This window comes from Malania oleifera, chromosome 8 (genome assembly GCF_029873635.1).
Source record: "Malania oleifera isolate guangnan ecotype guangnan chromosome 8, ASM2987363v1, whole genome shotgun sequence".
In the NCBI taxonomy this organism is placed as follows: Eukaryota; Viridiplantae; Streptophyta; class Magnoliopsida; order Santalales; family Ximeniaceae; genus Malania; species Malania oleifera.
Genome location: NC_080424.1, coordinates 73,647,439 through 73,791,617, shown reverse-complemented (window position 1 = coordinate 73,791,617; position 144,179 = coordinate 73,647,439). Strand labels below are relative to the sequence as shown.

The following is a 144,179-nucleotide window of genomic DNA, read 5'->3' as shown; positions in this document are numbered from 1 at the left end:
TCGAAAGAGCACGGAAACCATTTGAGATTGGTACTTCAGGTCCTATGGGAGAAGAAGTTGTATGTTAAGCCGAAGAAATGCGTGTTCTGGTTGAATTAGGTCGCATTTCTAGGCCATGTCATGTCGAAGGGTGGTATCTCAGTTGATCATGGTAAGATAGAAGCAGTGGTTGACTGGGTGAAATTGAAGAACATGCAGAATGTTCGGAGTTTCCTAGTACTGGCTGGGTACTACCAGCAGTTCGTGGAGGGATTCTCAAGTTAACTGACCCTCTGACACGGTTGATGAGGAAGGATGTGAGTTTTGATTGGACCGACGAATGCGAGCAGAGTTTCCAAGAGTTGAAACATCAACTGGTCACTACTCTGATTTTAACCATCCCATTTAGGGATGGTGGATTTGTGATATACAATGACGCATTGCTGAAGGGTTTGAGATGTGTGTTGATGCAATGGGGGAAAGTAATTGCTTATGTTTCTCAGCAACTCAAGGAGTACGAGAAAAATTACCCCACGCACGATCTCGAGTTAGCAGCAGTGGTGTATGCGCTAAAGATTTGGAGACACTACTTGTATGGTGAACAGTGTGAGATCTTCACAAACCATAAGAGCCTCAAATACTTTTTAACACAGAAAGAGTTGAACATGAGGTAGAGAAAGTGGTTGTAACTGATCAAGGACTACGATTGCATTATTAGCTATCACCCAGGGAAGGCTAACGTGATAGTTGATGCGTTGAGTCAGAAGTCAGAGCACGCATCAATATCTGCAGTAGTAGGTCAGCCTCATATCAGATGGGATCTGGAGAGTCTTGCCGTGGAGTTGGTGGATGGTAAGTTTGAGCCATCCTCACTTAGGGGGAAACCCAACCCAACAAAAATAGTTTGGATGTTTTGCCTACAAAGAACTATATTTTCATCATAGCTTCTGCTACTACCAGCAAATGTGTTATAATTTAATTATCTAATTTAACTTCATTGATTCTACAGGAAACACCAATTGATATTAAGCCTTCATTCTAGAAGGGATAAATATTTCACTGATTATACAGAAACTCTCGAGGGATTGTCAAGGAATGTCAAGGGTGCTAGGTAGGGAAAGGTGATCCCTCAGTTGGAAATAGGCGATGGTGTGAGGAATGTCCAGGATCCCATCTTATAAAAATTTAGATAGGAAATAGGAAATATTTCATTGTTATGTCTTTATATGTTGCCTTTAGAAAGAAGACAAGAATGGGCGAGCTTTATAAATAAGTTAGTTTCTCAAGGAAGTTGAAATGCCTCAAATTTTCTGATTCAAAATGGAAATCCTGGAATCTTGAGATTGGTGACATATTCTTAAATTTTTAAATCTTGAGAATCAATTAATCACATAAGCGGGAAATAAACATAGATCATTGTTGTTGTGACAAAGACAAAAAAAAAAAAATTATAGTCCCCATTTGATTAACTAATCTTCTACTCAGGTCCAAGCTTTATTAACCCGCTTGGATGCTTGTGTCATGAAGATGTCCATTTGAGATACATATGTAGACTTGAAAAGATCATGTAATTTTTTAGTGATGATCTTACAGTTGAAGTTCTTGTGGGCTATGTTTAAGCAAAGGTCATTTTCCTTAAAGAATTGAGTTAAATTTTAAAAGAATAGTTGTCTTTTCTTAGCTAGCTAGCTCTACTATTATAGGTTACACTTCTCATTTTATCTTGCCTGAAAACCCGTCATATGTTATTCTAGTATTCTAATGCATTTACAACAATGGAAGGAGAGACTTTCAACAATATTGGCATTGAGCAAAGCACGAGAAGTAGTTCACAACGTGCTTGAAAATGCACTTCTCAAGTTTGGGATGAATTTAAAAGGTTGTCGGTTGCTATAGATGGAACTCAACAGGCTAGATGCATGTAGGCATTGTGAGCAAACATATATGTTGTCTAGTGGATATGGAACAAAGAGCTTGCTACATCATATAAATAGTTGTCGAAGAAAGGAAATGGGAGATTATAGGGGGAGTCATGAGGCCTATAGATCAGGAAATATATCCTGAGAAGTTAGCTTTAGCCATTATTAGGCATAAATACTCATATTCTTATGTTGAGCATAAGGGAAAAAGGACATCCATTTGTATCTAAATTTAGATGTTCAACTTATTTTAAGAAACACAGCTAAATCTGATATTGTGAAATTGTATAGAAGAGAGAGGAGCAAAATTTAAGCATGATATGGATGTGTGTTGTAGTAGGATGTGCTTAACATCCAACTTATGGTCATGTGATGCATTTGATGAGTATATGACTGTTATATATAGCTCATTATGTTGATAAATATTAGGTCTTACGAAAAAAAGAAAAAAGAAAAGAAAAACTATGCTTTTTTCATATGTTGTCCCCATATACAAGCTCGAATTTGAGAGAGAACTAGTTTAACTTATTGAAGGACTTGGGAATTAAGAGAAAAATTTTCATCATCACATTAGACAATGAATCTCATAGTTCAATATGACTTGAAAATCATTAAGACATCTGTGTATAAGATTCATGAAAGTGTGAAGTATGTTAGATAGACTCCAAAGACAAAATTTACCGAGTGTATTGCTCATACATTGGTTAGTGCTAAGAAAGTACATCAAGATGTGCCTATAAGGTGGAATTCTACTTACCTTATTCTTGAGAGTGCACTTCTCTTTCGTTGTTCTTCTGAGCACTTAAGGCTCATTGATTCAAATTACGAAGTATACCCTTCTTAAGAATAATGGAATATGGCTTAGCAGATTGCAAGGATCTTAAAGCCTTTTTATGAGATTACCACTTTTTTTTCAAGAGTTCGTCACCCCACTGCTAATCTTTATTTTTTTTGGTCTATGGAAGATTCGAATGAGAATTAAATAAGATTTGGGTAGATGCATTGATAGGTGCAATGGCACAAAGAATGAAGGAAAATGTTGCTAAGTATTGGGAGTCTTATTGAGTTCTATTGTTTTTTTGCCATAATTCTTTATCCTCGCTATAAATTGAAATTTGTAGAATTTTTTTTCTAATAAAATCTATGGAGATGATGCAGTAGATCAAGTAATAAATGTTTGCACAAAGTTGGGGTTGCTATATGATAAAGACATGACATGCACTCGATTTGACACTCATAATACTTGTCTAGTGAGGGGTGGAAGTCATGGTGATGGTTTTGATTATGACATGGGTAATGAGATGGAGGCGTTTGATAGGTTTCAGACTTAGCTATTTGGTGGAGTTTGGAGTAGATCATAACTAGATTGGATGAGCCTCTGCTTCCTTGGACACAACACTTAGATTTAGATATTTTAAACTTTTGGAAATCACATAATTCTCAATGTCCAAAGCTATCCACGATGGCACGTGATATCTTGAGCATACCAATCACCATAGTTGCATCTGAATCAACATTGAGCATGGGAGGAATAATTTTAAACAAATTTCGAAGTTGCTTGGTGTCGAAGAATGTCTAGTACATGCCCAAGATTGGTCGTATGGAGTACCATGTGAGCATTTTTACTTTTTCACTTCATTTTGATGTCATTTGTGTTTACCTTATGTATTTGATATATTTTCATTGTTTCCCATGTTGAGGAGGATGACTCTTTAGTTGAAGACTTCTCCAAAGTGAATGTAATTGCTTTTGGAACTCAATATCATTAGGTGAATAATCTATTGCCCTGTTTTTGAGCATTTTATCACTGCATACATACTATTTTGAGCATTTCAACGTTCTTTTGTGAACATGGTTGCATACATATTTTTTGCAAACTATGTTGTTTCAGCTTCCTTTTGAGATCATAGACTATCCAAATTGACATGCAGATGTCATGGACAAATTTTGTTGTATGTACTAATGATAGATTCCAAATTGTTCATTTCAAATTAGCAGTGAAATAATTTTGACAATAGGTTGTCGATTGTTATCAGTTTCTTGGTCTTGTGAAGTTGTAAGAATTGAATTTGAATATATTGTTGTCATTTTCCTAGTTCACTTGTTGGCTAGGTTAGCTGTTTTGATTATTTTGTTTTGACAATAGGTTGTGGATTATTAGTTGTTTTAAAAGTTGTGTTACAACTTAAGGGCATGCAAGCAGGTTGTGCATACTTGCAGATGTCATATTGCATATTACAGCCATAAAATTGGCTGGTTTTGGTAATTACCTTTTGTGGGTGTAGGTTGTGAGTACTTGTATTAATACAAAAGGAAAATGATAGGATTCATATGGTATTGGACTATTGTGGAACCAGGGGCTACCCGTGTTATTAAGTGTGTGTTTTCGTTATATATTCTAGTGAAGGATATTTCTGAGATAAATGATAAAGCTACGTTGGTAGGATTCTTCTTCCATTTGTTTCAAAGGTAGCCTTACCTACAAATGGAATGATCCAGTGATTCATATGGGCTAACTTAACTTGTGGTTAATGCTTATAGGAATACAAATTAATCTGACAGGTATGGGTTATGTAGTGCTTACGCAACTTGTGATATTATCAACTTGCTAGTGTGTGTGTGTGTGTGCTCTTTACGCAACTTGTGATATTATCAACTTCCTAGTGTGTGTGTGTGTGTGCATGCGCTTTAAAGGGTTTGTGCCACTTTTTGTGAGACATTTTACTAAAATTGAGCAAGATTTTTTACATCAAAACTAGGTACGTTTTGCATGAAAACAACTTCAAGGAATTCATACATTTCACTAAAGTTTATCTATCTGTAACTTTCTTAAGCAAAAACTCTTTGCATAACATGATTTGTCATGAGCTTGCATGTGAAGATAGCTTTTCACCATAATAAAACTTCTACAGGCAAATATTTTGACAATTTATTGTGATAATTTTTCTAGGTATGTTGAAATAGGACAACAAATAGATGTGAAGAGGCTTCCAACAATATATTAAAATGTGAAGCTTTTTGCTTTCCTTTTTTGTAGTAATGAATTTGATAACTTTTTTATATTTTTGTAATTTAAAGGTTTTCTTATCAACCAGTCAATGTTGAGAATTTTTTTGTTATTCAAGTTTAAAATATTTTAGAGAGAGAGAGAGAGAGAGGTCTTTTTTAAAAAATTATAAGGTAAATGGGTAAAAATATATCCATATGGAGGTTATATAAGCATATTACAAGATGTAAAGAAAAAAATTATTTCTATTTTTAAAAATTAAATGGGTAAATGGGTTTATCCATGTCTAAATGGGTATAAATCATAAATGGGTCAAATATATAATATAAATGGGTCATAAATGGGTAAACGGGCCGCACATGACCCAACCCATTTTTACCTTCCCCATCTTGACCCATGCCTATCATTTAACATTCCTCACCTCCCCCCCCCCCCCCCCAAGGTTTGAGACATGTACCTTCACTTAAATCACATTTGGAATGAATAATTTGCTACCCTATGTCAATTTCATTTACTAATTCCTTTGACTAGATAGCCTCCTTCACAACCTTTGTCACTACGATAAACCGCAAAGTGTGTATGCTGAATCTAACATGTTTTCATTGTGTGTACAAAAAATTACAAAATATATATACATGGAGAAATCATGTTAGACTTGACGCATACACCTACTGTACCTAAAATCTTCTCACCATAAACTCTATCTCATGTAAATAATTCAAAAACTAACTATAACATAATTTTCCAACATATAGGTCCTACTAAAGTGTAGAGCTATTGTGTGGGTCTTCTGCTATCCAAATCTTCCTAAGATCTATAAATTACGAATCAACCTTAGCCTATTATCATTACAGGTGCCAAGTGCTATGATCCCTAGGTTACACGTTTTGACCACTAACATTGCTTATTGAATTTAAAGACTTGATATTATGTTATGTTGAGTCTCCATTATTTGCAATCAACAGAAGCTAAGACCCATCCCCCTTTGCAAAACTAAGTTCTTTGTAAGTCCATTAATTAGAGGGTCCACAAGATTTTGACAATATCTTACAAAATTTGTTGTTATTACTCCATCATCAAGTAATTATTTAACATAACTATGTTTTAATCCAATCTAGCTATCAAGTTTTTTTCTTGGTTGACTTAATCACAAGCTTTTAACATATTAAATTCACTAGCTACCACAATATATTGATAATGATGTCACTGGTTTTGACTATACTAGAATTTCAATTATTAAATTTTTACGTCATTCAATTTCTTTAATACAAAAAGCCAAAGTGAATCCTATGATTGAATTACTATTATATCAGCTAATTCTATCAACAATAAATGTGATATCAAGAATTCAAGATCATGGAATACATATACTAGACATCATACAACCTTAATACACTACAATTGATTTACAACTCTATCAATATTTTTATATATTAAGTTCAATAATAGGATGAGTTTTACCGAATTAGGATTGAAATGATCAAATTTATTAAATATTTTCTCCAGATTGTAAGTTTGAGAAAGAATAAAGCCTTCATGGCATCTTATAATGATCGGAATACCCAAGATACATTATCAACACTTGCATCTTCTGTATCAAAACTAGATGACATGAATTTTTTAGTAACTTTTATGGATTCATATATGTTTAAACAGGATATCAAAATATTATTAACAACTTGCCAGTGTGTGTGTGTGCTTGAAAGGGTTTGTGCCACTTTTTATGAAATAGTTTTCTAAAACTAAGCAAAATGTTTTGCATCAAAACTAGGTACGTTTTGCATGAAAACACTTCTCACCATAATAAAACTTCTATAGGTAAATATTTTGACTATTAATTATGATAATTTTTCAAGGTATGTTGAAATAGGGACAACAAATAGCTATGAAGATGGTTCCAATAATATATTCAAATGTGAAGCTTTTTGTATTCCTTTTTTGTAGTAATGAATTTGATAACTTTTTTATATATTTTTGTACTTCCAAGATCAAACACATTATTTTAATTGTTTTCTTAGGAACCTATAGCACCCCAAACCCGGTGGGGCCCAGAGTGCTATCCTATCTACACGAATCTCTGATACCATACTGTAGTAACCCATAAACCCACAATGGGTACCGGGTACACCTATACATATCTCAAATAAAACATGTAGTGGAAACATAAACATAAACCCTGAATACAATACTAGAATTCTAGAACCATCATATCATATATATACGTTTGCCCCAAAAACCAAAGAATACTACAACCCATGGTAATACAACACGCAACCATATACATCTACATACTAGTATCTCACTGGCACTATCTTCAAACCCCACTAACTAGTCTTGCCCGAAGCTCTCTAAGCTCGGCTACCTAGATTTCCTAAAATGTTAAAAGATTATAGGAGTGAGACACCTCTCAGTAAGACCGAATAGATTATTGTCAGTGTGTGGCAACATGAGTTCTGGTGTAGCATAACGTATAACCTTTAAATAATTAACTTTAACTGTAAATTATGTAAATCTATTCTCATATATATATATTTGGAAACATACATCTTGTCCTACATAAACATACTTTATCATAATAGATTTCTCAGTGTACGTAAATCGTATGATATATCTATACATACATAAGTTTCCTTAGGACATTCATATATCTCGTCGAGTAATAACCCCACATGACTGTGTTATGCGACCCGTAGGCTGAACTTAGTAATGACTAGCCTACCACGCTAAGTCAAACATAAATTCTGTAAGTACGGTTGCCCACCCAACCTGGTCCAGACCCTTTCTGCTCTCCGCACCACTTCACACGCTGGCCCCAGGGGGTATCCTACTCTTCGCAACACTTCACGGGCCAATCAACTATCCAACACCAACACTCTATCTGAGAAGTGTGGTTGTACTGACTGATCTATACACCTAGCCTGGTCCAAACCCATCCTGCACTCCGCAACACTTCTCGGGCCGAACATAGGGGGTTACACTGTCATATCTTGCTAACTAGCTATGGTACCGTGCTCATAACATACTTAATCTATCAGGGTTCTGATATCATATAGTATAGTTTATATAATATAACTGTTAACGTGATCTCAATTCATAATCATCATTTCATAAATCTGTATAAATCATGTTTTCACTGTCAGATCATATCTGTCAAAATCATAATCGGTATAAAACCGTCATATCATAACTGTCTCGGGATATAATCGACATAACAAATCATAACTTGGCTTCAAGCCGTCATTTCATAACTTTGCATAATTCTGTCGTATCATGAATTCTGTATAAGTTTTTTCATATACCAGGTTTTTCCCCAAAACATACATATAATAATTGCAGAACCTATCATTGACCATATGCCTAAATACCCAGAAAATCATATATACTATCTTTGTAATCAGATACTATAATTTAATCGGTTAAATTTTTGAAATTAACTGACATAATCTACTCCTCTTACCTGATTCCTAGAGTGGTACCTAGGATCCCCAAAACACAAATCCACTTCAATTAAAATGACGAGGATCACTGCTAGGCCTTAGAAATGATATCTTATCGTGAATTCGGCTGAAGATTGGAGAGAAAATGAGGAGAGAGAGAGAGAGAGAGAAAGATATTTTAAATTTTCTTACAAATGAGCTCAAATCCTTTATATATAAGCTACTGCTCAAAAGAAACCATCAACGATTTGGCTTTTAACCAAACCTATTTTTACCGTTTTATCCTTACTGGGCCTTAGTAACCCAAAACCGTCGACAGTTTGGTCCTGCACCGAACCAATTTCCCCTTTTCATATTATTTTAATATTATTCTCATTTTTCCAGGTCTCTACATCCTCCCCTCCTTATATAAATTTCGTCCTCAAAATTTTCTACTAACACTTATACCTCTTTTGGAAAATTCGCTTAAGTTTTATTAATTACCCTCACTTGTGGTGGAGGAATACCGTTGTTACATAAACGAATATGGGAGATTACAATAACCAAATCAAAATTCTCCCAAAACCACTTAAAACATAAAATCATTACATATAGACTACAATTAAATATGCCCAACTGGTTAATCTACACAAGACATACTTACACACAACTAACACTTACCTGAGCAACCACACCTACCAGCTTAGTGTTGGGCCTCATCAAATAACTGCGGATACTTCTAGCTTATCTCCTCCCCTCTAACTCCCATGAAACTTCTTCGACTACATGATTATGCTAGAGCACTTTCACCAGAGGGATCTTCTTGGTGCGCAATTCCTGCTCTTTCTGATCCAAGATCTGAACCGACACTTCCTCATAAGATAAAGTATTTATGAGCTCCAAGGACTCGTAGCTTATCACATGTGAAGGATTCGAGATGTACTTTTTCAACATAGATACATGGAACACATCATGGATCCTAGATAGTGCCGGGGGTAACGCTAACCTGTAGGCAGTTGGACCGATTCTGTCCAGTATCTTAAACGGCCCAATATACCTAGGGCTTAGCTTACCCTTCTTTCCAAATCTTATCACTCCTTTCATTGGTGCAATTTTCAAAAGTACGTTATCTCCTACACCAAATTCCAATGCTCGTCAACGGGTATCTGCATTGATTTTCTGTCGACTCTAAGCTATTTTAATACTTTCTTGAATAAACCTGATTTTCTCAAAAGTCTGTTGTACGATTTCCAGCCCCAAAATTTTCCTTTCACCAACTTCATCCCAGTATAGTGGAGTTCGACACCTACGAACATATAATGCTTCATACGGTGCCATCCCTATACTGAACTGGTAGTTATTATTATAAGTGAACTCCACCAGTGGCAGATATTGGATCCAATTACCCCCAAAGTCCAGCACACAAGTCTGTCTCATATCTTCTAATATCTGGATGGTCCTCTCTGACTGTCTGATAGTTTGGGGGTGAAAAGTTGTACTAAATGTTAGCTAGGATCCCAAGGCTCTCAGTAAACTCTTTCAGAACTGGGACGTGAACCATGGGTCCCGATATGATATAATAGATACTGCCACTCCATGAAGTCTAACTATCTCCTAAATGTACAAAAATTTTAACCCGTTCATGGAGTAGTTAACCCTGATTAGAAGGAAGTGGGTAGTCTTTGTCAATCAGTCAACTACTACCCAAATGGCATTGTGCCCATGTAGTGCTGGTGGCAATCCTATGACGAAGTCCATGGAGACATGCTCCCACTTCCATTCGGGGATGTGAAGTGGTTGCAATGATCCTGCCGGTCTCTGATGCTCTGCCTTTACTTGCTGACATGCCAAGCGCTGCTTTACATACCTGAAAGTTTCTCTTTTCATATCACTCCACCAAAAGGATTCCCGCGGATCCTTATACATTTTAGTACTTCCTAGATGTACTATATAGAGGGAATGGTGTGCCTCTTCCAAAATAGTTCTTTTAATTTCAGCATGATTAGGTACACACAGTCTGGTATGAAACCTCAAAGCTCCATCATCTAAGATATTAAAATCTGTCTCTAGCCTACTTCGTACTTTATCCACAATCTTTACTAACTCTGTATCTTTCATCTAAGTAGTTTTAATCTTCTCCAATAAAGTGGGTTGAACTACTAAACTCGCAAGGAATGCTTGATGGTTTCCCCCCTACCAGTTTCACACCAAGTCTTTCTAAATCCATTCTGATCTGATGCTATGCCACCACTACTAATACTGAGGTATTTCTAACTTCCAGCTTAAGGCATCGGCTACCACATTAGCCTTTCCTGGGTGATAACTGATGATACAGTCATAATCTTTAATCAATTCCAACTACCTCCTCTATCTCATATTCAACTCCTTCTATGTGAAGAAATACTTTAAATTTTTATGATCTTTGAATATTTCACACTTTCCACCATACATATAATGCCTCCAAATTTTTAATGCATACACCACTGCATCCAACTCTAAATCATGCATAGGGTAGTTCTTCTCATATTCCTTAAGTTTCCGAGAAGCGTGTGCTACAACTTTTTCTTGTTGCATTAGAACACACCCCAACCTTTTCTGAGACGCATCACTATAGATCACAAAACTATCATTTTCAGATGGAATGGTCAAAACTAGAGCAATGACAAGTCATTGTTTTAGTTCTTGAAAATTCTGATCACAAATATTGGTCCACTCAAACTTCACTTATTTCCTCGTTAACCGTACTAGAGGACCCGATAGTCTAGAAAAACCTTCCACAAACTGTCGTTAGTACCCTGCCAGACTCAATAAACTTTTGATCTCCCGAATATTCCTCAGTCTCACCCAATTCATTATCGCCTCTATCTTGCTTGGATCTACAGAAACACCTCCCCGGATATCACATGTCCAAAGAATGAAACTTTCTCCAGCTAGAATTCGCATTTTCTAAATTTAGCATAAAGCTTCTTTTCTATTAACACCTATAACACCATACTCAAATGATTTTCGTGCTCCTCAAAACTCCTTGAATAAACCAAAATATCATCTATGAACACCACCACAAACTAATCCAAATATTCGTGGAATACTCTGTTCATCAAATCCATAAAGACCGCAGGAGCATTAGTCAATCTGAAAGGCATAATCAAGAACTCATAGTGGTTATACCTAGTTCGGAAAGCAGTCTTTGAAACATCCTTCGATCTAATTTTCACCTGATGATACCCTCATCGAAGACCAATCTTAGAATAGACCTATGTTCCCTAAAACTGGTCAAATAAATCATTAATATTGGGAAGCGGGTATTTATTCTTAATTGTCACTTTATTTATCTTACGGTAGTCAATACACATCCTCATCAACCTATCCTTCTTTTTAACAAACAATACTGGTGTTCCCCAAAGTGACACGTTGGGCTTGATAAATCCCTTGTCTAATAATTCCTGCAACTGATCTTTTAATTCTTTCAACTCTTCTAGAGTCATTCTGTAAGGAGCCTTAGAAATCGGTGTCGTCCCTGGGAGTAGATCAATAGAAAATTCAATCTCACAGTCGGGAGGCAACCCAAGTAAATCCTCAGGAAAAACATTAGAGAATTCTCTTACAACTAGAATATCCTCAAACTTTAACCCTCCCTCGGGTGCTTCCTTTACACAAGCTAAATACCCTTAGCATCCCTCCAGGATTAGCCTCCTTGCCTGTATAGCTGATAAAATCTACGGGGAAGAATGCACACTCGATCATGTTAGACGTCCCAACCCTGGGAGTATATAGTCCAGAGGTGGGTGAATAGACTCTTTTCGTGGAATGTGTATTTCTTTACAAAATAAAAACTCTTAGCAAGATACAAAAAATTATATTAAAATATAAGTAAATGTAAATCATGCACAAGACAAATAAAATAAAGAGAAGGGTAGAGAAAATCAACACCACTATTTTTACGTGGTTTGGCACCAAGCCTACGTCCACGCCTTGGGACCAATCCAAGGATTCCACAATCCACAAAGGAACTCCTTCACCGGTGGAGAAGCCTTATAACTCGGGAAAAAATCCCTACCATGCTCACAAAGAGCCTTCACTTGGGAACAAATCCCTCCCCACTCACAAAGAGCCTCTTCGGTTCACAAAGAACCTTCACCAAATGGTTCACAAAGAACCTTACAAGCAACCTTACAAGAAGATGGAAATACAACACAATGCTCCTCAAATGAGCAAATATAAATTACAACCCAAACCTCACACTATTCTCTCAAGAATTGAATCAAACATAATAAGTGAGCAAGAGAGAGCATATGTAATGAATAACTAATTTGCAATGTATTAGGTTTTGTATAAAATGATGTTTTTCACTAAGAATGATAAAAGACCATCAAACCATGTTAATACAAGTCTAATAGCTTGTATTTATAGCTTAAGAGCCAAAGGAACCATTAAATAGTCGTTGAGAGGAAGAAAGATATTTTATTTGGTAAACTAGCTGTTTTACACCCATTAGCGTCATTCTTCCCGTTGGACTCGTCGACGAGTCCCCTGCTCTTGTCAAGTAGTCACACACTGCCACTCATCGACGAATCTCCTATGTTAGTTGACGAGTGACCTGAACTAGAAAAAGTCATCAACATGAAAGTTGTGGCATTTTGTCTTAACTTTCTAGGGAGACCAAGATCATCCTTTTTGGACTTTTCTAGAAAAAGTTATGCCCTAAATACCAAAAAATGTTTAGGACTCAAGGCTGCACTACAGTAGTGATGATTACTTTGTTTTTCCTTGTAAAAAATCCGTTTAATGGCTTAAAACATTCTTGGACAAAATTATATGAAATATATTAAGTCTAATAGAGTTTAATACTTGTCCAAATAAGTTTCTTACTTAAATATAAGATATCCTGATTAATGAAAATGTATTTGAAGCTTGTTTGATATCTTATATGCTTAGTATGTCCTTTTATAAATATACTTGACTTTCTTTGAACCTTTGGGACGTAAAACTTATTTTAACACAATCGAGACTAAGTATAAAAATGTTCTTAAAACTAGGATGTTAAAATTTTTCACTTTGAAAACATATTTGAGTTTAGGATTCATTTGACAAACTCTTAAGTTTAACTTTGAAAACCATGAAAGTTGAGTTTGTGATTTTAATGCAATCCTATAAAGTAATGTGTCATAGTATGCATGTGCATTGCTCACTCTTGCTCAGAAATCATGCAAGAAACAAAACACAAGAGTTACAACAAGTTCTTTGTTGACCTTATAGGTCATATCTCGTTTTTATTATAACAAATACTCTGATATTTAATGGTTGATAAGTTTGTGTGTAGGATCAATCGGAAGTATTATATGGTGCACACACATAGGCTTAAAGAAGACAAAGACCCAAAATATTTATTCATTATAATTTAATTAAGTTATTTTTTGGGTCTGTAATAATTAAAGGCTCAATGGTCCCCAACCACCTGATCGACCGAACTTCCTAGTTCAAAATGATACAGGCAACCGAACCACACGGAATTGGAAATCGCCCTTAAACCATGCAAGTTCGGTTGACCAAACTCTCAGTTCATTTTTTGCATGGTCGACCGAACTTTGTCACTTGGTCAACCGAACCTCAAGTTCGGTCGACTGGTGCTCTCAGGTTGAACAACTTTTTAACTGAGGTTAAATTTTTTAAACGGGGTTAACTTCGCTAAAATGTTTTAAAATAATCCTAATAATACCCTACATGTCCTGAACGGTTATAATTTTGGGGAACCTTATATATACCCCCTCATTTGCAAAAATTAAGGGAGATTAGCAATTATAATTAGAAAATATCCTCTGATTTTCAAAAAGCCAAAATCTCATATTCAAGCCATATACTACTCTTACTCATTCATATTGCAAATACTTCTTTGTAAGATTTTTCTTGTGTTAATCTCACTAAGCTTAAACTCTCTCTTGTTCTTGATTGATTGAGATTATTTTATTAGAGAGCAAAACCTCAAGTTTCCTTAGGAGACTTTGTTACTAAGTCTTCCTTAGGAATACTTCATTGAGCCTTTGAGTTTAGCATTGTCATTGTAATACTCAAGGAGTTCGTATTGGATTTTGATTGCTAAAATATTTTACAAATCATTTTCAAATTATCTTTTGTGCTTATATTTGAGAAATATGTATTTTGAGATATTTGCTTGAGTGCTAAAAGATTTTGTTGCTATACTTTTTGATTGATATTATCATTTTAATACAAAGATCAAATAAATTTTTACAAACCATTTTTGAATATCTCTTGTGGTTTATTTTGAGAAAAATATTTGTTGAGATATTTGAAGTGTGCTTGTGATCTTTGTTGCTACATTGTGATTGAGACTATTATTTTGACACAAAGATCCTATCACTTACACTCTCACATACTGATTGTCATATTTACATTAATCTTTGAGAGTAGACATTAAGACTACTCTGAGCTTATCAAATCCTATCTTTTGGTAGTGCATTGATTATATTGGTACATATCAGCTTGTGTAAGAAGCATTTCCTTGTATGCAAAATTTCATATTTATTGTATTCTAGGCATGGACCTGAAGAGGGAGACTAGTCCTATCGAATAGTCCCTAATTGGCTTAGACCCGGTTAGGAAAGTTAGGTGCACCATCCTAGTAAGGTGTAGGTTGAGGTCAGCGCCATTAATTGACCTGATTGTAAATGGTGTCGCTCCACCCATTAATTGAGCCTATAGTGTAATCCTTGTGCTGGTGTGCCAAGGTGAGGACGTAGGCAGTATTGGCCGAACCCGATATCATATCTAGTGTTGATTTTATTTTTCGCAATTTATATTTTGCACCTGTATGTTTATGTTTATTATTTAAATATTTGTTTGAGATTTTGAATACGTAGAAAGACCCTAGGTTTGTGAAATACTGCCTGCTGGATTAGCTAAACCTAGGAAAAATTTTTAAATACCAATTCACCCCCCTCTTGGGATTGCACCAAAGCCAACAATTGGTATCAGAGCCTCATAACTTAGACTTAAACATCATTTAGTAAAAGATCGTGATGACTTGTGTTAGTGCATCCCCTTCATGTGAGGGAAGATTGGTCACACACCCACCAGTATTCTGTGGTGATAATTATGTTGTGTGGAAATTCAGAATGTCTGTGTATGTGAAATCTTTAAATTGAAAATTTTGGAATGTCATTGATTAGGGTGATAGTGTGTCTATTAAATCTATTGGTTGTACTAGAGTTCCTAAATTTGAATATGAATTGAATGATCATGATAGGAATTTAGTGCAGCTTAATTTTGATGCCATGAATACCTTACTACATGTTTTATATTCTAATATTTTATGTGAGGTTATGATGTGTAGCAATGCTAAGGAGATCTGGGATGAACTTGAGAGGAGATATGGAGCTCCCATGCAAAACAAGGTGATCTCTCCGTGTGACTCGAGCTCTACTGATCTTGAAGGAGGTAACCAGTGCTTCATTACTTTAACTGATAATGAGCTTATCTCTATTCCTTCTGTTTTAGAAGATAAATCTGAAAATGGTTCATGTGCTGATTAAAATGATGTGTCTGGTTATGAATCATATGATAGTACTGAAGATGAAAGCATGCCAACTTATGAAGAATTGCAAATTGAATATGTTAGGAGTCATAAGTTACTTGTTAAATGTAATAAGAAATATTCTATTTTGGAAAACAAGTACGAAGCATACATGAAAGAATGTGAATCTAAAGTTCTTGCTGAAAGAGAAAATGACCTGAAAATTAAAAGACTGGTAAGTAAAACGAATCATTAGAAAAGAAATTGACTATCTTGAAATCTAAAATTTCTAACGACAATAATAAAGACCATTTGATTGCAGAACTTGAATAAAAGGCAAACAATATGACTAAGGAATTCATTAAGCTTCAAGATGTTTGCAAGGGTCTTAAAAACTTAAAAATGCAAGAACTAGAGAAGAAAATAGAAGACCAATCTAAGATCATCTACACGTTCACTAAAGACAAGGAAAACTTTGATAAGTTGTTAGGTTTAAAAAAAAGACCTTAGATAAGGAAGGTATAGGTTTTAATGGAGTTGAAAATAGGAAAAGGAAGAACCTATACATGGGGTACTTTGTAAAAGAATCAAAACATTATGCTAGTACCTCCTCCAGTCCATACACTCATACCATATGTGTAACGACCCAAAAAATGCTAGTTTTTAAATAATAAAGAGAGAGGGAAATGGAATCAGTAACAGAAGGAGGCAGCCAACAACGACATTGCATTTTGGAGGTGATAATTCCAATAAATTTCCCTAGGCCTTGTTGACGAACACAAGGGTTTCGTTGACAAGGGTTCTTCAGGACCTTGTCGACGAGGTCCCATCTTTGTCAACGAGAAGATACCAAGAGGGGTTTTTGGGACAAACTAAAATTCATCGATGAAGGAGGAAGTTCATCGATGAAGGAGGAAGTTCGTCGACAAAAATTTTGAAGGACTCGTCGACGAGGTGACATGGCTCGTCGACGAATCCTGCAGTATAAATAGTGCTTAAACTCAGTTTTATGCATAATTTTAACGCCGCTCTCTTCTCTCTCTCTCTCTCTCTCTCCTACGGCCTCTCCTTCCTCTCTCTTCGATTTCGGCCCCGTCAGTTGCCGGATCGAAGATCTAAGGCCACCACGACGCTCCTAGCGGAGTTCTCTTCAAGTCTACAGGAGCGGATCGTCGTTGGAATGAAGTTGAAATTCATCCCAAATCCAGGGTAAGGTCTTTTATTCGGAATTTGAGTTTCCAAAAGTTGTAAGAAATGTAATAGACGTAGAAATAGTAATGTTTTGTTCTGGGATTTATGATTTTCAGGGTGTTGAGTGGAGAACCCTGCGGGTGTTGGACCCGTTATAGTAGGTGATTTTAACAGAAATCAGGTAAGGGAAATATGCTATGCTAGGCAATTTTACTATGTTTCAGTATAAACAATACGTTTTTATCAGATGATTATTCACGATAGAAATTTATACAGGTTATCATTTATGTATAATATGTTTAAAATTTCTGTGTGGCTTGAGAATATAGGTATAGTAAAGAAACATGTTTTATAGTATTTTCAGGATATGATTTACAGAATCTACAGCCAATGGTTATGTTCTATAGTAATTATAGAATACCATGATTATATAGTTTTCAGAACCATGATTATACAGTTTACAGTACCATGATTATACAGTTTTCAGTACCATGACTTACAAATTACAGTTCAGTTCAGAAATACAGATGATACAGTTACAGTTTAATACAGTGTCATGGTTAATACAGTTATTACAGAATCATGGTAAAACAGCTAGTTGTATATAGAAATATATTATATAGTATCAAACCTTGTTAGACCATACAGTAGAGCACAGTACCGTAGCTACATACAGTTTATAGAGTGCAACCACCTATTCAAATAATACGTGGTAGTAGGTCGATCGTATAGTGCCCTGACGTGGACAGACTCCCCATCAGATATGGGTTGAGGAGGGTAGATCAGATCGAGGGAGTATAGTGGTTTACCCTGGTCGGCTAGCCAAGATAGATCCCTCCTACGGGCCGCACAAACTTGTCATGAGGGGTTAAATCATGACACACAGTTATCCACAGGGAAGTTTTCAGTTAATATTATGTATATACAAATTTACAGAGATAGAAAGTATACTTATTTATATTAGAAGTATTTTGAGTAGAACCCTAAAATACAGATATGTTAAACAACATGAAAATGGGAATGGTTTCTATTACTTGTACTGTATTTACAGATTCAGTTATACATGATTTTTATAGTAACAGATTTTCATAGTATTGTAACTCATTTGCCACACACTAGCAATAGCATATTTCGTCTTACTGAGCGTTGGCTCATCCCAATTACTTTAACATTTTTCAGGTGATCCAGGTAGGTGAGCAGATCAGGCTCGCAGGTAGAGGGGCTTTAGTACTGCCATGTCAGTAGATAATGAGTATGTTTTTGGAGTCTTTTGGTATAACCCCAGCCCAGTTGAGGGTATTTTGGGGAACAGTCGTACATGTATATTTTTGGAAACAATTTAGCACTCTGGTATTGTATATAATTACATATGGTTATGTTTATTTGATTTCTACTTCTCGCTGCTTAGGTTGATGATTGGGTTTAATCCAGTATGGTATCAGAGCATGTTAAATGTCATAGTATAAAAAAAAAAATTCCAAGTTAAATGGAAGGTCGTTATAATATGCGTCTTGTGTAAAAAGAAGGGGCACATAAAATTTGATTGCCCATTTATAAGAAAAGGTGTGAATCCCAAACGAGTATGGAAAGTCAAAGAATCACCAACTCCGAACCCATCAAAAATAAAAGATAGAAAAATGGTATGGGTTGTTAAGAAAACAAACCCCTTGAAATTCAAGGAAGAATTTACTCAAGCAGGAATTACATGATCATATAATTCTTCTTTAGCATTTAGGATTAGCTATAGGGGTAGTGTCATCTAAAGGCTTAGGAAGTGGTTCGGGCTGAAATCGTAAAAACTTAGTATTTATCCACTATTCAAAATTTTACATACTAAGGATCTTGAAAAATTAAGCCAATACGGAAATTCAAACAAAATAACCAATCTGAAATTAATGCATATATTCATTGGTTGAAATATGAAATTATTGGTTGTTTGAATAAAAATCTACTTCGAAATGGACATGACATGTTTGCCTTGTATTTAAATTTCAAATTGCTTAACTCACACTTAAATTTGAATATCTAAAGTTAAGTATACCTTTTGTCCATTGCACTAGCTTGTGGTTTAGGGAATCCATCTCACACTATATATCATTTAATCCCAAACTCATCATTGAACTTAAAAGCCTAAATCAAAATCAAGTCATCACTCTAGGACATATTAATAAGCATGAATACTTTTTGAACAATGTCCTACTTCTGAATACTCTCTTGAACTTAAATAAAAAGTTTAATCTTTATGATTATTCATTCTTTACTTCTCACACAAAGCTCTCAAACTCTAAGTCAAAACCATTAGAGCTTTATATACTTAGAGATGAGTTGAATTTCTAATAAAATCGCCCAGGTCTCAGTCTAGATGAATGTATAAAATTCAAGTAGACCTATGCACATGCAGTTTAAATTGAAAGTCATTCCAACTTGGTGCCTCTCATACACATTAAAATTCATATCAATAGAGGCAATATTGGCTTAGCTTATTTAAAGAAATATCTATTGTGACCTTTTGGTCCTCTAAACTGAAAACATTTAAAGCCTAGATATAGATCATTGAAAATCTTAAGTCACTTGGCTAAAGAACCTGAAAAATAAGAAAAGACATAAAATGAATTAGCGCATAACTTAGGGGGAGCATATATTCTTTCATGGTTATATAAATTAAAATGCTCTCATATTTTTATTTCATGCCTAAATGTCCATATGAGTACTACACTGAATTCCTAACTATCCATGGTTATTTATTGTTCATGGTATCGAGTTGGATGGTTTACATTTTATATGGACAGTTGATTATACTACTGGAATGCATACTTAGTTTAGAATGCCTCCTGTATGGCGGATGCAGTATGTTGTGTATTGCATGCTGGTAGCAGATGTAGGTTCTCGTGTGCCTTGAACTAAATTATAAATTGCTTAATTGAACCTATTAGGTACAGGTTTTATGGGAAAACGTCCAATTTATAGATGACATGTTGCCGAAATTTCGATAGATTTTTTCCAAAGCAAAACCTTGTCCAAAGATAATTATAATAAAATGAAAGTTAAAATATTTTTGAAAGGATGAGTGAAAATCATTCGAATAATTAAAATTCATCCTGACATAATCATCGGAAATTTAGAGGAGCTCAGTTCCATCCCTATAGAAAAGAATCAAAGAACTTATATGCATCAATTCGCTTTTCGACTACTGAGGCTCTTCTGATATCCTTGAACATTCTGTACTTAAAGTTCTATAATTTGATATGAAATGTTCTTGGGTTATGAATTGCATAGATAGCCTTAATATCTATGTCTGATGTACTTGTTGTCTATAGGGATGACTATACTGATTAGAGATAAATGTTGTTAATAAATATCCAATATAGTTGTTGAAGAATGGTTTGTGTGCTCACTTATACTTTGGCATATTCAATGAAATCAATCCCTTGCAAAGTATGAGTAATTTATTTCATCTAAGTTATGGTTCAAATTGATAGGGGGAGCATCTAAGTTTAAATATCTACCCTGTTATGCTCACCACCTTTTAGCTTAGGTAAATTTTAAATATAGTGTGGCATGTGCTTAAATGTGTTATTCTTATAGATAATCATAAATTTGAAATATTTTGTTGTTGCCACAGTCACTTGATTTGTCATATGATCTTGTATGTGATTGTTAAATTTTTAGGATCATTATGGTTGTGGTTTTCTGGTTATATTATGAATATGCTTAAAATGCTAAACTAGAAAAATGTTGCTTGCTTACTTTAAATTAAAATCTTTTTGACAAGCAACCCCCAGTACTTTTTGCAAATATCAAAGGGGGATATATATATAATGCACAACTGGTTTGATAACTTCACATGTAAATGCATGCAAACTTGTTTGACTATGTCTATGCTCAAACCAACTATTTGCTATCATATGTTGTGTGCTTTAAACTCAAATTTTCCATGAGTCTTATGATATGTTTTAATTGAAATGGTTTGTGCATATTTATGGTCTAATTCTGTTTTTGTATCATTTAAATCATTTAAATGACCAGTTGTATTGTTTGTGTGCTAAATTGTTGATCTTTATCATTCATTTTGCCTTGTATGGCTATTTTATCTCTTGAATGACTGAAAGTTATACTTCTATTTTATGTTTTGAGAATACTGGCTGTTTGAGTACGTTGTTGTAGATATATTTTCAATATATTACTCAATCAGGTCACTTGTATACAGACATGTTTTTGGGAAATGTTCTGTTTTCAAACGACATGCTGCCAAATTTTCTAAAAAAAAATTTCTCAAACATATCTTGTATTCAGATGATTGTCTGCCTATGTACTTAAATGTTTATTTAGACCTTTTTTATTATTTCCAAAAGGGGGAGAAGTAGGCAAGTATTTGTCATCATAAAAAAAGAGGAGATTGTTGACCTTATAGGTTATATCCCGTTTTGATTATAACAAATACTCTAGTATTTAATGGTTGATGAGTTTGTGTGTAGGACCAATCGAAAGTATTATATGGTCCACGCACATGGTGTAACGACCTGCCTAATTTACCATATTAATTTTTTTTCCATATTAAGTATAACAATAATTCTGAAATCTTGTTCAACTGAATAGCATAATCCACCTGGACCCATGGGTACTAGGGATATACCCAAAATACAATTCTGAAACCTATGCAGCAGGAAACGTAATCAAATACATATAACCCGACCAACAACAACACCAGAGTTCTACTAAACCTATTATATATACAATAATTGACCAAAAAGGCCAAATGTACCCTAGGGTCATAACCCAAAAATAAACCTGACCCTAGCTCAACAACTCATCCTTCAGACAGGGTAGCTCCACCGATCTCTACTGTCGTGGAGCTCTGCCTGCTCCACTACCTAGTTTTCCTAAAATGTTTATATAGCTGGGGCAAGACACCTCTCAATAAGGGAAATAAACTAATATCAGTGTGTGGCAACATGAGTAATTTAGTGTTTTACATATAACAGTATAATAATCATTTTTGATAAAAATGTATGTAACATATCTAGGAAACACATAATTTATCATAACATGGTATAACATACTGAATTTCTATGCATATAAATCATCTAATATAACTGTACATGAAACATCCTAGATGGATAGCTGGTTGGTGTCATGTCTTACCCCCATATGACTAGGTTATGCGGCCCGAAAGCGGGACCTAGCAATGGCTGGCCAACCACGCTAGATCAACATAAGTTTGTAAGTACGATGGGTCTGCCCCTCCTGGTCCGGACACCAGAGGGATGCCTGCACTACCATAAAATCACATCGACTGCCGATCTCCCACTGCCCCTTACAGCAAGTGGTAGCACTAACATATGAATGATCATGATCATATAACTACGGTATCGAACTTCATGAAAGCCTAAACCAAGCCAACCAGGTTCTAATAACATATAATATATTTTCAAATAATGATACATGACTATTTCATAATAATATATGTTGAATTAGGTGTAATCCCAAGAGGGGGGGTGAATTAGGTATTTTAAAAATTCTTTGAATCTATCTACCACTTAATCCCTACTTGTATATTTAGCAAACCAATCTTAGGGATTTATAACAAACCAAATTCAATTTACCATTGAGTTCTTATTACCCAATTAATTGTGTGCAATGTTATTCAACCTATACATGCAATATGAACAGCTTAAATATAGTGTTGAAAGTAAAGAGTAAAGGGAAGAGAGAAGACAAACACGATTTTTACGAGGTTTGACCAACTTGGCCTACGTCCTCGCCTTGAGCAACCACTCGAGGATTTTACTAAAATCCCTGCTCCTTAAATTGGGACGGAACTTCCCGTACAATCCGCTGCTTACAAGAGGTACAACTCCCTCCTACTCCACTGCTTACAAGAGATACAGCTCTCTCCTCAAACACTGATTCACACACCGAACCGTGTATATAATAGAATCTGTAAAAACACTCAAAAATGCTTCCAAACAAAAGCTTGTGAGTATAATTCAAATTCATAATACATTAACATATGATATAACTTGAAGCTCAGAATGTAGAAAAAAAAAAAACGATACAATCGTTTATGTATGATATGCTTCAATACACAAATTCCTTTTTATCAAATCTCACCAAAAATATTTGTATAACTCAATGCTTTGGAGAACTTAGGTTAGATCTTTGAATATAACAATAACTTTGTAGATTGCAAAGATGTTAGACCCACTTTGTAAAAATTATTTCACGAAATATTTTAACCTCAATAATATTTCAATCTCAATGTGATCTAGGTAATATTTGACTTGATGTATATGTATATGTATCTCTAAGATGATGATACCAAAGATCAACACTCTTTATGATTTTTTGAAAATATCCTTCAATATATATATACAGTTACAAACATAAATGATCTTCAAAAAAGTAGGTTTGTTCTATTGAAAATATCAACTCTTTGAATGAATTCTCACTTGAATCAAAAGTGTTTAATCAATACCTAAAACTCTTCTCAAGTGGTAGTATTCTTAATGAAATGATTTGCTATATGCACACATAAGATCAACTTCTTAATAAGAATTCAAAAATAGATTTTACAATGATATACTCTATGAAAAATGGATATCAACAAGTAGATCAGCTTATATAAGAAAAACTCTATCCAACTAACTCTTAACAAAAAAATATGATTTATCAAACCTCCATACTAGAACGAAAGACCCAGATGAGGAACTGAGTTCTACTTAGATATTCTGAGTAGATTTGCCCAAAGTAGATAAATGTAGAGTTAAAAGCAGGCAATCGTATATCAATCAACTCAAGTTTCATAGTTCTCTTTTCAACAAGATGTGTTCTACGCTTTACATTGATCTTCTTCTTGTTTTCTTACGTATTAGGGTTTAGATATGAAGTATTAATAGTGTCTTAACCTTAGAATTGATCTCAACCGTTGGATCAATGAGATAGTTCGCGAGTTCTATTAATAAAAATTAAATTTTTAAGTTTTCTCGCAAGTTCAGATGACTGAGGTCAAGAGTCCAGACACTGAAGTCATTTTATCCTTCGAAAAAAATAGCCTGAACACAAGGTCATACGACTGAGGTCAAGGGTCAGATAACCAAAGTGTCGAGTTTATACGACCGAAGTGTCAAGTTCAGTCATCTGAGGTACTTCTGCCAATTTCTGTTTTTCACCCATAAATCTTCATATGACTAAGCTTATTCTTCAGACGTCTGAGGAAATTCTTCAGTCAACCGAACTTAAAGTTCAGTCAACCGAAGTCCCCAATTTTTGCATATTTACTTTCAAGTTCAAAAATCTGTTTTGCTTTCTTTCTTGGCTCTTTTATAAAAACATTTTCCAGGGTTTTGACATTAATTCTAAGTCCATGAATTGTCCCCTAATGATGTTCATGAAATGCATGAGTCCTAAATTCATTCTAAGGTATATGTTGAGCCTCAAATTAAATCATACGAAAATATAAATACATGAGGTCTAAGTACCCATTCCCAAGATATGCTTGAACTTTGCCCCTTGCATCTTGATTCTCATACTCTTTGAGTTCCATAGATCTTGCCAAGATATGTGTGATTTACTTTAAGGCTTCCATGACTCGTTATCCTTTTGTGCATGCTTAATATAAGTCCTGTTCACAAACTCAAAGCACAGATCAAATACCAAGTGATTTGTCATTATCAAAATCGGATTGGACTCGTAGAGTCAACAATATCTGTCATGTTAATATTTTCATAAAACCTTGCATAACATATCATATAAAATTTACGGCCCTTATACCGGCATAGCATATCTTAAAAACCCTCGGCCCTTACGCCGGTATATCATATAAAACCTCAGCCCTTACGCCGACATATCATATAAAATCTTCGGCCCTTACGCCATCATATCATATAAAACCTCAGCCTTTACGTCGACATATCATATAAAATCCTTTGTTTGAAAATCCCTGTATCATTTTAATATTTTCCTGAAAGCAGTAATAACATGTTTATGCTGAAAATATAATATTTCATCATCATAATTTTCATGATAAATGTTACTCATGCCACACAAAAGGGGGAATATTTAGAATATAAAATATGTTCTAAAATCATATTTCTGATATTATACGTGAAAACCATATTTTTGATCAACAACATTATTCCTACCATAATCCTACAATATACATATTTACTTGGAATTAAATGTTGTAAAATAGTAAATATATTTTCATAAAATAACTGACTTAGTTTATCCCCTTACCTAACTTATGAAAAAGCCTACGAATTACTCCAAAATCACACCCGTGTGGACCCCAGCTCAACACCCTGAAATTGATATCTACCCAACAAAATCTCAGTATTATCTTACCTAACATATTATTCTCAGTTCAAAAACACCAAAAACCTAATGAAACGGAAATTAACAAACTTACCCAAATTTTGGGATAGTTCCCAAGTAGCCCTAATCAATGATCCACTCCTGCAATAATGAAGAGAAACTTCTCAGGAGTAGCGTGGCAACTTCAGATCGTCGAACCGGTGAAAAATCAGCCCAAAAACTTAAAGAGAAGGGGTGGGGGATGAAGAGAGAGAGAGAGAGAGAGAGAGAGAGAGAGAGAGAGGATTTGCATGCAGGTTTTCTCGTTGAAAACCCGACTTTGAGCCATTTATACCACTGACTTTGTCGACGAGACACGTCATTTTGTTAACAAAGCCAAGAAGGGAGTTCGTCAACAAACTCATAACCTTTGTCGACGAATTTCAGACCCTTAATTAGCCCTCTCGGTAATTCTTCATCGACGAGACACATGGTGTGCAATGAATCTAGTGGTGAGTTCGTCGATGAAACCGAAGGGTTCGTCGATGAGCCCTACAATTTCTCCTTTTGAATTTCCTTTTCTCCTCTTCTTTTATTATTTAAATACTTATAATTCTTCGGGTCTCTACATTCTCCCCCCTTATGAAATTTCATCCTCGAAATTTACTATCTGTATCGCCACCATTCTTTGAAGAAAATGGGCGACTTATTTTATTACTTACCCTCACTTATGGCGAAGGAATACGTGCTTACATTCAAGGCTCTGGTAGATTACATATACACATAAAATAAAATTCTCCCACAACCAAAATACTATCTACTATGAGAAAATTATTACATCTAACTAACCTGCACAAAAGAAATTTTACATATTCACTAGTAACTTTCCCTGATTACTACTGATCCCCGCTAAAGAGATGTGGGTACTTCTATCATATTTGCTCCTCGAGTTCCTATGAAACTTCCTCTATCGCATGATTTCTCCATAAGGCTTTTACTAAATGAATCTTCTTATTACGCAATTTTTGTTCTTTCCTGTCCAGAATTTGCACTAGTACCTCCTCATAAACCGGAGTAACCCCGAGTTCTATCTCACCATAACTGATCACATGGGAGGGATCTGGGAAGCATTTTCTCAACATGGAGACATGGAATACGTCGTGTATTCTGGAAAAAATGGGTGGTAAGGCTAACATGTAGGCAACTGGCCTCACTCTCTTAAGGATCTCAAACGGGTCAATAAACCTAGGGTTAAGCTTACCTTTCCTTCCAAATCTCATAATTCCCTTTAATGGTGCAATTTTCAAAAACACGTGATCTCCAACATCGAACTCCAGTTTTCTACAGCGAGTATTAACGTAACTCCTCTGTAGGCTTTGAGCTACACTGATCATGTCTCTGATGAAAAAAACTTTATTATATACCTTCTGCACTAGCTCTAACCCCATAACTCGCCGCTCACCTAACTCATCCCAATATAGAGGAGAATGACATCTCCTACCATAGAATGCTTCGTAAGGTGTCATGCCGATGCTGGCCTGATAGCTGTTATTATATGCAAACTCTACCAGCGGCATATACTAAGTCCAACTACTCCCAAAATCCAGCATGCACACCCGCAGCGTATCTTCCAATATCTGAATCACCATTTTAGCCTAACCGCCTATATAAGGATGAAACGTCGTGTTGAAAGATAATTGAGACCCCAGAGCCTCCTACAAGCTCCTCCAAAATCATGACGTGAAACGTGGGTCTCGGTCGGACACTATAGACATTGGCACACCATGAGAATGGACTATCTCCTGAATATAAATCCCTTCCAATATGTCCATGGAGTAATTGACTTTAATAGGAATGAAGTGAGCGGTCTTCGTCGATCTATCAAAGACCACCCAAATAGCATTATGACCATGTGGTGCCGGTGGCAAACCCATCACAAAGCCCATAGATACATGATCCCATTTCCACTCTAGGATGTAAAGTGGCTGCAACTGACCCGCTGGCCTCTGGTGCTCAGCTTTTACCTGCTAGCATGTCAAACACTGTTGTACAAACTCGGCAATTTTCCTCTTCATGCCACTCCATTAGTAAGACTCTCGCAAATTCCTATACATTTTAGTACTACATGGATGAACTATGTACAAGGACCTGTGAGCCTCCTTTAAGATCGACCTTCTGATATCAGCATCTGCAAGAACGCACAACTTGGAACGGAACCTCAAGGCCTCGTCATTAGAAATATTGAATTCATCTCCCTATCCATCCCGTACCTTAGCTATCAGTTATGCTAATTCTGCGTCATCTCTCTGAGCTATCTTAATCCTTTCCTGTAGAGTAGGTTGCACTACTAGGCTGGCAATAAATGCCTGAGGATCACTCTCTACCAACTCTACACCGAGTCTTTCCAGATCCATCTGAATTAGATGCTAAACCTCCATAGCTGCCAGTGCTGGTTCCACTGATTTCATGCTCAGAGCATCAGCTACCACATTTGCTTTCCCTGGGTAGTAACTAATGGTGCAGTTATAATCTTTAATAAGTTCTAACCACCATCTCTATCTTATGTTCAGCTCCTTTTGAGTGAGGAAATACTTCAAACTTTTATGATCGGAGAATATCTCGCATCTCTCACCAAACAAGTAATGCCTCCAAATATTTAATGTGTGCACCACTCAGCCAATTCCAGATCGTAGGTAGGGTAGTTCTTTTCATACTCTTTCAATTGTCGAGAGGCATTAGCTACAACCCTACCATGCTGCATCAATACACAGTCGAGCCCTTTCAAAGACGCGTCACTATAAATTACGTAACCATCACCCCCTGACGGAATGATCAACACTAGTGCAGTGACAAGCCTCTGCTTCAGTTCCTAGAAGCTTTCTCGTAATTCTCATCCCATTCAAACCTAACATTCTTTATGGCAAGCTGCGTGAGAGGTCCTGATAAAACTGAAAACCCCTCAACAAATCGATGGTAATAACCCACCAATCCCAAGAAACTCCTAATATCCTGAACATTCTTCGATATTTCCCAATTCAACACTATCTTAATCTTGCTGGGATCCACTAAAATACCATCCCTTGAAATAACATGCCCCAAAAATGACTCTTCTCTAGCTAGAATTTACATTTACTAAACTTAGCATACAACTCCTTTTCTCTTAGCATTTGAAGTACTCGTTGTAGGTGTGTCTCATGCTTTTCAAAACTCCTCAAATAGACTAGTATATCATCAATGAAAACTACAATGAACTGGTCCAAATACTGGTGAAAAACCTTATTCATCTAGTCCATGAATACAGTAGGAGCGTTCGTCAGACCAAACGACATAACGAGGAATTCATAATGCCCATATCTGGTCCTGAAGGCTGTCTTCGATACGTCTTCTGCTTTTACTTTCACTTTGTGGTAGCCTGATATGATGTCAATCTTGGAATAGACCTGCATACCATGAAGCCGATCAAATAAATCATCTATATGGGGTAGAGGATACTTATTCTTGATTGTTACCTTATTAATTTCCCTATAATCTAGACACCTCCTCATAGTCTTGCAACTGGTCCTTTAGCTCTCCCAACTCTGCTGGAGCCATTCTATAAGAAGCTTTAGAAATCGGTGTCGTCTCGAGAAGTAGATCAATAGCAAAATCTATCTCGCGGTCGGGAGGTAACCCAAGTAAATCATCTGGGAAGACATTTGAAAACTCCTTCACCACTAATGCATTAGCAAGCTTCAATTCATTCTCGAACATTCCCTTTACCAAGGCCACAAACCCCTGACAACCGTCCAGAAGTAATCTCCTCACCTGTATGGCTGATACTAACTGAGGCGGGGATTGTACACACGACCCTATGAACCTGAATTCTAATCCTCCCAGAGGTCTGAATATCACTTCTTTCAAACAACAGTATATACTGGCATAATTGGCTGCCAACCAGTCCATACCAAAAATTACATCGTACCCGTGCATATCCAATACTATCAAATCAATTGGAAAGACTTTCCCCTGAATATCAACTGGACAACTTCGGACAACTCTACTACACCTTACTACTGACCCTGTCGATGTAGTCACTAACAGTTCGGTGTCTAACAAATATGTTTTTGCCCTAGATAATCTAATACATCCCATAGACACGAAAGAGTGTGTGGCTTCTTAATCAAATAATATAATAAATTTAAATGAAAACATGTCAATCATACCCATCACCACATTGTCGGCTGTCTCAGCATCTCCAGGCGTCAAAGCATAGACCCTCGCTAGAGTAACATTCCTCTACTGGCCTCCATGGGGCGCCTGATAGCCTCCCCGATATGGTCTGGGAGTAAGAGCGGTATCAGGTGGTGTAGGGTAATCTCGTACCAATTGTCCCTACCTACCATAGTGATAGCAGATGGCTCTCCCCACTCGACACTCTCCCAAGTCTCTTTCCACAAGTCTGACAAATAGGAAAATTTTGCATCGCCTGAACCTCACAACCTCCAATCTCCTGCCTCTGTCCTTTGCCATAGTTTCCTCTCCTCCACTGACCCTGCCTAGCTTCCTATTGGAACCCTAAAGGCATAGATCTCTTCTTGTGTCCCTGCTCTTCTGCGTCCATGCGCTCACTAGCCTCAACCAATGCTGTTTTATCAACTAACTCAGCAAAATCATGTATCTTCAGCACTACCACCTGCTTGTATATTCCACGCCTTAACCCTCTTTCAAATTGTCTTGCCTTCTTTACTTCATTAGGAACAATATACAGAGCGAAGTGAGAAAGCTCGATAAACCTCGCTGCATACTGTTGGACTGACTGTTATCCCTGTTTCAGATTCAGGAACTCTTTCACTTTAACTTCCCTGACAGTGGCTTGGAAATATCTATCAAAGAATAATTCTTTAAATCGATCCTATGTCATAACTATTGACATTGCCCTCTGTTGCTCCAGAAGTTTCATAGCAGTCCACCACCTCTCAGCCTCCCCTGTTAGTTTATAGGTGGCGAAGAGGACCCTCTGCTCCTTCGTACATTGTAATACTGCCAAAACTTTCTCGATCTCCTGCATCCAATTCTCGGCAGCTGCAGGATCAACTCCTCCTAAAAATGCTAGAGGATTCATCTTGGTAAACTTCTTTATCATGCACCCATGGCCTATAGATGGGCTTCCATGCTCTCTGGAGCTCCTAGCTATCTTAGCTATAACCGGTTGAGCTACACTGCGTAGTACTACACCAGAATCAGCCTCGCCTGCACTCGAGGGCCCTGCACCATCACAATCGCTCGCATGGGCACTACCTCATCCAGGGTCTATCTTGAAAAGACAATAAACATAACTTAGGGACCCTATTCTTATAATTTACACGTCTAAAAAAATCTCCTATCTTGACATCCTTATCTTATTTTAAGATTCAATCCTACACTATAGAAACACAACCCGAAAATAGTTTACTATGGCTTTCCTGAAATTGTCACCCCAAGAAAAACATAGAAACCACCACGGAAGTCCTGTCTCTAACCTATACAACAAAACCTCAAATCCTTTCCCTATACTCTGGTATTGTTTCCGCTGCACTCTAAAGTCTACAGAATCTAGCAACCTAGGCTTTGATACCAAACTGTAACGACCTGCCTAATTTACCATATTAATTTTTTTCCATATTTAGTATAACAATAATTCTGAAATCCTATTCAACTAAATAACATAATCCACCTGGACCCATAGGTACCAAGGATATATCCAAAATACCATTCTGAAACCTATGCAGCGGGAAACGTAATCACATACATATCACCAAGCCAACCATAATACCAGAGTTCTACTAAACCTGTTATATATACAATCATCTACCAAAAAGACCAAATGTACCCTAGGGTCATAACCCAAAAATAAACCTAACCATAGCTCAACAACTCACCCTTCAGATAGGGGAGCTCCACCAGTCTCTACTGTCGCGGAGCTCTGCCTACTCCTCTACCTGGGTTTCCTGAAATGTTTATATAGGTGGGGTGAGACACCTCTCAATAAGGGAAATAAATTAATATCAGTGTGCGGCAACATGAGTAATTTAGTGTTTTACATATAACAGTATAATAATCATTTTTGATAAAATTATCTGTAACATATGTGGGAAACACATAATTTATCATAACATGGTATAACACATTGAATTTCTATACATATAAATCATCTCATATAACTGTACATGAAAACACCTTGGATGGAAAGCAGGCCGGTGTCATGTCTTACCCTCACATGACTGGGTTATGTCACCCGAAGGCGGGACCTAGCAACGGCTGGCTGACCACGCTAGATCAACATAATTTTGTAAGTTTGATGGGTCTATCCCTCCTGGTCTGGACACCATAGGGACGCCTACACTATCATAAAACCACATCGACTGTCGATCTCCCACTGCCCCTTACGGCAAGTAGTAGCACTAACATATGAATGATTGTGATCATATAACTATGGTATCGTGCTTCATGAAAGCCTAAACCAAGTCAACTAGGCTCTAATAACATATAATATATTTCCAAATAATGATACATGACTATTTAAAAATAAAATTTGTCATGTTAATATTTTCATAAAACCTTGCAATATTACAGCCCTTACGCCGGCAGAGCATATCTTAAAAACCCTCGACCCTTATGCCGGTATATCATATAAAACCTCGACCCTTACATTGACATATCATATAAAACCCTTGGCCCTTACACCGGCATATCATATATAACCTCAGCCCTTACACCGACATATCATATAAAATCCTTAGTTTGAAAATTCCTGTATCATTTTAATATTTTCCTAAAAGCAGTAATAACATGCTTATGCTGAAAACATAATATTTCATCATCATAATTTTCATGATAAATGTTACTCATGCCACACAAAAGGGAAAATATTCAGAACATAAAATTTGTTCTAAAATCATATTTCTGATATTATACATAAAAATCATATTTCTGATTAACGACATTATTCCTAAGATAATCCTACAATATACATATTTACCTGAAATTAAATGCTATAAAATAGTAAATATATTTTCATAAAATAACTGACTTAATTTATCTCCTTACCTGACTTATGAAAAAGCCTACGAATTACTCCAAAATCACACCCGTATGGACCCAGCTCAATACCCTAAAATTGATATCTACCCAACAAAATCTCAATATTATCTTACCTAACATATTATTCTCAGTCCAGAAACACCAAAAACCTAATAAAATTGAAATTAACTAACTTACCCAAATTTTGGGATGGTTCCCAAGTAGGCCTAATCAACGATCCACTTTTACAGTAATGAAGAGAAACTTATCAGGAGTAGCATAGCAGCTTCAGATCGTCGAACCAACGAAAAATCGGCCCAAAAACTTAGAGAGAAAGGGTGGGGGATGAAGAGAGAGAGAGAGAGAGAGAGAGAGAGAGGAAGGTTTGCATGCAGGTTTTCTCACTGAAAACCCAAGTTTGAGCCATTTATACCACTAACTTCGTCGATGAGACACGTCATTTAGTCGACGAAGCCAAGAAGGGAGTTCGTTGATGAACTCATAACCTTTGTCGACGAATTTCAAACCTTCAATTAGCCCTCTAGGTAATTTCTCGTCGACGAGACACGTGGTTTACGATGAATCTAGTGGTGAGTTCGTCGATGAGCCCTGCAATTTCTCCTTTTGACTTTCCTTTTTCTCCTCTTCTTTTATTATTTAAATACTTATAATTCTTCGAGTCTCCACACATGGGCTTAAAGAAGACAAAGACCTAGAATGTTTATTCATTCTAATTTAATTAAGTTGTTATTCAGTTTTGTAATAATTAAAGCTCAATGGTCTATAATAATTAATGCATTACATGCATGATAGGGTAGATATTCTCAAATGATCATAGGAAAACCAAATAACCGTAAGGCACCCTTTGGTCAACCGACGCTAGATTTTTTTCGTTCGGCTCTCAAAGACCTTAGACTAGCTATAGGACACTCTTATGCATGAAAATGTTCCCTATTGCCTTAAAATTAATCAACATATGAATAAGGTTTATATACATAGGGATTATGACTGAAATGCACGTAAAATGCATGTTTGGTCGACCGAACCTAGCCAAGATAATATTGCTTGGTTGACCAAACCTCCCTGGGTCAAAAGTTGACCCTTCAGTCGACTGACCCAAAATGAGCTTCAACGCTCTGGTCGACCGAACATCCTTGAGAGAAGCCCGAAGTGCATGGTCAACCGAACTTCCTAGTTTCAAAACGATATGATTGACTGAACTGCGCGGAATTGGAAATCACCTTCAAACCATGCAAGTTTAGTCGACCGAACTCTCAGTTCATTTTTTGCACGGTCAACCGAACTTTGTCACTTAGTCAACCGAACCTTAAGTTCGGTTGACTGGTGCTCTCGGGTTGAACAATTTTTTTACCAAGGTTAAATTTTTTAAACGGGGTTAACTTCGCTAAAATGTTTTACAACAATCCTAATAATACCTTACATGTCCTGAACGGTTATAATTTTGGGAAACCTTATATATACCCCCTCATTTGCAAAAATTAAAGGAGATTAGCAATTATAATTAGCAAATATCCTCTGATTTTCAAAAAGCCAAAATCTCATATTCAAGCCATATACTACTCCTCTTATTCATTCATATTGCAAATATTTCTTTGTAAGAGTTTTCTTGTGTTAATCTCACTGAGCTTAAACTCTCTCTTGTTTTTAATTGATTGAGACTATTTTATTAGAGAGCAAAGCTTCAAGTTTCCTTAGGAGACTTTTTTAATAAGTCTTCTTTAGGAATACTTAATTGAGCCTTTGAGTTTCGTATTGTCATTGCAATACTCAAGGAGTTCAAATTGGATTTTGATTGCTAAAATATTTTACAAATCATTTTCAAAATATCTCTTGTGCTTATATTTGAGAAATATATATTTTGAGATATTTGCTTGAGTGCTAAAAGATCTTTGTTACTATACCTTTTGATTGAGATTATCATTTTAATACAAAGATCAAATAAATTTTTACAAACCATTTTTGAATATCTCTTGTGGTTTATTTTGAGAAAAATATTTGTTGAGATATTTGAAGTGTGCTTGTGATCTTTGTTGCTACATTGTGATTGAGACTATTATTTTGACACAAAGATCCTATCACTTACACTCTCACATACTGATTGTCATATTTGCATTAATCTTTGAGAGTAGACATTAAGACTACTCTGAGCTTATCAAATCTTATCTTTTGGTAGTGCAATAATTATATTGGTACATATCATCTTGTGTAAGAAGCATTTCCTTGTACGCAAAATTTTCATATTCGTTGTATTCCAGGCACGGGCTTAAAGAGGGAGACTAGCCCTATCGAATAGTACCGGATTGGCTTAGACCCAGTTAGAAAAGTTAGGTGTACCATCTTGGTAAGGTGTAAGTTGAGGTCAGCCCCATTAATTGACTTGATTGTAAATGGTGCCGCTTCACCCATTAAGTGAGCTTATAGTGTAATCCTTGTGCGGTTGTGCCAAGGCAGGGACGTAGGCAGTATTGGACGAACCCCGATATCATATCTGGTGTTGATTTTATTTTTTGTAATTTACATTCTGCACCTGTATGTTTATGTTTATTATTTGAATATTTGTTTGGGATTTTGAAGAAAGACCCTAGGTTTTTGAAATACTGCTTGCTGGATTAGCTAAACATAGGAAGAATTTTTAAATACCAATTCACCCCTCTCTTAGGATTGCACCAAAGCCAACATTCTTACCACACACACAACCCTTATAACAAATAATTCAACAATAATCTTCCTTTGGTTGTGCTTGGGTCCTTTTCAAGTACGTGTTCATTTGATCTTCCTACTCAATGTCAACTCAGTCCAATATTTGCCTCTAATCTTGGTACTTCATGTAATTGCCACTGAACCTGTACTAAACATGATCTGCAAAGATGGAAAATACTAGAAACCACATATAGGCTAATATCATCAAAACACATAAACCATGATAGTGTAACCACCAACGCTAACAGATCCAATAAACCTATACTCTCATTCCCTAAGAAGTCTGAATACCACCTCTTTTTTATAACAATCAATACTGGCATAGTTAGCGGCTAGCCAATCCATTTCCAAAATCACGTCGAACTCATTCATGTCAAATACCACTAGATTGGCTGGAAGCATTCTTGCTTAAATACCTGCTCAAAAATCTCTACGCACTTTTCTACATTTTACCACTATTCCTGTCTGTGTGACAACAGGTAACTCGACGTCTAACAATTGAGGTTCTACCCCCACACAGTTTTATATATCCCTGAGATATAAATGAGTGAGTTGCACTTGAATCAAACACACCACAGCTTTATTTAAAAACATAAAAATGGTACCTATCACCATATCGTCGCCCGCCTTTGGCTTTCCCGATGTCAATGCATAAACTCGTGCCTGGGCGGTGTTCCTCTGCTAGCTGCCTTGGGGTGCCTGATCGTTTCCCCTTAATTGTCTCAAAGAAGGTGCACTACTCAGCAACGCACGATAGTCTCATGCTATATGACTAGGCCTACCACACCAATAGCAGACATTCGTTCCAATTCGACATTCCCCCACATACCTTTTGTTACATTTGGGATAGGTAGGGTATGCTTGATTGCCCTAGTACATTTGTCTTCCCATCTCTTGTCGCTGGCCCCTACTATTTCTGTCTCTCCTCCATGGGCCCTGAGTAGTACTTGCTTGAAAACAAGGAGACGTGGGCCTCTTCCTCTAACTCTACACCCCAACACCTCTCTGTAGGCTGGTCTTGATCACCGTAGTTTTATTTACCAATTCTGAAAAGTTTTAGACCTGGAAAGCCATTACCTGTTCATATATTCCCTACCTTAGGCCTCCCTTAAATCTCCTTGTCTTCTTCTCCTCATCTGGCACCATATAAGAGACAAAATGGGACAGCTCCACAAATTTAGTGGCATATTGCTGAACTGTCAAGTGCCCCTGAGTCAAATTCAAAAATTCCTCTGCCTTTGCATTCCTAGTGGTAGCAGGGAAGTATCTATCAAAGAAGATTTCTTTGAAACCTTTCCATGTCAAAGTTGCAGGTTTTGGCCTCTGTTCTTCTAATAGTTTCACTGACCTCCACTAGCGCTTAGCCTCCTTAGTCATCTTGAAAGTAGCAAACAAAAATTTTTGCTCCTTAGTGCAAGGGAGGACTGCTAATATCTCCTCAATCTCCTGGACCCATTTTTCTGCAATAAATGGGTCAGCCCCTCCTAAGAAAGTAGAGGGATGTATATGGGTGAATTGCTCAATCATTCAGCCCTGGTGAGCTTGTGGGTAGCCCTGTTCCCCTGAAGTTCTCGCTATCTCTGCCATAACTTACTAGGCAACACTATGCAATACTATACCAGAATCAATGCTGCTCATACTGGAAAACCCCGCATCGTTACCACCACCAACGTGCGCATTTCTATTCCCAGGGTCCATTCCTAAAAATAAAACAAAATAGTATGAGATTCCTAACTGCATAACATAACTAATACATTTATCTAACTAAGAACCATAGGATATCCTCATATAACTAGTCAACTTAACGTCCTTATTTCCCAATTTAAGGTTTAGTCTTACTACTCAGAAACAAAAATCGACGATAGTTTACCATGGCTTTCCTGAAACCGTCATTTTAAGAAAATCACAGAAACCACCATAGAGTTCCTTCCTCTAGGCAGCGAGACAAAACCCTAAATTCCAATCTTATCTTCTGGTAATGACTTACTAAAATCTTGATATAACCATTTCCTACCTTCATTAAGATTCATTCCTACGCTCTGGTATTGTTTTTTCGCTATGCACTAAAGTCTACAAAACCTAGCAACCTAGGCTCTGATACCACACTGTAGCGCCCCAAACTCGGTAGGGCCCAGAGTGCTATCCTATCTACACATATTTCTAATACCATACTATAGTAACCCGTAAACCTGCAACGGGTACCGGGTACACCTATCCATATCTCAAATAAAACATGTAGTGGAAACATAAATATAAATCACGAATACAACACCTGAGTTCTAGAACCATCATATCATCTCCCCCAAAAACCAAATAATACTATAGCCCATTAGCAAGACCTGTCTTTTCAATATCAAAACTAGATGACATGAATTTCTTAGTAATTTTTATGGATTTTATATATGTTTGACCCAAAAACATCAGCCTATTGGGTTGTTATTGTTCGTTCAACTTGAAACCACGTAGCGGAAGCACACAATCAATCACGAAACAAACAAAAACCACCAATGCACACACTCAATGATGAAATATACTCAAGAAGCAATCAAGCAATAATAAGAAGAAATCAAAACACAACTAGAACGCACAAGATTTACGTGGTTCGGCAATAGCCTACGTCCACGGGAGCAGTACTTCAGTTTTCACTATGAACAATGTCAAAGCTTACACTTTTGAGTTACAATATTGTTTAAATATAAACCCTATGTCTACAGAAGTGTTCTAGTAAACCTAAACAACTTCTGTAGCAATCCCTCAGAGGAAATCCCTCCGATTAGCCCAATCTACAAGCCTCCAATTTGAAAATACGTAATTTTTGCTGATAGTAACCGTTGACGGTTTGGTGCTGAGAAAAATACCTTCTGCGTACTTCCTAAAACCGTTGATGATTAGGGCCCAATCCGTTGATGGTTTGCCCTCAGACCTACAAACTCCTCTCATGCAATTGTCCCTCGCTTCACGCAACCTTCTCCGGTACATGTGATCTGCTCAGAATATGAGTCACATCTCCAATAATCTCCACCTTGACGAATATTCACCACCTTGGAAATCTGAAAGCAAAACCTCTGCTCCACTAGATTTTGTAAATTGGGTTCATATCCCCTCTAGTACTTGGATACTTTGATCAAGTCCAAGCAATGCTTGAACTTGTTCGTCATGACCGACTTGGTGAGCATATCCGTCGCATTGTCAAATGTATAAATCTTCTCAAGGAGAAGTTTCCTTGAAGCAATTAGTTCCCTGACCCTATGATACGGCATATCAATGTGCTTCATCCTTGCATGTTATACTTGATTCTTTGCCAAGTAGATGGCACTCTGACTATCACATTACAGCCAAACTCCACCTTGCTGGACACCCAAATCTCTGACTAACCCTGCAAGACACAACGTTTCCTTGGCAACCTTAGCCACTACCATGTACTCCAACTCGGTAGTAGACAATGTCATGAGCAACTACACTATAGACCTCCAACAAATAGGTCCTCCCACAAGGGTAAATATGTACCTCATGGTAAACCTCCTGTCATCTAGGTCTCCTGCGTAATCAGCATCCACGTACCCCACCACCGATGGATCACTCTGTTATGCACTGAATATGATGTCATATCCATTTGTATCCCTCAAGTACTTGAGAATCCACTTCACAGCATCCCAGTGTTGTTGACCTGGATTCAAGACGAACTTGCTCACCACACTGACAGCATGTGCCAAGTCTGGCCTCGTACACACCATGGCATACATCAGACACCCCACTGCACTAGCATAGGGGGCCCTCGACATATCTCAGACTTCATCATCTGTCCTTGGGCATTGGGCGGTAGATAACCTGAAATGACTCTCCAAAGGTGTGCTCGCCGGCTTAGAATTAGCCATGCTAAACCTCTCCAACACCTTCTCCATGTAGCAGCCCTGAGATAACCATAGTCTTCCTAAAGCTCCGTCACTTCAAATCTCCATGCCAAGTATTCTCTTGGCTGCACCCGTGTCTTTCATGTTGAACTCCTTTCCTAACGGAGTTTTCAACCGATTTATCTCAATATTTTCTTTACCAACAATTAGCATATCATCTACATATAACAGCAGAAAGATAAGAGAGCCTTCCACAAGTTCCCTCACATAGACGCAGTAATCATACTCATGCCTCCTGTAACCAATCTGGGTCATATAGGCATTGAACCTCTTATACCACTGCCCTAGAGACTATTTTAGCCCGTCCAATGACTTGTTCAATTTGCAAACTAAATTCTTCTTTCCACGTTGTATGAACCCTTCCGGTTGTGTAATGTAAATCAGCTCCTCCAAGTCACCATAGAGGAATGTTGTCTTTACGTCCATATGCTCCACATGCAGATCCTGTTACGCCACCAGCCCAAACACTATCTTGATGGAAGTGTGTCTGACCATAAGGGAGAAGATTTCATCGTAATCTACTCCCTTCCTCTGCGAGTAACCCATCGCTATTAAGCGAGCCTTGTACTTCTATCTTTCCATTTCTGAAACTGCTTCCATTTTCCTATATACCCACTTGCATCTAATTGCCCAATTTCCAGCAAGAAGCTCCACTAAGTCCCATGTCTTATGCAATGACTCTATCTCCTCCATCATAGCTTCTATCCAGCTACACATCTCCTAGCTATGCATCACCTCCTCATAGGTAGTAGGATCTCCGCTGCTGGTGATAAGTGTATAAAACACCAGATCATCAAAACCATATCTTAGGGGTGGCCTAACAATCCATCTGGGTCTATCTACAGCTATGCTCCGACACAGCTGCTAGTCATCCGAGCTAGAACTCTCTGTGTCATCTCGACCCTAAGTTTCTGACTCCACTTGCACCGCTGGCTAATTTCTTAGGCTAGGACTCCCTATATTTCTGCCCTGACTCTCTAACTCTTCTTGAATCGCATACTCATTGTTGCTACGATTTTCTGGCATCTATTTCTCTATTTCATCTTAAGTATGCCACAACATGGCTTTCTTATGGAAAACCACATCCCTACTGATCACCAACTTGTTTACCACTAGATCCCATAGCTTAAACCCTTTCATGCCTTTCTGAAATCTCAGAAAGATGCATCGTCTAGACTTCACCTCAAGCTTAAATCTCTCATTACCTAGGATGTGCGCATAAGCCGGACACCTGAATTCTCTAAAACCAAAGTAGTCTACCTTGTCTCCTGTCCACATCTCCTCGGCAACTTTCCTATTCTATGGTGCTCTAGGTGATCTCTTTACCAAAAAACACACCATACTCACTGCCTTAGCCCAGAAATTCCTGGCGAGCCCAGTATGCAACCTAGGCATCGAGCCTTTTTAGCTAGGGTTAGGTTCATCCTCCCCGCCACACCGTTTTTCTGCGGTGTTTGGCGTACGGTAAATTGCCTCCTTATGCCATTCTGCTTGCATAACTCTCTGAATCTTGAGTTTGTGTACTCAGTCCATTGTATGTCCTAAGGAATTTTATCTTTCTTTCGGTCTGGTTTTCCACTTCAGCTTTCCACACTTCGAATCTAGAAAATTGTTCTGACTTGTGACACATGAAGTAAACTCTGACCTTTCGTGAGTATTCATCGATAAAACTCACGAAATACATATGTCCCCTTCGTGATGCCACTCTCACCGGTCCCCAAACATTCGAATGAATGTAGTCTAATACTCCCTCCGTCTTGTGCGTGACCGTCATGAATTGAACTCGGTTTTGCTTCCTAAGCACACAATACTTGCAGAACTCCAACTTACATGATTTTAGCCCCTTCAAAAGATCTCTGTTGTGAAGTTCCTGCATCCCACACTCTCCTATATGCCCTAGACGCATATGCCACAAAAGAGTACTGTCAGACTCAAACTCTATGGCTGCAACTCCACTTACAACTGTGGTACCCAACATTGTGTAAATATTACCCGAGACTCTCTTCCCCTTCATCATGGTCAGAATTCCCTTGCTCACCTTCACTACCCCACCTTCAGACTTGTAACTGAAATGGTTACAATCCAAGGTGCTTAACGAAACTATATTTTTCCTCAACTTTGGTATGTGCCTCACATCACACAACATCGGCACTACACCATCATACATCTTGATTCTAATATTCTCCATCTCGATCACTTTGCACACTGCATCGTTCCCAATCAAAACCGAACCAGAACTAACCAATATATTCGTCGTGAACCAGTCCTTGTTGGGTGTCATGTGATACGAATATACAAAGTCCAAAATCCAAGAATCTGAGAACTCATCCGACCACGATGAAACTGAGAGCATATCATCATCACTGCTCCCAAAGTCTCCTACTTCAACTACATTCGTTGTTGTTGATGAACTTTCTTTGTTTTCAACACCTCCCTTCTTCCTCTCCTGGCACTTGGGGTTTATGTGCCCTCTTTTGCCGCACTTAAAACACCACACGTCCTTTTTCTTCCTAGACTTGGACCGAGCCCTATGGCCGTTCGATCCACTCCGAGAACCGCTCCTCCCATGATCCTAATTAAACTTAGCCACGAGCCCTTCAGCATGTGAACCCTCATCGCTGGCCTTCTTCCTTTGGTGGAACCACAACAACGCACTCATGATGTCCTCCAACTCCAAGGTTTCTTTTCCCCAAGTTTGTGTTGTAACCAGGTTTTCGTATGCTGAATACGTCGGTAGGGAATCTAGCAACATCAATGTTTTATCCTCTTCCTCAAACTTCACATCAATGCGCTTCAAATTCCTAATGATTTGATTGAAAGTGTTGATGTGTTGAGTCAGGTCTAAACCCTCCGCCATCCTAAGCCAATAAAGCTTTTGCTTAAGATACATCTTTTTCATAAGCAACTTGGACATGTACCGGTTTTCAAGCTTTGACCATATAGTCGCCGATGAGCTCCAATTACTCTCCTCTGAATGGAAATCATGTCCTTCGTGGAAGCATGCCCAATTCTCCAATAGTTGTTCAAGTGGACCTTATTCCCACTCTTTATATGCCTCAAAATGCATTCACCGCACCTCCGAACAAATCATATCTCCCACTTCTTGACCCTATTCAGATCTATCTACCAAGCCTAAATGATCCTTATTGTCCTCGGTCACACACTTGGTCTTTCAATTATTAGTACATCAGGAGAATTAACTTCATACCTCGATTTTACGATGTCATTCGCCTAGAGTTACGAATTGTTAGCTTAATACCAGTTTTTTGGGGAAAATGGTAGAATAACATAATATGCACAAAATACTTGCACAACCTTTTCCATCTTGCACAAATAAAATAGCACAATAAGTTAGAGATATAGTCATTAAATTCCTATTTCTTTTTTGTCTCTTCATTAAATGAACTCTCTTTGACTATATTCATGTTAATATTTGGAGTTGAATTATTTAACGTCACAACTAGAGTATCCCAATTATCTAGCAAGGTACCTAATAGCAAGCAAGTTTGCAACTCATCTTCCAAATTAATTTTCATATTAGTCAACTGATTCACAATGTCTTAAAAAACAGTTAGATGATCTGACATGTTCTCATTTTATATTTCAAGTTAACCAACTATTTAACTAGGAAAACTTTGTTTTAAGAAGGTTTCCTTTCATACAAATTCTTTAATCTCTTCCACAATGCATGAGCATTTTTTTCATTAGCCACGTGGTGAAACTCATTATTTTCAATTCATGGCCAAATAAGACAAACAATTTTTCTATTTGCTCGCTCCCACTCATTATCTATTTTATCTATTGGTTTGACCTCATCACTTTCAATCGGATCATACCAATCTTTACATAATAAAATGTATAACATTATTGGTTTTCATATTAAGAAGTTCGATGTCATTAATTTAAACTTCGCATTGATTCCTATAGGCCTTACCGCCTTAGAATGGTCACTATAATGTAGAAAAATATGTTTAATTACTCTTGTTTCTAACTTTCTAATCCTAAATTCTACTAGTAAAAATATAGCTCATCGTAAAATTTTAAGATAACTAATGGACTATTTGGTTTTACTACCAAAAATTAGAGAAATATAAATCAAAAATAAAAATAAAAAATCAGAAATAGAAATTAAAAACCAGAAATCAATAAGATATTTGATTAATATTTATAAAATTAACTTAAATTAAAAATTCTCATTTTTGTCTTTAAATCAAATATTATTATAAAAAATAGATTATAATAATAAAATTACAAAATAATACACATTAAAAGAATACTATAATAAAAATAAAATAATTATAATTATTTTACTTATTTGTTATACTTTCAAATTTTACTTTATAGCAAAAATTTTATTGGGCATGACAATCAAAAAATAAAAAAAAAAATATTTTGTAAGTTGCTTTATTATTTTTTAAAATATATGAATTTTTTTATTTCAATTATATTTAAATTCATAAGATCATTTTATTTTTATTCTAAAGCTTATAAAAATGAATGACTTAATCCAAAACCATAAAATCTGGTTTTCAATTTTTTCGCAAAAAGTAGAAAATCAATAAAAAAAAATAGAAAATCAGTAACATAAACAAACATGTTTTCATTATTATTTCTTGTGCAGATATATAAACAAAAAAACAATAAAGATACTAAATAGGTCCTAAAGTTTTCATTTATGACAAGACCCTATAATTTTAAATATGGGACAAATATATATATATATATATATATATATATATATATATATGTATGTATGTAGGCATGTATTTTAAAAGTGTGGTGTGTCATGTGTTTTTGAAAGACCAAATGAGAACAACCAATAATTTTTTTAAAATTTTCATATGCATTCATTTGAGTCTCAATTTTTAAGTTCATGCAATACTTTTTGCTTATATTAATTTCATGATTCTTAGCTCAATGATAATTAGACTCATTAATGAACAAACTACTAAATATTTTTGAAAATAAATTAAATAATTTAATTAATGATATTAATATAATTTTAGACGAGAATATTAGAGATGTGATGACACTAATCTAAATACTTTGCTTGAAGACTCGCAAATATTTCTCCTTTGTAAAATTGAAATTCATGAAAAAATAGATTATTCATGAAAAAATATATTAAAAATCAAGTAAACAAGTGCATGTTTTTAGGATTGTGGATGCTCTTTCTCCTTCATTCACATTGTTTTTGTTAGGAATGGGCAAGAAAAATCAAAAAACAGAACTAACCCACAAAATCAAACTGACAAATCAATTAACCATTTTTCCAATTTGGTTTCAATTCAAAACTTTTTATTTTTTTTAATTATTGGTTCGGTTTCAATTCGACCCATTCAATAACCACCATTAACATAACCAAACATAACAGATATATTACAAATATATATTTACAAAATATTATACACAATTTTAATAATTTTAATTAAAAAAGTTATATTATGTTAAGATTGACGCTCAAATTTTAATGATTACTATTTTAAATTTTCATGTTGATTGTTGTGAAAGAAATACATACATGCATATATATATATATATATATATATATAATTAATGATATGTACTATTTAGAGCTTTTTTACCTAAATATTGATAATTATTCTTTCATTGGACTTATAAATAGTTTGATTTTTTAATTTAATATAGGGTTGGTAGGGGGCTAGAAATATTATTCATAGGCAATCTTACCATGAACAATTTTATATGTCTGCAAAATAAGTATAATTCTTTTTATAATTTTATGTGTTGAGCATGACAAGAATGATGTAATAAATGTTCAATAGTTTTGATTGTTGACCCCTCTTTATAGGGAATTTCACAATTATTTAGTTTTCATATTACAACTAATTTTTCGTTGAAAACAAAATATAAGTAGGTGAACGAAATTTTATCACAAGTGCAAATTCAAGGTGGACGCGCTCGCAATTTATTTTTTTTATTATTATTATTTAAATTACAGTTTTTGTAAGAGTACTTTAATTATGGGGCACGTGGAAAAGCATATAAAGTTATTTTTTTGAAGCATGAATTTTTTACCTTGAATATGAATTTGTCAGAATTTAAAAAAAGTTCAAATTAGTATTGTATTATATTTGATTTAAATTCACATAAATAGAAATCTAAATCTAAAATTTTGAACTCTCAAACAAGAAAAAGCTTTTGATTTTGATTTTTTTTTTTTTTTTTTTTTTTTATGCTTTGGGTGAACAAGTTTGAGTAGGTTATATTATATTCCTAGTTAGCATAGAATTAGAAAATATTTTGCTTAAATACTTTGCACTAAATGCAAAATATCATTTCTTTTTTCATAAAGAATACAGGAAGGTTAAATTGGGGTTTTCAATGGATTTTTCTAAAGTTCATGAACCTTCCAAATACTACAAGTTTCAAGAGTTAAAATTTTGTTTGCTTATCTTTAAAATATAAGGTAACAATTTTAATAAATTAGAAGTATTTCTGTCACATTGGTGTTGTGATTTGAGGTTTAGACTGGCAGTCTAACACTAAGATTCCTAGTGTTTGATTTTCATTACCTAAAAATAACAATCATTTTCCCAAGTTATGAAATTCCTATCATTTATATTAAATAAGTTAGAGGGAACTTTAAAATTACTTGCCATAAGTAATTTTATAATTTTTTTTGTATGAAAAAATGAAGTAAAATAAAATAAAATTAATCTTTATGATTTTATATATTGACCAATAAATATTCATTCATTTCACTTCTAACTTGTTCTATTTCACTGCACCAAACATGAGATTAATATACTTGACAAAGAAATTGACAAAGAAACCTATTTTTAGAAGTCCCAATTTTGAAAAGAACAGAGTAAGTGCCTTAAAAATAGTCATTTTACAATTGAATTCCTCCTTAAAAGATTACTAGCTAGCTTAGCACATCCTTTCAAGCAAAACTCATGAGTTTGTCGACCTTAACCCGGTCAAAGGGCGCTCTCAGCAAATAACTTTCACAATTAAATACCTTTTTTTTTCCTGCTACCCTATTCCATTTTATTCGTGGGGAAAAAAAAAAAAAACTGCAAGCTATCAGTGCTGCCAAATTTTCCCCACAAATTTCAGAAAGTTTTAGTACTTAAATCACTTGAAAAAAGAACTTCTAATATTTCCATTTTGGGGTTAATACAATGACAACTGAGTTTTTTCAACGTTTGCATAGAAAGGTAGGGAAAATACAATGACAACTGAGTCTTTTCAACGTTTGCATAGAAAGCTAGGGAGACAGTTTAAAGTGTAACTTCATTCAGCAAAAAATATTCAACAAATGCACAATGAGCATAGAACATTTCAACCCGAAACACCCTACTCTCAGACCATCTCAGGGAAGCAGCTGGCTTAAACCCTTCCGTAAGATGGTGAGTGAATGGGTATTATACATGCTGCAGAAAATTTGACCTACTTTCTCTCCTGCTGCACAACTCTCTCTCTGAAGAAGCATTCCTCATGATTTACAATGAGATTATGCCTCGTTTCCTCAGGAATCGACGACCATGCCATTGTTAGGAGGAGCTGAACTCACCGTAATGCTATCCATCTCCATTGTCACGAGTTCCTCATCTCCCTTCTCTTCTGTTTTATCAATCTTCAATTTCTGCCAGATGTTTAAAGTATCATGTTCATGAAGTACAGTTTAATCCACAATATGAAATGAATGATGCGCAGAATCAGAAATTGTTTCCAGAAGATGCAATCATCAGATTTAGAGCCATGGTGGGAGTAGCTGGGATTTATTACTCAATTTACAACCTCCTGGTACCAAAGACAGCCAATTTGTGTCCTACCATTCCATACATTTTTCATAGGAAAAAAACAAAAACAAAAAAAAAAAGATTTTATATGGAGGAGGAGAAAACATTATGAAGAAGAGGACAAGGAGTCCTCATGCTGAGATAGAAGAAAATAAGTAAAAATCAATCAGCTCAATAATGCTACCCAATTGCATTGACATCCTCAAAGCAACAGCACTCGAAACAACCCACATTAAAATCCCAAGGAGACGCCAAATACCAGATCACATCCCAAAATAAATCTAGATACGATCTCCTACCAGTAAAGAATTAAGTATTCCATTCCAACCAAATTTCACATAAAATAGCAAAGAAAGCACCCATCCACAACCTCCCAACATTCTTGCCTTTCCCAAAACCAAACAAAAAAATACCAAAAGCTCCTCCACCGACTTCAGACACACCCAAACATCATGAACAACCACAAATAATACACTCCACAAATCCCAAGAAAATGGACAGTGTAGGAACGAATGGGGAATGCTCTCCACATTGCTCCCACACAAAAAGCACACAAGACACATCTGGAGACAAAGCCTTAGAAGGACTCCTACTAAATAGCATATTGTTAGGGTTAACTTTATTAAGGGCCACTAGCCAAATAAGAGCTTAGAAGGGACATTGGCCTCCCATATGCACCAATGAAGAGGAAAACAAACAAAACTTTAGAAGGTTACAGAAAAAAGACTTACGAGAATGATCCCCTGAAGATTCCAAAACCTACATCCTATCGTCACTTGTGCTAGGGATATGACAACCCTCCAACACAAGAAGCAAAGAAAAAAGCTCCTCCAGTATGATTCAAATCCCTTCCAAACTGAAAAGCTCAAGAAAAGGAGTCACCTTCTCAAGTTAGAAAGAAGGAAACAGAAGAGAAGAAAGACAATACAAGCAAGCAAAGAAATATGATAACACAATATCCCCAACCCAATAATCCTCCTTAAACTGAATATGGTTACCTCTTCCCAGTTTAAACTCAGCAAAAGCAACCAAAAAAAGGGTAACCCCGTGAAGTGAACCTCCTAGGAACAAAATGAACATCCATGACTGAAATTAGATCCCACCCATTCACCTACAACCTTAACTTCTTAATTTCTATAACTCTTTCCCAAAGGGAGATTACCTCCAAGGAAAACCGCCACACCCATTTACTTAAAATAGCAGGGTTTTTAGACACCAAATATCAAGATCAAAATCCCCCTCCTCAGAGCTTAGTACAACCTCCCACCTAACCAAATGATTCTCTCTCTCCTCTATGTCTGACCAAAGGAAATTCCTGATTAATCATGTCTAGCATTGGAACTACTACTAGAAACCAATCCAAACTAGCATTGGAAAGGGTGGTATAGCCACCTGAAGAAAATAAAACATCTTTCCACCTATCCAACTATTTAGCTAAGAAAAAGAAATACAAAGAATGGTGAATAAACTAGCATGGGTCATACAACCACCCAAAGAAAATAAAAAAGACTTTCCGCACATCCAACTACATAGCTACCTCAGTCCACATGATCCCAGAATGCTAAAGAATGTGACTTCCCTCCCAAAAGGACTTAAATAAGTCAAAAGCCATTCTAAGGCACCACACACAACTAAGTCAACTCCAAAACCCTATCAAGCTAAGACTAACAGGCCCAACTACACTCATTCCCAAATTAATTCTAACACCATAGACCCTCTCAAAAATCTATATATATATATGTATGTATGTATGTATGTATGTACGTATGTATGTATATGATATAGAGAAGAGAACATACAACAAGAAGAAGTCCACCAACTGAAAAAACAAAAAACACACCAAAGAAAAAAAGGAAAAAAGAAAAAAGAAAGAAAACAAAAACAAAAGACCACAACATAAAACTAGACATTATTAACCAAGGATAACCCTTTCCAAACCCTTTCCGTTGTAATTTACCGAGCTCTTCAAATTCTCTAATTCCCTTTGACCCTTCATCTTTTGATTTTTACCACCATTCATATGCACTTCATTTCCTCCAAAATACTCATCTTTATATTCATTTTATCCAAAAGATCTTGAACTTCTAACTCCTTAGGAATCTCCTCCACTCATGTAGGCAGAATTCCATCCTTACATTGTAAATTATTAACCAACCCATCAATACCAAATATAGAAACTCTCTCCAACCCTTCCAACGAGGGTGGATGAACATAAGATAATTACCCAAGTTCATCACGAGAATCAGAAACATACCCAAATTGTTCTCGAATCTCCTCCAACAGCAACCCTGCATCACAGTTAAACTCACTGTATCATCACTATCCATATCTGAAAGGTCCCCCCATTTATTTACCTCCTTTCCTTTACTAGCCCCGTCACTAGATACAACCTTCTTCTTAGCATGTAGGTCTTCCACAATACTTAACTCTCCTTTTGAATCAGTCCTCAATAACTTTGGCATTAACTCACCAGAATTTTCTCTCTTATCTTCCAATAACTTCCTCATCTCATTACCCATATAAGCCGTCTTCAGACGAGCATAATTGCTCCTTCGTACTAGTGGCTTAGCTTCCTTAGTTTCCCTTCAATACCGTATTCCTTTCCTTATTAGCAGCAAACCTTATTACCCTTAAATCTATTATAAATATAACCCTTTTTTTTTATGATAACAGAAGATATATTGGGAATAAAAATGTACAATCATAGTAAGGATACTAAATCCTCAAAAAGAAAAAGGGAAAAAAGAAAATAAAAGGAGAAAAAGAAAAAAGTATAAATAAAATAAATAAATAAAAGCTGCTACAATCAGCCAAGAAAACCCCTTTTTAATCCCTTCCCATCATAGTACACTAAAGATTTCAAATTAGCTAATTCCCGCGGACCCTTCTTCGCCTTAGACTTGATACCGTCAAGCTTAATTTCATTTCCTACTTGCTCAGGCAACATAACGGCCAAGTCATCCAACAAACTCTGAGTTTCAATGTCCTTCTCAGAAATTTCTTGAACTGGAGTAGGCAGAATTCCATCCTTTACCTTTTGTTCTTCTTAAAAATATAATTCCATCTAAGCCTTCTGAAGGAGGTGGTGACACTTAAAATAAATCTTCATGGTGATCAGTAGAATAATGGGAAGAATAACCATGCTGATGCCGAATATGATCCAAAAGTATGCCCCTATCACAACTAAAATCACTACTCTCTGCACTATCATCATCCAAAGCATCCCTTCATCTCTTACTATCCTTGCCGCCCCCCCCCCCCCCCCCCCCCCCTTTCTCACCAATTGGCTCCTCCACTATACTTAACCCACCTTTTGAATCTCTTCAAAGATTTTTTTTTTTGGTTATTTCACTAGATGAATCTCGGATTTCTTCAAGATGTTTCCTCATTTCAAAACCCCTTTGCACTTCCTTACGTGGAACGTAAATCTTTTGATCTATCTGATTATATGCATTAGCTCTCTTGCCATCTGACATTCCTTCCAGTCCCACAATAAAATCTTGAATTTTATTCTCATAATAATTAATATTCTTAGATGAATCTCCCCCAATTTCATTCTCAGAACCCTGCCTGCTAGTATACTTCTTCTGAACAGGGGAAAAAATTACCCTCAATAATATGAACTGTATATTTTGAAACCAACCTTTCTATTCCCACCTCCTCTTTTCTGTTATCGGAACAACTGCTCTTCTCGTCTTGACCACCATGGGTCTGATTCGCTGTCAATCAAATCGTTGATGCAGTTGCAGAAGCAAGCTGAAGTCCTGTAGCCACACAGAATTAAGTCGCACCTAGTGGGACTTGAGGCTTGGTTTTGTTGTTGTTGTTGTTATTATGGGCTTCATTCAAATTAGGAGCCTGACTTTCAACTGGACTATTAACGCCAGTAGCAATAAGCTTTTGGGCCTGCCCATTCAGTTGCCCTAACTGAGGCTTAATTAGATTACTTTCTTTCTCATTAAACAAGCACAAAGTAGGATCATAATTCTGATTTTGGGTTTCCTTAACAGAAAGGCCCATCACCTGTTTTAAAAGGCCTATGTTGCTGTTAGACAGCCGACCTAACGTTATCGTCAAAGACCCAGGCCCCCCATCCAATCTTCATCACTCTTTTGTCCACGCAGGAAGCCCTAGTTGCCTCTAGGTTCAGTCCCTCAGTTGGCATCATTCCTGGAATACTCAGCCCCTCAGTCGCCCCTGAACTCGGCCATTCATGCACCTTGCCCCCACAATGAACACACACCACCTGCTGCTTACCCTTTAGAAGTTGCATGGGTACTCGCACCAACTCAATCACCTGAAACTACCTGCATCCATGAATGATTCTCAAAGATCTTATTGCTCCCTACACTATTAGTGACAGGATGAAGAGAGCTTACCACAGCACTAAATACTCTTCAGGAACAAGTATAGAGCATCTCTTGCCTCTCCAACCATGCCCTAATTCCAAGAACTTCGGTCTTCATCGCATCATCCAGTATTCAGCAAAACCTACCTAAGATCTTCAAACACCTTTGCTTGACCTTCCATCAAGAGACAAAAATCCCTGCAAGAACCATGTTGCAGCAGTCGATGAAAGTCTTACCCATCAACTGCATCACCAATTCTTCTCAAGAAAGAACAGAGCTACCACCTTACCCACTTTATCCAATCTCAGATCAAAGGATTTTCCTTCAATCTTTGGCACTAAGGTGATAAAGGTAGAATTTCTCTTCCCCAACTTTCCTAGCCCGGTGAAACTTGTGAAAAGCCCTCATTTGTATCCTCCCTCACTACATCCCAACACTCCTCAAAGAAAACTGCATTATACCCATCTATACCGGGAGCCTTTTCCCTCTCTAAGCTATACACCATGGCCCTAAACTCCTCCATATCAACCCATATAAGACCGAAGAAGTGTACCAACAAAAGTGATTTTCAAGATTCTCATAGTACTTGCTTTCAATTAAACAATACCCTAACTATCTGTTCTAAAGGAGTGCGTTTAGCTTTTTCATATCACTTCTAGGCCTTTTTAGTCTACCATTAGGCAATAGTAGTAAAGAGAATACCAGAATGCTTTATATATATATATTTATAGCACCAGAATACCTAATAAATAATAACATTACTGGTGCATCAGCCAAGTAGCATCAGCTGGTTAGGTTATGTCCCTTGAAGGGTTATTTGAGGTACTCATGGTACGAGTATATTAGGGTTGACTGCACCCACAACCTACAAAATACAGAAAGGAAAAAAATGGTAGAATTATGATGTCAATCACAATGACTACACTGATGGTGGTGGTAACAGCAGTATGGAGAGAATGATGCTCAATGGTGATAGGAAAAAAATGTGATGCTAGCAATGATGATGGGAAAAGGTTGAAATTTTGCCCCAAAAAGAGGCTCTTAAAATCAAGTATTCCCAATTTTTTATACAAGCAAGGCCCCCTCCACCCCCCAAAAAAAAAAAAACAAACCCAATTCGTTTCTGAAAGTATTGTCAATATACTTTAGTAAATGCCTTTTATCCTTGCCTGCTTTACTTCCACAATAAAAAGGAAAAAAACAAAACACAAAAAGAAAAAAAAATGCAAAACAGAAAAAAGGAAAAAAACAAAGAAGTATTTTCAATATGCACACTTGTTCTCAAATTTGTGAATCATTAGAATTGTTAATGGTTATTTAGTCATTTAGCATTATTTTTATGTGTTAGTTTTGTTAGTAATAAGGGTGAGTTAGTAAGGGTATTATGGTCATTGGCATTGTACTTGACATATATTATAGATAGAGGGAGAGACCTATCATTGAAGTTAGGTCTTCCATTTTACCCAATTATTCAACATGGTATTAGAAGATGATTCTGAAACCTAAACCCTAATTGTTACCACCACCTTAAAAACCGAAGCCTAAAAGCCGAAATCCGCTGCATGTCTACCATCATAGAAGAATTTCCAACAACGCTATAGCCTTAGAAAACAGCCAGCAGCTGCCGGAAGTCAGACCAGTCGCTGTAAATTTCCTGGCCAACACTACCAGTTTAGGAACACAAAATCTACTATAGATTTTGCAAAAACAACACCATAGTCACCCACAGACACTGCAAATCTACCCCCCACTGAAATCCCATCTCCAAGAAGTGTCCCAAGTGCCCTCACATGCTGGTCAAGGGCTGCCAGGGCCGACCCCATGCGCCAGCACATGAAGCTACTTTCAGGCATGTTTTTTACCTGAAATCATCCAGCAGTGATCAAATCCCTTCATTAACATGTTGATGGAGTTCTTTGTGATGTTTCCTGTACAAAGATCTCACCTTCTTTAATTGCTCATGTGCAGCAACCGAGGAATGGTTGTTTGATGCTTCGTGAAGCTGTTTATCAATGGTTATTGAGTTTATTGGGTCTGAAACAGTGGGATTTTCTGTGTTTCTAATTCCTTCCATATACCAAAATATCAAGCTTTTGAGCATGTGTTTTGCTCAAAGATCCCATCTTTGTTTTGACCATGCAATCGTGGTAATTCATTAGTTGTTGTTCAGTGTTAGTAGAAGTCATTGGTGACTCTTGGAGCAGCGGTAGCATTCATAAGCTGTTTTTTGTGAGACTGTGGCAGTGTTATATAAGTTAGTTGATGATTTGTCCATGTTAGTTTCGGTGTTTCACCTCTCCAATTGTTCCAGTGCTGCGTGTTGGTTTCTTGGGGCTACATCTGAGTTTCTTGGTGCTGTGGCAGCCTTGTCCTGATTTATTTGGGACTTGTTCATGGTGGGTCACCTTGTTTGTGGTTATTCCAATTTTTCTAGCAATTAATCTTATTATCATTGGTCTGAGTTTGTGTGTGTTGGGATGGAGGTTAAAAATCCCAAAAAGTATGGTTCCCTTTAACAGTCACTTGTTTGAGTGAACCGCATACTATGACTATATCAGAGGAGTATTCAAGGTTTCTACAGTATCAAACATCTCAACAAGCATCTTATCACATTCCATCTTTTGCCCAGAAAGGTAGGATGATGGGTCCACTATTGTTGTTAAGAGAATAGGAATAGTAAATCCACTCCTTCCATCTCTCTTCTTCTGCTTTATACATTCCTAAACCACCTTTCAAGCTAATGTCAGTTTGTAAGCTTACAAAGTCACTAAATTGTTCAGTCACTTTCTTTCCTGATTTTGTGGTTATTTAGGATCTGAAGACAAGGAAGACAACTAGCACTGGACGTGAGGCTTAAGGACTTCACTGCTTTGAGTTGCCTTCTCCTCCCATTGCCTACAGAGTCATAGCTACACCACTTCAAATCCATTGTCTCCTTGGTCATCCGTCCTTGGACAAGTTGAAATAGCTAGTTCCTACATTGAGTTATGTGTCTTATCTTGAGTGTGAGTTTTGTCAATTGGGAAAACATCACCGTGTTCCCTTGCTTCCCGGATCGACAAATGGGTGGTTAGTCCTTTCATGCTAATCCATTTGAAATTTGGGGCCTTAGTCGTGTCACGTCAAAGTTGGGGTTTCGGTACTTTGTTACATTTGTTGATAACTACTCTAGGATGACTTGGTCATATTTAATGAAAGTCATTCCGAGTTGTTTAATATCTTTTGTGAGTTTTGTTCCCAAATAAAGATTCAATTGATATGCCAATCAAGATAATTCATAGTGCTAATGCTAAGGAGTACTTCAGTACCCAATTCAGTACCTATATGACTAATTCTGGCATAATACATCAGTCCTCTTATGTCCACTCTCCAGAACAAAATGGAGTTGCAAAGCGAATAAATAGATTAATTCACATACCCTATTGTGTCAAATGAATGATCCCAAAGTTTTTTAGAGTGATGTTGCACTCACAACTACTCCCTTATCAATAAAATGTCATCCTCTATCCTTGGTGGTAAAATCCCATATCTAGTTATCTTCCCTAAGGCTCCTTTGTTCTCCCTTCCTCCTCATATATTCTATTGTGCGTCCTTTGTCCATCAGTTAACTCCAAGAATGGATACATTGGATCCTCATGATATCAAATGTATTTTTCTGAGCTATAGCTATACTCAAAAGAGATATCGATTTTATAGTCCTACTTTATATCAATTCTTTGTCTCTACTGATGTCACCTTTTTTTGAGTCTACACCATACTACTCTAATTCCTTAAATTCTATTGACCTTAATGAGTCTCTTCCTCTACCTTGCCTTCCAAATCCAAATCTATTATCTGTGCCCAATCCTTCTACATCTTCATCTAATTTGAGTCCTTCTCGTCACTTGGATCATCCCAATTTGCATGTATACACACGACAACTCAAGGGAAGAGAGCCTCCTCCAATTTCTACTACTACGCCTCTAGTTCCCTCGTCAGATGATCTTATTTCCCATAATGTTGATCTTTCTACAGCTGGTCGAAAAGGCAAATGCACTTGTACCCTACATCCGATCTCTAATTTGTTTGTTATGATTTCTTGTCACCCTTGTATTATTGTTTTGTTAGTACTCTGTCTTCTATTGCTCTTCCAAAATCTATTTCTAAAGCCCTATCCCATTATGGGTGGAGGACTGCAATGGTTGAACAAATACATGCACTACATGATAATGATACTTGGGATTTGATACCTCTTCTCTTGATAAATCTATGATTGGTTGTCACTGGATGTACAATGTGAAATTCAATCCTGATGATTTTGTGGCTCGTTTGAAGGTCCGCCTTGTTGCTAAGGGATATACTCAAGTGTACTATTTGGATTATTTAGACACATTCTCTCCGGTCGCTAACTTGCCTCAATACATTTGTTCTACTCTTTAGCCACCACTTTTCATTGGCCTCTACATCAATTAGATATGAAGAATGTTTCCCTACATGGAGATCTTCATGAGGGTTTGTTGCTCAAGGGGAGCCCAGCTCAGTATGTCGACTTAAGAAATCATTACATGGGTTAAAACAATCTCCAAGAGCATGGTTTGGCTGTCTTAGTGTTGCAATACTTAAGTTTGGCCTCCGAGGTGTGCAATTGATCACTCTATATTTCATTGTCATACTCCATCTAGCAAGATTTTGCTTATTTGTATTTGGATGACATTATGATCTCTGGTGATGATGATTGAGGCATCAAGGACCTAAAGCTTTTCCCATAGAGTAAGTTTCAGACTAAGGAATTGGGACCATTGATGTACTTCTTGGGTATAGAAGTATCAAGATCTTGTACAAGAACTAACTTATCACAAAGGAAGTATATTCTTGATCTTTTAGGTGAGATGGGGCTATTGGGATCCAAACCTGTTGATACACCCATCGATCCCAATGGTGAGTTAGTGTCATGTATGGGTGATTTGTTGCCTAACCCAGATCGAAACTAGAGACTTGTTGAAAAGTTGAATTATCTCACAGTCACTTAACCAGATATATCCTTCGCAACAAGTGTTGCAAGTCAGTTTCTCAATTCCCCAAGAATAAGTCGCTAGGATGTAGTAATTCGCATTTTTAGATATCTAAAAGGTGCACTAAGGAGAGGTCTCTTATATTAAGATTGAGGTCACACTCACATTCAAGGATACATAGATGTAGATTGGGCCATGTCCTCTTCCAACCAAAGATCCACAATAGGGTATTGTAACTTTATCGATGGTAATTTGGCGTCTTGGAAAAGTAAGAAACAAACTACGGTGGCCAAGTCAAGTGCTGAGTCAAAGTATAGGGCTATGGCGCACACTACATGTGAACTTATTTGGTTGAAGAACATGTTGAAAGAACTAGGTTTTCCACATTTTCAACCTATGGAGTTGATGTGTGATAATCGATCTGCTATTCATATTGCCTCCAACCTGATCTTGCATAGAAGCTCATTACAACCACTCAAGTGAAGTCTAAGTTTCAGCTTGTTAATTTTTTCACTAAAGCCTTGGGAAGTACTCATGTGAAATTCATTTGTAATAAGCTAGAAGCATATGATATATATGCTCCAGCTTGAGGGGGCGTATTAATGGTTATTTAGTCATTTAGGGTTATTATTATGTGTTAGAGTTTTGTTAGTAATAAATATGAGTTAGTAAAGGTATTATGGTCATTGGCGTTGTACTTTACATATATTATAAATAGAGAGAGAGACCTATAATTGAAGTTAGGTCTTCCATTTTACCCAATTATTCAACAAGAATAGTTAGAACCACTTACCTTTGTGGCAACAGAAGAGTCCTTAGTCACACATGCAAACATGTTTGAGTAGAGCTTTGCATCTCTCCTGTTGCTCTCTACTTGAAGTTGTTTCAAACTCTTCTGCATTAACTTTATCTCCCTAAAAAAGGAACACATAAAGCTTCACAAAATACCTATCAAGATAGTATAAGCACGTCCTAAACGTCGATCAACTAAATAAATTCTACTACCTGTTCTGAGGGTCTTCCTCAAGGGCTTTCTTGATGTCCAATTCAGCCAGGAAAAGATCTGAAGTTTCCATGTAAGCCTGCGCCCGCCTATACAAAGCTTTCACATTATGGAACTCAATATCTAGCACCTGTCGAAGATGAAAAGTGACAATATACTAAAACATATTGCCTTACATTATCCAATCATTGCAAAGATAAATTAAGTGATTATAGGTGCTTAAATATGTGGAAAAAAAAAAATTAGAAACTTCCTCCTTCCAAAATAGTACATGGACAGATGCGCACAAAAATGGAGAGCCCATGATACATGGGATCAGGTGCAGGTCTACTGCAGTCATTTCAACAATTGAGAAGTTACCAACTTGTTTATCAATCAAAATGATCCACCCCACATACAAAGCAGTGCTGTCATCATTTCAGTGAAAATATATGGACAATGTAAACTTTCTAGCTATGAAACATGGATAGGGATATGGCATACAAGATACAAGTATTGAGATGCATAGTTATGGAAATTCTTAAAAATTTTAGATGCAACCCAGCAGTGATATATTCACAATTGAATATAGCAGCTTGCATATATACATCGATGTTTTACCATTTTCTATCGAAAATATATAACAAGAATTGTAATATTTCTCCATGTTCTATCTAAAACATGCATCAGGAGTATAAAAGGCTTAAATAGAACATGAAACAAGTAAAAATACAAGAATTGAAGGGAACATATTTTATTTAGTATATTATTCATCAATATGCAAATAAAAATAAATATTTTCCACGTAAAAAGGATGCCATGCAAATATTTGTGATTTTCTAGCTACATGCTATAAAGACATTTGTGATGCATTTGGGAGCATGAAACTCAAACAATGGATTTGGAATTGTGTGAGTTGTACTAATTGCAATACAAAGTTGTGTGTGTGTGTGTGTGTGTGTGTGTGTGTGTGTGAGTGTAGGATGTATTGTAGACATGTAAAGATATATTTTGAAGTATCCAACACAATAAGAATCCAGCCACCCTGTAGAAATACCTGTGCTTCATTGCTTTCAAAATAATTCATCTGTGTCACCCTTAAAGTGGATTTAGCACCACTAACAAAATCAAAAAACTGTGATAGTTTACTGATGGAACGACCATACAGAACCAAAACAATGGTCCCCTAGAGCATGAAAAATAGTAATTTTGACCACCTCTTGACCACAACTTTTTGGAATTTTGTAATAAAAGAAAACTATTGCAAACCACATTTACAGACTTTCAACATTAGAGATCTCATCCCTTGGCTGACCCATGCATTTCCACTGTGTGCAGAGCACAGGTGAGGTAACTCATGGTATGTATTCCGTTACCTCATAAACAATGCCCAGTAATTCCTTCTGCACATCTTTAAACTTCTATTTTTCCCATCTCCACAATTTTTAACACTCTCTAACAGGAATTTCTCTTTTGCCCATTTCATTAATTTATAAATGCATGCTAGTTGCATTTTCTCTCACTCTTTACCTTTGAACATAAGTCAATCGCCCCTCGGAAGTTATTTAGTTTAAGGCCACATGCAGCACCATTCAACCAGCAAGACACTCTTAATGCTTTGAGTTTCTTTTGGTCATCATCCCCAAAGGAAGCATCTTCACCAACATAATCTGCAGCCTGAAAAAAGATAAATGGCAATCCAAGAACTGGTGTTTATGAATATGGAGCTTTAAGAACCCTCAAAGAAATAGATAATTAAAGACCCTAGAGAAGTTCAGTCTATGAGTATCAATGCATTCAAGTACCTTGTCATATTTCCTTCCCGCTCGTTGGTACTTCCCACTTTTAAACAGCAGATTGCCTTCTTCTTTCTTCCTCATGGCTGCCTCAATTCTTTCATGATTACTCATCTCCCGTGGTGCTTTCTCCTTTTTATCAGAAATAGGGGAAAAAATATTGGATCTAAAGCATTAGCACATAGTTCAAACTTCAAAATACAAATGCTTTAGATACAAGTGCGGAAGCATCACATTTGTTCGGATCAGTAAACACAGAATCAAAATGAAAATTATTTGTCCAAACAAAACATAAAGTAGGATCATCAAACAAAGAACTGATATTATTTTAATTGTTTAAGGAAAATACAATAGTATGATCCAGTCAAATAGAAAATTCAAAGTAGAAACAAAAAGCTTATGTTGGCTGCTGCCATGATCCCAATTTCCACAATAGACGTAGAGATCTCCGGCTTATAAGGATGGTTCAGGCTCCAACCATGTGAAGCACCTCTTACAAGACAAAATCATGAGACCAGTGGACCAAAACTGACAATACCTCACCAAAATTGGGCCAAGACCGTTGCATTTATTATCAAAGCTACCCTGGGGGTACTGTCATGTGGGTGGATCCCCTACGAAAGGGTGTAGGCCACTCTGACAAGGGCGTCAATGATGCAATGCCACAACGAATGTGTAATAGGGAGATCTTGGGATTATAAGAATAGTTCAAGGTCCAACTACGTGAGGTGTCAATGTCAATGGGTGAAAGCAAACAATACCTCACCAAAGTTGGGCCAAGACCGTCACAGTTGTTACAAAGGATAATATTGTAAAGATCTCACAAAAGAGTTAGGGCTATTCTAGTTGAAGGAAAGCATTTTTCATTTTATTGTTTTCTATTCCTATAAAAAATTTTGAAAACTAGAAAACATGGTGGTAGTTTTGTAATTATTTTGGAAAACCAAAAATGGAAAATGATAATTATTTTCCACAGCAATTCTCTAACTTCTACACTTGGAAAGCAAAGATAAGTAATATTAGTTAAAAATAATTTAATTTGTCTCAAAAAAGAAGTCAAAGAATGAATATCTATATTGTAAAAATTAATTTATTTATCTAGAAAAAGAAGTCAAAGCCTGAAAATCACTGTCTCCAAAGTTTCACTAAAAACTTTACAGGCATTGACAAATGCAATACAAATAATGAAGGTACTCAACTCAATGATTTAAATTACTCTCTATTAGATACTTTAAATTACTCTCTATTACATGCTCATAAACCAATGCAGCAAAACCATTCAAACAATCAAAATGATCATTACCTTAATAAAATCTAACATTTCAACTTCATAAACTATGGTTGAATTAGGCGGAACAATAGCAAGACCCCGCTTTACTTCAACGCTTCCAAATCCATATTCAGGATCTACTGTCAATATTGCCAGCTCCCCCTTCTTCATTGTTGCTGCTGCTCGGTCTAATCCAGCTGTCACTTGTTCTACAAATATCAAATTTTAAACACATCTACAGCGGCTTACATTCATGATAATCCTACACACACATTTCAAATAAAATAATGAAGAGGTAAAAAAATATATATTTTATATGGAGCTACGTACTAACCTTCGTCTGTGATAAATTCCAATGACCCCTCTCCATCAAAACCTTTTTTCTCAAATACAGTGCCATCTTCTAGCCTAGCTGTATACCTAACTGCAAAATTTTAAAAGCAATTTAAATAGTTTAAAATAATTTAATATTTAAGTAGTTTGAAATAATTAAATATACAAACAATTTGCTTTTGTAGGCACCAAAGTATGTCACATACAGGCCAACCTCAATGAAGTTGACAATTCCAATAAACATAACTTATATGCAAAACTATTAGAAATTAACTGCATCATCTGCAGCAATTTTTACTCAAAACCCATCTTCCAAGCTAATGTGACCATATTCAAATTCAAGTAGGCGCTTCTCACCTCTCACCCATCATATGAAGACAAGTCATCCTCAATGACCCCAAATTTCTCTAGAGAAAAATGTGAGGAACATAAAAATAAATCTCTCTCTCTCTCTCTCTCTAACACAACACACACACACACTTTCTATTGGCCTAACAAGGCTTAATCTTGTTTTGATGATAACAAATAAAGGTTACTTAACATGTCGATTTAAGTTTGAGTTTCAGGACTTAAGTGATCTTAAGACTTCAAGTGGATGTGCTTGAAGAGTTTGAATGAAAAATCACACTTAAGGTTATGAGACATGATAATCATGAAGAATTCAAGTTATATGAGACATGAAGCTCGTTGAAGCAGTGCATAAAGCTCAAAAGACATATTAGAAGCTTCACAACATGAAGACTTAGGAACGAAGATAGGAAAATCATATGAAAGTCTCATGTAAGTACTTCAAAACTCAATATTGATTGATTGAAGCTCCTAGGATATGTCATTGGACTTAGATACCTGATTTTATAAATGGAAAATATTTTCTCAAAGTCCAAATTAAATTTTCCAATATATGAATTAAGTTTGAAATCAAAAATAATAAAAAACAAGGTTTGCTGAAAGGACAGGCGTCTGATGATAAATCATCAGGCGACTATGGTGCTACTATTTTGAAAATATACAAACAGAATAGGCACAGCCGATTGACCTATCGGGCACAATCGACTGACCCCATTCTGACTTTCAAAATACGCTGATTTTAAAAGAGAACAGACGACTGACACTACGAGGACAGGCGACTGATGCGTAAGTTTAAACGAGTTACAGCGCTGATCTTGTTTCCATATCTTGCATAATTGGTTTCCAAATTAAGAGAAAACCTTAAGGAAACTTTTTAAAACCCTAGTGCACTATTTAAACGTCTTATTCTCGCACATTAGGGTAACGAAAAATTCAAAAATAAAGAGAACGGCACATTCATACTTTAAAAACTCTCTGGTTATACTACTGCTGTGTTCTCTGTGAATACTCTCAGAAACTGATCTGATCTTTCAAATCTCACACGTTTGAATCAGTTCTGCTAATATACTTTCGAGCTTCAACTTTCATATTGTTTATTTGAAGTATTGTTTTAAATCTAACGTGTACTAATCTGCTCATTCGAGGAGCGTTTATCTTGTACAAGCAATCTTTTGCTGTTTGTTGTATTGTTTGACAGTTCAGGTATTGAATCGTTGCCTAGCGAGCGGGGATTCTCGTTAGAGAGGCAAACTCCACCTTTGAGGGAGAGAGGTTATAACTTTACCTGGTAATGAAGTTGGGAAAGGAAATCCTCACAGCGTGTTGCGTGAGGCAAGGACGTAGGCTGCAGCTGAACCTTGTAAAAAAAAGGGTGCTCAGCTTCTTCTTCCCTACTCTTTTTACTTTCTGCAAGATATAATCTGCGTGCTTGAATATATTTTCATTATCATCTTGCTGATTATTGAATAGTGCTGAATATCGAATCTTGGTAAATATTTGAGATTGTGTTGAATATTTAAAGAACTTGTTGAAAAGAAGAACCTTGCTGAATATTTTGAACTAGCTGGACATATTTTGTTTGAGATCAAATATATATCAGTTGTGTGATTAAAGCGTTGTTGATTTGAACATCCAGAAAAGCTTAGACCTTTGAATTTGAAAGTAAATAATCTGAGGTAAACTATTTATAAAGTGATTTTCAGATTGAAGCTTAAGTGCTGAAGTTAATCAAGAGTTTTATAAAAATTGTTTTTGAAGGGGAATATTATTTTTGCTGAAATCAGTTCTTAATATCGATTATATCATTGAGGCATAAAACAAATCACTGAATTTATTCTTGAATATATTGTGGTAAACCGTATTCATTCCAGTCGAAGATCATATTCTGAATAAGGGCTAAATTGAATGTATTATCTCTTTATTTCATATTGTAAATTCAAATTGTGCATTGAGTTTTACATTTATATCTAGGACTCCTTGTTTGTATAGCTTAATAACTAAACAGAAAATTGTCCTTTTGAAATTGTTTTAAATGTGAAATAATTAAGGGTTAAAGTAAATAATTCCGCAAATAATTTTTAAATAACCCAATTCACCCCCCTCTTGGGAATACATCCTAATTTCAATTGGTATCAGAGCGTAGGTTGTAGTGTATTCTAACAAGTAGCTACATAAAGATCCCTATGGCACAGTTAGGAGTATCCCCTTTTGGCGAAGGCCAATCATCATCTAGACCTCCCATTTTCTGCGGTGTAAACTACACCTTCTAGAAACAAAGAATGAGGATATTTTTGCAAACTATGGATTATAAGGTATGGAAGGTGGTCACACGTGGCGACTTGATTCCCACCATAAATATAGATAACAAAGAAGTCCCTAAAGAAGAAAAGGAAATGACTGACACGGACTGGAAACAACTCCAAATTAACTCTAGTGCAATGAATGTAGTATATTGTGCATTAGATGCAAACGAATTCAATAGAGTCATGGGTTTTGAATCAGCTTAAGGAAATATGGGATAAGTTAGAGGTTACCTATGAGGGAACAGTGGATGTTAGGGACAGTAGGATTGATATGCTCACCAGCGGGTATGAGGCCTTTAAGATGAACCCAGAAGAATCTATCACTAGTATGTACATTAGGTTCACTTATATAATAAATTCCCTTAATGCACTAGGTAAGAACTATTCTACCTATGAGATGATTAGGAAAGTTCTTAGAGGACTTCCTCCTGTTTGGGAACCTAAGGCCACTGCCATAACTGAGGGCAGAAATTTGAAAAATACTTACTTAGATGAAATAATAGGCAAGCTTCTCATATACGAGATGGCGATTAATGAAAGAATCGCAGAGGACAATAAACAAAAGAAGCCAATAGCCCTAAAAGCTTCAAAAGAGAGTTCTAGTGAGGAAGAAGACAATGAGACAAATGACGATGATCTAGCCCTATTCACTAGACGGTTAGGCAATTCTTTAATAAGAATAAAAGATTTGCTAGAAAATTCAGAGGGTCAAAAATAGATAAGGGTGAGACAAGTAAGAGAGAAGCAACGAATGAACCCACTACATGTTATAACTATAAGAAAGTATTGATTGTCCACAGCTCAAGAAAGATGTCAAGAAGAAGAAAAAGAGAGCAATGAAAGCAACTTGGGATGACTCAAGCTCAGGTGACTCGGAGAGTGAATCAAGCAATCATGAGATTGCTAACCTGTGCTTTATGGTGAGAGACAACGAGGTAAGTTCCCATTCATCCTCATCTTATGAAACTGGTGATGAATCTTGTAATGAATCATGTGAAAGTATGCCTTCATATAGGGAAATCTAATCTGAATTATTTTCATTACATAATAGATTCATAAAAGTATCCAAGAGACACATAGCTCTAAGAGAACAAAATGAAACACTTATGAATCAACTAGAGTCATCAAGATTATCAGAAAAAGAAAAGAACTCAACTATTAATGAACTTATAAGTAAAACAAATCAGATGTCTCAAGAACTAGTTAAGCTACAAGTAAATGGTAAAAGTGCAAAAGACTCAGAAATTTGTAGTCTTAAAAGTAAAGTTGAGGATCAAACTAAAATCATATACAACTTTACTAAAGGAAAAGAGAATTTTGACAAACTTGTTGGAGCTCAATGAATGTCCTTGGACAAAGAAGGAATAGGCTTCAATGGAATCAAGAACATGAAGAAAAAGAACCTCTACATAGGGTACTTCGTAAAAGCCTCTAACAATTATGTTAATACATCTTCAGTTAATGCATATGAACACACTATGTGTTTCTTATGTGAGGAGAAGGGGCACATAAAATTTGAATGTCCATACAAAAGAAAGAATGTTAAAAGCAAGAAAGTATGAAGAGTAAAAACTGAAAATGAATCAAAAAGACCTAAGAAGGTATGGGTACCAAAAGTAACACCTTGAATCCCTTCTTGTAGGTATGCTTTAAGTCCACACCAACAAAAGATAAATGGTACTTGGACAGTGGGTGCTCGAGGCACATGACCGGAGATAAGTACAAGTTCACCTTGTTGACACTAAAGGATGATGGTGGATATGTCACCTTTAGAGATAATGGTAAAGGCAAAATTATCAGCATCGGTAAAGTCGATGAGAAACCCTTTTTGGAGATTGATGATGTTTTATGAATAGAAGGATTAAAACATAATCTGCTTAGCATTAGTCAACTAAGTGACAAAGGTTTTGAAGTAACTTTCAAACAAGATAAATGCATAGTTGAACACAGTGAAAAGCATAAAAGCTTGTTTATTGCTAATCGGGTTGACAACGTATATTGCATTAACTTTGAGAACTTGATATCTCAAGAAGTCCAATGCTTCACTGCTGTAAATGAAGCTAGTTGGCAATGGCATAGGAGATTAGGACATACCAATATGGATCTGTTGTCCAAATTAGCAAAGAAAAACTTAGTCAGGGACTTACCTAGCACTGAGTTCATTAAGGACAAGGTGTGTGATGCTTGTCAACTTGGGAAGCAAACCAAGACAAGCTTTAAGAAGGAAAAGCATATTTCTACTAGTAGGCCACTAGAACTTATTCATTTAGATCTCTTTGGTCCCACCAGAACTCAAAGCCTAGGAGGAAAGCAATATGCATTCGTCATTGTTGATGACTACTCCAGATTTACTTAGGTGCTTTTCTTATCCTCCAAAGATGAAGCGTGTAAAATGTTAATTAATTTATGCAAGAAGCTTCAGAATGAAAAGGGATATGGCGTTCAAAACATTTGGAGTGATCGAGGAAGAGAGTTCAAAAATAAAAAAGTTGAGAATTATTGTGCTAAACATGGAATATCACACAACTTCTCGGCACCTCGAACACCTCAACAAAATGGAGTTGTTGAGAGGAAAAATAGGTCACTTCAGGAGATAACTAGGACCATGTTGAACGAACATAACCTGCCTAAATATTTTTTTGACTGAAGCGGTGAACACCGCGTGTTATGTAATTAACAGAATTTCACTTAGGCCCATCCTAGAAAAGACTCCATATGAACTCTGGAAAAGAAGAAAACCAAATATATCTTACTTTCATGTGTTTGGATGCAAGTGCTTTGTCCTAAATGACAAAGAGGACTTAGGAAAATTTGATGCCAAATCAGATGAAGGAATCTTCCTAGGATATGCTAAGAACAGCAAAGTTTTTAGAGTCTACAATAAAAGATCTCTGTCAATTGTAGAATCAATTCATGTAGCATTTGATGAGGCTAATTCATTTCCTCCTAAACCTATTGATATTGATGAAATTGAAGTAAGAAAAGGTTTAGAAGATTTAGAAATTTAGGAAATAAAGGATGAGAGTAATGAAATCAATGCAACTTTAAATGATAACTCTCACGGTAGATCTGAATTGCCTAAGGAGTGGAAGTTCGTAAGGAATCACCCCAAAGATCAAATTATTGGTGAACCTTCACGAGGAGTATCCACTAGATCATCATTAAAGAATCTGTGCAATCATTGTGTGTTCTTATCTCAAGAGGAACCAAAGAACATAAATGAGGCAATTAATGATGAATCATGGATAGCTTTCATGCAGGAAGAGTTGAATCAATTTGAAAGGAATGACGTTTGGGAGCTAGTCCCTAGACCTGCTAATCACTCTGTAATTGGCACTAAATGGGTATTCAGGAATAAAAAGGACAAGAACGGAATTGTAATCCGTAACAAGGCTAGACTGGTAGCTCAAGGTTACAATCAGGAAGAAGGAATAGATTATGATGAGACCTTTGCTCCAGTAGCTAGAATGGAAGCGATAAGAATGCTGCTAGCCTATGCATCCCATAAAAACTTCAAAACTTTACCAAATGGATGTAACAAGTGCATTTTAAAATGGATTCATAAATGAAAAAGTATATGTCGCACTACCCCCAGGGTTTGAAGACTTTCATTTCCCTAATCATGTATTTAGACTAATGAAAGCCTTATATGGATTGAAACAAGCTCCTAGAGCTTGGTACGAACGATTAAGTGGCTTCCTGTTAGACAATGGATTTTGTTGACCTTATAGGTCATACCTTATTTTGATTATGACAAATACTCAAGTATTTAATGTCTATCAAGTTTGTGTACAGGTCCATATGAGCATATCACTTGATGGCATGTGAAAACTTGAAGACTAAAGACCCTGAAGACTCATTTATTGTAATTTACATTATGTTCATTTCAGGTCTGTAATAGTAAAATAGAAAAGGTCTGTAATATTAATGCATATCATGCATGATAAGAACTATAAGCTCAATACCTTAAAAAGACCTTAGGGATCACGCTTCGGTCGACCGACGCCAAGTTTTTGGGCTTAATTAAGAAGCTCAAAAAGACCTTAAAAAAGACCCTAGATCCCTTCACTTTGAAGCATATTAATCAGGACCAAAATCACAAAAGAGAAGCAAGTTTGATCGACCGAACCAGCCCAGTTCAAATATGCTGGTTGACCGAACCGCTTGGGAGGTCAACGGGTTGACCACGATACGGTCGACCGAACCATTTTTAACTTCACCAACTTGGTCGATCGAATCCCCACGTGGGAAACCCCAACGCTATGGTCGACCGACCAAACCAGTTCATTTTCATGTTGGTCGACTGAAGTTGGGAATACGGTCAACTGAACCGCGGACACTTTGGAATCACCGTAAGTCTGGTCGACCATATATTCAATTCAAAAATGAGCTAGTCGACTGAACTACCCAAAGTGGTCGACCAAACCTTAAGTACGGTCGACCAAACCTCTCGGGTTGGTCCAAATTTTACCGCTGTTAAACATGATTAATTTTTTTAAGCATAATTAAAACATTTTTGAAAATTACCAGCGTGTCCCCAACGGCTAATTTTTCCCCCTTGTCTATATATAGACATTCATTTGTCCTGATTAAGGGGGGATTAGCATTGTGATTAGGGCAAAAACTTTCTAAATTTTTCTAATCCTATTTTGCTCATACTACTACCAAATACTCTCCTACTTCATATTCCTTGATTATTCAAGCCTAGAGAGAGAGGTTAAATTAGTTGTGCTTCATTCTAAATAGCCCTATACTCTCATTTGAAATTTGTATTGCTTGATTTTTGTCTTGAGAGTTTGGCTAGAGTTCTTCCCACTGATTTGAATAAATAAATCTTGTGTGGAAAAACTCATTTGCTTTAGGGTCTTTGCATTGATATTGCAAGATTCTTTAAGCATTCTTTTTGTGTGCAAAATATTTTACAAAGCTTGATTTCAAACAACTCTTGTGCTTGATACATTTGAGAAAATATTTTTGAGTTCGTTTGAATATTATTGCTAGCATCTTTGAAACACTAATCTGATATTGAGAACTGATATACTTTACTTTCAAAGATTAGCTTGTTTGAACACTCTTGTGCATATTTGAGATTATACATTATACTGAGTGTTGTTTGCACATATACACCATTGAGCTTATAGTTCTTACATGATTGGTGTGGGTTGATTAGTGCTTGTGCTGAATCGGTACATAGTCTGCTTAGTTAAGAAGATTTTATTTGTATGCCAAATTTTTATATTTGTTGCATTCCAGGTGTGGGCCTGAAGAGGGAGATTAGCCCTGTTGAATAGTCCCGGATTGGTTTAGACCCAATTAGGAAAGCTAGGCGCACCATCCTGGTAAGGTGCGGTTGTAGATTGACGTCAGTCCCGTTAATTGACCTGGTTGTAAACGGTGCCGCTCCACCTGTTAAGTGAGTATTAATGGAATCCTTTGACTTGTGAGCTTGAGGCGGGGACATAGGCACAGTTGGCCGAACCCCGATAACATTTCTTGTGCCTGCTTTTAATTTTCGCATTTTAAATTCCAACACTTGAATGTTTATGTTTTTCTATTGAGATTGATTGGGTTTATGAACTAATAGAAAGACCCTAGGTTTGTGTAATACTGGTTGTGGAATTTGAACTAAACCTCGGAGGAATTTTTAAACACCCAATTCACCCCCCCCCCTCTTGAGAATACACCAATTCCAATAGATTTGTTAGAGGGAAAATGGATAGCACCCTGTTCATAAAGTCAAAAGATAATGATATGCTCATCATACAAATTTATGTTGATGACATTATCTTTGGTGCTACTAATGAGGATTTATGTAAAGACTTTGCTAAATGCATGCAAGAAGAATTTGAGATGAGCATGATGGGGAGTTGACATACTTCCTTGGTCTTCAAATCAAGCAAGCTAAGCATGGTACATTCATAAACCAATCCAAATATATTAGAGACTTACTTAAGAAATTTGTCATAGAACTGGAAAACCATTGGGAACTCCAATGAGCACTTCTATGAGTCTTGATAGAGATGAGAAAGGAAAGTCGGTAGATGTGAAATACTACCAAGGCATGATAGGGAGTCTGCTCTATTTGACTGCTAGTAGACTTAACATCATGTTCAGTGTCTGCATGTGCGCCCGCTTTCAAGAAGATCCTAAAGAATCTCACCAAATAGTTGTCAAAAGGATATTGAGATATTTGATAGGTACTATTGACTTATTGGTATCCTAAAGACACAGCATTTGAAATGATTAGCTATTCAGATACAGATTATGTCGAATGTAAGATAGACAGAAAGAGTACTAGTGGTAATTGCCACTTTTTAGGACGATCCTTGGTATCTTGGTTTTCCAAGAAACAGAATTCTGTGGCATTGTTTACTGCAGAGGATGAATACATTGCAGCTGATAGTTGTTGTGCACAAACTCTATACATGAAACAACAACTCAAGGATTTCAATTTGGAATATTCAGCGGTACCGATCAAATGTGATAATACAAGTGCCATAAATATTTCAAAGAATCCTATCTCTCACTCTAGAACTAAGCACATTGACATTCGACATCATTTCCTTAGAGATCATGTGCAAAGGGAAGATAGAATTCTTGAATTCGTAAATACAGATGAACGATGGATTGACATATTCACTAAACCTCTTTCAGAGGATAGGTTCATCTCAATACGACGAGAATTAGGTTTATTACATAGTAGAAAAGTAATTTGAGAAAAATACTTTAATGTGTATGAGTGGATAAGCTAAAAAGAATATGTAAGTCATAAGCCCTAAAGGATAGGCGACTGACACTTTAGTATCAGTCGACTGAAACTACACTGACTTATTAAGTATTTCAGGTTCAGGATCATTAGACGACTAACTCCTTGAGTGCAATCGACTGACTTGCTACTAACTTGTGAAATTCGAAGAAATACACAGGTCAGGCGACCGACTCTTCGAGCACAGTCGACTGACCCGCGGTGGTATATATATTTGCTGTTCGTAAAAACCCTAACTTTTCATATCTCAGTCAACTGACCGTATACCTCCACTCTCCCAAACTCTCTCTCTTTCATCTTCAAGTCCTATTTCTCGAAGATTAAACCGTTTAAACCTCAAAATATCCTTCAATCTTTCATTCCCACTTCGTTTTCAAGGATTTCACTGGTTAGTTTCTTCAAGAATATGCCTAGAACCAAGCATGCGGCTAATCAAGGTCCCTCCTCTGGAAGGGGTGATTCCAACGATATTGAGAAATGGTTGATGATGCCTCACGCAAAGCAAATCTACAGGAAGCATCTTTGATCTACCTAACCCATATTCGGTAAGGTTTTGGATCTTGAGTTCTTTAGAGATGAATTTCCCAATATTTTGTTGTTATTTATTGCTTTGGGTTGGGAAAGTTTCACTATTATCAAGCAAGGAGCTTATATCCAAATCTTGTGAAATTATTTTATGCAAATATGATGAAGGGAGAAACTGTATGCTCTACACAGATCATGGATAGATCGTTTGCAGTGACCCACAAACTTTAGCTACTACATTTAGAATCCAAAATGGAGAATTTGAATGTTCATTGATTGGATCATCTTGGATAATGGCTCAAGGTTTTACTCCTGAGGAATTTTTACCATTGATAATGAAAGAGGCTCCTATATATTTTGGTAATCCTCCACTGTACCATCAACTTAACCTTCAAGCCCAAATCCTACAGAAACTCATCACATACAATATTTTGCCTAGGGTAGGATGACATGATCACATTTCCTACCTTGACTGTTTTGTGATGTGGTGTCTACTCAAAAGAAAGAAACTTGATCTACCTAATCTTATTTTAAAATGGATGATCACACGAGAAGAAGCTAGACGAGTTATTTTACTTTATGGAGGAGTGTTGAACCGTATTTTTGATCATTTAGGTATTACCACTTCATCTACCCAATTCATAACTCGTACCCACTATGATATGTTTTCATCTAAGACAATTAAGCAAATGGGCTACGAAAAATAGGAAGGGCATGGTTGGTTACCAAAGGGCAGAAGAGGACATAAGGAACCTCAACAGGCCCTTGAACCCCAGCAAGATGCACCACCAGCAGATGATGCACCCTCCTGGTTTGTATCTTATCAGAAGCAGCGGAATGCCTTCTATGGTGAAGTGCATACTAGTTTTAGTTCAGTTCAATTGTGTTATAATTCCTTGGATCGGTGTGTTGGACGCATTGAACAATATATGGAAAGTTCTTCATCACGTGGCAAAGCTCCTATGGAAACAAACTCTGGAGATGAAGATGAAGATGATGAGGAAGGCACTGAATCAGACAATGACAATGAAGATTAGTTTTGCTTTATTACTAATCTTTTAAAACAACTTTGGGTTGTAATATTTGAGCTGTTTTTCAACTCTTTACATTGTTTTCCTATATTTTTGCTTATCTTGGATATGACATATTTCATGCCAGTTTTGATGCTATTGAATATATTTTGCATGATGCCTGCATATGTGATAACTGTTTGATCTGATGCATTGATGCTGAATTTTGGACTATGCTCGTGAACTAACTTCTGATTTTTTAAGTCCTTTGTTGCCATGCATGATCATTTTCTACGGTTACCCTTTTTGTTGATGTCAAAAAGGGGGAGTAATATGTGCAAAACGAGAATTTATTGGGTAAAATTTATGATAAACATATAACCATATATTCAGGGGGAGTTATGTTGAAAGCATGATACATATATTGAATATTCTGAAAGCTTGAATGATATAAGTTGTTGAAAAGCATGATATATATCGAAAATTCTGATTGCTTGAAATTGCTCTGATATAAATGTTGAAAGCATGATATTCTAAGAGCTTGAAATATTCTGATATGAGTGTATGATGTGTTAAGGGTATGCTTATTGTAAGGGGGAGCCTTTTAAGGCTTTCTCATTTTTTACTTCTTATTTGTCATCATCAAAAAGGGGGAGATTGTTAGCCTAACAAGGCTTAATCTCGTTTTGATGATAACAAATAAAGGTTACTTAACATGTCGATTTAAGTTTGAGTTTTAGGACTTAAGTGATCTTAAGACTTCGAGTGAATGTGCTTGAAGAGTTTGAATGAAAAATCACACTCAAGGCTATGAGACATGATAATCATGAAGATTTCAAGTTATATGAGACATGAAACTCGTTGAAGCAATGCATAAAGCTCAGAAGACATATTGGAAGCTTCACAACATGAAGACTTAGGAACGTAGATAGGAAAATCATATGAAAGTCTCATGTAAGTACTTCAAAACTCAATATTGATTGATTGAAGCTCTTAGGATATGTCATTTAGATACCTGATTTTATACATGGAAAATATTTTCTCAAAGTCCAAATTAAATTTTCCAATATATGAATTAAGTTTAGAACCAAAAATAATAAAAAACAAGGTATTTTGCTGAAAGAACAAGCGACTGATGATAAATCATCAGGCTACTGTGGTGCTACTGTTTTGAAAATATACAAACAGAATAGGCACAGGGGACTGACCTATTGGGCACAATCGACTAACCCCATTCTGACTTTCAGAATACGCTGATTTTAAAAGAGAACAGGCGACTGACCCTACGAGGACAGGCGACTGATGCGCATGTTTAAACGAGTTACAGCACTAATCTTGTTTCCATATCTTGCATGATTGGTTTCCAAATTAAGAGAAAACCTTAAGGAAACTTTTTAAAACCCTAGTGCACTATTTAAACGTCTTATTCTCGCACATTAGGGTAACAGAAAATTCAAAATAAAAGAAAACGGCACGTTCATACTTTGAAAAACTCTCTGGTTATACTACTGCTGTGTTCTCTGCAAGTACTCTCAGAAACTGATTTGATCTTTCAAATCTCACACGTTTGAATCAATTATGGTGATATACTTTCGAGCTTCAACTTTCATATTCTTTATTTGAAGTATTGTTTTAAATCTAACGTGTGCTAATCTGCTCATTCGAGGAGCGTTTATCTTGCACAAGCAATCCTTTGCTGTTTGTTGTATTGTTTGACAGTTCAGGTATTGAATCGTTGCCTAGCGAGAAGGGATTCTCATTAGAGAGACGAACTCCACCTTTGAGGGAGAGAGGTTGTAACTTCACCTGGTAACGAAGTTAGGAAAGGAAATCCTCACAGCACGTTGCGTGAGGCAAGGACGTAGGCTGCAGCCGAACCTTGTAAAAACAAGGACGTTCAGCCTCTTCTTCCCTACTCTTTTCACTTTCGGTAAGATATAATCTGCGTGCTTGAATCTATTTTCATTATCATCTTGCTGATTATTGAACAGTGTTGAATATTGACTCTCGGTAAATATTTGAGATTGTGTGGAATATTTAAGAACTTGTTGAAAATAAGAACCTTACTAAATATTTTGAATTAGCTGGACATATTTTGTTTGAGATCAAATATATATCAGTTGTATGATTAAAGCCTTGATTTGAACATTCAGAAAAACTTTGAATTTGAAAGTAAATAATCTGAGGTAAACTATTTATAAAGTGATTTTCAGATTGAAGCTTAAGTGCTGAAGTTAATCAAGAGTTTTATAAAAATTGTTTTTGAAGTAAAATATTATTCTTGCTGAAATCAGTTCTTAATATCGATTATATCATTGAAGCATAAAACAAATCACTGAATTTATTCTTGAATATATTGTGGTAAACCATATTCATTCCAGCCAAAGATCATATTCTGAATAAGGGCTAAATTGAATGTATTAACTCTTTATTTCATATTGTAAATTCAGATTATGCATTGAGTTTTACATTTATATCTAGGACTCCTTGTTTGTATAGCTTAATAACTAAGTGTGAAATAATTAAGGGTTAAAGTAAATAATTCCGCAAATAATTTTTAAATAACCCAATTCACCCCCCTAATGGGAATATATCCTAATTTCACTTTCCTTGCTTTCTTTATGTGTTAATTTACAGTAAATTTTACATTAGATTTAAAATCAGCGAGTTGACAGAAGATGAAAAGAACATTTTCAGAAAATAGCATCCACTTCAGAAGTTCAAGTCAAGCAAATAAGAATATGGAGCTTCAAGGCTGAGCGCACTTCTATTTAAGTTGAAATGTCATAATTCAGCACTTGACATATTATTGAATTTGCAATCATCTCTTAGTTATTTTTAATACTTTTGGATTTTTACATATTTATCCAAGTAAGATACCACCTGTTACAACCTCTCAATCCCCACTGATTTAATAAAATTACCAAAAAATCGTAACATATATATGTATCACCAGTCATCATACTTACCAGTTACAGTTGCACCTTCATTTGCAGTGAGAACTCCTTCACCCTCTTTCAAAATCTTTTTGAATACCTTGGAATTACCACTAATGTCAATCACAGGCTTGAAAGATACCAACTCAAGATCAATGCTCAGCACAGAACCAGGTGGTATTGGAGGAAATTCATTCTCAGCATCTCTCCCAACCTCTCCAAAGGCATCTACAATAATATTTCGGGGTAAATAAGAAAAATCTGAACAGAATTATTTTGAAATTTTCATACCAAAGAAAAAGAAAAAAATCAGGAGTTTTCCAACAAATTCATCGCCTGAACATAACAATCTAACAATAATGTAAGGTTAGGGATTACATAACAAGCATATAATATTGGAATCATAGAGCCAGACCATGCAAACAGTTCCCCTTTATCCCCCCTTTTTTTTTCCCTGATAAAAGAAAAGAATAAGATACAAAAAAGAGGGCAGCGCATCTCCTAAAAGTAAATTCTGGGAAGAATGGGATTGCAGGAATTAATTTGAGAGTTGCTAGATTGTTAAAGTTGGCTTCTCTAGCCAGGGGTGGTATCTTAAATTGGCCTTTGACTCAGTTAAGGGATCCTTCTGCTGGTTATCCTAGGTTGGTGGGTTCTGGGCTCCTACGGTGGAGAAGTGGCTAAGCATCTAGAAGGGTGGAACGTGCAAGGTGCTCTTTTTTTTTTACGTGGTCATAATACTGTTATCAAGTCTTGCCTTTCTAAACTACCTCTTTGTTTCTTGTCATTTTTAGAGTTCCTGTAGGGATAGCCAAGACTACCGAGAGAATCATGAGAGATTTTCTTTGGTCTGGGGTTGGAGATAAGAAAGATTATTTGGTAGTTGGGAGGTCATAAGTCAAAAAAAGAAAGGGGGGGTGTCTAGGGAAGTTGACGTCAACAACCATTGGTTTAATGAATAAATGGCTACGGAGGTTTCATTTAGAGAGAGAACTTCCTTTAGCAACAAGTGATTGAAAGTAAATTCATCTTATATCACATCTTTACCCACATTTTATTCCATATACCAAATTTGGTTAGGCAATGGCCTTCACATTCGTTTCTAGGAAGACCCATGGATGGAGGATTCAGAAGTTCTATTGTCATTTCCTCATTTGTATTGTCTTTCTCCTTTGCATAACAGGATTGTTTCTTATTTTTTGCTATCTAATGGGGAGAATAAATCATTCCACAGGTCTTCTAATGGTAGGGAGGTGGACGAGCTGTCAGTCTTCCATGTATTTGTCGGAGGTTTGCCATCCTTCCAATAGGGAGGATCAGAGGTGGGTATTGGACTCTTCGGGGGACTTCTCTTTCAAATCATTGTTTGATTTTCTGATCTGAGAACATGACTATTTCCCTCTATCATAGCATTTGGAAGAACAAACTTCCCTCTAAAATTGACATTCTAATTTGGTTGGCTGTTCCTAATCGAATAAACATTAACAAATCTGCTGCAAATTAGGCGGCCTTCTAAAGCATTATCTTTGGATATGAGAGTGTTTTTCTCTGATAGTTCTAAATCTGCCTCCCATTTGCGTATGCAGTGCCCTTTCTCTTGGAGGAAATGGAACAAGTTATTTGGTATCATTCGAGAAAATTGAGCTTGTCCAGATTCAGAAAAAGTTGGTCATTTCATTTTTAGGTTTTGGCAGGAGTAAAGACTGGTCAGCCTTATGGAGATGTGGGTCATATGCTGCGTTGTGAGGTGTTTGGATTGAAAGGAACACTTGCATTTTTAAGGGGTACAGGACTTCTTGGTTTCTAGTTTGCAATAAGATTCACTATTTGGCTTTTTTATGGGCTGTTGCTGCAGGTTGTTTCAAGGGGATGTGTTTTGAGGATGTTCAGTGTGATTGGTTGACTATTTTGTATTGACAGTTTATCTTCTTTTTTAGTTTTTTTTATGTTTTTTATGGGAGGATTCCTTATTCTCCTACTTCATACATTCTTTCTTTCCTAATAATATTTCTTCTTTTTGGTCCAGAAAATAATATCCTCCTCAAAAAAAGAAAAAATAAAAAATAAAAAATAAACTCTCAGCTAAATAAAACATAAAATTATTACAACAAACATGCTGCAAATGCTCTTGAAGTGAAGATCCATAATGAAGCACAAGAAATTCTGCTCTAAACCATCTGCAATGACAAAAACTGATGCTTAAAGATCTATTTGTTACTTCCCAGTGAAATATCCCAAATCACTGCAAAAACTGCACCCATGCACCAACCGCTTAGCTTCTTACTCCCACCAAAGCCCCTAACAGAAAATAAAAAATTTTAAAAAAAATAAAAAAATAATAATAATAAACTTCCCAAAGATTGTGGACGAACCTAACTTTCTCAGAATAATCCAAACAACTTTTTCACAAGCACCAAGCAACAGAGCAGTGTGAAACCAGGGGGGCACAGAATATGAGTACACAAGGCTCGCCACTATGAAAGCCCACAACATAAAAATCAAATGATCTGTGTCATCTTATTATTACTTCCTCCGCTTGACCCTAATATACAGCTCCCTTGTCTAGAAAAAAGAGATGAGATATCAAGGAATTTAGATTCAGGAAAATAACTGTTGGGGGCCAGGGCAGGCCCAAAAATGCTAAAAATGCCTTCTCATTCGCTCTTATAAAAATTCGCTTTATTCCTTATTTATCCTCGGTCTATTAGAGTTGCATAGAAGTGCATATCAAAAAGATAATGCGATTCCCTGTAATTACCAATAGTAAGATAGAATTTTTTTAACATGGACACTTTTTTTTTTCAATACGAGGAATCCGAAAATGTAACTTGGCAATTGACAAATAGCATGTTTGAAAGTCTGAGAAAGTTGAAATTCGAGGTGACAGTGTATGCTAACAACTAATAACTAGTGATAATGTTATTAACAATGTATGATTGCAAAAGTCCCAACACATTATAAAGAGACGTACATTGAGGTTGAACAATTAATTGGACCTTCTCCCCCCTTCTCATGGTCTTGATTGTTTTTGGAAATGCAGGAAAAAATTGGCCTGAAAGAAACAGATATATCAATTAGTAGCACAAAGAGGCCTGCTGAGCAATATTATTATGGTGCTGCTACCCTTTCAAACAACTTTACAAACATGCATCTTGGATCCAACATGGTGCTACTTTGGGCCCTACACAAATCATCACTCAAACCGAATGTACTGGATCCAAAAGAGCACTACAACAAATTTGGGATACAATGTTTGTAAGTTGTTGGGAAAGGTAGCATTTTCCATATTGTTATATCCCATTAGAATAAGAAAAGCCAAAAAAAAAAATCAAATTCTCCAATTGGAAATTACAATCTTTCACGTGGAACTCCAATCCGTCTTCTGGTGTTTTTGCTACAATGGTACCATCAACCAGCCTCACTTTGTACTTCACTGCATCATCAATAAAAATTTCCCCTCAAAACTGAATACCAGTAGCTAGGCATTAGCACCAGTAACCATCAAAGCCAAACCAACCTGAACATTAACTTGGCTGTGGTGCAAACTTAGTCACACTCAAAAACCAAATTTCATAATTAATAGTACCTAAAACTTCATCTAAATCGCCTGGCTGTGCGTTACTCTCTCCCTTCACTAAAATCTTCTTGATAATTCCACCATCTTTGTATACATCAACCACAGATATCCAAGAAACGAGTTCTACTTCAAACTGAATCCACGAATTCGGGGGAACGCGATCAGCCCCCGCAATTCCATAACCCAATTCAGGAGGCAATGTGAAGAGCGCAGTTTCCCCCTTTTTCATGGTAATTATCCCTTGATCCAACCCGCTCACCACTTGACCTGAAAAACTCATCAACGAAATCAAATTCAATCGAACCTAAAACATAAAATGAAAAATTAACTAACCCCGTAAAACTAAAAACACCAACAGAGAAAATCCCACCAACAACTCACCTCCGCCGAGCTTAAAACTAAAGGGCTCGCACCTGTCTCTGGTGGAATCGAACTTGGTTCCATCAAGCAAACTGCCCGAGTAATGCACTACATTTCAAAACCCAAAAAAAAAAAGACAAAATCATCAATTTTCGCGGGAAAATTTCGAGAGAGAAAGAGAGAGAGTACCGGTGACTTCGTCGCCAAACTCGGGGGAATCCCAGGCACGGCCACGGCGGAGGAGCTTCTTCTTGAGGCCGGAGCTATTGAGCTCTCTCTCCTCGCCCACCTTGAAAGGAGGCGCCGATTCGATGACCTCACCGGGTTCTTCATCGAGGTCGTCTTCCTCGTCCTCTATCACCGACGCGTTGCTCGCTTTCTCCGCCCCCATGGCTTCGCAACTCCGATCAATCGAAGAAACAGAGGAATTTCCGATGTGAGAACGTCGGAGTCGGGGCGAAGGTGGCGGCGTCGCACTGTTCGTAGTGACTGGCTGGGGTGTTTACGTGGCGGGGCGGTGCTGCGTGGTCTGAGCCCGTGGCATGTTGGTAATTTTAAGGCATTCGAGGGTGTTTTTTGAGAGGAAACTTTGACGTGCTAAGTAACTGTTCCTGATCCATCATCAGGTTAGGTGATCGTCAATTGGGGCGGTTGTAAAGATTGGAGTTTTTTCCCGTTTATCTTTTTTAAAAATATATATATTAAATAATATTTAATTTGGAAAAATAATTCCATAATGACTGTGACGTCTTGGTCCAAAAAAATATTAAAATATAAATATTCTAAACTATTTTGTAATATGCATATTTGATTTTTAAAATATATATTTATAAAAATTGTTAATCCCTTTATTATAATTAAATTTTGCTCGAAGTAGTAAAGTCAAAAATCAAATTTTTATTTTAAAATAATATATCATATCATTATTAATATTTTGAGTGAATTTTATAAATAATTGATACGCCCAAAATAATCTAGCCAATGAGAGCAGGTCAATACCTGTCTCGCACCTTCTCCGAGTCAGACATTCTGACGAGTGATCAGCTCCAACCCAATAAAGAAGAGGAGAGATCCACACCAACTGCTTAAATAGTCGAGTGATAGGCACAAGCACTTTATGATTAGGGAGCGATTCACGCCCCCGCGCAATAAAGATGAACCAACCTACGGTCAACTCAAACCCCTATAAGAAGGGATCTAGAGAAGAGGCTAAGGTAAGTCATTCAATACTATTCTACTGTTGCATTTAGCCTCTCTAAAAGTATTCCTCTTACTTAGACATCGGAGTGATCCCTCGGAGTACACCCCGGGTCCTCCAAGCCTTTCTTTTCTTCCCCTTTCAAGTCAGCGGAAGTCGAAGGAGCATCCCTGCAAATTTTACCCCACAACAGTTGGCGCCGTCTGTGGGAACCTACTTTTAAGAGGCGATCATATCTTACTCTCGACTTTTAACATTCAAGCAATGTCGACCTCACACAGTTCTACCTCCATCCCTACTGCGAAAGAATCGTCCCAATCCATCCACTCCACGCCCGTAGAATCATTGGGTGTTAGTAGGGAGGAGTTCCTCGCTTTCCAAAAGGAAATGAAGGATATGCTCAACCAACTCTTACAACAAAAGAGTCAAGAAGGGCACGTCTTCTACCAACAGCAAAAGAACCCTAGTGCAGACAAGAAAGTTAACAAACCAGTGGAGAACGAGGAAAAAACCTACCTCAACAAGAAGGTAGAAGACGCAAACAGCGTGGACGTCAACCAACAAAGATCCACGGAGCTCAAAGAAAGAATCAAGAAGATAGATCATATAGAAAAGATGATGAAAGAGGGCAGAACCAAACCGTACTACGGGGAAATGTCCCTGAGGTCCTCAGAGCCGCCATTCAATAAAGAGATCATGGAGGCTCCACTGCCAAGTAGATTCAAGATGCCCACCTTTGAAAGGTATGAAGGTTTGTTTGACCCAATTGATCATCTGGATAATTTTAAGATGTTGATGCAGTTGCAAGGGGCTCCAGACGCCATCATGTGTCGAGCTTTCGCAACTACCCTTAAGGGTACTACTAGAGATTGGTACCGAACTCTACGACCCGGATCCATCGGTTCCTTCTCAGAGATGGAACAACTGTTCACCGGCCACTTCCTTAGTAGCTGGAGAGTTGCTAAAACAACGGGTCATCTCATGAGTATGGCGCAAGGAGAGCAGGAGACTCTAAAGAACTTCATGCATCACTTCAACACGGCAACCCTAGAAATCCGCAACTTAGACATAGGGGTGGCTTTGGCAGCTTTGACAATGGCTCTCCAGCCCGGAAGCTTCTTATACTCCTTAGGGAAAAAATCACCGATGGATATGGGGGAGCTGATGGTCCGAGCACAAAAATACATCAACCTGGAGGAGATGATGGATACGAGAGGAAGTCACATAGAACAGAAAAGGAAAAACAGTAGCAGGGAAACGGGAGAATCCTATAGATCCGCGAAAAGACACGAGACTAGTGCGCTACACGCAAGCCCAAAGATGAGAGGACAGCACAACAAGTTCTCCACCTACACACCCCTGAATGTATCGCGCTCGGAATTACTTATGTAGATCAGAAAGAAGGACTACATCTCGTGGCCTGAACCCATGCGAACGCCTCTTCAAAAGCGAAACATGTCCAAGTTCTGCGCATTTCATAGGGATCATGGCCACGACACGGAAGAATACATTTAGTTGAAGAAAGAAATTGAAGTCCCAATAAGAAGGGGATACCTATCAAAGTTTATAAAGAAAGAAGATCCACAAAGGGAACCTTTCGAGTAAAGGAGGCATGGCGCAAAAGAAAAAGAAGAGCATGTCATAGGGGAGATTGCGATGATTTTCGGAGGATCTACTAGTGGAGGAGATAGTGGGAGCACCCGCAAAAGATATGCTAAGCAGGTGCTCTCGATGGAGAAGGGGGAAACCAATAGCAAACGAAACAAAAAGGACGACGTCATAACCTTTGAGAGCGGAGATGAACAAGGGGTCTAGCAGCCACATAATGACGCACTGGTGCTCTCCCTACTTGTGGCGAATTACATGGTCAGACGCTATTGATAGACAATGGGAGCTCAACTAACATCATGTTCTGGTCGGTCCTGGTCGGAATGAAGATCAGCAAGGAACGACTCAAGTTGGTCTCGACCCCCCTGGTCGGATTCGGTGGAGACATTATTCACCATTTAGGTACAATCACGCTACCGGTGACAATAGGGATGACCCCGCAGCAAGTTACGACGCTAACAGAGTTCCTTGTGGTCGACCGACCTTCGGTGTACAATGTCATTTTGGGCTGCCCTTTCCTTAACGCAGTTCGGGCTGTAACGTCAACATACCACATCAAAATCAAATTCAATACACCGCACGGGATAGGATTTGCCAAGTGAGATCAAGCCGCTGCTCGGAAATGCTATGTAATGGCCCTGAAAGGAAAGATGAAGGCTAGAGAAACTCTAATGGTGGAAGATCTAGAAGTAAGGGGAGAGTATCCCCAGATCAGTACAGTGGATGAAGACATCATGCACATACCCCTGAAGGGTCACTGGGAGAAAAGTATATAGATCGAAAATCACCTGCCCAAAACCTTGAAAGCAGAGCTGAGCGAACTGTTGGACGAATTCGTTGATTTGTTTGCCTGGTTGGCCACAGACATGCCCGACATCGACCCTGCAGTCATAGAGCATAGGTTGCAGGTCGACCCCAACCACCGACTTGTGAAATAGAAAAAAAGGAGCTTCGCGGTGGAGCGGATCAAAATAATCGATGAGGAAGTGACGAAGCTGGTACAAGCCAACTTTATCAGGGAGGTAGACTACTCGGAGTGGCTGAGCAACGTGGTTCTAGTGAGGAAGCTGAATGGAAAATGGCGCACTTGCATAGACTTTACTGACCTAAATAAGGCGTGCCCAAAGGACAGCTTCCCTCTTCCCTGAATCGACCAGCTAATGGCCTCGACCTCGGGGCATGAACTCCTCAGCTTTATGGATGCCTACTCGAGATACAACCAAATCCCTATGAGTCGAGCAGACGAAGAAAAAACATCTTTCATAAATGAAAGGGGTTTGTATTGTTACCGGATAATGCCCTTCAGGCTAAAAAATGTTGGAGCCACATATCAGAGGTTGGTGAACAGGATCTTTAAAGATTAGCTCGGAAAAACAATGGAGGCGTACGTGGACGATATGCTGATAAAAAGCTTGGAAGCAGGGCAATATTGTAAAGACTTGAGGGAAACGTTCGAACTCCTTCGTCGGTACCACATGAAACTAAACCCATCGAAGTGTGTGTTCGGTGTTTCTACAGGAAAGTTCCTAGGCTTTATGGTGACTCATAGAGGCATAGAAGTAAATCCAGATAAAATAAGAGCGCTGCTAGAAATGAAGGCTCCACGGAAAAAAAAGGAGATCCAAGTTTTGACAGGGAGGATAGCCTCCCTCAGCAGGTTTGTCTCCTGCTCAAGGGACAAAGGCTTACCTTTCTTCAAAATACTACGGAAGAAGGGAGGATTCGAATGGGGGGAGGAGTAGGTCTAAGCCTTCGAACAGCTCAAGCAATACCTCGGTTCCCCTCCCCTTTTGAAGAAGGCAAAGAATAGGGAAGACCTTTACCTATATATAGCGTCCACGGAAAGTGTCGTCAGCTCGGTCCTGGTCCGAGAAGAAGGCAGGAAGCATCAGCCCATATATTACACTAGCAAGGTGTTGAGTGGAGCCAAAAATAACTATTACACGGCGGAAAAAGCCGCCTTCTCCATCATCTGTGCAGCACGAAAATTGAGGCCCTACTTTCAGGCCCACAAGGTAATTGGGTTAACAAACTTGCCAATGAGACAAATTCTGCAGCGGCTAGAGAGTTCGGGAAGGATGACGAAGTGGTCAATCAAATTAAGTGAGTTCGACATACAATATCAAATAAGGCCCGCTATCAAGGCCCAGGTGCTCACTGATTTCACAGTAGAAAGGCTCCCCGAGTCATCCACTAAGTCAGACGTATGGATACTACATGTTGATGGGTCGTCTAACGCTGCTGGAGGGGGAGCTGGAATCATCCTTTCAGCCCCGGACGGCAGTGAAACTCTTTTCGCACTAAATCTAGAGTTCACGGCAACCAACAATGATGCGGAGTATAAAGCTTTGTTAGCAGGTCTACGCTTGGCAGAAGCATTAGGGGTGGCACAGATGAAGGTATTGAGTGATTCCCAGTTGGTAGTTGAGCAGCTGAAAGGAGACTTTGAGGCTAGGAATCAAAGAATGAAGAAGTATCTCGCCAAGGCCCAAGAATATGCGAAAGGGTTCGTTCAGTTCGATATAGAACACGTACCAAGGGCAGAGAACAAAAAGGCCGATGCACTCGCGAAATTGGCCTCAGCAACCGGTTCGGAATTGAAGGACGCTATTTATCTAGAGTGGATAGGGAAACCTTCATATGAAGAGGATAGAATTAACTCACGGGAATCCAAAATCAACAAGGACGATTGGAGGGTGCCTCTATTCCTATACCTTTAGGACGGATCCCTATCAAAAGACAACAAGGAATCTCTGAAAGTGAGAAGGAAAGCATCAAGATATACACTGATAGGCCGGGAGCTGTACCCTACCTTCGTTGTCTAAATAATGAGGAAGGAAAATACGTACTAAGGAAAATCCACGAAGGAGTGTGCGGAAACCACCTTGCCAGTAGAGCCCTAGCCCACAAGGCCATGCGGTAGGGATTTTACTGGCCCACGATGAAGAAAGACGTGATCGAACTCGTCAAACGATGCGACAGGTGTCAAAGATGTGCAGCAATACCACACGTACCCTCTAATCTACTCTCTCCTCTAACCAGTCCCTGCCCCTTCGCCCAATGGGGAATAGACATCTTGGGACCTTTACCACAAGCGACTGGTCAAAGAAAGTTTTTGTTGGTAGCAATCGATTATTTCACTAAGTGGGTAGAGGTTGAACCCCTAGCCACCATAACAGAGTGGAACATTACGCGCTTCATGTGGGCATCAGTGGTTTGCCGTTTCGGAATCCCGTGGGCAATAGTTATAGACCAGGGAGGCAATTCGACAACGAGCGCTTCAAAAAGTTCTGTTCGAACCTATCTATTAAGCTCGTTTTCGCGTCAGTGGCGCATCCCCAGAGCAATGGACAGGTAGAGAACATGAACCGAACAATACTGCATGGATTGAGGACGCGACTCGAATCTATGCAAGGTAGATGGGCTGAGGAACTCCCGTCCCTCATATGGGCATACCACACCACCAAGAGAGCGGCAACATGGGAAATCTCGTCTATGCTTGTCTTTGGCGTAGAATCGGTCATCCCAGCAGAGGTAGGGATACCCTCCTAGCGAAGGCAATACTTTAACGAGCAGAACAACAACAAAGGGCTCAGATTAGAAATAGACCTGCTAAAAGAGAGACAGGATCAGGCGAGTCTAAAAGTTGCAGCATACCAACAGAGGGTAGCAAAGTACTACAACAATCGCGTTAGAGTACGGAATTTCCAGCCCGGAGACTTGGTTCTAAGGAATACGTGGAACAACCCAATAGAGTCGGGGTCGCACAAGTTGAAGCCAAACTGGGAGAGTCCATACAGAGTTACAACTGAGATAAAGCTAGGGACATACAAATTGGAGGATGTAGGGGGGGGAAAGATTAATAACAACTCGGATATGTTAAAAAAAATACTATTCTTGAAACTGCTTCTTACAATGCAGTAATAAAGTACGATTGCACTCGTGATCCTACAAATATGAATTACGCTTTTCCTATAGGTTTGAATATCACTTCTTGTGCATGGAAATCTATACTGGAAAAATTAGATGCCAGCCAATCCATGCCAAAAATTACATCGAACCCATGCATATCCAGCACTATTAAATCAACAGACAAGATTTTCCCCTGAATATCAACTAAACAACCCTGGAGCACCCTACTACACCTCACTGCTAACCCATTCGGTGTAGATACCAACATTTCAGTGTCTAACAACTCTGTTTCTGCCCCACATAGTCAAGTGCACTCTAAAGACACAAACGAGTGTGCGGCTCCTGAATCAAATAACGCAATAATTTAAAAAAAAAAACATACTAACCATACCTATCACCACGTCACTTGATGTCTCAACATCACCCGGCATCAGAGCGAACACTCTGGCTAGAGCCATATTCCTCTACTGGCCTCCACATGGTGCCTGATAGCCTCCCCGGTACGGTCTAGAAATAGGAGCTGCATCTAGTGGTGTAGGACAGTCTCGCACCATATGCCCCTGTCTACCACAGCGATAGCAGAAAGCTCCACCTACTCGACACTCTCCCCAGTGTCTCCTCCCACAAGTCTAACGGACAGGAGAACTCTGTACTGCCTGAACCTCACAACCTCCAATCTCTTGTCTCCGTCCTCTGCCATGGTTTCCTCTTCTCCACTGACCCTGTCTAGGACCCTGCTGGTAGCTCGAAGATGCAGATCTCTTCTTTTGTCCTTGGTCCTCTGCATCCATACGCTCACCAACCTTTGCTAAGGCTGCTAGGTCAACTAACTCAAAAAAATCTTGAATCTTTAGTACCACCACCTGCTTGAATATACTCCGCCTCAAACCTCTTTCAAATTGTCTCGCATTTTTTACCTCATTGGGCATGATATACGAAGCGAAGCGAGAGAGCTCTATAAATCGCTCCGCATACTACTGGACCGATAACTATCCCTACTTCAAACTCAAGAACTCTTCCACTTTAGCCTCCCGGATGATAGCTGAAAAATATTTATCGAAGAAAAATTCCTTAAATCGATCCCAAGTCATGGCTATCAGCGTAATCCTCTGCTACTCCAAAAGCCTCACAGCAGTCCACCGCCTCTCAGCCTCACCTGTCAGTTTATAAGTGGGGAAGAGGACCCTCTGTTCTTCCATACATTGCAACACGGCTAAGATTTTCTCGATCTCCTGCATCCAATTCTCGGTGTCTGTAGGATCGACTCCTTCCGAAAATGCCAGAGGATTCATCTTCGTAAATTTCTCTATGGTACACCCATGGTCTGCAGATGGACCACTCTGCTCTCTAGAGCTCCTAGCGATCTCAGTCATAACCTGCTGAGCCACGCTACGTAGTACTATGTCAGAATCAGTCCCGCTTGCACCCGAGGGCCCTGCCCCATCACTGCCACTCGCATGGGCACTACCTCCTCCTGGATCCACCCTCGAAAACAATAGACGTAACTTAGGAACCCTATACTTATATCTTACACACCTAACATAGTTACTTATCCTAACTTCCTCAACTCATTCCTAACTCTAGTCCTACATTCTAGAAACACAACCCGACAATAGTTTACTATGATTTTCCTAAAATTATCACCCTAGGAAAAATACAGAAACTACCACGGAAGTCCTGCCTCTAAACTGTAGAACAAAACCTTAAATCATTTTCCTATACTTTGGTATCATTTCCATTGCACTATAAAGTCTACAGAACCTAGCAACCTAGGCTCTGATACCAAACTACCCAATAGATCATAATCAACCTGAACCCGTGGGTACCAGCGATACATCAGAAGTACAGTACGGAAGCCTAGGCAGTAGGAAACATAAAATCATAAACATCTCAGGATACTATATACACAATACTATCCATCACACTACCAGAGTTACTAAGTCCATTGTAAACATATTTGTATACAACCCAAAAAAGACCTAGGGTTACTTTCCACAAAATCCATTTGACCTTATCAAAATACGTACCCTCTAGAAAGGGCTGATCAGCTATATCTATCTCAGCGAAGCTCTATCCACTCTCTTATCAGGGGCTCCTGAAATATTCATATAATTCGAGATAAGACACCTCTCAGTAAGGGAAATAAACTAATATCAGTGTGTGGCAACATGAGTTTTCCCGTATCATACATAAATTTTATACATACATATATATATATACGCATGTCTAGTAAGCTGTCTGTATCATTTCTGGGAAAAACATGTATAATCATAGAATGGCAGAACATACTGGATTTTTATAAGCGTAAATCATCTTATATAATAATAATATGAAAACAACCCTAGATGGTTAGCTGGCTATTGTCATGTATTACCCCCACATGACTGGGTTGGGTGGCTCAAAGGCGGGACCTGACAATGGTTGGCCAACCACTACCAAGTCAAAAGTACAATTTGTAAGTCCGATAGGTCTTCTAGACCTGATTCGTACACCAGGGGCGTCCACACTTCTTATAAACCACATCAATTATCCGTCATCACGCCATCCCATACGATAGCGTTAACACAATATCATGATGATCATGAACTCATAGCATCGGTATCGTGCAAGTGATTGCCTAAACCAAGTCAACTAGGTTCTGATAACATGTCCATATAATCAAACTGTGATACATGGATATTTCATACTAATAATTGCCAAGTTAATAACATTACATCATTTTGTATATGTACATACATCATGAACATCATCGGCTCGTACGCCGGCATTTCATATGTTAACATAGCTTGGCCCGTACGCCAGAAAATCATATCCATAGTTCGGCCCGTACACTGACAAAACATATCCATAGCTCGGCCCGTACGTCGGCAAAACATACCCATAGCTCATCCCGTACGCCAACAAATCATATAAAACCCTCAGCCCGTATGTCAGTTTTTCATTATAAAAATCCATATCATTATCATGTTCTCAGAAAACAGTTATTCATCGTAAATTCTACTCATGCCACACAAAATGGGTTTTACATTTATTCTGAACATACCGTCATTTACAACAGTATTTCCCAACATAATACACACACACACACACACACACACATATATATATATATATATATATATACATATATCTTTCTAAAATCAAATGTTATAAAAGCATACTTATAATTTTCTTAAACAACTAACTTAGTTTATCCCCTTACCTGATTCCTGAAAAGCCCCTAAAATAATCAGCTCAACACCCACGGGATTCCCTGTTCAACACCCTGAAAATGATATTTCCCATAACTAAACTTTAGTATTTCTACGCGTACTACGCTTTCTACAACTGTCGGAAAGTCAAATACTGAGTAGAAAGCCTTACCCTAGATCTGGGATGGATTCCAAACTAGCCCCACCAATGATCCACTCCAGTAGATTTGCAGAAAACTTCCCCAGGAGTGTCGTGGTGGCTTCAAATCATCGAACTGGCAAAAGATCGGCTCGAAATCTTAGAAAGAAGGAGGGAAAACTGAAAGAAAAAAGAGAGAGAGAGGGAGAATTCCTATGGTAAAAAATCAACTAAAAATCGCGTTTAGGGCTACTTATACACTAGCCTTCATCGATGAGCCACGTCACCTCATCGACGAGGTCAAGAAGACAATTTTTCGACAAACTCTTCCCTCATTGATGAAATTCAGAAATGCCCAAAACATCTTCTCAATACTTTCTCGTCGACGAAACTCTCCCTCGTTGACGAGCCCCTCATGCTCTCTCGTCGACGACCCCCCTGAGTTCTTCGATGAGGCTCTATTTTCTTTTTCCCTTTCCCCCTTCTTTTATTATTTAAATATTATAATTTCTCTGGATCACTACAAGGACATTGTTCAAAATGTATTTGTGCTAGCTAATATGTCCTAACAATTAGACTAAGAGCAACTAGGAGTATATTATTATTTACGGAACAGTGCTCTTTGGAGGATGGAAAGTATCCTTTAGATATGATCACAATTTAGAGCAAGGATACGAACAAAGGAATAGGAGAAACCTTACCGAATATGATCGTGGTTTGGTAAGGAGTCCTATGGATGGGATGGTGAAGTTCAAAGGGAATATTTTGATTTAATCAATAAAACTTGAATCCCTTAGTGGTTGCCTCTAATATTGATCATAGCAAGATATCTTATGAAAAGCACACTTAATATATATATTAATCATTTATGATTAATAGTGCTTTAGGTCAAGGTGATGACTTAATTTTGATTAAAGAGTTTAGGATTAAATGATATATGGCAAGACGAATTCCCTAAAGCTCAATTCTGTGAAATGGACAAAGTATGCTTAACTTAAGATGTTTATATTTAAAACATGAGTTAAGCAATAGGAAATATATACTAGGCACAACTGCCCTGTCCATTTGGAAGCGGATATGTATACTAAGCTTCTATATTTTGAACCAAAGCCATCTCCCAAGCCTATTGACATTACTAACCCCTAAATCTAATCCTAGGGTCTAAGGAAAAATTAACTAGTTTGATAAATTTCATTTAAATCCATTTTTCCATAGGTCCTACGAGGTTTGCTTTGCTGATTATCCATTTCATTTCTTTTTTTAAGCCTCTGGAACTTTTGAGTAAACAATTAAACCATACGTGCCACATAGTTTTGCAAAATAAGTAAGTATTGAATATACATAAAAGATTATGCTTATTTATTCTGTTTTTTCTCAATAAGGCATGACAATAAAATTTGTAAGATAAACCCTCTTGAAAAGATTTATTTCTTTTAGCTCCTAAGGGTTTATTTGAACTATACTTCTTATTTTTGGATTTGAAGATCATTTCAAAATAATTTTCAATTTTTCTTTCTAAGCAGATGATTTTCAACACTTTCATAATCTTCTTCTTCTCTAAGGTGGCATGATATTTTCTTAGATCTTTTAATTGTTTTTCCAACCTTCTTTTTCATTTTTCAAAAATATTTTTTGTTTAGACACCCTAGCTAGAATCTTATTCATTTTCAATAAAATACATTCTAGTTCCTTATTAGAGGGCATGCCATTATCATTAGATTTATTGCATGATTCAGCATCGAATATATCATAATAACACTCAAATAAATCAATGCATGCATCATAAACGGTATTATTATCAAAAACAATAGATGATTCATCAAATAGTTTATCTCATGTTTTGGCACAATAATCATCACATTAAACATCACATGAATTAATACATGCATTATTGTCAAAGTAGTCAATAGAGGCAACTGATGATTCAATATATGATATATCACAAGATTCAACATAAGAATCATCACATGCTTCATTACACGAATTAGTAAATGAGATAGGGTAAGATTCATATACCTTATCATCTACTAATGCAACCTGCTCATGATTAGCCACTACCCGATCATTTAGGCTTGGAGCGTTTGGAGTGACAATCTCCTTTTCTTAGGTCTCTCCATATCTCTTTTCCAACTCAACCCAAGTCTCCCTCGCATTTGTATATGCCATAATCTCAAGTAGAATATTAGTCTTTAAAGCACAATACAGTAAATCCATGGCATGTGAATTTGCATGCATCAAAGTAATAGCATTTTCATTTACAGGCATACAAATTCCTTTAACAATCACTTGTCAAGCTCGCCAGTCCATTACTTTTATAAATATGCTCACTCTAAATTTCTAAGCGGTGTAATCAACACCACAAAAAATCGGAGGGCTGAAAGGTGATCGTCCCTCGATGAATGGGGATACAACAATGTGAGTCATCTCAATCTTTAGCAAAAACATTTAAGTCAATGCCACGAGACTTTGATACCAATTGTTGGAATTGGTGTATTCCCAAGAAGAAGGTGAATAGAGTATTAAAAAATTTTCTCCTAGGTTTAACGTCCAACAACAGTATAACACAACTTAGGGTCTGTCTATGCAATTATAAACCTAATCATTCACAATAATAAATAAAAAACATTCAAGTGCTGAAATTTAAATTGTGAAAATTAAAAATAGACACAAAAAATGTTATCGAGGTTCGGCCAATGCTGCCAACGTCCCCACCTCAGCTCGCAAGCCCTAGGATTATCACTATTGCTCACTTAACGAGTGGAGCGACACCGATTACAACCAGGTCAAATTACCAGGATTGACCTCAACCTTTACACACTCTCCTTACGAGGTGGAGAAGGCCCTAACAACTAATCCTTACGGGATAGATCAAACCCCCTCAGGCCATGCTTAGAATACAACAATGAAATACAAATTTGTGTGCAATTCAAAGTGCTTCTATCACAAGAAGATTATGTACCGATATGCACATGCAATAACTAGTGCACTTCCAAATTATAGATCTATAAGCTTAGTGAAGATATGTGAACCTACTCTCAAGATATTGTCAATATGCAATCAAAGTATGAGAGTGTGCTGTAACAATATCTTTGAAACAATGTATATCAATATATCAATCACAAATAAAGTTTCAAATATTTTCAAGAGAAAGATCAAATATCTCAAAATGATTTTCAAAAACTTTAAGCACAAGAGATATTTTATAAACCAAGCTTGTCAAAAAATATTTGCTTCCAAACACAAGACAAGCTTAAGAATCTTGCAGTCAAAATGCAAATACTCACAAGCTAGCAAGATTTTCCCCACATAATAAATTTATGAACTAAATCTAGGGGGAACATTTTTGGCTTAACTCTCTTTTAGAAAATCAACAATCAACACAACAATGAGAGTTTAAGCAGTGTAGGATGATTTAAAATACTCTTACTCGAATAGGTTTTGCAAAAGAATGATCAAAGGATGAGTATTTGACTTTAAGTATGAAGAAGGAGCTCTAAAAAATTCAGAGGATATTTTCTTAATCAAACTCTCTAATCTCAGCTTAATCTTGCAAATGAAGTCATATATATAAACATGCCAAATATTTTGACCGTTGGGGATATTAGGGAATATATTAAATTTGTTTTAAACATGTTTAATCAAAATAACCCTAATTTATCTTGAATTACCTGCGGTAAAATTTTGTCAACCCGAGAGGTTCGGTCGACCAGATTTGAGGTTTAGTCGACCATATCACTAAGTTTGGTCGACCGTGACATTTTTGAACTAAGGTTTTGGTCGACCAGATTAAGGCAATTTTGAACCCTCCAAGGTTCGGTCGAACAGAGCATGTTTGGTTGACCAAATTCAGAGGTTCGGTCGACCAGGTCAAATTTGAACTAAGAATTCGGTTGACTAAGGCGTTGGGATTTCCCCACGTGTCAATTCAATCGATTGTATGTGCCCAGTTCATTTGAAAATGGTCGACTAACCAAATTCAAAATGTTGACTTAAGTTCGGTCGACCGAAGCTTCTATGTAGGTTTGGGTTCGATCGACCGAACACACTTAAAGTGTGCATTTAAGTCCCGATTTGAGTTTAAAGTTATGTGTAGGGACCTAGGGTCTATCTAAGGTCAAAACTCTTTAATTTAACCTAAAAAACCTTGCATCGGTCGACCACCCAAAGTCTTTCTACGGTCATTATTGAGCTTATAGTCCTATTATGCATGTCATGCATTAATTATTACAGACCTTGAATTATAATTACAGACCTGAATGATAAATATGAGACAATATAATGCAACTTGAAATAAACAAGGACTTCATGCTCTGCTCCTCTACATTTCCATGGAATGCACCGAATGATGTGCTCGTTTAAGTGCTTCTCGGCTTTCTAATTACTTCATCATCTGAGTTTACTAAAACATAAACCTGTTCAAATACTCAAAGTACACAGATGAGATACTGTGATTTGTCATAATCAAAATAAAGATCTAACTAAAAAGTCAACAGTTAAAGTAATGAAATTGACGAACCTAGTCATTTGACTTTGGTTACGTCGGTTTGTAGAATGCCTATTCCTAAAAATAGATTTGTTTTAGTTGGATAATTACTATTAGTTATATATAAAATTATGTTATTGCTACAAAACAAATAAAAATATAAAATATTTTATGAGTTCATAATAAGAAATAGATATGGAATAATTATTCTCAAATTTTATCATAAGATGTCTATTCCTTTTCTTATTATATGTTGAATGAAAAAATTAGAAATATATAAAAAAAATTTATTCACTTAATTTTTAAAATTTAAATTATATTTTATCTTATTTTAAAAAATAACTATTTGGCCTAACCAATTCATCTCCTTGTTACCTTACGAGAAGGTGGGACTCCTTGGTGGTTGACATATTTTTATGTTTTATTTTCTCCTAGCGTTGGGCTAGTTTAGTGGGTGGTTGGATTATTATGGGCTTCATATATTGGGCCCAGAGGAAGGGGGGTGGTGGTGTCAGTTCCTAATTATTATTTAACTTTTGTCAGGTAGCAGAAAGTGGAGAGGATGAAGGTTATTACCGTTATGGGTCAAATAAAAAAATCAAACCAAATCGTGGAATTTTTAGTATTCTTAAATCGAAATCAAAATTAAATCGAATATATTATTTCTTGGAAAATATTTTTTTCAATTTTTTTAATTAATTTTCTAATTATTCAAAAATTACTGTTGAAAATCTATTGGACATTTTGATTTCTAAATATTAAATAGATGTATAAACATACTAATTAAGTAATTATTTTAATATATATATATAATTTAAATTTCAATCAATTTTTTCAGTTCTTCGGCTCGGTTATATTTTGGAAATCAAAACCGAAACTGAAATAAAAAATTTACATTTACTAAGATCAAAATCGAAATCGAATACCAAAAAACCAAACTGCTTATAATTTTGATCCAATTTTCAGTTTTTCGATAATTTTTTTACACCCCTAGTAAAGAGAATGGAGAGGGTCTATTAGAAATTAAAGCATTGAACCAAAACTCGTAGGAGAAGCTCTAGCTTTAAAGGAATACAATGAGAATTACTATATAAAATAGTGATTTTAAAGGATAACAAAATTACATAATACAAGTTAGTCACTAGATCTAGGTGTGAACTAACACTAGTGTGGCGGAGTTCAAATTTAATATATGTAATAAAATTTGTTATTATAAAATTTGCCATCAAGAGGATGACCGCAAAAAAGAGTGTTTTAAACCCCCAGGGTGTGATTCAAGTGGTAGTGCGGGTTGCAGGAGTGCCTTTCACAAGGTCAAGTATTCAAATTCTCTCAGGTTCGTTTCCGCTCTTAGATTCCTGAAATTTACCTAACTTTGGAGTTGTGGGCTTGAGTTCAAGAGGCGCGAGATTAGTCACATGAAACATAAAAACGGACATGTGGAAACCTGATACGTAATAAAAAAAAAAAAAAAACTTTTAGGAGTAATTTATTATTATTATTATTATTATTATTATTATTGTAACTAATGATATGTAATTCAAGGTTCAATTAATTTACAATGTGAAGTAGTTTTTTATTGATGATCCGCTTCCAAGTAAATAGTCAGAAGATTCCAAACCCTAACCAACAACATTTTTCTTCATGTCTTTCTCGATGGGACAACTTGTCGGCATTGTTAACATTATTATGATAAAACATAACAAAAAAATATTTACTATGCTAAAAATATGAATCAATATTATATGTTTGCATTGTGCTATAACTTATAGTAATTGTATTAAATTATAATGATAATAATAATAATATTATTATTATTCTATTTTTAAGTTGAATCAAAAACATTTCTAGGACATCAAATTGATTAAAATATGAAGCTTTCATGTAAAATTTTTTAGTTTAACAAATTCAAATTGTGGGGAAAAAATTAGAATGAGAAATAAACTAGTTTCTGTTTCATAATTCATATGAGTTTCCAATCAAATTTTCAAAGGAAAAAATTTATGCATCTCAAAATCTTAAGAAAAAAATTGTCAATTAGTAAAAAAATATTGCTTCTCCACTTTAATTAAGTGCCACCAAATTTGTTATAACTAGAGGAGTATTTTACTTCCAGAAAATGATTCCACCAATTCCAGCACTACAAAAAGAATTGCAAACAATTTTTCTGTTTCTTAAAAAGGTAAGATATGTCTGTCATCATTTATTTATTTATCTTAAGAAGCACATTTGATTTCTTTTAATGGATAAGATGAGATAAAAAAATAATTAAAAAATGGGGAAGCCTTTTTCAAATTATGCATTATTTGTTCTTCACTCTGCAGAAAAAAACAGGAGCAGCCATTGAAGAATGACAGCCCAAAACATCAAATTCCTGTTTACAGACACCCACATTCGAAGCAAATTAAGAACCAGACACAACTTAAGAGACAATTTAATTCTTCGAAATCTCGAAGCTCAGAGCAAATCGCTCTTCTGCTCAGCGACGGCATAGCTTTTGCTGCGCGGGTACATCAAATTGTTCTTGGCATGAACACTGCCCTCCTCAAAATCACAGGGCTCGTCCTCGTCGATTCTCCCCATCGCAACACTGCTGCTCCTGGGCACGCCCTTCGACCCAGTCGCCGGCGGTTTCCGGATCTGCTGCTGCAAGTACAGATCCATTTCGATTCGGTTCGACAGTCGCTTAGCAGAGGCAGCCCGGACGAGCTCCCTGAAATCATCGCCGGAGTCGGAGGATCTGGAGGAGCTGACGCTGAAGCTCTTGGGGAGGGTGTACATCCCGCCCGACGAGCAGCCGGCGGCGGCGCCGGAACCCACCCTGTCGGCGCAACTGGTCAGGCTTCGGACGTATAAGTCCTTCGCTTTGCCCAGAACTCTGATGGGCACTGTGATGATCCGCATGAACCTGCTCTGGTTTCCCCTGTTTCTCATGCTGAACTCCGTTTTGCTCTGTAAAGAGGGTGTGTGAAGGTAATGAGAGAAAATGTGAGTTCCAGAAGGGCGAAGAAGCTTGGAGATTTGGAATGGAAGGCAAGCAGTGTGGGAAATGGGTATGGGCTTTGAGGGGTTTAGTAGAAGCAATATTATATACCAAAAAACAGGGGAGAGAGGGTGGATTTTAAAACAGAGGAAGGTGTGTGAGGACGGGTGGGACGTGAGAATGGGAAATAGTACTAGTATACAAATTGGCACACAGCATTGGAAAAGTAGGAGATAAGGACCAAGTCTAGAATGAATAAGAAGCAGGTGTAGGCCAAGATTGAAAATTTATAGGAGGGGATTGTGATTTTGCCAGAATTTGACTTCTCTGTTCTGCTAATTCTAAATTTATAATCTAATCTTGTATACACATTGCTGATTCATCACATGGCGTGGGAGTTTCAACCATATCAACAAGTTCTTTTTTTATTGGTAATGTGGTGTGGATGGCGATGAGGCAGCTGATGGACAGTTGACACGCCATTCTAGCTTTCAATGTCGTAGTCGGTGACACACAAATTGACATGTCACTCCCAACCCCACCCCCTCGCCCTCGTCTGCCCATGGGTGGCAAAGTGGGTCAAGTAGTTTGGGTTCGGCGGGTAAGATTTAAAGAGGTGGGCACTTGAGGTTGACCCGTCTGCATACAAATGAGCAAAAGCAAATAGTCCCATTTATACAAGTGGGTAAAAAGCAAAAAATTTTAGATTTCTCCTCGGAATAATGGATACATACTTATTAGTAGATAATGATGAAGGCCAATATTTTTGTCTTAGTAACTATTGACATATACACAAAAACTCATCAATAAAGGCCTAAGTTAATAATTTTAAGAATTATTGATAACAACAGTAAAATCACTAGTACATTGCTAAAATCCTTCACTAGTAGTTTTAGAAACTGTTATAACAAATTTCTCATGCTAACAAATACTAAATCATTGGTGAAATTAAAAAATTGTTCGTATAAACCTGATTCTGTCGATGTATGGGAATGAATAAGCTAGTGATGAAGACAAAATAATAAGTTCTTAAATTGCGTGCATATGGTAATTAAACTCTTTAGCACATATTTCTTACATAAATTTAATGGTAAAAAACCTAAAACAAGAAACATGTGACGAAATCATTAGTAAGGAATCATACGATCACTAACAAAGGTTGTCACGATGTCCCGAAACGCATGTGCCCCGGGGTGGTGAAATAAAAATTGTTTTATATTTTCAAGAAAAAAATAAGAATATTAGACTCACCACTAACCTTTTAGTGTGGTTAGAATACTTGATTACTACCCAATTAATGATAGAATTGGTTTGCGTTACCAAAACTGGGATCGAAAGTTCGGTTATACGAGGGGAAGGTACGAGCACCTCCTACACGTCCGTTCTTACGAACGATACCTAATTAATTATGAAATTATTCCTAAGTAAATTTAAAAGGTCTTTAAAATTACTCCCTTTTAATGAATTTTTGAAATATACGAGTAAAGAAATTAATCACAAAAATATAAATAATATATATTCCCTTAGAGCTAAAGCTACGTGAAGCCCGAAAGCTCGTACCTCTTTTTTGAAATCATAGGGATAAAAAAAATTGAAAATATTTAATAATAATAATATATATATAAATATATAATAATACTAAAATATAAAAATAAGTACCATAGTACATAATAATAAATATACACTATAATAAGTAATACTATATATTAATATACTAAAAAATACCCTAATAAGTTCTATATACTAATACACTAAAGATACCATAATAAGTAATACACTATATATTAAAATACTAATAAGACTCTAATAAGTAATACTAATATATTAAAGATACCATAATAAGAATACCATAATGTACCAAAATACTAAAAACAATATAATATGTAAAACTAAATATAAACATATAACAATATAGAAGTGTCATAATATCATATATACTACCATAATAAGAATTATACCATAATAATAATCGATCGCAATACTTAATAAAATACCATAATGGTAAACAACCTTTCTATATAATAATGATACCCTAATAATAAACTACCATAATAATAATAATAATAATAATAATACCTTAATAATATCCTACCATGTTAATAATGAGAAAACTACATAATGATAATCCAAAACCCTAAATATTAAACGTACAACTTGAATATTGCCTATTTAAATAAATACAACGAAAACCCTACATATTAAACATACAATTTGAATATTACGTACTTAATAATATACGACAACAAAAATTACTACACTTAAATACTGAACAATATAATACTTACCACCCAAAAAAAAAAAAAAATCCTACAATAATGAGAACAAAACACTTAATATTTACAATAGTATAAACATAGACATCAATAATTAAAAATCCTTAAACAATAAATATAAGTTAATTAATATTAGCGTTAGGAATATAATCATGGATAATAATAATGAAAACCCCTACTACAATCATACTAAACCAATTAATATTAACATAATACACATGGATATTTAAATAATAATAATAATAATAATAATAATAATAATAATAAAAATAAAAATAATAAAATCACACATCAATATTAAATTGACTTAATATACACAATAACACAACTATAAACAGCTATATAAATATATTATAATAATGAATCCCTACAACCTACTCCAAAATATTAAACATTAGTCTATACATATTTAAATAACAATTTTTAACCCAACGAAACATTATTCAACATATATACAATGTTAATACCAAAAAAGATTTAAACTTTAAAACAAAAAAAAAAACATGTGTGCATGCGTATATACATACGAGTGTGTGAACAGTGTGTGTGTGTGTGTGTAGAGAGTTTACAGCCGGGGGTTCCGCCGAAGTTGGGTGGTTGGTGGTTGGCCGTGGACGTGATGGCTGTTAGGCGGGGAGCTCGTGTGGCTGGATCTGCAGGGAGCGTGGTACAACTGGGAGTCACATGGTCGTAGTTGCAGGCGAGGAGGAGGAGGCACCATTGGAGTTGGAGGGGCTGCCGGAGTGATGGTAGTTCAGGCGGTCGTGAAGTCGTTCGGTTGTGTAGCGAGCGAAGCAGCCGAGGTTGTCGTTGGTGCGGTTGTTGATGAGGCTGGGTCGCTCCTGCTGTGTGTGACTACGACTCCGGTAGTGAGGACGTGTGGGAGCGAGTTGTGTGGTTGAGGGTGGCTGAGTTGCTCCTACTGTGTGTTGCAGCGCCTCTGGCAGTGAGGACGTGAGAGTGATGATGAAGCTGGAAGAGGTGCGTCTTCGATAGTCTGGTAAAGGGCGGTGACAGTTTCCCAGTGGCCATAATCTGGGCTACTGGGCAGTGGTGGTTGTGGCAAGTGATAGTGGTGCTTGGTTGGTGGCTGTGGTGTGTTAGTGCGGTGAGAAAGAATGATATGGAAGGGAGAGAGGGGTAGGAGATGAGGAGAAGCCGTTGTAACATCCTCAAAATTTCACCATTTTTTTTTTAATTTAACATATTACTCTAATATTTGAATATAATGGGCACCCCTATGCAGCGGAAAAAATAAATCACATAACCACATATACATGTATATACAATACCGGAATTCAGTATTTTCAACCATAGCTACATAATACATTTTTCTCTCCAGTGTCAACTACCCAAAAATACAAAACCCTAGACAAAGTTTACCCTATAACTAAGGTGACCAAGTGATCTCTATTCGCGAGCCTGATCTGCTCGCCTAGCTGACTCGCTTGAAAAATGTTAAAGTAATGGGGTGAGTCGACGCTCAGTAAGTGGAAATATGCTATTACTAGTGTGTGGCAACCAAGTCATAAAATTATAATAATAGTATTTAAAATTGCATGTTCTAGAAAATCTATAAAACACATGTATAAATGCTTAAAACATTTGTATCATCTGAGCTTCCTATCATTCATACTACTATAACATACTACATACAATAAAAACTATAAAACTGTATACATATACATAACTGTGTTCTTTCCCTGAGACTCTATATGTCATGATTTGACCCTTTATGACAAAGTTGTGCGGCACGTAGGCAGGACTTAACCTGGTCGGCCCTCCAGGTAAGTCATCATACTCTACACTACCTCAGCCCGACCAAACTGCATCCACTCCTAAGCGCGGGACTGGCTGCTACCTCGTCTAACTGGCCCCCTCTACCCAACATACTAGGGAACTGCATCCTCTCCAAGCACGGTTAGACGGTACCTACACACTATCTGAGATATGTGGTTGCACTTTATCTGTATATAGAAATGGTACCGTGCTCTGTAAACTGTATCTATCTGTAATATCTCCACAGGGATCTAATACTATATAAGTACATCTATATATATACTTTTTTGTTTTCATTATGTTTCCAAAATAACCATAACACTATAATTTTGTACTATAAATACTGTAAAATCTAAGTAATTGTAGCATCTCGATGCTATAACTGTATAATTTGTCTTTATAAACTGTGTGTTATGGTATTCAGGAAAATATAGAAGTCTGTAAAAACTATGATATACTGAACTGAATAAAATCTATATAAATATGTCTGTTAATCATCTGTGAATAACTGTATATACATGCTATATAACATGATATGCCGAAGTACTGTATAAATTTTACATCAGGAAAATATCTACTCAGGCCACACAACATTAAAACATTCGTTCTGTAAAAACTGCAAAATAACTATTATATATGTATCTATGAAAACTCTGTTAATATTCTTAAAACCCTAGCATAGTATATTTTCCTTACCTTATCTCTAAAAATCCCCTACTGTACTCTAACCCGATACCTGTAGGGTTCTCCACTCAACACCCTGAAATCACATCCCCCAGAACAAAATATCAGTATTTCTTCGTGTATTGTATTTCTTATAACTGAGGGAAAGACAAATACCTAATAAAATGTTTTACCCTGAGATTGGGACGAAATCCAAACCAACTCCACCAATGATTAGCTCCAGCAGACTTGTAGAGAACTTCGCTAGAAGCATCGTGGTGGCTTCAGATCTTCGATTCGGCGTAAAATGGGCTCGAAACCGAAGAGAGAAGAAGGGAGGGGCATAGAGAGAGAAAGAAGAAAGAATTTGAGGCAAATAATGCTGAAAAATCCGGGTTTCACTATTTATAAAGCCGGATTCGTCGACGAGACATGCATCTCGTTGATGAGTCCTCCAATAATTTTGTCGACAAACTTCCCCCCTCGTCGACGAATTTCAGACTGTCCAAAAAAACCCTTCTCGGTATCTTCTCGTCGACGAGGTCCCCTTATGTGCTCGTCGACAAAGTCCCTGTGTTCGTTGACGAGGCCATATGTAAGAATTCTGGGTTATTATCTCCAAAGTGTAATGTCATCGGCGAACACTTCCTACTGCCTCCTTCTGTTTCTGTTTCCATTTCCCTCTCTCTTTATTATTTAAATATCATTATTTTTCGGGTCGTTACATTCACCCCTCCTTATAAAATTTCATCCTTAAAATTTACTATCTGTATTTCCATCTATACACTCCATCATTGTGAAAAGGAAAAGGGTCTACTTATTTTATTACTTGCCCTCATTTGTGGCAGAGGAATACCATGGTTACATTTATGTTCTGGGAAATTACACATATAAAACTAAAAACTATCTACTAACTAAAATCAATACATGTACCTGCAAAGGAAACTTATCTAACTATTATACTTTACCTGAGTACCTCTATACCTCTTGGAACAACTGCAAGTATCTCTATCTGATCTGCTCCTCGAGTTCCCAAGAAGCTTCCTTTATAGCGTGATTTTTCCACAAAACTTTTACTAATTGAATTTCCTTGGTGTGCAGTACTTGTGTCTTTTTGTCTAAAATCTGTACTAGTGTTTCTTCATAAACTAATGAATCCTTCAGCTCTATATCTGCATAACTGATTATGTGGGACAGGTTTGGGATGTATTTCCTTAACATAGCAACATGAAACACGTCATGAAGTGTAGCCAAAGATGGTGGCAACGCTAGCCTATAGACAACTGACCCTATTCTCTCAAGTATCTCAAAAGGGCCAATATACCTAGGGCTCAACTTGCCCTTCTTTCCAAACCTCATAACTCCTTTCAGAGGAGCTATCTTCAAAAATACTCAATCTCCCACGTCAAATTTTAACTCTCGGCAGCGAGTATCTACATAGCTTTTCTGCTGACTCTGTGCTGTATTAATTCTTTCTTTAATTAGTTGGACCTTGTCACAAGCCTACTGTACTATCTCTGGACCAAAAATTAGCCTTTTGCCTACGTTATCCCAGAAGAGATGAGAACAACATCTTCTACCATACAATGCCTCGTATGGAGCCATGCCGATACTAGCCTGGTAGCTGTTATTATAAGCAAATTCAACTAATGACATAAACTGAATCCAACTGCCTCCAAAATCAAGCACACAAGCACGAAGCATATCCTTTAGTGTCTGAATCGTCATCTCAATCTGACCATCTTTCTGGGGATGAAAAGCAGTGCTAAAAGCTAACTGCATATCCATAGCCTCCTGAAAACTTTTTCCAGAATCGTGAAGTAAACCGTGGATCTCGGTCCGAGACTATGGATACTGGTACTCCATGAACACGAACTATCTCCTGAACATATATCCCTGCTAGTCTATCCATGGAATAACCGATTTCAATAGGGATGAAATGAGCTGTTTTTGTCAGACAATCTATAACCACCCAAATTGCATTCAGTCCCGCACTAGTGGTAACCCCGTAACAAAGTCCATCGAAACGTGGTCCCATTTCCATTCTAGAATGAACAATGGTTGTAACTGTACTACTGGCACGTCAAACATTGCTGAATAAACTCAGCTATCTCCCTCTTCATTCCACTCCACCAGAAATATTCTTGCAGATCCCTGTACATTTTAGTGCTACCTGGATGTATAGTGTATAGGGATCTGTGAGCCTCCTCCAATATAGTCCTCCTGATCTTGGTATCTGCAGGAACACATAGCCTAGTACGGAAATGCAGGGCTCCGTCATTTGATATACTAAATTCCTCTCCCTAACCGTCTCGTACTATAGCCATTACCTCTATTAACTCCACATCACCACCCTGAGCTGCTTTAATCCTCTCGTATAGCGTAGGTTGAAACACTAGGCTGGCAACAAATGCTTGAGGACTCTCTTCTACCAATTCTATGTTGAGTCTCTCTAATTCCATTAGAATCGAGTGCGGAATCTCCATAACTGCCAGTATGGGCCCCCCTGATTTCCTGCTCAGAGCATCTGCCACTACATTTGCTTTTCCTGGGTGGTAACTAATCGTGCAATCATAGTCTTTAATAAGCTCTAGCCACCTTCTTTGCCTCATATTCAACTCTTTGTGGGTGAAGAAATAGTTCAGGCTCTTATGATCCGTAAAAATCTCACACTTTCCACCATATAGGTAATGCTTCCAAATCTTAAGAGCATACACTACTGCAACAAGCTCTAAATCATGGACAGGATAATTCCTCTCATATTCTTTAAGCTATCTAGACGCATACGCAATAACCCTACCGTGCTGCATCAACACACATCTCAAACCCTTTAAAGAGGCATCACTATATATTACGAACTCATCCTCCCCTGAAGGGATAGCCAATACTGGAGCTGAAACTAACCGCCATTTTAACTCTTAAAAACTCTGCTCACAGTCGTCAGTCTAGTCAAACTTTACTTTTTTCCTTGTAAGTCGTGTTAATGGACCTGATAGCATGGAGAAACCATCCACAAAGCGCCAGTAATAACATGCTAATCCCAGAAAACTCCCGACTTCCTAAACATTTCCCGGCCTTTCCCAACTCACCACTGCCTCTGTTTTACTTGGATCAACTGATACACCTGCTTCTGAGATCACATGGCCGAGAAATGTGTCCTGTTTTAACCAAAACTCTCACTTCTTAAATTTTTTATATAATTTCCTTTCTCTCAATATCTGCAACACCAGCCACAAATGATGCTCGTGCTCCTAAAAAATCCTCAAGTAGACCAGTATATCATCAATGAATACAACCACAAATTGGTCCAAATACTGATGAAACACCCGATTCATTAGATCCATAAATACTGCTGGTGCATTAGTCAACCCGAATGGCATCACCAAGAACTCGTAATGCCCATACCTGGTACGAAATGTGGTCTTCGAAATATATTCTGCTTTAACTTTCACTTGATGGTAGCCTGACCGCAGATCAATTTTAGAGTAAACCAGGGTCCCCTGGAGCTAATCAAATAAATCATCGATCATAGGGAGAGGATATTTATTCTTGACTGTCAGTTTGTTTATCTCCCTATAATCGATGCATAATCTCATGGTTCCATCTTTCTTTTTCACGAACAAAATTGGCACACCCAAAGGCGACACACTGGGCCTGATGAGACCTTTATCCAGCAATTCCTGTAACTGTTTTTTCAATTCTTTTAACTCTACCGAGGCCATACAGTATGGTGCTTTTGATATTGGTGTAGATCCCGGCAAAAAGTCTATAGTGAACTCAATCTCATGATTTGGTGGCAAACTAGACAATTCTTCTAGAAATACATCTGGGAATTCCCTCACTACTGGTATGTCAGCTTGTCCCAATTCTTCTTTTGAAAATTATTTTATGTATGCGACATAACCCTGACAACCACCCTGTAACAATCTCCTCACCTGAATAGCCGACACTAGCTATGGTGAGGCACACACACGTGAGCCCGCGAATCTAAATTCTGACTCGCTCGGGGGTCTAAAAATTACTTCCTTCAGATGACAAGCAATACTTGCGTGATAAGTTGCTAGCCAATCCATGCCCAGTATCAGATCAAACTCCTGCATATCTAGGACCACAAGATTGGCTAACAGCACTCTCTCCTGAATACTTACTGGAAAATTCCGGAGTACCCTCTTGCATCTAACCATATATCCCATCGGCGTACCCATAGACAGTTCTACATCTAGTAGCTGAGTCTCTACCCCAGTTATTTTGACATACCCCGCCGATATAAAGGAATGAGTGGCACCTGTATCAAACAAAACAAAAATTGTATATGGTAAAGCAGTAAGGGTATCTGTGACCATGTCTCCAGCCCTCTCAACATCTTCATGAATTTCTATATGGTGCATCCCTGAATTGGAGATGGACCTCCTTGCCCTCTAGAACTCCATGCTATCTCAGTTATAACTTGCTAAGCCACACTACATAGCACAAAATCTGAATCCCCACCTGCTGCGCCAGAAGGACCAGCACCATCATTCCCACTAGCGTGAGCGCTATTGCCTCCTGGGTCCATCCTGCAAACACATAGAACACTGTTTCATAATTCTATTTCCCTACAGACCCAACTTATTCAACTTAAACTCCAAATTCTCTATTAACCATCCCTCCTGATCCTAACTCCAAAATCCACTCCTGCAACCCAAACACATGACTCGTCGATAGTTTACTATGGTTTTCCTGAAATCGTCACCCCAGGAAAAATACGGAAACTACCACAAAATCCTGTATCCAGATCATAGAACAAAACCTCAAATTTTTTCCTATATTCTGGTATTATTTTCTGTTGCACTCTCGAGTTTACAGAACCTAGCAACCTAGGCTCTAATACCAAAAATGTAACATCCTCAAAATTTTTTTATTTTTATTATTTAACAAATTACTCTAATATTTGAATATAATGGGCACCCCTATGCAGCGCAAAACATAAATCACATAACCACATATACCTGTATATAAAATACCAGAATTTAGTAATTTCAACCATAGCTACATAATACATCTCTCTCTCCAGTGTCAACTACCCACAAATACAAAACCCTACACAAAACTTACCCTATAACTAGGGTGACCAAGTGATCTCTATCCGCGAACTTGATCTGCTCACCTAACTGACTCACTTGAAAAATGTTAAAGTAATAGGGTGAGTCGACGCTTAGTAAGTGAAAATATGCTATTACTAGTGTGTAGCGACCGATTCATAAAATTAAAATAATAGTATTTAAAATTGCATGATCTGGAAAATCTATAAAACACTTGTATAAAAGCTTAAAACATTTGTATCATCTGAGCTTTCTATCATTCATACGGCTATAACATACTACATACAGTAAAAACTATAAAATAGTATACATATACATAACTGTGTTCTTTCCCTAAGACTTTGTATGTCATAATTTGACCCCTCATGATAGGGCTGTGCGGCCCGTAGGCGGGACTTAATCTGGTCGGCCCTCTAGGTAAGTCATCATACTCTACACTACCTCAGCCTAACCAAACTGTATCCACTCTTAAGCGCGGGACTAACTGCTACCTCGTCTAACCAGCCCCCTCTTCCCAGCATATTGGGGAGCTGCATCCTCTCCGTGCACCATTAGACGGTATCCACACATTATCTGAGATATGTGGTTGCACTCTATCTGTATATAGCAACGGTACTTTGCTTTGTAAACTGTATTTGTCTGTAATATCTCCACAGGGATCTGATACTATATAAGTACACACACACACACACACACACATATATATACCTTTTCTATTTTCATTATGTTTCCAAAATAACCATAACGCTATAATTATGTACTATAAATACTGTAAAATTTAAGTAACTGTAGCATCTCGATGCTATAACTGTATAATTTGTCATTATAAACTGTGTGTTATGGTATTTAGGAAAACATAGAATTCTGTAAAAACTATGATATACTGAACTGAATAAAATCTATATAAATATGTCTGTTAATCATTTGTGAATAACTGTATATACATGCTATATAACATGATATGCCGAAGTACTGTATAAATTTTACATCAGGAAAATATCTACTCAGGCCACACAACATTAAAACATTCGTTCTGTAAAAACTGCATAATAACTGGTATATATGTATCTATGAAAACTCTGTTAATATTCTTAAAACCCTAGCATAGTATATTTTCCTTACCTTATCTCTAAAAATCCCCTACTGTACTCTAGCCCGATACCTGTAGGGTTCTCCACTCAACACCCTGAAATCACATCCCCCAGAACAAAATATCAGTATTTCTTCGTGTATTGTATTTCTTATAACTGAGGGAAAGACAAATACCTAATAAAATGTCTTACCCTGAGATTGAGACGAAATCCAAACCAACTCCACCAATGATAAGCTCTAGCAGACTTGTAGAAAACTTCGCCAGGAACATCATGGTGGCTTCAGATCTTCGATCCGGGGTAAAATAGGCCGGAACCGCAGAGAGAAGGAGGGAGGGGCGTAGAGAGAGAAAGAAGAAAGAATTTGCGCCAAATAATGTTGAAAAATATGGGTTTTCACTATTTATAGAGCCGGATTCGTCGATGAGACACGTCATCTCGTCGACAAGTCCTCCAATAATTTCGCTGACAAACTTCCCCCCTTGTCGACGAATTTCAGACTGTCCAAAAAAACCCTTCTTGGTAACTTCTCGTCGATGAGACATGACTTCGTCGATGAGGCCATATGCAAGAATTCCGGGTTATTATCTCCAAAGTGCAATGTTGTCAACGAACGCAAAGCGTTCGTCGACGAAACCTACTGCCTCCTTCTGTTTCTTTTTCCATTTTCCTCTCTCTTTATTATTTAAATATCATTATTTTTCGGGTCGTTACAGCCGTGGGGCTAAGTGTGTGTGTATGTGAAAGAGAGGGAAAGCAGGCAACCATGTTGTTGCTGCTGTGGCCGTGAAAATGAGAGGGAGAGATCTAGCTTTAGGTTTTTTTTTTTTTTTTCTACGTGTCTCTCCGCCTCCCTTTGTGTGTTGTTTTCCCTACTATTTATAAGAAAAAGAAAACCCTAAAACTCCTTCTTTTCTTTTTTCTTTTTATTTTATTTTATATTTTTATGGTAATAGTAAATATGGTAATAATAATAATACTAATATTGCTAATAATAATAATAATATATTAATAATGATAATAGTAATGTAATAATAATAATAAGGTTTGAAAATAATGATAATACTAATAAAAATAGAAATAGTAAAAATAATTATAGTAAAGTAATAATAAAAATAGAAATAATAATAATAATAATAATAATAATAATAATAATAATAATAAATACTACTACTACTACTACTACTACTACTACTACTAATAATAATAATATGGTAACTCTTTTGTTATATTTGGCTCAGGCAAAAATAGGGTGTCTACAAAGGTGACAAAATCATTAGTAAGGAGTCACAAGATCGCTAACAAAGGGTCTCAGAATCACTTATATTTCTTACCTAAACCATGGTATATGTTCCTAAATTGTTAGTATAGCTTATGATGACACATTACTTGCTCTGAAAGAGAATTTGTCGTAATTTGTCCTTAATTCAATTATTAGTGAGTTGAGAATTTGTTGTAATTTGTCCTTAATTCAATTATTAGTGAGTTCAATGTGATGAAAGAGTGTCCATTACAATTTACTACCTATAAGTGTCAAAATTACTTGAAATTAAAGTGTTCACACCTCGTCCAACGCCGTGGGCTAAAATGCTCTTTTGCCAATCCATATACAGGTTTGCTCAGTCCAAACTCAAGAGATCAAGCTTGCATCCTTCTTGAATATTTGAACATGGTGGAGTGGTTCGCTCCAAACTTAATACTAGGTTAGCGAACAAACCACCTACAACCACTTTTAATATCAATATTACACATAAGCCACTTTTTTAAAATTATGAATGTAGTATTGACTTTATACATAGATAATATACTATTGGTATTTTTAATTCTTATTTGCGTAAACATAATGCTTCCCTTTATACTTCTGTAGCCATTTTTTACGCAATATATAATTTGACCCTCTAAAATATAGATCTTGTGTCCACCACGGTTTAAAAAAAAAGGGTAGTGCTAGCTCTAGTTGTATATATTTTATTTTAAATTATGCAATAACTAATCATACACATATTAAAATCGTCATAAAGATGTATGTGTATCTTTTTAACTTTGTCGCTACATATGTGAATAGATTAGTAACTCTATCCCAGACTTTCTTTTAGAAAGATCAGAAAAATAAAAACCTATAAAGAAAAAGAATCCTTTTACTTATTAAAAATACTTTTTTTGGCTTTAAACATGCACATGCATATTTCTATTGTTCGTTATAACAAATAAGTGCTTAGCTACTTATATTTTAAATTACTTTGAAATCTTTTATAATAAAATCATTGTAAAAAGGTTCACATGTTGTCGTACTTCAATTGGGAATATAGTTAAACAAAATTTAGAAAATAGTAAATAAATTTAATTGTACTATATGAGTCATATGCACTAGTTCAGTGGCTTTTGAAAAGAGGTTAAGGATGAAGGGAAAACCAACAAGTGGAGAAAATAAACAATACAAAGTGTTATTAATTCAAATAAACCAATCGTAAACTAGACTCCTAAGTACACAAAGATAAATTAAAATAGAATCACATTATTGATGTTTGATTAATGTTACACTATAGTTTACACATTAGTGGTAAAGTGATTTTAGGCATTTTCGCACGATGAACTCACTAACAACAATACAATATTTATATTTATAACTCTTGTAATTATGTGAGTTCTTTTTCTTAAATTAATAATAATTTATGTTAGCTTTAGTGGCTACATAATCCAAATTGTCAGATTTTGATTATAACAACCCATTAGTGGCTCTAAGTAAACTAATCTTTGTATATCAAACTATGATAGGTACAAATTCAAGTGCAAAGATCAAGTAAATACTCAATAGGTTAAACATCATTAAAAAGAATGAGATTGTTAGCCTTAGTGGTTACATAATTATATTTGATGTATTTTGATAATATTAACCTAACTATAGTTCCAAATTTAACCTATTTGTTAGCTTTGGTGTATTCCTAAGAGGGAGGATGAATTGGGTATTTAAAAATTTTTCTCCTAAGTTCAATTTAATCAGCAACAGTATTACATAAACTTAAGATCTTTTTATTCAATCATAAACTCAATTAACACATGTACATCATATAATGAATTAAACAGAATATATACATATGCTGAAAATGAAAGTGCGTAAAATAAACTGCGAAAATATAAAATACACGTACAATATGTTATCGGGGTTAAGCCAATACTGTCTATATCCCCGCCTTGGCTATACCAGCACAAGGATTCCACTACGACTCACTTAAATGGGTGGAGCGGCATCTAATACAACACACCTTACCAGGGTGGCGCACCTAACTTTTCTAACTAGGTCTAAGCCAGTCCGGGACTATTCAACAAGGCTAGTCTCCCTCTTCAGGCCCACGCCTAGAATACAACAGATGTAAAATTTTATGTACAAACAAATGCTTCTTACGAAAGTTGATATGTACCGATTCAACACAAATTAATCAATGCACATCAATATGTATGAACTATAAGCTTGGTGCTCTACGTGTGCAATCAACACTCAAGGTTATGTCTATAAACAATCAAGCACAAGAGTATATCAATAAGCTAATATTTGAAACTTTGTATAAAAAATATTTCTCAATAACAATCTAGGGTTTCAAAGATTTTTAACAAGTATAATCAAATAATCTCAACCAATATTTTCTTAAGATGCTAGCACAAGAGATGTTTGAAAATATGCTTGTGAAAATATTTTTGCACACAAAAATATAAGCTCAATGAGTCTTACAATAACAATGTAAAGACTCACTTAGTTATAAGATTTTTCCCACACCCAGATTTATTAAATGAAATCGGGGGAAAAATCTTTGTTTTACTCTCACTTTGAAAATCAAGCAACAATGAATATGTTGAGAGTATCTAGCAATAACAAACAATAAATTAATACTCACAAAATATGATTTCTCAAAGGAATGAAGGTATTTTAGTGTTATGAGGTTAGAATGAACAAATAAGTTTTAGGAAATTTGAGAGAATTTTTTTGCTAATCCTATTTGCTAATCCCACTAATCTAAGCAAATGAACCCCTATATATAGAGAATGAGAAAATTATAACCGTTGGGGACACATAGGGTATTATTAGATTTGTTTTAAAATCAATTAAGAAAATTAACCCAGTTTACTTAATTTTTAACCCCGGTAAAAATTAATTTAACCAGCGAGATTTGGGTGCCCAGACTGAGGTTCCGGTGCTCGAATAGACTCAGTCAGAAAATTAGTTTTTAAAGGTTCGAGTGCCCGAAGTTAGGTTTGGCAGGCTGAACAAAAGACAAAAAGTTTTTGTCCACGGTTTGGGTGCCCAGATACAAGTTCGGTCAACTAAACTAGCAAGTTCGATCACCCGAGGTCTTTTTGAACGCAAAGGTTCAGGTGCCCAGGTTGGTGAAAAGCACTTTGACATGGGTTTGATCGCCCATGGGCGATATGTTCATTACAGGTTCGATCGCCCAAAACTTGGTCAACCCGTTGACTTCTTAGCGGTTCGGGCGCCCAAGGTGTTTTGAACACATAGGCTTCGGTCGCCCGACCTCTCTCATTTTATGCATATTATGTTCAATTTTAAACCAATTGATTCTTCTAATTATGTAAGTGATATGTGGATTGTTTATGCATTTGTTTAGGGATCTAAGGTATTTCTATCCTACCGAAAAAAATCCGGCGTTGGTCGACCAAAGGGTGATCCCTAAGGTCTTTCTAAGGTCTTGAGCTTATAGTTTTACATGCATGATATGCAGATTATTACAAACCTTGAATGATTATTATTACAAACCCAATGATAAAAAATACAACAATAAATATGCGGGGTCTTCACTTCTCTTTAGGTTGTCGCATGCCATTATATGAACTTACCAATGAGAACCTGCACACAAACTTGGCAACCATTATTTACCAGAGTATTTGTCATGATCAAAACGGGATGTGACCAATAGGGTCAACACTAGTTTTGCAAATTAAGTTAGTACAGGTTTAAGTGACAAAGACATGAAGGTACTGGATCAAAAGCAAAGGTCAAATCGAGTGGACATTCGAGTAGGAAAGATTAAAGCGGATAATCACTTGGAAGAATTCAAGCACATCCAACAAAGTCATAGTGTAATAGGGATTATTTGAGGTAGGAACTATTGTAACTCTTGCGATACTGTTTCACGCAAGATCATTGAGTAAAAGTTGAGCAAAATACATTTCATATTAGGATATAAGTATAGAGGATATCACCAAACTCTTAGAACAAAACTTAATGAATTTTCAAAGAACAAAAACAAAAGAGTTTCATATATATATATACATACATATATCCTATCCTTACTACGTTTTTTATAAGGGACAAGTTTTAAATCATCCTAATATTGTAAATCTTTTATATACTTGGTCTCGGTTGGCTTAGAACCAAAACCATGCACTTAAGTAAACAAGAAAATCAAGTTTGTAAAGAAACATGGCAAAACCATCGACGATTTGCCCAAGTGCATCGACGGTTTCAAGCAGAGAGTTAATTGAACTTTTGCCTGAAGAAAACCGTCGACGATTTTGGGGAATGCATCGACGGTTTGCATCAGGATTTTACAATTAGGCTAATATCAATCCATATGAAGGTTTGCTCAATCCATACCCAAGAGATCAAGCTTGCATCCTTCTTGGGTATTTGATTGAACACAGTGGAGTGGTTCACCCCAAACCTAATGCTAGGTTAGCAAACAAACCACCTACAGCCACTTTTAATATAAATATTATAAATAAGCCATTGTTTTTTTTTAAAAAAAATTATGAATGTAGTATTGACTTTTTACATAGATAATATACTATTATCATTTTTTATTTTTATTTGCGTAAACATAATACTTCCCTTTATACTTCTGTAGCCATTTTTTACGCAATATATAATTTGACCCTCTAAAATATAGATCTCGAGTCCACCACTGTTGGAAAAAAAAAAGGGGTAGTGGTAGCTCCACTTGTTTATCTTTTATTTTAACTTGCAATAATTAATCATACACATATTAAAAAAATTGTTAGTAGAATGTATGTGTATCTTTTTAATTTTGTCACTACATAGGTGAATACATTAGTAACTCTACCGAAACTTTCTTCTAGAAGGATTAGGAAAATAAAAACCTTTAAAGAAAGAGAATTCTTTTACTTAATAGAAATATTTTTTTTAGCTTTAAACATACACATACATATTTCTATTATTCGTTATAACAAAAACATTTTTAGTTACTTAAATTTTAAATTATTTTTTAATCTTTAATTATAAAATCATTGTAAAAAGGTTCACATGTTGTCATACTTCAATTAGGAATATAGTGAAAAAAAAATAATAAGTTGAAAATAGTAAATAAATATAAGTGTACTATATGAGGCATATGCGCTAGTTAAGTGGCTTTGGAAAAGAGGTTAAGGGGAAGGGAAAGCCAATAAGGGGAGAAAATAAACAATATAAAGTGTCATTAATTCACATAAACTTATCGTAAACTAGACTTCTAAGTACACATACATAAATTAAAATAGAATCACACTGTTTGATTAATGTTGCACTATAGTGGTAAAGTGATTTTAGGCATTTTCCCATGATGAAATTATTAACAACAATACTATATTTGTATTTAGAATTTTGTCATTATGTGAGTTATTCCTCTTAAATTAATAATAATTTAGCATATTGTTGATTTTAGATTTGGGCGGTCCATTTTATAGCTAACTAGTTTGGCGATAATTTAAAAAAAATAAGTAACCCACTTTTTTATTTTGAAAATAGAGTTTTTAGTTTATTTAATTTATAAAATGACAAAATAAAAGAGAAGCTTTTCTAAAAAGTTTTAGATTTGAGAGTACCGTTATAAATAGGAAAGTTAATCCCTTAATTCTTTTCAAATAGGATTATAGAAAAAGTACCCTAAAGTACTTGTTCTAAAAATAATTGCTGCTTTTATTAAAAAATTAAATTTATAGAAACTTTGTAAAAAGATGAAAGAAAGTAGAGATTAGTCGTCTACGCCCAGAGGCGAGGTGGTCGACTTGCTTTGTCCTCAGGCAAGGCCAGTCGAGGACAGTTGACTACTTATAATATGTTTTTGTTTTTTTTTTTAAGATAACTCGAAAATTCTAGCCGCCATCGTGCTACTTTGGAAACTTACTGACCTAATACCTCGAAAGACAATCGAATTCGTGACATTGAGGTCACCAAAGTCATGAATATCTTTTTTTTATTTTTAATATAAAAAGGGTCTGAGTTATCTCCACCCATAGAAACGAAAACCGAACCAATTAAAGAACAATATTTTAATTGTAAAAGCCATTATTAAATGAAAATAAAACAAGTGGATCATCATGCGAACACGCTGCGTGCTTAATTAAATATTTTGAGGGAATTAGGTAGGGAAAAATCTAACGCGCCGCTCGCTCCGCGAGTACTGCCCACTGATTGAGTGATTGGGTGGTCGTTGCACCCAACACCCAAACATTCTATCATATTTCAGAAAAAAGTACGTACAAGTTACAACCTCTTTGTATATTTTTAAATTTAATTTTACCTGTTCTTCAATTCGTCAATCTCTTCCCTACTTAATTTATGACTTTAATTAATTTTTATCTACTTTTTTATTTTAATTTGAATTAAGTTTGAGTGGTTTTTCTCTCATTATATAGGTGTCGTTAGGGATAATAAAACGGATCGAAACCCAACGGATGGTCTGTGACCCGTCCATTTAAATCGAGTTTTGGTTTAATACAATCTGACCCGTTTCTAAACGGGGTCAATCCGGATCTCGCCCGTTTATTCAACGGATTAGGTAGGTTCAGGTCGGACCACCTATCGGGTGATCCATTTAAAAATAAAATTGAGTGTTTTTTTTTTTAATATGTCATTTCATATGAAATGTTTAAAATTTCTTAAAATAAATAAATTATACTTTTTAAACGGGTGATCCGTTTATTAAACGGGCGGGTTTGGATTTACATAGTAGTCATCCGTTAATAAACGGGTCAATTCAAACCCGAACCTGTTTAACCTCGACCCATTTATGACTCGCCTGAACCTGACCCGTTAACCCGTTTTGCCACCCCTAGGGGTCACTTTAGTCATGGGAGTGCACCATTTACCTCCTCCCTTCATCCGCAATTCAAAACCCTTTATTTATTTATTTTATATATTTTTTTTATGTAATTGCTAAGCAAACTTAGACCTGATAGAGCGGATTGGGTTAGATAATACGTGGTGGATAAGACAAATTATCTGGTGAGGATATTACAATTCATATCCAAACTCAATTAAATGACAGATTTATGATGGTTCAAATCAAATAGTTCGTGACGGATGACAAATAATTTGTTATTCTTAATCCTAATATAATTCTTTTTAATGATTCGATGAACAATTTATTTCATAATATAATAACTACAGTTATTTAAAATTATAATTTGGTAATTGTTAAACATTTAATAACCAATCACAAAATTATAATTCTTTTTATTTTTTAGCTCATGAATTTATGGACTTTTGTTTTGATCACGAGAATAGAGCATTTGAGTTTGAGTTTGAATGTTAGCATGGGTAGCCCCAAAGGTGTATACAATAGTGCAAGAATTAGAAGTGTATGATTAAACCTTGACCAATAGAGTTTATGTTAGTTGGATTGATGTCTAATAAGCATGTGCGTGTAGGATTATTAATGAATTTAGATATTAGTTGTTAATAGATATGTTAAAATTCATCAGATAAAATTCGAAATCTGCCAACTTGCTCATTTACGGATGGACAGAAAAATTTAAATCATATTCAATTGATTTAATATACGGATTGGTTATGAATTGATTTAAGTGGGTCAAATTTGATTTGATTTAACATATTTTTATCTATTTTGCTATGTCTAGGAAAACTAATTAAAAATAAATTGAAGAAAATCCATGATAGAAGAGGACAAAAACTCAACATATGCATGTATGATCTTTTAAAAGTATTTTTTTTTCTTTGTGTTTGCAAGTTTGGATTTTAAGTTTTTGATTTATATTTTTGTGAGTTTGGCTAAAGTACAACAAAACAACAGTAAAATCAAACCTTAAGTCCCATTAGGTGGGGTCAGTTATAAGAATATTTTTCTGCCAATTTATGTGATCATGAACAATTTGTTTTGAAAATTTCAGGGCTATTAAATCATTACTTACCATCTCATTCTAAGTTAGTTTAGGTTTACCCCTACCCCTTCTACTGCCTCTCATAATAACTAACTCATTCTTCCTCACTGGCGCACTATGTGGCCTAAATTGCAAGTGCCCAAACCACTTGAGTCATCCATTTCTTATCTTATCTTCTATAGGAGCTACACATAACTTACCATGAATATATTCATTTCTCAATTTATCTTCTAGTGTTATATCACTCATCTATCTATCTAAGCATTTTTATCTCGTCAACTTTTAAGTTTTGAATATTCTATTTTTTTGTCACCTAACATTTTGATCTGTTGGGAATGTGGTATTTTGAGTGGAACGCATGCACTGGGAAAACATTGTGAAGCAAGGAATAAGAGAGAAATTTGTAGGAAGGAAACTATCGCCGGTTTACTTGACGGTTTGAGGGATAACTCTCGATGGTTTGGGTGTAACCGTTGATGGTTTCAGGCAGAATGCAAATGAATTCTCTCGGCTTCAAAACATTGACCGTTTGCCCTAAACCATCGACGGTTACGTTTCGCGCACATCACAAAATTCGAACGGGAGATCAGTAGATTGAGAGATTTTAGAGGATTATCCTCTGGCGGATTGCTACAGAAGTGTTTTAGTTATAGTAGAAGTATTCTATATGCATGCAATTAGTATTTAATCAATATTTTGTAATGTCGCGATGTCCCGAACGGAACTAGGGGTGAGCAAAATTCGGTAAAAACCGAATTAACTGAATTAACCGGCCGAAATTGGTCGGTTCGGTTCGGGTAAAAATCCCGGTTCGGTCGGTTCGGTTATAATTCTACAAAACTTCGGTTAATCGGTTTCAGTTCGGTTAAGGGTAAAAAAAATTTCGGTTAACCGAATTAACCGAATTACTAATTAATTAGATTTTAAATATAATTTATGAATATAAATTTTTCTTATGTAAGTACATTAAGGAGTTTAATTAACCTATTTGGATTCTTTGTTCTATGGTAAAATATTATTTTCATTAATAAAATTAATAAATAAGGTATTTAATTAAGTTGGATTTGGTTTTAAAAAAAATTTATAATTGTATTATATTTCTAACAATTAATTTTAAATGATTTCGGTTAAAATCGGTTAACCGAATTACCCGAATGGGCAATTCGGTCGGGGTCGGTTCGGTGTCTTTCGTCAATTCGGTCGGTTCGGTTAATGGTTTATATTAACCGAATTTTTCGATTAATTTGGTTAATTACCCGAATTTAACCGAACCGACCGTTTGCTCACCCCTAAACGGAACGAGGTGAATGAAAAATTGTATTGTTAATTTTCGGGAAAAATAAGAATGGAGTCGCCACTAACTTTTTAATGTGGTTAGAACACTTGATTACTACAAAATTAAAAGTAAAATCAGTCTGCGTTACCAAAGTAGAAATCAGGAGTTCGGTTACGCGAGGGGAAGGTACGAGCATCTCCTACACGCCCGTTCTTACGAAAGGTACCTAATTAATCAAGAATTATCCCAAAATAAACTTAATAGTCTTCTATCTTACTCCCTTTGAAAAATTACGAAACTATAATATACATGCAACATATATTCACAAGATATATTTAATATAAATATTCCCTCAGAACTGGGGTACATGGAGTTTAAAAAGTACATACCCTTTTTGTTACAATCATCGGGATATGGAAAATCGAGAAAATATGTTACAAAGTACACTCCTGACATTTGAAATTTCGTAGGGTTTTCTAAGTATAAAAATACTATTTTTGGAGGTTTTAGATCGAATTCGGGAAGAAAAGTTACCAAAAATGATTTCTAGGTCTCAAAAATATTTTTTCTATTTTCTTAATTTTTTGTAACTTTTTTTTTTTTTTTATCTCCCAAACTTTGAGCAATTAAATAATGAAAAGACAATTAAAGAAAATAGTAAAAGTCAAGTCAAAAATATTTTTAGAATTTTTCTCCTAATTTTTTCTTTTTTATGATTTTTCTACATTTTGCCAAAATTTCAAATAGCTAATATAATATGAAAAATAAATAAATAAAATAATATAATACTAATATCATATATCATAACATGTAAATAATATATATATATATATATATCATAATAGTCAAAATCTCAATAATAAAGCCCGAATATCAACAATAAATAAAACTGCCCATAACATGACAATTAATCAAATCCTAATAATACACCCTAGTGTGGAAATAATTAAACCCGAGAAATTATATACAATTTATAGACATGTAAAGAAAAAGAATGAGATTATGGAAAATAATTCACATCATGAATCTAATATGAAATATACACAAACTCTAAAAAAAATAAAAAATCAATATACCATAAGATGGGAACCCTAAAAATAAATATGGGAATAAATTGAGTTCTATCAAGCAATATTCAATAATATGGAAACCTAAAAATTAATATACATTCTATGAAAACCCTCAAGATCAATATACAATAATATAAAATCCCTAAAATTAATACACACTATATGGAAGTAATTAAACCCCAAACATGCAAACCAATCAAAACCCAAATATAATACACATAAATATAAGCATGAAATGAAGACACCCCAAAATAATAAATAATAATAAATAATAAAAAAACCTTAAATACTGTATAGACAATAAACATGACAAATATACTAAATAAATCAAAAACCTTAAATAACATGTAAACAACAAACATGGTAATAAGAAATTATAAATAAACATGATTTAAATAATGCAACTATAATAATAATATGTAGAATTTAAACAAAATAAATTGAAAATTAATACAAACACAAACCTAAGTAAATAAACAATAAATATGAAATAATAAAAATAATATACATATACCATAAAAACTTAAACTTTAAATGTTAAAACCCAAACAAAACCACACATATATATATATATACACACATGCATATGTGTGCATGGAACTTACCGTGGGTGTTGCCGGAGCTGGAGAAGTTGACTAGAGAGCTGGGCACGGCGACGGTGAATGACGGGAAGCGACGGCGACTATGACGGCGAGGAGGATGATGGAGCTGCTAGGTTGCTGCTCCTGCAGGGTTGCCGAAACCGTTGCGGGCGTTGGTGGTGACGCCAGTGTGAAAGCCTGAGGATTGCGGCGACTCTGGAAGATGGCTGTGCGCAGTGAGGGCGTCAGAGTGCTCCAGCAGTAGTTATATGGTCGGAGCTGATACGGTGGCGCTCACAAGTGGTCATGGGGTGCTCAAGGGACTGTTGGGGATAAGACAATGACGATGGAGCTAGTTGCTGGGAATGCCGAGTATTAGCATGTGGGGATGGAGAGGATATGTGTAATGACCCAAAATTTCTAACCATTTTTTTTATTGTCAAGCTATATAACACAACTCTGATACCCTGTATATAAATATCTAACATCTTCACAACCCAGAGTAGGTGCCGTGGTAATCTGTCCACTCTATGTATATTACCTATGCAGCAGAAAAACATAAATATCCAAACAATATCCCAAAATACACAATACCAGAGTACTACTGATCCACCTATAAATATATACACACATGTACATCATTTCCCAAAAATCCTAAAATACTAAGGGCTCTACTACTCAACCCGAGACTTATCCCAAAACTATGCCGACTCAGCCGCCTCCTTTATCTCTAAGCCGGCCCTGCACGTCTCTCTGGGTTACCTGAAATGTTCATAATGCTGGGGTAAGACACCTCTCAGTAAGGAGAAACATGTTATTACTAGTGTGTGTCATATGAGTCTGTACACAAAACATAATATTTAATTAAACTATAAATGAGAAATCATGCAAAAATATCTATATAATAACCCACACCTATGTCATTTAAAATACAGAATTTCTGAGTTATCTATTCAATCATACTTCTAACTATAATAGGTAATCTCTGTTTTCTGTGTATACTATATACATATATATACATAATTCTAAAAACTTCCCTGGATGGCTGTATGTTATGATTTAACCTCTCATGATAGGGTTGTGCAGCCCGTAGGTGGGACTAAACACTGGTTGGCCTACTAGTGCTAGTCAAATTGTATTTCTGTATATGTCTGTAGCACGAAAGGCCAGCTCCACTTGGTCCGGACACTAGAGAGCCCTCTACTCAACCTGTGGCACAATCGGCATTCAACACCATACTCTATCTGAGATGTATGATTGCACTATCTATACTATATAGCTACGGTACCGTGCTCTATAAATTGCTTTGTTCTATTAGGGTCTAATACTGTATAATACTATTACTATATAATATCTATCTGTGTTACCATGATTTTGTATCAACTGTATTTACCATGATGCTGTAATTCTCTATATTAACCATGACGTTATAATATATCTGTGTATTTGTATCAACTGTATTTCTGTATGTCATGGTTCTATGCTGTGTATATCATGGTTCTGTAAAACATTGTATAATTATGGTACTGTAAAACTCTGGATAATCATGGTATTGTAAACCACTGTATAAGCATGGTACTATAAAACACTGTATATTCATGGTTCTGTAAAACACTGTATAATCATGGTACTATAAAACACTATATATTCATGGTTCTATAAAATATTGTATAGCCATATCTCTGTAAATAATCTTGTATAATCTATATAGCATAATTCAGTAAAAACTATATAATCATAATTCTGCAAATTTGTATAAAATTTTGTAATATTCCAGTATTACTCATGCCACACAGCTAAATTAAACTCATTAAATATAATCTGTGATACTATATAATTTTCATGCTTTGATCTGTTAAAAAATCATACTTTGTAACTCAAAATCAAATACTATGTTTTACTGATAAAATTTCTAATTTAACTGGCATAACATATTTCCCTTACCTGACTTTATGAGTTTTTTTTACTGTTTTACTATCTCACACCTATGACGTTCGTATTTTCAACACCCTGGATTATATACATGAATTCTCCCCAGTTAATCCACTGAGTTCCCAAAATAATTATCATTTTCATATTTTCCCAAGTCTATATATTTCAGTTTATCTATAGAATGTCAACCAGACAAATATTACTATCTTTACCTTATTTTTTTGGGAAAATACTCGCCGAAACTCTAACTCATGCCTACATCATTTACACCATAACCCTGTATTTCACAAATTCCCATTTCCTTATTTCAACTCCAAAACTATATTCATATTCACATTTCTAAATCTATACATCCAACAATTCAAATAAACAACCCATAAACATTCAAATAACACCCTTACCTCAGTTTTGGGATGGTGCCCTGGAACCCCAAACTGAAATTCCGCTCCACCTACGTTGTAAAGAATCTTCCCAGGAATCCCGTGGTGGTTCCTGATCATCAATCCGGGCTTTAACGGAGCCCGAATCGAGAGAATTTGAAAGAGGGTTTGTAGGGTTTCTTAAGAAGATAGAGTTTTATTTTTATGTTTTTCAAATGATTCTCGAGTTCCTTTATAATTTTAGCATTGCAACCAAAAACCATTGATAGTTTTGTCTTATTCTCAGAAAATCGTCGTCGATTTTCTATTAACTGGCCCAAAATTTACCGTTTACCATTCACTATCTCGCGGTTAAAACCCAAAACCATCACCGGTTTTCTTCCCCTTTTAGAAAATCGTCGTCAATTTTCTTCTTCTCCGACCAAAATTCCACTTTTCCTATTTTATTTTATTTATTATATTTCTGGGTCTTTACATGCCCCCCTCCTTTTAAAAATTTTGTCCTCAAAATTTGCTGTCTGCACTATTCACCATCCTCTGAGGAAAATTTGTTACTTATTTTATTAATTACCCTCATTTGTGGCGGAGGAATATCGTAGTTACAATTAATGTTCTAGGAGATTACATATATATACACATAAAAGAAAATTCTCCCATAACCAAAAAGACTACCTATCCTATAATATAAAATACCACTTGTACATACATCATTCTACTCTACATAAAATAAAATTAAAACTATACTTACCTCACCTGAACCATTACCTTTCCTTTGCTGATTAATGTGGATCCCCACTAAACAAATGTGGATACTTTTTCTGTTTTTGCTCCTCTAACTCTCACGAGACCTCCTCCATTACATGTTTCTTCCACAATACCTTCACTAGTGGAATTTTCTTGGTGCGTAACTCTTGTTCCTTTCTGTCCAGTATCTGTACTAGTATTTCTTCATATACTAAAGTATCTCTAAGTTCTATTTCCTCGTAACTGATCACGTTGGAGGGATCTGGGACATATTTCCTCAGCATGGAAACATGGAATACGTCATGAATCCTGGATAGAGTTGGTGGTAAAGCTAACTTGTAGGCAATTGAACTCACTCTCTCAAGTATCTCGAATAGGCTAATAAACCTAGGGCTCAGTTTACCCTTCTTCCCAAACCTCATAGCTCCTCTTAGCGGTGCTACTTTCATAAATACCTGATCTCCCACATCAAACTCCAATTTTCAGTGGCGAATATCTGCGTAACTTTTCTGCTGACTTTGAGCTGCATTGATTCTGTCTTTAATAAGTCGGACTTTGTTATACACCTTTTGTACCAACTCTTGTCCTAGAACTCGCTTTTCACCCATTTCATCCTAGTATAGTGGAGAACGACACCTCCTAACATATAATGTTTCGTAAGGTGCCATCTTGATGCTGGCCTGGTAGCTGTTATTGTACACAAACTCAACCTGCGGCATATACTGGGTCCAACTGCCCCCGAAATCCAGCACGCAAGCTCGCAACATATCCTTAAGTATCTGGATTGTCCTCTCTATCTGCCTATTAGTATGAGGATGAAAAGCTGTGCTGAATGATAACTGAGACCCCAAAGCTTTCTGTAAGCTCCTTTAAAATCGTGATGTAAAACGTGGGTCTCGATCTGCAACTATAGATACTGGCACACCATAGGGTCGAACTATTTAATGAATGTATAATTCTACCAGTCTGTTCATAGAATAGCTAACTTTAATAGGGAGAAAATGAGCGGTCTTTGTCAATCGATCAACGACCACCCAAATAGAATTCTGTCCATATAGCATCAGTGGTAAACCTGTGATGAAATCCATAGATATATGGTCCCACTTCCACTCAGGAATGTGGAGTCTCTGCAACTGTCTGCCGGTTTCTGGTATTTAGCCTTTACCTGCTGGCACGTCAAACACTACTCTACAAACTTTGCTATTTCCCTCTTTATACCGCTCCACCAGAAAGATTCTCAGAGGTCCCGATACATTTTAGTACTATTAGGATGAACTGTGTAAAGGGATCTATGAGCCTTCTCTAGAATAGTCTTGTTAATCTCAGCATCCGCAGATACGCACAGTCTGGCATGGAACCTCAAGACTCCATCATTTGAAATAGTAAACTCCTCTCCTTGTCCGTCCTACACTTTTTCCATCAATTCTACCAACTCTGCGTCATTTCTACGAGCAGCTTTAATCCTCTCTTGCAAGGTAGACTGTAACACTAGGTTGCCAAAAAATGCTTGGTGATCATTTTCTACTAAGTCTACACCGAGCCTCTCCAAATCCATCCGAATTGGATGCTGAATCTCCACTGTTGACAATGATGCTCCCACTGATTTTCGGTTCAAAGCATCAACTACCACATTTGCTTTCCCTGGGTGGTAGCTGATAGAGCAATCATAATCTTTAATTAGCTTAAGCCATCTTCTCTGCCTCACATTTAGTTCATTCTGGGTGAAGAAATACTTCAAACTCTTATAATCAGTGAAGATCTCACATCTCCCACCATAGAGATAGTTCCTCCAAAACTTTAGAGCATACACCACTGCAGCTAGCTTTAAATTATGTACTGGATAGTTCTTTTCATACTCTTTAAGCTGCCAAGAAGTGTAAACAATAACTCTCCCATACTGTATCAACACACACCCGAGTCCCTTCAGAGATGCATCATTATATATAACAAATCCATCGTCTCCTAATGGAATAGATAACACTGATGTGTCAGTGGAACCGATAATATGGAGAAGTCATCTACAAAATGCCTGTAGTACCCTGCCAGACCTAGGAAACTCCTGACCTTCTAAACGTTCCCCGGTCTCACCCAATTCACCATTGCTTCTATCTTGCTCAGGTCTACTGATACGCCATCCCTAGAGATCACATGCCCAAGGAAAGTGACTTGCCTTAGCCAGAATTCACATTTCTTAAATTTAGCGTATAACTTCTTTTCCCTTAACATCTACAATACCAACCTCAGATGATCCTCATGCTCCTAAATATTCTTTGAGTAGACCAGTATATCATCAATAAATATCACAACAAATTGGTCTAAGTATTGATAGAACACCTGATTCATTAGATCCATAAACACTATCAGTGCATTAGTTAGACCAAACGACATCACTAAGAACTCATAATGCCCATACCTGGTTCGGAAAGATGTCTTCGAAACATATTCTGTTTTAACTTTTACCTGGTGATATCCCGACCGCAGATCAATCTTGGAGTATACCTGGGTCCCCTGGAGTTGATTAAATAAATCATCGATTTTGGGAAGAGGATATTTATTCTTGACTATCACTTTATTTATCTCTCTATAATCAATGCACATCCTCAAAGTCCCGTCTTTCTTTCTCACGAACATAACTGGTGTTCCCCAAGGCGACACGGCACTAGGTCTAATAAACCCTTTATCCAACAACTTCTGCAACTGGTCTTTCAATTCTTTCAGTTCAGCTAAAGCCATTCTGTAGAGTGTTTTAGATATTAGTGTCGATCCTGGTAGTAGATCCACGGTAAATCCAATATCTCGATTTGGTGGTATACTAGGTAATTCCTCTAGAAAAACATCTGGAAATTCTCTTACTACTGGAATATCAACTTGTTTCAATTCTTCTTTTGACATCTCCTTTACATAAGCAACATATCCCTAGCAATCACCCTAAAGCAGCCTTCTCACCTGAATAGCCGACGCTAACTGTGGCAAGGTGCGCACACATGATCCCACGAATCTGAATTCCTGCTCACTTGAGGGTATGAAGATCACTTCTTTCTTATGGCAATCTATGCTAGTGTAATTAGCTGCCAGCCATTCCATACCCAATATCACATCAAAACCCTGCATATCTAATACCACGAGGTTGGCTAGTAATACTTTCTCCTGAATACCCACTGGAAAGTTTTTAAGTACCATCATACACCTCACTGTTGATCCAGTCGGCGTGGCTACTGATAACTCAACATCTAATAGCTGTGCCTTGATCCCAGATAATTTAGCATATCTCGACAACACAAAAGAATGGGTGGCACCTATGTCAAACAAAACCACAACTCTATATGGTAAAAAAATAAGAATATCTGTCATGATGTCTCTGGTAGTCTTAGTGTCTTTCTCTATGAATTTGCATCAATTATTGGTATCAAGATATTAGTTCACAATGGCTGGGATCTCTTCAGTGAAGTTCGATGTTAACAAGTTCAATGGAATGGGAAATTTCGAGCTTTGGAAGGGGAGGGTGAAGGCGCTATATGGGAAACAACCAAAAGGCATGGACAACACAAGTTGGAAGGAGATGGAAGTAAGAGTATTTTCCACTATCAGGTTATGTCTAGTTGATGACATGCTGGATCACGTCATGGATGAGGAATCGCCGGCAACAATTTGGTTAAAACTGGAGGGCCGGTACATGTACAGGTCATTGACGAACAATTTGTATCTTAAGAAAAAACTATATTGGCTTAAGATGAAAGAGGGTTAGACTTGTCTCAGCACATCAACACATTTAGTCATATCATTTGTGATCTAAAGCGAGTTGATGTGAAGTTCGAAGAAGAAGAAAAAACATTGATGCTGTGGAATTCCCTACCTACGTCGCCTACGTACAAGAATTTGGTTAAGACTCTGGCATAAGGGAAAGAAGCCCTGGAGTTGGAGGATATCATGAGTGCATTGTTGGGGTTTTATCAGAGGAAGAAGGCCAATGATGAGAGTTCACAAGGTGAAGGGCTCGTGGCGAAAGGTAATCAGGATCATGGGAGAGGTAAGTTGTAGAGCGGATCAAGTGGTACTAAAACTCAATTGAAATCTAGGAGGAGGAATGAAATTCATTGTTTTAAGTATAGGAAAATAGGGCAGATAAAACTGAAGTGTCCATAGTCAGAGAAGGGGAATGCAAAAACTCAAGAGCATTCGTCAAAATCTGCTAATGTAGTGGAAGAAGGAGATTCAAGGAGCAGTGATTGTGAGATTCTTTCTGTTTCATCGTGTTAGAATGCCTCACGGATTCTTGGATCCTAGACTCAAGATGTTCTTTTTATATGAAGCCCAACAAACCCTGGTTCACCTCTTACAGATTGGTGAGTTCTAGTTCCGTTATGATGGGAAACGATGTTGTGTGTAAAGTTATTGGAATGAGGGATATCAGAATCAAGATGTATGATGGTGTGGTAAGGACGTTATGTGGTGTAAGGCATATACCTAATCGATGGAAGAATGTGATATCATTGAGCACTTTGGATTGTAACCGGTATAGTTACAAGTCTGAAGGTGGGACAATGAAGGTGTATAAAGGCATTTCGATGGTGATGAAGGGATAAAGGTTAGTAGGGAATCTCTACACACTACTGGGTAACACAGTTGTAGGTGGAGCGGTAGTTGAAAGTTCTGAGTTAGATAATACCATTTTGTGTAACACAATCACACAAAAAACGGAGGGTATTCTTAATTACATTGTTTTGGATGTTTGGGGATTGATGAGGGTAGCATCACGGGTTGGACATGGGTACTTCATGAGGTTATCACAAAAGGTCTAGGGGTATCTCACGCGGCACAAGTTGGAGATGTTTTGTAGGTTTAACTTGTGGCTGAGGTGGAGTACTAGACTGGAAGAGAGTTCCTCAGGTCAGACATTGGAGTTGAGTACGTTAGTGTTCAAGGAGTTTTGTGAGCAGCATCTCAGGTTGTATGCGGCGCTTGCAAGGAGCTTCTTGGTAAAGTTAGTGAGTATGACGTGTTTCTTGATTAATCGATCGCTAAGGGCATCACTAGATGGGAGAGTTACATGAGAGGTTTGGATAGGGTAGACCAATCTAGTTTGAGAGTATTCGGAGGTTCAGCCATACACGTTTCTAGTGAGGTGAGATCTAAGTTTAGTGTAATGTCTAGACGGTACATCTATCTGGGGTATAAAAAAGTAGGTTCAAGTTGTGTGATCCAATGAAAAATAGGGTGGTGATCGGCGGAGACATCGTTTTTATGATTAAGCCATGGTGCAGTGTACTTAGGAAGATAAAGAGAAACAGGTGCTTGAACGTTGTAGCAGCAAACATGTTATATTAGTGGAGTTGGAGACTCAGGGCCAAAGTGCAGGGAGCTCTAGCTTAGGAGACCAACAATATCATATTATAAACTGGAGCAGAAAGGAGATTGTGATGCAGGTGGATTTATAGACTCAAGGCAAAGATGACATTGGTAATAATGCAAGGAGTTCAAGCTCGGGAGACTAGCTAGATCACAATGGGCTCAGATGCACTATTAAGCCACTGTGCATGTGTAAATTTAATGATTTGATGTCTTATTCATTTATTACTACTAGGAAGGATCCTTCTACCTTTTAAGAGGTAGTGCACGGTTAAGAGAAGAGTAGGTGGATAGGCACCATGGCGGAGGACATGGAGTTACTGTATAAGAATCAGACGTGGGGGTTGGTGGAGCTCCCAGAGGGGGAGAGAGAGATAGGATTCTAATGGGCAATTATTCTGTTATTTTGTGTGAGTAACATGCTAATTGTTGGGAAGGTTCCAACTAAAGTAAATCAACTAGAGACTCTACTGAGAAAAGAAGTTGACATGAAGGTTATGACTGTTACCATGAGGATTCTTGGGTTGGAGATTCGCAAGGATAAAACTGCAGGGAGATTGGGGTTATCTCAGGGTGGTTGTATGGACAAAACTATAGGGAGATTGTGGTTCTCTTAGGGTGGTTTTGTGGAGTAGGTGTTGGAGAGGTTTAGCATAGTTAATGTTAAACCAGTCACCAGTACACCATTGGCGAATCAATGTAAATAGTCTACCGCTTAGTGCTTAAGGACGGACGGTGATGTTCGGGACATGTCAAAGGTTTCTTACGCTAGTGCAATGGGGTACTTTGGGAGCCAATAGAGTGATCTGTCAATTGTGAGATTCGTGGATGTAGACTACATAGGGGACTTGGATGATAGGAAGCCTACAACAGGGTATGTTGTTGGAAAGTCTAATGGTTGGAAGTTTAGGGTACAGTCTCAGGTTGCACCAATTACAACTGGATCGGAGTACTTGGCAGTGGTTTAGGCTACCAAGGTAGCATTGTGGTTTAAATGTAATGACCCGGAGGAATTATGGTATTTTAAATAATGATAAAGAGGGGAAAAATAGAAGTTGGAAGGGAAAAGAAAGGGGAAGCAGGCCTTATCGACGAATTTACAATTGGGCTCATCGACGAGGACATGTCTCGTCGACGAGAAAATACCGAGAGAGGATTTTAGATGATTCTAAATTTCATCGATGAGGAGAGTGTTTGTTGATGAGTCTTATTTTTGGCCTCGTCGATGAGATGACGTGGCTCATCGACGAAACCTAGTGTATAAATAGAGCAAACCTTCATTTTTTGGCCATTTCCGGCGCAAATTCTCCTCCCTCTCTCTCCCTTACACCCCTCCTTCCTTCTCTCTAAGATCTTGGGCCGACCGGTTTAATGATCTGAGGTTTGAGGCCACCATGACTCTCCTGGTGAAGTTCTTTGCATATCTGCTGGAGTGGATCATCGGTGGAGCTGAGTTGGAAACCATCCCAAATTTAGGGTAAGACTTTCTACTCAGTATTTGGCCTTACTATAGTTGTAAGAAATGCTATATACGATGAAATACTAAAGTTTAGTTCTAGGAAACATTGTTTTCAGGGTGTTGAGCAGGGAACCTTGTGGGTGCAGGGCGAATTATTTTAGGGGCTTTTCAGGAATCAAGTAAGGGAATAAACTAAGCTAGTAATTTTATGAAAATGTATGTATGATCTTACAATATTTGGTTTCACGAAAATGAATATATATATATATATATATATGTATGTATGTATGTATGTATATTTTATGTTGGGAAACACTGTGATAAATGACGATGTATTTAAATATACCTAGTACCCATTCTGTGTGGCATGAGTAAGATTTATTGTGAAATATTGTTTTCTGAAAATACTGATATGGTATGCCGGCGTACGGGCTGAGCTACTAAGGTGATTGAGTCGGCGTACGGGCCGAGTCTCTTATTTGTTATGTAATGCGGAGTACGAGCTGTGATTGATAAAATATGAAATACCGGCGTACGGGCCGATGATTTTTCACTTTGTATATGAAATGTGATATAATGACACGATTTGGAATATGATATATAGTATCAAAACTTGGTTGGCTTGGTTTAGGCTTACACTAGACACGGTACCATAGCTATATGGTCACGTTTATCATGATATTTGTGTTATCGTTGTCGTACGGGGCAGCGTGAGAATGGATAGTTGATGTGGTTATATAAGTGTTGACGCCTTGGTGTACGAACTAGTCTGGCAGACCCATTGTACTTACAGACATTTATTTTGACTTGACAGTGGTCAGCCAACCATTGTCAGGTCCTCCTTTTGGGCCACACAACCCAGTCATGTGAGGGTAATACATGACATTAGCCAGCTAACCTACCAAGGTTGTTTGCATGTTATTATCATTATAAAAGACGGGTTATGTTTATGGAAACTCAGTATGTTCAGTTATGCTATGATTATACATGTTTTCCTAGAAATAGTATTGACAGTTTTACTAAATATGTTAATGTATGCTCTTATGTATAACACAGAATACTCATGTTGCCACACACTGGTATTTGTTTATTTTTCCTTACTAATAGGTGTCTCACCCCAAATTATTTGATTATTTCAGGAGCCTCGGATAGGAGAGTGGATAAAGCTCCGCTGAGATAGATATCGCTGATCTACCCTTTTCTGAAGGGTAAGTCTTTTTGGTAGGGTCAGATGGATGTTGTGGGAAATGACCCTGGGACTGGTCTTTGGAGATTTTGGGAGTTGTATTATGGATATAGTATACTCTGGTTTTGTATTTAATGATATTCCAGGATATATATATGATTTTATGTTTTCCTGCTGCCTAAGCTTCCGCATTGTATTTTTGATATGTCCTTGGTACCCACGGGTATAGGTGGATTATGATATGCAAGATTTATTAATTTGGAAAAAAAAAATGGTAAAATAGGCAGGTCTTTACATTAAATTATCGTTTAAGGAGATGGGTGTTTAGTTAGATGAAGTTCCTATTACCACAGACAAGTTTAAGCATTGCTTGGACTTGGTTTACATCTCTAGGTGTTAGACGGGAGACAGTCCCAATCTACTAGCCCGAGTGGAGCAGTGGGGTTACGCTTCAGATTTCTCCAAGGTGGTAAATATTCGCCAAGGTAGAGATTGTTAGGGATGTGGCTTATATTTTGAATGGAACACATGCATTGGGAAAACATCGTGAAGCGAGGAACAAGAGAGAAGTTTGTAGGAAGGAACTGTCACCGATTTACTTGATAGTTTGAGGGATAATTGTCGAAGGCTTGAGTGTTAACCATCAACGGTTTCATGAAGAATGCAAAGGAATTCTCTCGATTTCAAGATGTCAACGGTTTGCCCTAAATCGTCGATGTTTATGTTCCCTGCACGTCACGTAATTCGAATGGGAGATTAGTAGATTGAGAGATTTTAGAGGATTTTCTTTCGAGGTATTTTTATAGAAGTGTTTTAGTTATAGTAGTAGTATTCTGTACGCATGGAATTAGTATTTGATCAATATTTTGTGACCTTTGATGATAATATTGATGTAAGTTTCATTGTGATAGTGAAATTAATCATTGCTCCCGTGGACGTAGGCAAATTGCCAAACCACGTAAATTCTTGTGTCATATGTTTGATTTATTGCTTTCATTTATTCATTGTGGTTGATTGTTAATTTCCGTATTGTTCATCGTTGAGCGCTTGCTTTACTTGTTCCGGTTTGATTTGATTTTACGAGGTCTTTCCTTGCACATTCGCATCAACATGATCCATATAGCATAGCTGGTCTTATAGTTGTCTTGTAAACTTACATTTTAATTTTAAGGGTATTTTATGATCACAAAACATATTTAAAGCATTTTTTCATTTTACCCAACCTGCTTTCACTCTATCTATTACATTCTCTCCAATTTCTCCTTCAACTTGCATAATAGATTCAAGGTATTGAAATATACAAGTGATATTTATTTATTCATCATTAAGTTTAACTTTATCTCCAATATTCCTCCTACTATTACTGAAATTACATTTAATAAATTTTATCTTATTTCTACTTATCCTAAAGCCTCTACATTCCAAAACTTTTCTCCATAATTCTAACTTAGCCTCTAATTTCATTAATCAATATAATACCATTTGCAAACAACATATACCATGGAACCTCATTTTGGATACTTTTAGTTAGTTGATCCATCAATAAAGCAAAAAGTTAAAGGCTCAACGTAGATCCTTGTTGTATGCCTATGGTGATTGGAAATTCTCTATTTTCTTTATTTATAGTCCTTAAACTAGTCATTACTCCATCCTATATATCCTTAATGACATCAATATACCTACTACACACTTTTTTTAACCCACCATAGAACTTCCCCAGGTATCCTATCATTTGTTTTCTTTACATCAAAAAATATCATATGCAAGTCTCTTTTCTTTTCTGATTTTCTAAGACCTTCATTTTTAGCCTTAATCTTTGTTCAATTACCTTTCCTTATAGTTTTATCGTATGACTCATAAGTTTAATTCTACGATAGTTATTACAATTTGAATATCTCCTTTATTTTTGTATATAGACATTAAAGTGTTTTTCCTTCATTCATTTGATATTTTCTTAATTTTTATAATTGTATTAAATAAATTAGATAATCATATAATTCTGTTATCACCTAAGCATTTCCAAACTTCAATTGGGATGTTATCCAATCCTATATCTTTTCCATTTTTTTTAATCTTTTTTAGTGCAAACTTAACTTCATTAACTCTAATTTTGTGAATAAATATAACATTTTTAGTATTTTCCTCATTTGTCAATTCTAACTTTAAGTCTTTTATTTGGTTTTTATTAAACAACTTACTAAAGTAACTTCGACATTTTTCTTTTATGTCGTCTTCCTTAACCAAGACAATATCACCTTCATTTTTATACATTTTACATTACCTAAGTCCTTACTGTTAGCCTAAGTGGCATCCGTTACTTGATCTTCCCCCTTTAGAGGTGCCAAGTGCAAAGAAAGGAAGTTAGAATGGGCAATAAAGAACAAAAACCCATTGGGACCCAAGGAAGAATGGGTACCAAAATGAATTATCTAATCTTTTTAGATTTTGCTCCCTTAGAACCTATGATTAGTAGATATTAGGTAAACCATACCTAGGTAAAAGAAGTACAAGTGTTGACTAAGTGAGTTTATATAGTGAAAAATCAAAAACACTTGCCATATTAGAGCTGAAAGTATAAAATACCAGTTTATGCATTATAATTGGTTGATTACTACGCTGGGAAATTTAGAAAATCAAACCAATATTGATGAGTTCAAATGTTAAAACCAATATGATCTTTCGATTGTATATATCCTTGTTGATTGGTTGATTTATTTTAAAAAGTATTGGTTACAGTTAATGAGATGAAGTAACATGCACATCCTCACAAGCTCTTTACTCAAGCTTGTTCTTTAGGAATAAATTTATGAGTGACAATAGAAAAACCTTGTATTTCTGAGATGAACAACCTAAGTCATCCACTTTTGATTAAAATCTCAGAAGCATGCCCCAAAACCCACCTCTTATAGATAAGAGATGTCTTCCCTAGTCATAATGAACATATGATGGTAAAACTCTTGAATATGCATATTCAACACATTTCTTGCAGAAAATTGTTTCCTAGGAAAATTAATCTTAACTTATGGTATCTTCCCATTAGTGCTTAATCAGGAGAACATGTCTCCTATCACCAATAGTTTTTTAAGTTAAAAGAATAGTTCCTCTCTTTTTATGATTTGATGATCAAAGGGGGAGAAGTAGGTTGGTGTTAATAGGTTGGGTACTCTAGGTGGCTGTATTAAATACAAATTTGTAGTAATGCTTTAAACATTTTTAATGAAAGTTCAGAATTTGTTACTCAATGAAAGTTCAGTTTATTTGTTGATTTGTCTTAATATAAATTGAACTTTCAAGTCTGTATAATTGTATGCTATAGCTCCAATGCATATAAAGCATTGAGTTAAATAATTTAATTTTGACTTATATGCATAAAGTAAGGGGGAGAAAAATTTCATCTTATTTAACAATATGCATAAATTAAGGGGGAACTTACAATTATATCCTATGAGAACACTAATGATTTGCTATCATAAAAAAAGGGGAGATTGTTAGCCTAAGTGGCTACATGATCCTAATTGTCGTATTTTGATGATAACAACCCATTAGTGGTTCCTAGTTAAACTAATCTTTGCATATTAAGTTATGACAAGTATAAGTGGCGAAATCACACAGATACAAATTTTGTGCAAAGATCAAGCAAACATTCTCATAGGCCAAGATTGAGTGGACAATCGAATAGGTAAAGATTAAGAGGAACACTCAATCAGAAAAGCTTAAACATACTAATGCAAGCTAATGTAAAGTCATATGTATAATGGGGAGTGTTTGAGGTAGTGTTTATTGTAACTCTTGTATTTTTAATTCAAGCAAGTTTATTGAGCAAAAGTTGAGAAAATTGCATGTGCATACTAGTTCCTAAGAGTACATAGGATATCACTGAGTCATAAGTTCAGTACTAATGAGTTTTCAAAGTCAAAACAAGAGTTTTATAAAAATATCCTTTACTCAAATATATTTTTATGTGGGATAAGTTTTAAATCATACTAGTGTTATAATCTTTTAAAGATTTGGTCCTAGTTGGGTTTGAAACCTCATTTATGCACCACTCAAATTCCTCTCTCAAATTTCGTGAAACTCCCTTCAGTATTTGAAGCATAAGTTTTGCTAGAGAACTCCAAAAAGGGTGATATTAGTATTTACTGAAAGTTAAGAAAAAATCCCACAACTTTAGTGTTGAAGATTTTCATAATTGAGAAGGTTTAGATAATGAAAAAATAGGGCAAATTGTCGAAGGTTTGGCCATATGTATCTACGGTTTCAGGCAGAGAGCTGAATGGTTTTCTTGGCTGAGGAAACCATCAATGGTTTGGGGAAACCGTTGATGGTTTGCGTCAGGTTCTAAACCCAAACGACCATAAAATGACTAGTTTTCAAAGTAAATAAATATTTTATTATGCTAAAGACCATATAATGGCTAGTAACCCAATTTGCCTATAAATACAAGTCCAAAAACTTGTTTAAAGATTGATCTTAGTGATTAACATCTTTTGAATATCATTCACAAGCACTTTTCATTTACTTTATCATCTCAAGTGATCAAAATCTCTCTTGCTCTCTAATCCTGTTTGGTTCATTACTAAGAGATTTGTGTGAGGTTTGATTGTATTAAATATAAGCTCATTCAAGGAGTGTTGTCTTTGTAATTCATCTTCTTGTTGTAAAGGTTTTTTGGTGAACCGAGTTGCAAAGGGTTCTTGGTGAACCGAATTGCAAAGATTCTTGGTGAATCTTGCGGCTCTGAGTGAGCGTTAAGATATTGGTTCCCTTGGAAAGGCTCTTGGTGTGTGAAAGGAATTTGTTCCCATTTTTAAAAGCTTCTCCGCTGATGAAGGAGATTGATAGTGGATTGTGGAAACCTTGGATGTGACACAAGGTGTGGACATAAGCAAGGGGCTGAACCACGTTAATATCGTTTGTCAAGCTTCTCTTCTCCATACTTACTAATTTGCGTCTTGTCATGATTTATATTCTTTATATTGTGATATAATTGCTTGTATCTTGTCAAGATTTATTGTTTTGTAGAGTAAAGCGAAAATATGCAAAAGAGTCCATTTACCCCCCTCTAGACTTGACTCTAGGGCCAACACTTACCCTTTCTTTCTTTAGCTCTAACAAGTTTAAATACATCTCTTTCCTCTTCTTTTGTATCTAATCTATCATACAAGTTATTAAATGATTTATGTTTAGTTTTACTAACAACCTATTTTTGCTTCTTTTCTCGCCTCTTTATACTTTTCAAAATTGTCCATGTTTCTATATTTTTGTCACGTTTTATACCACATTCTTTTTATCTTTACAACTTTTTAGACATCTTTATCGCACCACCAACTATCTTTACTATTTGAGAATCTTCCCTTTAATTCACCTAAAATCTCTTTTACTATCTTTTTAATAGAACTAGTTATCCTGCTCCAAAGAGTATTTGTATTTATCACATCATCTATAGTTCAATCACCATCTTTGATCATTTTATTTTTAAATTTTATTATATTTTTTTATCTTTAGGTTCCATCGGGCTCTCTTACATTGTTTTATTTTATCCTTTCTCTTACTGTCATGCCCCGAACCCGAGGATGGGTCCCAGGTGTGATTTAGTAACCTAACCTATCTCTGTATCATTTAAAACATACATGATACCATACTGAATGAGGGTCCGACCCCGTGGGGTATACGTACACCCTATACACATTCATATACATAACCATACACATCAAATACGCAGCGAAAATATTCTTTCTAATATATACAACGTACCATACGCAGTAGAAATATTCTTTCTAATATATACAACGTATCATACCAGAGTCTATACATGACTAGAGTCTAGGCTTCAAAATACCATACATATCCCGGGTGTCTATAAAACCCAATAATGACAACTTGATTGCAAAATCCGTACTTACATAAGTACTCTACCTAGCCAATTGACGCCCACGCTCTCGAATGCTAGGATGTTAGTTTCGGCTACTCAAAGTACCTGAAAAACATTTGTATATTTGGGGTGAGACACCTCTCAGCAAGGAAGAAAGTAGGTTATATCAGTGTGTGACATACAAGTGTTATTTCAACATAAAACATAACAAGATACAGTTCCAGTATTTTCACAATCCAGTTCCAGTACATATAATACCAAATATACGGTTAGTGTCATCACACTCAAGCACACGATACCCTGCAATAACCGAAGCATCACACCAATATCATTGCCAGTATAGTGTCCACTCACACCCATCGGTGACCAGACGGAACAAATAGGTTATATTTCACACCCTTTGATATAAAGCCGGACACTCTTTCCCATGGTAATTAGCCGAGACATGGCGTCAGCGTACGATAATTAGTCACCCCTAATTGTTTTACAAAACCTGGAAAAATTTTGGAACTAATGTTCCTATACTCATTAGCGTACGGTAATTAGCCGCCCCTAACTATTTTACAAAACTTGGAACATTTTACATACAACAGTTTATTCCACACTTATTTGAGCAAACACAACTCATATCGTTTTCAGTTCAAGAAATACAATTTAATACAAATATAGGTATGGTCATCCCATTACTACCATTTTATACAACATATGATTTTCCAACCGAAATAGAGATGATACCCGAAACCCTAAATTTTCCTAAAACTGTAACTTGAAAATTTTGCATTTACACTCGATAGATTTTCCCAAATAAGTAGCCAAAACATACATATGATTGTAAGCTACAAGTTTACTTATCTCGATTTCAAAAATAACTGATATAAATAGAATCCCCTTACCTTTTCCCGAATACCACAAACCCAAACTCTATGGCTCCAAAACTACGAATCAAGTTCCCAAAACCTAAACATCCAAGAACTATACTTCACTATAATTCTTACTACTACATATATATCAAAACGAAACTGAAATCAAACCCTTACCTCGGTTTTGGGTCAAAACCCGAAAATCCTCCAAATGAATTTTTGATCTGCTAAAAATGTAGAGATTCCTCCCCTAACCCATGCAGTAACTTCAGATTGCTAAATCAAGCGTTGAATAGCGAAGAATCAAAGAGAGAAAGAGAGATTTCGACGGTTCTAGAGAGAGAGAGAGAGAGAGAGAGAGAGAGTTTTTAAGGTTTCTTAGCAATGAAGCAACAAAATATCCTATTTATAGACCCTTGACTTGGTCCAATTCGTCAATGAGACGGCGCCTTCGTCGACGAATCATCTACACATTTCATCGACGAATTGGCTCCTTCGGCGACGAAACCTATTCCGATATTTTACAACTCGTTCGGTATCTCTTCATCAACGAGACTTTGAATTTTGGAGAAGAAGAGTATGAGGGCCTTTGTCGATGAGAATAATGGCTTTTTCGACGAAGTCTGCTAATTTACCTTTTTACCCTTTTCTCATTTATTCAATCTACATATCTCGGGTCGGGTTCTTACAACCTCCCCTCCTTACAAAAATTTCGTCCTCGAAATTTGTAATCTCTCATTTACGAACTCAACTACATACCCAAAAGCATACCTGACTTTAGGAAGAGGCGGTGGCCACCCATGTAGCAGCCCCGTCCCAAATACATACATACCCTCACTTATGGCGGAGGAATACTGTGGTTACATACATACATTATCTCGAGAGCTCCCAATATTACCAAACTCTCCTAGAGACTAACCACGCGACATCACTACAATAGCAGAATATTACATACATACATACCTATACCAATCCTGCTATTTAAACTACTACTCTGAACAACTATGGATGTTTCCGGCGTTTTTCCGTCTCTAACTCCCAATAAGCTTCCTCAACTGCGTGATTCCGCCACAATACCTTCATTAACGGTATCTCCTTGGTACACAACTTCTGAACTTTATGGTACAGAATCTGAACGGGTATCTCCTCATACGCCAAAGCATCCCCAATCTCTAAAGATTTGTAACTAATCACATGCGATGGATCCGACACGTATCTCCTCAACATGGATACATGGAACACATCATGGATCCTTAAGAACACTGGGGGTAGTGCAATCCTGTAGGCCACCAGACCCACTCGTTCCAGTACCTTGAATGGTTCATTATACCTCGGGCTCATCTTGCCCTTATTTCCAAATCTCATCACCCCTTTCATTGAAGCGATTCTTAGAAATATCTTATCACCAACATCAAATTCCAACTCAGGACGGCGAACATCCGCGTAACTCTTCTGCTGACTCTGAGCTGATTTAATACTATCCTTGATTAATCTGACCTTCTCAGAAGCCTGCTGTATGACTTTGGGACCCAATATTTGCCATTCACTAACCTTATCCCAATACAGAGGAGACTAACACCTCTGACCATACAATGCCTCAAACGTTGTCGTCCCGATACTAGCTTAGAAGCCGTTGTTATAGGTAAACTCCACTAATGGTAGAAACTAGATCTAACTACCACCGAAGTCTAATACACAAGCCCATAACATATTTTCCAAGATCTGTATCGTCCTCTCTGACTGTCCATCAGTCTGGGGGTGGAACATTGTACTAAAAGTAAGTTTCGTCCCCAGTGCTTCCTGTAAACTCTTCTAGAATCGAGAAGTAAACCTCGAGTCTCGATTTGAAATAATGAACACCGGTACCCGTGCATTCTGACTATCTCCTGCACGTATATATCTGCTAGCCTACTCAAAGAATAGCTAACCTTCATCGGCAAAAAGTAAGCAGATTTAGTCAACCTGTCCACGATTACCCAGATGGCATTTTGCCCGTGTAGTGCTAGTGGTAACCCGGTGACAAAGTTCATGGAGATGTGCTCTCATTTCCACTATGGAATACTCAATTACTGCAACGACCCTATCAGCCTTTGATGTTCAGCTTTCACCTGCTGACAAGTCAGATATTGCTCCACAAACCGAGCAATCTCCCTTTTCATGACACTCCACCAGAAAGATTTGCATAAATCTTGATACATCTTTGTACTACCCGGATGTACCATATACAAAGAACGATGCGCTTCCTCTAGGATAGTCTTATTTATCCCCTCATCATTTGGAACACAGCCTAGTCCCAAATCTCAGTACACCTCCCTCAGAGATGTTAAAATCTACAGCCAACCCTTGCTGCACTTTCTCTACAGCCTCGGCTAACTTTGCATCATTAGCCTACGCGACTTTAATCCTCTCAAATAACGTCGGTTGGATCACTAAGCTGGCAATGAAAGCCTGATGATTACCATCTATCAACTCCATGCTAAGACTCTCCAGATGTCGTCTGATATGATGCTGACCTACTACTGCATATACTGACACGTGCTCTGACTTCCGACTCAACGCATCAGCTACCACGTTGGCTTTCCCCGGGTGATAGCTAATCGTGCAATCGTAGTCCTTGATCAGTTCTAACCACCTTTTTCGCTTCATGTTCAACTCCTTCTGTGTGAAAAAGTATCTGAGGCTTTTGTGGTCCGTGAAGATCTCACACTATTCACTATACAAGTAGTGTCTCCAGATCTTCAATACATATACTACCGCCGCCAACTGTAGATCGTGCGTGAGGTAATTCTTCTCATACTCCTTGAGTTACCGAGAAGCATAAGCAATTACTTTCCCCTATTGCATCAGCACACATCCCAACCCCTTCAGCGATGCGTCGTTGTATATCACAAAACCATCGTCCCCAGATGAGATGGTTAAAACTAGAGCAATGACCAGTTGGTGTTTCAACTCTTGGAAACTTTGCTTGCACTCGTCGGTCCAATAAAATCTCACACCCTTCCTCGCCAACCGTGTTAGAGGGCCAGATAACTTAGAGAATCCCTCCACGAACCGCTGATAGTACCAGCCAGTCTTAAGAAACTCCGAACATCCTGCACATTCTTTGGTTTCACTCAGTCAACCTGTAATGCCCCAACCAATGTCTGTTAGGGAGCACTGGGTCTCTCCTCCTCCACATGGACCAAACAACAGGGGGCGGGCCTTATCGGACTAATGAATGGCCCCACAAACCAACACGTGTTATTTTCAGTGTGTTTTTGTCTTCACTCAGACACTTCCTAAGAAAACTTCCTAGGTGGTCACCCATCCCAAGATTGCTCCAAGCCAAGCACGCTTAACTATGAAGTTCTTATGGGAAGGCTCCTGAAAAGAAAGGTGCACCTTGTTGATATAGGTAGTAACATCTAGTCTTTTAAGCCTTTCATCCATGGGGTATCACATTCTCCCCCACTTATAGAACGCAACGTCCTCGTTGCGAACTCACTTTTCCAAACCTAGGCGATGTGAATCTTATCACACTTCTGGCTGTATGTTGGCTCTGATACCATTTGTAACACCCCAAACTGGGTCTGCTAGGGGGCACAACGTCTCTCCTTCTCCACCTGGACCAGACAATAGGGGGCGAGCCTTATCGGACTAATGACTGGCCCCACAAACCAACACGTGTCTTTTTCAGTGTGTTTTTGTCCTCACTCACACACTTCCTGAGAAAACTTCCCAAGTGGTCACCCATCCCAAGATTGCTCCAAGCCAAGCACGCTTAACTATGAAGTTCTTATAGGAAGGCTCCTAAAAAGAAAGGTGTACCTTGTTGATATGGGTAGTAGCATCTAGTCTTTTAAGCCTTTCATCCATGGGGTATCACGCAACCACTGCTTCTATTTTACCAGGATCAACTGAGATACCACCCTTTGACATGACATAACCTAGAAACGCGACCTGAGTTAGCCAGAACTTGCATTTCTTCAGCTTAACATACAACTTCTTCTCCCGTAGAACCTGAAGTACCAACCTAAGATGGTCTCCATGCTCTTTTGAACTATTAGAATATACTAGAATATTGTCAATAAACACCACTACAAACTGATCTAGGTATTCATGGAAAATCCTATTTATTAGGTCCATAAATACCGTTGGAGCGTTAGTCAACCCGAAAGACATGACCAAAAACTCGTAATTACCATATCTGGTTTAAAAAGTAGTCTTCACAACATCCTCAGTCCTAACCCTCACCTGATGATACCTTGACCATAGATCGATCTTCAAAAAGACATGCATTCCCTGTAGTTGGTCAAACAGATCATCTGTACAAGGCAACGGGTATCGGTTTTTCATTATTACCTTGTTGATCTCATGGTAATCAATGCACATTCGCATTGATCTGTACTTCTTCTTCACAAAAAATACTGGAGCTCCCCAAGAGAAACACTAGGTCTAATAAAGCCTTGTCCAGTAGTTCCTGCAACTGCTCCTTCAACTCTCTCAATTCAGCTGAAGTCATTCGGTATGGAGCTTTAGAAATCAGCGCCTTACCTGGCAGCAGATCAATAACAAACTCCACCTCATGATCAGGAGGTAAACTGAGTAAGCCTTCTGGGAATATATCCAAAAATTCGTTAACCAAACGGATATCTTTAAGTTTCAAATCATCCCGAGGTGGTTCTTTCACACGAGCTAGGTACCCCTGACAACCGTCCAAGAGTAACCTTCTCACCTGTATAGCTGATAGAATCTTTGGTGTCGAACGCACACACAATCCCACAAACTCATACTCCTGCTCCCCAGGAGTTCTAAACACTACTACCTTCCTACGATAATCAATCACCGCATAACTAGAGAATAACCAATCCATACCCAGTAAGACGTCAAATCCACACATGTCGTACACTACTAGGTTCCTCGGTAGCAACCTTCCCTGAATAACCACTAAACAGTTCCCCAACATTCTACTACAGATTGTTACACTCCTAGTCGGTGTAGCCATAGAAAACCACTCATCCATCACTTGGGTTTCAACCGCACACAATTTCAAAAAACTCGCACATATAAAAGAGTGGATTGCCCCCAAATAAAATAAAACAATAGCCCTATTGAAAGCAATAAAATGGTACCTGTCACCACGTTCCCATCATGTTCCGCATCTGCTGGAGTAAAGGAGTACACCCTCATCGAAGCTGGTTTGCCTGATAGTTTCCCCAAGACATCTGATTACTCCCATAGTTCTGGCTCTGTGCAAAAATATCGCTTCTTGGTTCCTGACAGTTTCAGGATATGTGGCCTGGTTTGCCACAGTTGTAGCAGTTACCCTAGAATGGCTGGCATTCTCCATCGTGCCATTTACGACATTTGGTGCATAGTGCGGAAGACGGATCCCCCTACAAACTCTGCCATTTGGTATTCTAGCGATAACCCGAACCATAATTCTTCTTCTTCTTCCACTGTCTCTGTTGAGGACCAGTTTGAGAACCAGAAGATACTAGCCTCTTCCTCTGTTTATATACCACTTCATCCCCCCCGAAGGTTAGCCTCAACTATGGTGGCTTTATCCACCAAAATAGAAAACTCTCGAATCTGCAGCATACCTACAAGCCTGAAGATGTCCTCACTCAGAACCTTCTCGAACCTTTGAGTCTTCTCATACTCGTTCGAGATCAAATACAGTGAGAAACGAGATAGCTCAATATATCTGGTAGCATATCTCTACACCGTCAGGGTTCCCTAAGTCAGGCTCGAGAACTCATAAGCCTTTGCATCAGGAGTGGAAGTCGTGAAGTATCTTTCTAAAAATACTTCCTTGAAATGGCTCCAAGTCATACCAAATGGACCAGCTCTCTACTTCTCAAGTAAACTCACTAGTGTCCACCATCTCTCTGCTTCTCCTTCTAGCTGAAAGGTAGAATAGAGAACCTTCTGCTGGTTGGTACAGTGCAGAACTTCCACTATCTTTTCGGCCTTCAACACCCAGTTCTCTGCCACTATTGGATCGGGTCCTCCCACAAACGTCGGAGGGTGCATACAGGTGAACCTCTCTATGGTACAACTCGTGGCAGTAGGAGAGTGCTCACGTCTCCTAACACTATGCCCGATCTCCCACATAACCTGCCTCGTTAAACCCCGAGGCACAGAAGGAGACCCATCACGCATAGTCCCCTTGGAACTACTATCCAAGTTGTTATCCTTGGGCTCCATTCTGAAAATAAGATAGGAATTAGTTAAAATTCCTGTATCCTACACAGTTAACACAATCATTGAAAACTAATCATGTTAACTACAACTCTCATGGGTTCAGGTCTGTCCTACCACACCGACACGAAGCTATCAATGGTTTGCCGTGATTTTACTGAAATCGTTATTCCAAGATTAACACAGAACAACGCCAATGAGTCCTCGCCTAGCAAAAAAACAACCCTCGACCTACTCTACCCATTTCCTACATCCTATACTTTGGTATGTACACATAGCCATGCCTAACCAAGTCTACAAGACCTAACAACCTGATTAGCTCTAATACCAAGCTATCACGCCCTGAACCTGCGGATGGGTCCCAGGTTGTGATTTAGTAACCTAACCTGTCTCAGTATCATTTAAAACATACATGATACCATAATGAATAAGGGTCCGACCCCGTAGGGTACACATACACCTTATACACATTCACATACATATCCATACACATCAAATATGCAACGAAAATATTCTTTCTAATACATACAACATACCATACCAGAGTCTATAAATGACTAGAGTCTAGGCTTCAAAATACCATACATATCCCGGGTGTCTACAAAACCCAATAATGACAACCTGGTTACAAAATCCGTACTTACATAAGTACTCTACGTAGCCAACTGACACCTACGCTCCCGAACGCTAGGATGCTAGTTACGGCTACTCGAAGGACTTGAAAAACATTTGTATATTGGGGGTGAGACACCTCTCAGTAAGGAAGAAAGCAAGTTATATCAGTGTGTGGCATACAAGTGTTATTTCAACATAAAGCATAACACGATACAATTCTAGTATTTTCACAATCCAGTTTCAGTACATACGATACCAAATATACGGTCAGTATCGTCACACTCAAGCACGCGATACCCTATAATAATCGAAAGCTCACAGCGATATCGTTACCAGTACGATGTCCACTCACACCCATCGGTGACCACCTGGAACAAATAAGAGAAATTTCACACCCTCAGATATAGAGCTGGACACTCTTGCTCATGATAATTAGCCGAGACATGGCATCAGTGTACGGTAATTAGCCATCCTTGACTGTTTTACAAAACCTGGAACAATTTTGGAACTATTGTTACTATACTCATCAGCGTACTGTAATTAGCTGCCCCTAACTGTTTTACAAAACTTGGAACATTTTACATACAACGGTTTATTCCACACTTATTTGAGCATACACATATCATATCGTTTTCAATTCGAGAAATAAAGTTTAATACAAATATAGGTACAGTCATCCCATTACTACCATTTTATATAACATATGATTTTCCAACTGAAATAGAGATGATATTTGAAACCCCACATTTTTCCAAAACTATAACCCAAAAATTTCGCATTTTCACCTGATAGATTTTCCCAAATAAGTAGCCAAAACATACATACGAT

At 36.8% G+C, this 144,179-nt stretch overlaps 3 protein-coding genes across 4 annotated transcripts; 1 reads left to right on the top strand and 2 right to left on the bottom strand.

Annotated features, from left to right (window-relative positions):
- Window positions 1-46,107: 46,107 nt before the first annotated feature.
- LOC131162396 (70 kDa peptidyl-prolyl isomerase-like) lies at window positions 46,108-78,966 on the bottom strand. 2 transcript variants are annotated; one of them, XM_058118839.1, is made up of 13 exons: window positions 78,507-78,966; window positions 78,339-78,425; window positions 77,967-78,224; window positions 77,733-77,813; window positions 77,352-77,432; window positions 74,414-74,608; window positions 60,494-60,583; window positions 60,193-60,368; window positions 58,899-59,021; window positions 58,624-58,770; window positions 57,117-57,244; window positions 56,905-57,025; window positions 46,108-46,614 (listed from the first exon to the last, which is right to left on the bottom strand). In XM_058118839.1, the coding sequence occupies exons 1-13, from the start codon at window positions 78,706-78,708 to the stop codon at window positions 46,498-46,500; spliced, it is 1,806 nt and encodes a 601-aa protein (XP_057974822.1). In that variant the 5' UTR covers window positions 78,709-78,966; the 3' UTR covers window positions 46,108-46,497. The 2 variants fall into 2 exon arrangements, with proteins under 2 accessions (XP_057974822.1, XP_057974823.1); XM_058118840.1 differs by having other exon boundaries at window positions 60,193-60,356; window positions 78,507-78,883.
- A 1,203-nt stretch (window positions 78,967-80,169) lies between these two features.
- On the top strand, window positions 80,170-80,907 carry LOC131162731 (uncharacterized). Its single transcript, XM_058119336.1, has one exon. It carries the CDS (start codon window positions 80,170-80,172, stop codon window positions 80,905-80,907), a length of 738 nt encoding a protein of 245 aa, XP_057975319.1.
- A 14,227-nt stretch (window positions 80,908-95,134) lies between these two features.
- On the bottom strand, window positions 95,135-96,224 carry LOC131161558 (uncharacterized). Its single transcript, XM_058117395.1, has one exon. It carries the CDS (start codon window positions 95,780-95,782, stop codon window positions 95,306-95,308), a length of 477 nt encoding a protein of 158 aa, XP_057973378.1. The 5' UTR covers window positions 95,783-96,224; the 3' UTR covers window positions 95,135-95,305.
- Between the last annotated feature and the right edge of the window lie 47,955 nt (window positions 96,225-144,179).

Bases quoted from the DNA above. Each gene is read 5' to 3' on its own strand.
- LOC131162396 (XM_058118839.1), bottom strand. From the start codon at position 78,708: ATGGGGGCGGAGAAAGCGAGCAACGCGTCGGTGATAGAGGACGAGGAA. The intron at 78,225-78,338 runs GTGAGTTGTTGG...TGAGTTTTTCAG, and splicing joins TAGTTTTAAGCTCGGCGGAG to GTCAAGTGGTGAGCGGGTTG. The intron at 74,609-77,351 runs GTACGTCTCTTT...ATATTATTGTAG, and splicing joins ATTAATTGTTCAACCTCAAT to ATGCCTTTGGAGAGGTTGGG.
- LOC131162731 (XM_058119336.1), top strand. From the start codon at position 80,170: ATGTCCCTGAGGTCCTCAGAGCCGCCATTCAATAAAGAGATCATGGAG.
- LOC131161558 (XM_058117395.1), bottom strand. From the start codon at position 95,782: ATGAGAAACAGGGGAAACCAGAGCAGGTTCATGCGGATCATCACAGTG.